The 111,110-nt window shown below is 39.2% G+C and overlaps 1 protein-coding gene across 1 annotated transcript; it reads right to left on the bottom strand.

Annotated features, from left to right (window-relative positions):
- Positions 1–13,291: 13,291 nt before the first annotated feature.
- On the bottom strand, positions 13,292–104,359 carry FCHO2 (FCH and mu domain containing endocytic adaptor 2; the record flags this gene model as incomplete). The annotated part of the gene is made up of 28 exons (XM_079548277.1): positions 13,292–13,314; positions 13,972–14,136; positions 15,908–15,972; positions 21,932–22,131; positions 24,899–25,031; positions 26,907–27,062; positions 27,689–27,800; positions 30,729–30,788; positions 32,378–32,507; positions 33,816–33,919; positions 36,142–36,645; positions 40,495–40,589; positions 41,240–41,282; positions 42,114–42,138; positions 42,575–42,589; positions 43,035–43,208; positions 45,324–45,398; positions 52,047–52,071; positions 55,740–55,812; positions 58,560–58,604; positions 75,021–75,117; positions 76,471–76,569; positions 82,362–82,466; positions 86,078–86,230; positions 86,329–86,470; positions 87,784–87,858; positions 92,768–92,859; positions 104,333–104,359. 28 exons carry the CDS (start codon positions 104,357–104,359, stop codon positions 13,292–13,294), a joined length of 3,012 nt encoding a protein of 1,003 aa, XP_079404403.1.
- Positions 104,360–111,110: the final 6,751 nt, after the last annotated feature.

The following is a 111,110-nucleotide window of genomic DNA, read 5'->3' as shown; positions in this document are numbered from 1 at the left end:
CCACCCAAGGCAGGAAGGCAGGGGTCACGACTCCAGCCAGCCAGCCAAGGCAGGCAGGCAGGCAGGGGCCACGACTCCAGCCAGCCAGCCAGCCAGCCAAGGCAGGCAGGCAGGCAGGGGCCACGACTCCAGCCAGCCAGCCAGCCAAGGCAGGCAGGCAGGGGCCACGACTCCAGCCAGCCAGCCAAGGCAGGCAGGCAGGGGCCACGACTCCAGCCAGCCAGCCAAGGCAGGCAGGCAGGGGTCACGACTCCAGCCAGCCAGCCAGCCAAGGCAGGCAGGCAGGCAGGGGCCAGGACTCCAGCCAGCCAGCCAGCCAAGGCAGGCAGGCAGGGGTCACGGCTCCAGCCAGCCAGCCAAGGCAGGCAGGCAGGGGTCACGGCTCCAGCCAGCCAGCCAGCCAGCCTAGGCAGGCAGGCAGGCAGGCAGGGGCCAAGACTCCAGCCAGCCAGCCAGCCAAGGCAGGCAGGCAGGGGTCACGGCTCCAGCCAGCCAGCCAAGGCAGGCAGGCAGGGGCCACAGCTCCAGCCAGCCAGCCAAAGCAGGCAGGCAGGCAGGGGCCCTGGTTCCAGCTAGCCCGCCAAGGCAGGCAGGCAGTCGCCATGACTCCAGCCAATCAGCCAAGGCGGGCAGGCAGGGACCACAACTCCAGCCGACGCAGCAACGGACCTCGACTCCAGCCGACGGACGCAGGAACCACGATCCCAGCCAGCCAGCCTAGGCAGGCAGGCAGGGCCATGACTCCAGCCAGCCAGCCAAGGCAGGCAGGCAGGGGCCACGACTCCAGCCAGCCAGCCAGCCAACGCAGGCAGGAAGGGGTCACGACTCCAGCCAGCCAGCCAAGGCAGGCAGGCAGGGGCCACGGCTCCAGCCAGCCAACCAAGGCCGGTAGGAGGGGCCACGGTTCCAGCCAACGCAACAACGGACCACGACTCCAGCCGACGGAAGCAGGAACCACGATTCCAGCCAGTCAGCCAAGGCAGGCAGGCAGGGGCTGCGACTCCAGCCAGCCAGCCAGCCATGGCAGGCAGGCAGGGGCTACGACTCCACGCATCGAACAACTGTCGTCAGGAAGTGGCTGTGACGCCAGCCAGGATTCAGAATAATAAAATAAACAGAGAAAAAATGAATTAAACACTCCTTGGTCATGTCCGATTTGTCGAGACCATGCTGGGGCAGTTTCTCCCCCTAACAAATTTTCAGAGACACGACTAATTGGGTGGTTTTGGTCTTTTTTTGTTTGTTTGTTTGTTTGTTTTTGTTTTGTTTTGGTATATGTTAAGGCATTGTCTAATAACAAGTCAACTTCTTGGAGTGGATCCAGAGCGGGGCCACTAAGATGAGCAGAGGGCTGGAGCACCTCTCCTATGAAGAAAGGTTGAAGGAACTGCGCTTGTTTAGCTTGGAAAGAGAAGGCTCCAGGGCCTTCCAGTACTTGAGGGGAGCATATAAAGAGGAGGGGAATGGCTGATTATGAGGGTCGCAGTGCTAGGACAAGGGGGAATGGTCTTAACCTGAGACAGGGCAGGTTTCGGTTAGATATGAAAAGGAAGATATTCACACAGAGGGTGGTGATGCACAGGTTGCCCAAGGAGGTTGTGGATGCCCCCTCCCTGGAAGCATTCAAGGCCAGGCCGGATGTGGCTCTGGGCAGCCTGGTCTGGTGGTTGACGATCCCGCACACAGCAGGGGGGTTGAAACTACGTGATCATTGAGGTCCTTTTCAACGCAGGCAATTCTATGATCCTAGGATGGTACGGATCTCTCCAGTTGGAAGGGTCCCCCAAGGATCAGCAAGTCCAACCCCTCACTCCGCAGAGGACCACCTAAATCAGACAGTCCTTCATCTGCAGCACCTCGGGGCCGTGCCCACTGCCCATTGGGGCAGCCCATTCCATGCCCACCGCTCTCTGGTGCAGGCCCTCTCCATGACCCCCAGCCGCCCCTGGGGCCCCCTGCCACAGCTCCATGCCGTTCCCTCGGGCCCTGTCGCTGTCACCAGGCAGCACAGCACAACTCAGCGCTGCCCTCCGCTCCCTGTGAGCAGCTGCAGCCGCCATGAGGGCTGCCCTCAACCTGCTCTGCTCTGGGCTGAGCACAGCCATGGACAGCTCTTGCCAGCTAGCCTTGAGAAGTGGGGGCCTTGTCTGCAGCCAGCCAACCAAGGCAGGCAGGCAGTGGCTGCAAATCTAGCCATCCAAGGCCAGCAGGCAGGGGTTGTGACTTCAGCCAGCCAAGCAAGGTCAGCATGAAGGGGCCATGATGTCATCCAGGAGGCGATATAAAAATAAGTAAATAACAAATACGTAAAACAGTTCTTGGTCATGTCTTACTTCTCAAGACCATGCTGGGGCAGATTCTCCCCATAACATAATTTCAGAGACACAACTAATTGAGTGGTTTTTTGTCTTTTTTTAATTTTTTTTTTTTTTTTTTTTTTTTTTTTTTTTTTTTTTGTATATGTTATGGCATTGTCTAATAACAAGTCAACCTCTTGGAGTAGCTACAGATGAGGGCCACTAAGATGATCAGAGGGCTGGAGCACCTCTCCTATGAAGAAATGTTGAAGGAACTGGGCTTTCTTAGCTTGGAGAAGGCTCCAAGGAGACCTCATTGCGGCCTTCCAGTACTTTTGGGGGAGTGCATAAAGAGGAGGGGAATGGCTGATTATGACTGGTAGGACAAGGGGGAAGGGTCTTAATCCGAGACAGGGCAGGTTTAGATTAGGTATTCGAAGGAAGATTAAAATCATAGTATCATGGAATCATAGAATTGCAAGGTTGCAAATGATCTGCAAGATCATCAAGCCCAACCATCCTGCCATTCCACTGCCACCACAAGCACTAAGCCATACCTCACAGCTCCTCATCCAGATGCCTCTTGTATACTGCCAGGGACGGTGACTCCACCACCTCCCTGGGCAGCCATTCCAGTGCCTGACCACTCTCGGAGAGAAAAAGTTCTTCCTTATGCCTAACCTAAACCTCTTCTGATACAACTTGTGGCCATTTTCTCGGGTCCTGTTTGCTGCCTGGGAGAAGAGGCCAAGCCTGTCCTCATCAAAACTTCTCTTCAGGAAGTTGTACAGTGCAATGAGGTCTCCCCTGAGCCTCCTCTTCTCCAGACTGAACAATCCCAGCTTCCTCAGCCGCTCCTCATAAAACTTGTGCTCCAGACCCCTCACCAGTTTCGTTGCCCTTCTTTGGACACGTTCCAGGGCCTCAGTGTCTTTCTTGTGGTGAGGGGCTCAAAACTGAACACAGTACTCGAGGTGCGGCCTCACCAGAGGCCAGTATTGAGTAAAGAGAGATGATCACCTCCCTGCTCCTGCTGGCCACACTATTTCTAATGCAGGCCAGGATGCCGTTGGCCCTCTTGGCCACCTGGGCACACTGTGGGCTCACGTTCAGCCGAGCATCAACCAACACCCCCAGGTCCCTTTCCTCTTCACACTCATCCAGCCACTCATCCCCAAGCCTGTAGCACTGCATAGGGTTGTTGCACCCAAAGTGCAGGACCCGGCACTTGGCCTTGTTGAACCTCATCCCATTCACCTCAGCCCAGTGATCCGGCTTATCTAAATCCCTCTGAAGGGCCTCCCTACCCTCAGGCAGATCGACACCACCTCGCAGCTTGGTGTCATCTGCAAACTTACTGAGGGTGCACTCAATCCCCTCATATAGGTCATCAGTAAAGATATTAAACAAGATGGGCCCCAGTACCGACCCCTGGGGGGCACCACTTGAAACGGGTCGCCAGCTGGACTTCACTCCATTCACCACGACCCGCTGGGCATGGCCCTCCAGCCAGTTCCTTACCCAAAGAAGGGTCCAGGCCACAGGCAGCCAGTTTCCCCAGAAGAATGCTATGGGAGTCTGTGTCAAAGGCTTTGCAGAAGTCTAGGTAGACTACATCAACAGCCTTTTGCTCATCTACCAGACTGGTCACCCAGAAGGAGATGAGGTTGGTCAAGCACAACCTGCCTTTCATGAACCTGTGCTGGCTGGGCCTGATCTCCTGGACGCCATGCACATGCCATGTGATCTCACTGAAGATGATTTGCTCCATTACTTTCCCTGGTACCGAGGTCAGGCTAACAGGCCTGTAGTTCCCCGGATCCTCCTTATGGCCCTTCTTGTAGATGGGAGTCACATTAGCAAGCCTCCAATCCTCTGGACCTCTCCAGATAACCAGGAGCGCTGGTAGATGGCCACGAGCGGCTTGGGAATCAACCCTGCCAGCTCCCTCAGCACCCTAGGATGAAACCCATCTGTTTCCTTGGACTTGTGACACACAGAAGGTGGTGATGCACTGGAGCAGGTTGCTCAAGGAGGTTGTGGATGCCCCATTGCTGAAGGCATTCAAGGCCAGACTGCATGTGGTTCTGGGCAGTCTGGTCTGGTGGTTGGCAACCCTGCACATGGCAGGGGGGTTGAAACTAGATGATCATTGAGGTCCTTTTCAACCCAGGCCATTCTATGGTTCTATGATTCTATGAAATGAAAGCACAAGATCGTAAGTGAGGCTGAGCACACTTCATGCTCTAAAATTCCCCAATGCAGAAGGTGAATTAGTGTGTTATGAGCAACATGAGACTGATCAGTAAAATTACAGCTTTTGGAGAAATCTTGCCTCTTTGGAGAATATTCATGTGAAATACGGAATGTGCTGTGGTTGTGCTTCAGTTCAAAATGCTAAATATGATCTACACAACTTGTCTAGATGAAAATGCATGAGAAGCCAGGCTGTGCTACTGTGACCTGATGAGAAACATGCAGCTCTTGTAGTTTTCAGCACACTTGGAAGCTTTGCTGTTCTGTACTCCTGAAACCAGACGCGATCCTTGGCTGGATGCCAGTGCTACTTGCTGTTGTGTCTCAACCTGGTGGGCAGCTGAGCCCCGCAGAGGCATTTGCTCACTCTCCCTAAGTGAAATGCAGGAGAGAATTGGCAAAACGTAGAGCGTGTGGGCAAAGATATAGCTCTGTGCAGCACTGCTTCGCAATAGCCAAAACATCTCTGTGTTATCAGCATTATTCTCATCCTAAATCAATAGCACTGTGCCACACCAGCTGCTAGGAGGACAGTTCTCTTTTTCCAGTCAAAACCAGGACATTTGCTCTGTATCAGTAAGACCTTGGTGTGCTTTAAAGCAAGATATGTTGAAAAACACATGGAGGTAACGTGCAGTGAACAGTACCTCATAGATTGCAGCTTGCTTACTCTGACAATGCAGAACAAATTAGATGATGGCACAGAGGATGAGGGAGATCCAGTTCTCCAGCCCACACTGGTCTCTGAACTGCCTACTCACAGCAAGCACGCAGAATGTGTGGTTACTGCAAAGCTAAGCTGAATAGAAAAAAACTGTGTTTTTGGTTTATTTGAGCTCTGCTAGACTCAAAAGAGCTATACTTAGAAATACAAGGATAAAAAAGTGTTTGTTTTGTTAGAATTGCCAATTCACACGCACAGGAATGACAAAAAACATTGGTGCCCACAGTCAGTCAGCTTTGATCCAAACACAACCAAACCCAAAAGAGTTCCTTTGCGGCCTCTTGGCAGAGAGTTACAAAGGAACCACAGAACAGAGTACTGTGTTGGTGGCACAGGGAGGGAAGGGAGCCTGACACTGACACCCCCAGGGCAGCATCCTGGGTCTGTGGCATTGTCTTGTTGCCCCATGAGGATACCTCCTGTGGGAGGACAGGAAAGGCCCCAACAACAGAATCAGCAAGGCTGCTTTTTTCAGCTGGGAGTGCTTATAGCTAGGCTGGCTCTGTGGTGACTTGGTTAAAAATCTCTAAAATGAAGAGGAGGTACATAACAACCCAACAAAAATAACTTTGCTTTGGCCGGTAGAGACAGTCCAATATTTCACACATCTTTATCTGTTGGGTTCTCTTATCATACATGCACTCAGTGTGAAGAGTGGGGCACGGTGGTCCTCCAGCTAGTGCTGCTCAGAGCCCATGGCGCCGAACAGTCATGGCATGGGGTGAGGAATGAGGGCAACCCTACATGCACCCATGCCTGCTGCATGCACCCGTGCCTGCTGCCCCGGCAGCCAGAGAGGGCAGTGGAAAGCACAGAGTGATGTGGTGATGGGGTGATCATCTTTCATGAGAAGAGAGTGATCTCTTTCTGCCTCCCTCTGCTTCCACTGGTGCACACACAGACACGGGATGCCACTCTAAGTGTCACATGTCTGAAGCAGTCCTGCAGGACTTGAAATGCTCTCTTTAAGGTTTCACTGTGAAAGCCATTTCCAAAAGGAAAACCAGGTCAGTAGCTGGATACATACTTAATCAGGAGAAAATGAGCAAGTTGATATGTGATTACTGTGTTCAGTTAACTTGTCCATGAATGAGCTGTCCTGGTCCATGCAAAAGGGCTCCAGGGGCTCATTTCTTGGCAGCCAGCTCAGATTGCTCAGAGCTGTGTGCTTTGGTCCGGCAGATTTCCCACATCCGTAGTTGAGTTGTTGGGAATTGTTGTCCTTCCATGTTATGAATTCTCTGGAGTCGTAGGTACCAGTTGTAGTATTCACTCTTAGAATTTCAGCAAAATTCAAACACGAGAGAAATCCTGAACTAGTCAGACTGAGGGCAGATCCCAGATAGAATGAAATGTGCAGCTGGGATGTGTCTGGAAGTACATGATAAGATCTGCTGTTTTCAGTTCTAACTTGGCAAAAGATGGCTTGAATTGAATGGTCAGAATACAGTATATAGAGAAATGGCCTGAAAATGGAGCCCCGCAGAATCCCAGTGGGGACAAACAGGGCAACTCTTAGGACAAAGAAACCAATCACCCAATGCAGCCATGGTTTAGTTACCAAGGGACATTCTCAGGCACATATTGCCATGGCTTTATGCTGTCGTGAGCCACCTCTCTGCCAACAGCTATAAATATGGGAACCCTGACAACAGAACACCAGCTGTGCTTCAAGGACTCCAGCCAATAAAGGCAGGCAGGCAACTCCAGCCAGCCAGCCATGACAGGTGGGAGTCTTGACTCCAGCCAGCCAGCCAGCCAAGGCAGGGGCTGCAAATTCAGCCACCCAAGGCTGGCAGGCAGGGGCTGCAAATTCAGCCACCCAAGGCCGGCAGGCAGGGGCCACGACTCCAGCCAGCCAGCCAAGGCTGGCAGGAAGGGACCGTGACGCCAGCCAGGAGGCAAAATAAAAAATCAGTAAGTAAAAAAAAAATAAAACAGTCCTTGGTCATTCCTGATTTCTCAAGACCATGCTGGGGCAGATTCTCCCCATAACATAATTTCAGAGACATGACTAATTGGGTGTTTTTGTCTTTTTTTGTTTGTTTTGTTTTGTTTTGTTTTGGTATATGTTAAGGCACTGTCTAATAACAAGTCAACTTCTTGGAGTGGATCCAGAGCGGGGCCACTAAGATGAGCAGAGGGCTGGAGCACCTCTCCTATGAAGAAAGGTTGAAGGAACTGCGCTTGTTTAGCTTGGAAAGAGAAGGCTCCAGGGCCTTCCAGTACTTGAGGGGAGCATATAAAGAGGAGGGGAATGGCTGATTATGAGGGTCGCAGTGCTAGGACAAGGGGGAATGGTCTTAACCTGAGACAGGGCAGGTTTCGGTTAGATATGAAAAGGAAGATATTCACACAGAGGGTGGTGATGCACAGGTTGCCCAAGGAGGTTCTGGATGCCCCCTCCCTGGAAGCATTCAAGAATTTTTGTGGAGACAATTCACCCAAACTATTATGATGATGTCAGCTTACAAGCTGTCTTTTTGGTGTAACGTTTAAAGGGTACACAGCTTCAGTTTTAGAAGAATGAACTGTACTCTGAACGATCTATAAGTTTTCAAAAACAAAGAAGAAAAATGTTTTTTTAAGAAGTTATAGGCCAGGGAGAATTGTTAATCAGAGTTGCAGCTGTGACAGTTCTCTTGAAGTTCTGTTTGAAATGACGAGTGATATTTACCATTGCAGTTTTCTTTTACAACCAGTGAAGTGCAGGCTGGGATAATTCTGTATCACTTCCTCCTTAAATTAAAATGTATGTCTTAAAAATTAGTAGATCCTTTGTTTAAAAATCAAATAGCTAGTGTAGATGATGTCTTAACTGTGTTTCAGTTTTCTCACTAAGTAATTTCTACATTACAATTATTTGGTGAGACTGGAGGTAGCCCTGCTAAAGGGATCTGGGGGTACTCGTTGACAGCAAGTAGAACAGGAGCCAGAAGCGTGCCCAGGCAGCCCAGAGAGCCAACTGCACACAGTGGGCACAGCCCCGAGCTGCTGGATTTCATGCAGCGTTTAGGCACTTGGACTGGATATTCTTGGAGGTCTTTTCCAACCTTGGCAATTCTGTGATGTGGAGAACATTTCAGACACAGTGTTGGACTTCGGGTGGTGCTGTGTGGAGCTGGATTCGATCACCCTTGTGGGTCCCTCTCAGCTTGGGACATTCTGTGTTCTTTTTTTGCACTAATACGGTATTTGCTTTCTTCCAATCTCCTTATGCTTTCTTAAATATTCAAGAAATGAAAATTAATAGTCTATAATATGACTTACATATCTTCCTAAATTCTTGAATTTCAATTGATCTGCAGGTTTAAAAATATTTACTAGAAGAATTGTTCACATTCTTGGAGATACTGTTGGATTGCAAAGTATTTTCACCATGTAATTTAGGTGTTATTTAACAAATGTGAAAAAATAATTGTTAGGCACTTTTTTTTTTTTTTTTTTTTTGTATTTTTCTTACTTTTCTTGTATGTTCTTACTGATTCTGGCATTTTCATTTAGTATGGGTCCAGTAAAACAATGGAAAAGATTTTTATTATTTGAAGTAAACCCCATCACCTTTGATCAAGCTATCTACATGGTCTTCCTTATCCCCAGTGCTTATTTGTTTTTTTTATCAATCTCTTACAATTTAAAACTTCTGGTTTTATAGCCACTATAGTCTTCCATTATGTCACCTGAGCTGGCTGCTTTCAGTTCTCTCTGGTTGTGGTTTAGTGAGCATCTGAGCCAGGAGTACAATGTGTTGCTGCAAAGACGAAATCTCATTCCCTGCCCCTTGTTAGACGAGGTGTTTGCCAGACCCTGATGCTGGCTAGCCTAGCATATATCTGATTTATGTCTGGTCAGTGAGTGGAGTTGGCTCCCAGGAAGGTACAAAGCGTGCTGGAGCTGGTGCAAGGTGTAGTGAGTGAAGAGAAGCGTGGCTTCTGTGTTTTGGCAGTACCAGGCTGCCCAGCTGGCGCATTGTGAAGCTGTGTTCTACCTGAGTTTAGTTGTTTTTAATTAGCATAGAGATGTCAGTCATGGATTTGCTGCTTTATAAGCATGAACAAAATCTCAAGTTGACCTTGAAGTACCACCTGCCTATAGAATTAGTTTGAACTGACTATAAACAACAAATTCAATGAAGCAATGGGACTTGCTTGCCAGAATTATGTGGTTAACAGCAGGACAAAGGGAAATGGTTTTAATTTGAGGGAGGGAAGATTTAGGCTGGATGTCAGGGGGAAGTTCTTTACTATGAGGGTGGTGAGGTGCTGGCACAGGCTGCCCAGAGAGGTTGTGGATGCCCTGTCCCTGGAGGTGTTCAAGGCAGGCTGGATTGGGTCCTGGGGAGCCTGGACTAATATTAAATGGAGAGGCTGGTGGCCCTGCATGTGACGGGGGGATTGGAGATTCACGATCCTGGAGGTCCCTTCCAACCCAGGCCGTTCTGTGATTCTGTGGCTCTGCCATCCAGCCAGGCAGCTTAACATGAAGTATGATTCTATATTTGATGCCTTCATCAATAAGTGTTTCTAAATAGCTAAGGTTTGGAAATGAAAAACACGCTAAGTTACAGAACAAAAGTTTTAGCAAGAAATACAACTAGGACAATAGCAAACCAAGTAATTCTTTAGGTTGTAATTATTAAAATAGTCATCCCTAATTTAAAACCAGAAATAACGGATAAAAATTGAAATGAAAGCAGATGAAGAAAAGCAGAATCTGGGTAGTAACTGTAAGTAATTCAGAAGTAATTCAGAAGAGGCCTCTTGTGTTTCTAAGATTACTTTATTCTTTACAGGCTGGATGCTTTCTACTGGTATTAACTAAAGGAGAGCCCAGAAATCAACATATTAGGAAACATGGAGGTTAAACAGCATTGAGAAGGAATACAGAGTAGTGTAATAGTATGCACAGCTGTAGATAAACATCAGGTTTTCACAGAATCACAGAACAGAGTCCTGGAAATCAGTCCCATCCAGAGCACCCTGTGGTAAGTGTGCTATTTGCTGCTTTAGTTCCTTGAACTGTTTTTAGCTTACTCTGTCCTTGCAGGAATTTGAACTTTTTCTTACGTGCTCTAAAGTAAAACTGCCCTTTCATGGCAACTGAAATGGAAACCAATTATCTAGCAATGTCAAGAAAACAAAAGGTACACAGATATTAAGATATGCATCTTAAATTTCTCAAACGTGAAACTTGAAATGTAATGCTTTTAGGCATGATGCAAGACCTTCTCTTCTAGTAGATGGCAAAACCCACAATACTGTAACTCCCACAGTTCCACTGATTATCAAATAATTTATCTTCTTCAAATACTTTACATAAATGTTATTTGGCAGTTGTAAAAGTAGTCCATTATCCCCCAAAAAACTACCTGATAAAGCACTTTGATAATGAGAACCCTGCTTGGGCAGTATAAATCCAGTTCTGAGTAGCAGCGGGGCACTGGCTTACAGTAACAAGTCAAATGTTAACAGAAATGCCAGGGCAGTGAGTTAAATGACTACTAGAAGGACTGAGCAGAGCTGCACCCTTTTACTTCCCTAGCCAATGGCTGCGGACGCTGAGTGAGTAGAAAGCAAAAGACTTTGAAGTTCTCCTTGCCACAGCTCACTATTCTGCCTTTGCTGAAGACAGAGTCCTGAGCTAGGTGGAAATTTGTTCAGGCCACAGGGCAGTGGCCATAGGGCACTTGCATTCTTCATTCCCATCTTGCAGCAGAAGATAATAATCAAACCCTGGGACTATTATTTTCCAGCGTGACAAGAATGGTACTTACTGAAATGATATCCAGCCAGCTGAAAAAGTCAATTTAATAAGTCATTACTTATTAAACTATACAGAGTGTGGGACCGGTGGGAAAGAAACAGATTCTAATGTATGTTTGTTCAGCTCCAACTTCTCTTTCTGTCCTTGCAGCTCTGAAGAACTATTCCCAGACCATGGAAACAGTATTACTTAAATAACCTCCTGTTTTGTGGAACTGCACAGTTGACAAAATATATGCTTATTAGGGAAGTTGTGGAATGTGCAGCACTTGGTAGCTCTATTAAGAGACAGCAGCGACAAGCTAGCTCACTTCTACAAAGCCACGTATTACTTACAAATCAATTAACACTTGACAAACATTTAGTACAGACACAGTTTCATCATATTTTTTATCGCTCGGAAACCCGGTGGGATTGACTGCAAAAGCATAAGCAATATAAATCAGTATTTAAATTATATATTACATGTTTATTATGGGTGCAACATTTTTTAAATTTACATTTTATGAAAAATCAGAAGTATTTACAATTTTTGTAAGATAAACTTGTGTGCTCTAATTTACAGTCTGACGTAGTAATAATCCATAAAAACTCAGATCCTTTAGAGTTGTGTTTACAAATCAATTTTTTTTCAGAGGCAGCTACAAAGGAAATGGCTGTATACACAAGCAAGAACCAGCTTGCTACATGCTTTTTTTTCTCTTCCCCATCAGATTGCTACATGTACTTTTTACACTGTTTTTGAATTGCTTTACAAAAAGTCTATATAGGCTTGCATGGCTTCAAAATTGTAACCTGCACCCAATGCAAATGTATCTATAATCACCCGAATGAGGACTAGTTTGAAAGTGCTGAAAAGTAGCTACTTCATTTAACTCAGAAATGGAAGCAATAGTTCATTAAGAGCAGCTATACAGTTTTGGGTTTTCATTAATGAAACACTGTCATGTTAAACATAGTTTGATTGCAAAGCAGATTACAATTAAGACTCCAGTAAAAAGACTGTACCATTTCATATCCGTTAGAAATTCTCCACTCAATAAGATCAGCAAATTAAAAGCCAGATATACTTTTCCAATCAGATGTAAAGTTCAAGATATCCTTAGAGCTAATAATGGCAATCCCATCTGCCAAACGTATAGCATACATCAGATTTTATGTAGCCTCTCTAAAGCTTAATGTATTGTAAAGCTTCAGCTTTAGTCCGATTCACCACTGGTTTTGCATGAATTAATTCAAGCAAGTTTTATTGTCTTCATAGAGAATTTGAAATAGATTCAGTATTCAGAATGGTCATATAAAATTCCCACTTGAAGGTTATTAAATTACTTTGCTCCAGTACTTTTTGATTTCTGTACTGAAAAAATCATTTGATAACACAGATACATAAAAGATTTTCTAAACTAGTTACTTGTTTTAAAAAATGTTACTAATGTGTCACTTTTCTTAGGCTGCAGCAAGAAGAGCAGAAGAGAAATATTAAAACTGCTAGTTACAGAGAAAAAGTAAAACTAATAGAAATGGCAGTACAGTCATCTTGCTGCCATAATATCCCCTTCTTAAATGATATTCCTCCCAAAGTACTGCTTACATTCACATCATTCCAAAAGCACTTAATGCAGTCAGTGTAAAGGGAAACGCTGGTTTCTTTCAAAAGCATCGTTACCACCTTTCAAGATTCTCATCTTTGGTGACACTGAAGTTAGTACATCAAAATTCCAAAGTCCTGCATGATGCACCTCCCTTTACTATGGATGCATTTATTGCAATTACCCCATAAGGGAGTAATCCACTATTTTGATCTCCTTTAAAACAACCTCCAGCTTCTGCAGATCTCCCTTTTAGATCCCCATCAAAAGAATTTTTATGAAGTTGTATTATACAAACACCACACTTTCTTCACGAATGGCCAAACTTTGAAAGAGGAAGTGAGGCACATGAATGACAAATTGGATAGGCACAGGCTTTTTTAAAGGCACAAATGTTATGAAATTCATATAAAAATAAATTAAATCTACAGCATTAATTCAAACAATCACAACACCCATAAAATTCACTAACTGCAGAAGTAAATCTTTTCTGTCTTTTGCAATTTTGTAACACATTGCACTTAGGAGAAAAAACACTATATAAAACAACATACACGTTAATAATATATGATACATGGGCATCAAGTTACATTTTTTATACATCTCTAACTCAAATATTTTTATGGCACAAGAAGAACTACATAAAAGTTTGCCCCTTTTTCTTTAAAAACTGGCAACGAAGGAATCTGAAAAATGAGTATTATGGAAAGCTCAAATATTCTTACTTGCTCTCCTACATTTTTATGTTTAATGTTTACAGTATAGCATACAATTTCATACTTTCATTACAACTATTGATTACTATTTTGACTTCTAGATAAATTTACCAAAATTTTAACGAAGTTTCCCCAATATTGCAGTTGATCATTTACAGACAGTGTTGAAGTTAACTTCAGTGCTATTATAAAGTAATACAAGCTCTTCAAAATGACTTTTGAAAGTGCATTTTCTGTCCTGTGGTTTGGCCTCAAAGTAGGTCAATATTTAAAAAAAAATAATGCATGTGAAAATAGTGTTTGACAAGTAGAAGGGGCAGAGTGGGTTTCTTGTACTCCTTTAATGACACGACTTTCACAGGTTCATCAGCAGTCTGCCATATACCGTCCTGAAAAATAAAGACAGGGTTTTTCTTGCAGGCAGTCGATGAAACAGATTTTGTCAGTATTTTCCTGTGAGCAGTTTGACTAACTACGGAGAAATGAAAAACCACCAGTAGTTTTCAGCCACGTTTTAAGGAAAGGTAAGTATTTATACACCATCTGCTCCACAGTTTAATGTTCTGTAACACAGCACTACAGAATACGTAATATTAATTTGAAAATATAAGCATGTCAGCATCTTACCAGTGGCAAATCTCTTCTTAAGGAGGGAAAGCCGATAGCCAGTGCCTACCAGCTCTACATCTACTCCTGAAAGAGTGCTTCCTTCACTTATGAATTGCACTGCAAGTGTTGCTGGTTTACTGGGTCCTTCTGAAAGTTCAAATTTTGCCCTGAGGGATCCAGAACCTATAGAAACCAGTAAGGAAAGAAAACCTCAATTTTCTAATTAAGACAAGATCCGACTAAATACATTTCCCAAAACACTTCAGTTGATCTTTCACAGACAGGGGTGAAGCTCAGTTCAGTGTTGCTATACAGCAGTAATAGTTCTTAATCACTTTAGTAACACTTCTGTAGGATAGCACAAGGCATTAAAAAACACTGTTATTTCTCCCGTTTTTGAGTTCTTAACCAAGTGTTTTCTTGTTCTTGCACTATCTAGTGGGGATAAAATGAGATTTAAATAATAATGGAATAGTAGAAGTCCAGAATTTTTACTTCTTTAAAATAACTTGCTATTCCTAGTCAGTAGGAACTGCTAATTGATGAGGAAAGTTAGTGACTAAAAAGTTACTGGGTTAAAAACAGGGATTAATGAATGAAATTGTTTTACGCAATGACTTATTCCTGATAAATTTGCCTTAAAGTCCGCTTCATTTCTTCAATGATGTATCATAGTTTGGGTAACTGGATGCTCATATATTCAAGTATTTCAAAGTTGGCTTTGTGTTTTATACGTCTGCAATTCACAGCTCACATAATGTGTTGGACTGTAAAAAATACACATTTTACCACCATATACACAGAACAAAGTGTACTTCAAGCCATTTGTCCTAATAGTAACAGTCCTTCTGTAACTTCTCATAGCATTATATTCTCACTGGGTTGTGAGTACAAAGTATTTACGCTCAAGAAAAAGATGTCAGTAAGAGAAGATAAAGCCATAGAACCAGTCAGATATGTTCACATCTATTGAAGCTGTGATCTGAGTCAATGAAAGCCCTTTTTATGCTGCTCTGCAGGTGTGGAGTAGTTCTTCATCTGGCTGCATTCATGTTTTAGCATGACTTCGTTCTTTTAAAAGATTTGGTAACAAAAATGAAAAACGAGAAGGCTATCCCTGCATAATCAAAGCAGATTGAAGACAGGAAGCAAACAACTGTGAGGTCATTGAATGATTGAAGTGCACTGCATGACAGCAACAACCTCTGGCAGATCAAATTCTCTCAAATTTTGTTTGAATGACCACTACAAATCTGCAGTCTTTGCAGCAACAGAAAAGGTCTTCCCTTTCCAGGCTTCCCTTTTGTCCCTGCTTTTCTAATTTGGAAAAAGATCATACCTACAAAGGTTCTAAGGACTGTGATATCAACTGGCCTTCAGGGGAAAGGCAGCTGGACAGAAGATATCTACTGATTCCTTACAAAGTAATGTTATATAAGTTACTGCTCTGAGCATGTAGCATAGGTTTTTTGTTGTTATTTGTTTTTGGAGCCATTTGCCAAAACAAATGCTGGTCAAGAACAATCTGTAGCTGAGCCTGTCTTAGCACAGCATTTTCATTCCAGTTCTTCCACTTTTTCCACTTCATTTCAATTGTCAGTGTGTGAAAAAAAGAACAGAACAATTTATTAAATATTTAACATATTTTTTCTTTGGAAGACTGTTCATTTTCAAATAGCACTGATGCAGTAATTTCCTATTTCAGTTTGAAATCTATTTTAGAGCTAACAACTTCCCAGGGTTTCACCAATTTTCCTTTTATAATTAACTATTTATATTTTCGCATCTCACTTTTAACAGAATCTTTCAGGAGGAACTTCACTGAGAAGTTGAACTGATCAACAGGATACAAGATGAGATAAAGTGTATACATGCATGAGGGTGCAGAAGCTAAAATGATTACGTTTTTACTGTTACCATTTTTCTGTAGAACAAAAAAAAAAGTTCAACTTGCCTCCATTCTCAGATTTCTCTGAAATGCTAGATAGTTTCCAGTAAGCTTTCATCTGGTCTGAATTCCTGTGAGAGAAAGGTTGGTTTGTTACAAGCATCAATTTTCAGGATCTTATTTCCCTAACTTTACCCAGGTACTTTACAAGGCCATGCACACATAACCTACATTTCTAAATGAAAGTTTATAAAAATACTGATCATTTCAACACGGGTTTGCAGAGAGCTGTGCAAAGCAAACGTGCACTGCACCTGAGCTTGCAGCTGAGCTCAGACGTACACGCCACCTTTTTATACAATCTCTAGTGTACTCTGTACAGGAATGGCTCCACCTGACAACTCCAAAGCCTGCGTGGTCTCAAAGAGCAGGGACAGGCCAAACACACTGGAAGAAGTTTGAAAGCTGAATCTTTATGCTTGATGGCAATGGTACAAGTGGGAACAATGTCGATTGTTTTCACCTATGCGAGACTCTGGGCTGTACGATGGGAACATTTTCATCCTAATAAAACAATAGCTGGCATACGTGACACATACTTTACATTTATGACACAGTTTAACTTCTGACTCTGTAGAGGGGGAAAAAAGAAAAAGGTACCAAGCACTGGAGTTTCCAAACTAGACATCTGATCTCTTTGAACACTTTGCATCATTACATCAATGGAAAGCCAACAACTTAAAGCTGTAAGTGGCATGAATTGCTGAGAGGTTTGAAATTGTCTTTGGCATTGGTACAGCAGGAGTGAAATGCTCATGGAGGCAGAACAGATGATAGCAGTCACATGCTGGAGGCAGAATTATAAAACATTTATTCTTAAAAAAACCCAAAAGCTCATCACCCAACCCTCTAGGACAAAGATGCAGGATGACACAAACAATACACAGCTGTTTGCGATATGACTAGTTATTTTTTTGTCAACTCGTAAAGCTCAAAATTCTAGCCTTGGGTTGTTCCCTCGGTGAGAGGCAAAATAGCCTGGCTCGAGTCCCTTATTGTGATGAATCTTCTCTGAAACTGTCACTAAATGTTTAACCTTCCTAGATAGCATCAGGAGTTCTGGGAGGCTATTCTGGGAGGCTGAAGCAGTCGACCCCACGCCTCAAGACTGCCTCCATCTGGAAGGAAAGAAGAGTGGTTGTCATAGGTGACTGCCTTTTGACTGGGATGGAGGGCCTGATATGTCAGCCTCACCCCACCTGTGGGGAAGTGTGCTGCCTCCCTAGGGCACAGGTCAGGGATATCTCTAGAAAGCTTCCTGGGCTTATTCGCCCATCTGATTACTATCCCTTATTGGTAGTTCAGTCGGCAGTGATGATGCTGCTGAGGGAAGCCTGAGGGCTATAGAAAATGACTTCAAGGGACTGGGGAGGGTACTTGATGGAGTGGGCATGCAGATGGTTTTCTCTTCTATCCCTTCATGGTGGGGAAGGACACTGAGAGGATCAAAAAAACCCTCCTCATTGATAAATGGCTCAGAGGTTGGTGCAAACACAAGAATTTAGGATTTTTTGACCATGGGGCAATTTACTCGGCACCTGGCGTGATGGCTGCAGATGGAGCTCACATGTCTGCAAGGGGTAAAAGGATCCTAGCCCAGGAACTGGCGGGACTCATTGAAAGGTATTTAAACTGGGTAAGAAGGGGGAAGGGAACAAAATGAGGGCCACTGGGGTTGAGCAGGTAGTTTGAGGCTCAAAACAGAGCTTGATGGGTGATGAGGGTGAAGTTCAAAAGGATGGAGAATGGCAGGGGGATGCTGCTTCCTTAAAGTGTCTGTACACTATTGCGTGCAGTATGGGAAATAAACAGGAAGAGTTGGAGATCTGCGTGCGGTCGCACGGCCATGATCTCATTGCGATCATGGAGACGTGGTGGACAGCTTATGTGACTGGAATGCTGTCATGGAGGGCTATGTGCTTTTTAGGAAGATCTGCTGGCAAGGCGGGGTGGTGGAGTTGCACTTTATGTGAGAGAGCAGCTAAAATGTATTGAACTCCACCTGGGGGAGAGTGGTGTAGTCGTGGAGAGCTTGTGGGTGAGAATCAAGGGGCGGGCTGGTATGGCTGACACTGTTGTGGGTGTGTGCTACAGGCCCCCTGATCAGGAGGAGGAGGTTGACGAGGCCTTCCACAAGCAACTGGAAGCAGCGTCACGATCCCAGGCGCTGGTGCTTATGGGGGACTTCAATTATCCAGATATTTGCTGGATGAGCAACATGGCCAGCGGTGCACGGTCCAGACGATTCCTGCAATGTGTTGAAGACAACTTCCTGATGCAGGTGGAGGAGGAACCAATGAGGAGAAGGATGTTGCTGGACCTTATTCTCACTAATAAGGAAGGGCTTGTCAAGGAAGTAAACGCTGGGGGCAGCTTGGGTTGTAGTGACCACAAGATAGTGGAGTTCAAGATCTTGAGTGGAAGAAGCAAAGCAAAAAGTAGGATTGCTACCCTGAACTTTAGGAGAGCCAAATTTGATCTCTTCCGGGACCTACTTGGAGCTACCCTGTGGGCTTGGGTGTTAGAAGATAAGGAGGCCTGTGAGAGCTGGTCAGCATTTAAACAGCTCTTCTTCCAAGCTCAGGATCAGTGCATCCCTGTGAGCAAGAAATCAGGAAAGGGTGACAGGAGACCTCTGTGGATGAACAAGGAGCTCATGCACAAACTCAAAGGGAAGAAGAAGGCCCATGAAATGTAGAAGAAGAGTCTGACCATTTGGGAAGAATATAGAAATGTCAGGGCCTGCAGGGATGTGACAAGGAAGGCTAAAGCCCACCTGGAACTGAATCTGGCATAGGTGAAAAAGGATAATAAAAAAAGGTTTTTTAAGTATGTTAACAGTAAAAGGAAGACTAGGGAGAATGCTGCTCCCCTACTAAGTGAGGGAGGTGTTCTGGTAACAGGGAATACTGAGAAGGCAGAGATACTGAATGCCTTCTTTGCTTCTGTTTTCAGTGAAAAAGCTCTCCCTCGGGAATCCCGAACCCTGGAGGTTAGTGAGAAGGTCTGGAGAATGGAAGACTTCCCTTTAGTCAGGGAAGAGGCAATCCATAAGCGCCTAGGCAACACCAATGTTCATAAATCCATGGGACCTGATGGATGCATGCACGGGTGCTGAGGGAGCTGGCAGAGGTGATTGCTGAACCGCTTTTGGTCATCTTTGAGAGGTCTTGGAGAATGGGGGAGATGCCTGAAGACTGGAGGATAGCCAATGTCACTCCAGTCTTCAAAAAGGGCAAGAAGGAAGACCCAGGCAATTATAGGCCAGTCAGCCTCACCTCTGTCCCTGGAGAGGTGATGGAACAGCTGGTGCTGGATGTCATCTCCAGACAACTGAAAGAAAAGGAGGTTACCAGGAGTAGTCAGCATGGGTTCACCAGGGGGAGGTCATGCTTGACCAACCTGGTAGCCTTCTATGATGTTGTCGCTGGCTGGGTGGATGGGGGGAGAGCAGTGGATGTAGTCTACCTTGATTTCAGCAAGGCATTTGATACTGTCTCCCACGACATCTTTATAACAAAGCTGAGGAAGTATGGGATAGATGAGTGGACAGTGAGGTGGGTTGAGAACTGGCTGACTGGCAGAGCGCAGAGGGTCGTTGCTGGCGGCGCAGAGTCTGGTTGGAGACCTGTAGCCAGCGGTGTTCCTCAGGGGTCAGTGCTGGGTCCGGTCTTGTTCAACATCTTCATCAATGACCTTGATGAGGGGATAGTGCAGCAAGACCTGGACAGGCTGGAGAGCTGGGTAGTAAGAAACCAGATGAGGTTCAACAAAAGCAAGTGTAGAGTCTTGCATCTAGGGAGCAATAATTGCATGCACCAATACAGGTGGGAGATGACCTGCTGGAGAGGAGCTCTGCAGGGAGGGACCTGGGTGTCCTGGTGGATGACAGGTTGGCCATGAGCCAGCAGTGTGCCCTTGTGGCCAAAAAGGCCAATGACATTCTGGGGTGCATTAAAAAGAGCCAGCAGGTCGAGGGAGGTGATCCTCCCCCTCTACTCTGCCCTGGTAAGGCCTCATCTGGAGTATTGTGTCCAGTTCTGGGCTCCCCAGTACAAAAAAGACAGGGATCTCTTGGAAAGAGTCCAGTGGAGGGCCACGAAGATGGTGAAGGGCCTGGAGCATCTCTCCTATGAAGAAAGGCTAAGGAACTGAGTCAGTTGAGCCTTGAGAAAAGAAGACTGATCCAGGTCTATAAATATATAAGGTGTGGTGGGCAGAATGGCGAGGCCGGACTCTTTTCAGTGGTGAGTGGAGACAGGACAAGGGGAAGTGGCTGGAAACTGCAGCATAGGAAGTTCTGCACAAATGTGCGAAGGAACTTCTTTACAGTGAGGTGACGGAGCACTGGAACAGGCTGCCCAGGGAGGTGGTGGAGTCTCCTTCTCTGGAGATGTTCAAGACCTGCCTGGATGCCTACCTGTGCGACCTGCTGTAGGGAACCTGCTTTGGCAGAGGGGTTGGACTCCATGATCTCTGGAGGTCCCTTCCAACCCCTACAATTCTGTGATTCAGTGATTCTTGCTTTGACTGAGGTTTCACAACTGATGGGTTTGTGGAAGAAGGTTGGACGAGGGGAGGGAAAACAAGCTTCACCAGAAGTACTGGTCATGTTTTGCATGTGCACTGAATCTGCTGCAGTAGAATAAGCGATCAATTTTGACACATTTTTTTTTCCACTTACAATGATACTGTGTTACAACTTTCTCCAAGTCACACAGTTAAGAGGACTGCCTCCAGAAACATCAAAACCTATCTGATAAACGGTTTATTCTTCCTCTGAACCTTAATTTATTAGAAGATCTTACTCCCTTCAGCTTGGTATACTTCTCTCTCTTAACCTCCATGTCCTCCTCAATTAATAAGACCCTCTTGTCACTTGGGAAATAAATTGTCCTGGAGTTAAATTACAAAGGGCAAGTATACACAAGTTGCCAAGCTACAGGTGCAGTGCTTGAATTCTGCTTGCTTTTCAATCCATGGATGTACTTCTCTGCCCCCTGCCATTACCTACTGCTTGTTTGCACAAATTTATACAAATCTACTGCTTATGCCTCACTTTCAAGTGCAGCTGCAAATGGCCTGCGAGCTTAGAAGGTGGTGGCAGGTAATAATTAGGATGATGCTGTATGTTGTATGAATGTTATATGTTACAGAATCACACTGCAGAACCACTGACAGGTCATCTTTGCAAGGAAGCAGCAATGGCTCAAGCTAAGCTCCTGGTGTCCAGGAACCCAACATGCTGCTTTTCCTGCCTTGAGTGGCCTCCTAGGGATGAGGTCTAAGTCATTGCTGGTTCCCACAGATACTTTGGGAGAGGTACATGAAATGGGCAAATAGTATCTATGTATCTATTAAGAGATGGGGAACAGGGCTGATGAGAATGTATAAACCTGTATGTTAGATGTAATGATTGTCGGAGGATACAAATATAATAAAGTATGTGGAACCCGCATAAATGTTATAGACTGAGGGATAGAAGTGCTGGGTCTGGCTGGCATGGAGTTCACTTTCCCCACAGCAGCCCATACAGTTCTATGTTCCACATCTGTGGCTACAACAGCACTGATATCACACCAGAGTTTCATCTATATCTGAGCACATATACAATAAAGCATATGATCTAGTGGGTGGCAGCCCTACCCACTGCCTTGCAACTAGATGATCATTAAGGTTCCTTTCAACCCAAGCCCTTCTATGATTCCATGATGATAAATTTTTTTTTACCACTATGAGATTTTGGTTTCAAATCACATTATTTAAATAACTGTCCTGTTTGTTGGAGCAAAAGAAAGCAAACATTGGAAATTTCACAAAGGTTGGAATGGCTGCTTATAGTCTCATCTCAGTTTACATGAATTGGTTGCATGTGGTCTGTTTTGAACCAGAAAACATCCTGTGCATTTTCTTTGCAAAAAAGAAAAAACACAAACAGCCGTTTCCTTCAATGAAATTTTTTTCAGCTATAAAACTAATGAATACACTGAAAAGAATATGAAATAACACAAAGAAAAGTATAAACATTACCATTTTGCAGGTGGAAGTGATTGCATGTTGGTTACTCCTCCATCTACCGGTACCACAACCTGTACATTAGACAGCATGCTGGGCACATTCATAGACTCTGGATTGTATTTATAATCCACTCTCACATCAGTAGTGTTAGCATTACATTTCCAGTAAGTTGCAAGATTCAAGGGAGTGGACTGGATGCCATTTGAAGATACCTTTAAAAAAATAAACCATTGAAAGCAGCTTAATTAAAGTCTCTCCCTTTCTGGGTAGAATTATGGAATGATTGTAATAGCTATAAATTCTGACAAAAGATCAAAAGAACAATTCACATCTGAGCCTTTAATCTCAGAATTCTGAAGACTGTCATAGCTGACAGTAATTCCCATTCTTTTAAATTTAAACTAAATTATTTTAAAAAACGAGTTAAACTCCTTCTGACCCATGAGACTTCTTCCTGTTTTGACTTTCTTGGATCAAAATAGTTTTGTTTTAGTCTTGTACTCTACTTCACACAAGAAAGCTGCCTGTACCAAAATGAATTAATCCTTAGCAGTTATGTGGCATATCATTTCAGATGTCTCAACAGCAAGCAGCAAAGGACACGTCATTGGACATATTGCCAGAACAGTTCTTACGTATTAAAAACATTATTTTGCTGGTGCAGGAGAGTTGGCAGCTGCTGCTTTTCAGCTCATGTTGCTGCCCTGCTACACACCCCTATTATCATCCTAATCTACTTGAGGAACTTTCCATTTCCCATTTTGTTTTGTTGGCACCTCAGGACTCGTTCCATCCACCATGGCTTTTTTATGCCTGTGTCTCATTTTACCCTAATGGTAAAGACCTTATGTAACTTTCCTTTTCCCACAGAGCTCATTTGTGTAATCCAAAGAAAAAAATTATTTTCCTCCAACATTCCAAATCTTTGGATTTAGCATATTTTTTATAAATTCAGTCTGGCAGAATAATGGGAAGATATAGAAAGCTACAGTAGTATTAATAGCTGCACTGAATTATTTATTTATTTTTAGAATGTAAAGGCAGTTGGCTCAGAAATGCAATCATCTCAATGCAGGGGAAGAAAATCCTTGTTTTCTCTTTTAGATGAACGCACTGTTCCTTAATTTTTACGAAGATTTTTTGCTGACAGCCAGAACGTCTTCCCACAGAGTCACACTGTGGCTGAGGTTGGAAGGGACCTCTGGATATCACCTGGTTCAATCTCTCTGTCTCAAACAGGGCATCCTAGAGCCAGCAGCCCATGTCTAGACAGCTTTGAAGTATGTCAGGAAGGAAGTTTCCACAAACTCTCCAGGCAATCTGTGACACTGCTTGGTCATCCTTGCAGTAATAAATATGGTCAGGCAAAACTTCTCACTGGTACTTATTCAGTATCCCAGCCTTTTCCCTGTCCTGTCTCTGGGTACCAAAGTTTTTACTGTCCTCAAGCACAACTGAAGAGAGTCTGGCTCTGGTCAATTTGTGCCCTTCCTTCAGATACTTATAGACATTGGTAAGATTGCCCCTGAGGCTCCTCTTCCCTAGGTTCAACAGTCCCAGCTCTCAGCCTCTCCTCACAGGAAAGGTGCTTCAAACCCTTTCCTTTTCATAATCTGTGTGACCCTCTGCTGGACTCTTAAATGTCTGCAAGTCTCTCTCATACCAAGGAGTACAGGACTGGATTCCAGCTATAGTCGTATCAGTGCTGAGCAGAATGGAGGGATCACTTCACTCAGCCTATTGGTAATGCTCCTCCTAACACAGCCCAGGATACCACTGGCCTTTTTTTCCACAGGGATACAGCGCCAGCACTCCTGTTCAATACAGTGTTCACTGGGATTACCAGGTCTTTTCTGACAAGCTGCTTTCCAGCTGGCTGTTCCTCCTCAGATGCAGGGTTTTGCAATTCTTTCTGTTGAAGTTAATGATGCTCCTGGCAGCCCTTTTCTTCAAATTAAGTCTCTCTGGATGGCAGCATGATCACTTAGCATATCAGCCACTTCTCCCAGTTTTGTGTCATATGTAAACTTGCTGATGGTGAACTCCTCTCCACCATACAAATCCTTAATGAAGATCCGGACGCTTTCCTGTGCAACCTACTGTGGCCTGCTTTAGCAAAGGGTTGGACTAGATGATCTCCAGAGGTCCCTTCCAACTGCTTCGATACTGTGAACCAGGGCATGATCCACTACTGACCACGGAGGTACACCACTACTCACAGGCCTCCAGCTAGAATTTGCACTACAGATCAACTCCTTCCGCACACACCTATTCAGCCATTTAATCTACCTCACTGTTTGCTTACCCAGCTGATAATTCCACTGCTCCCCTGTGATGATCTTATGGAAGATAGTGTCACAAACCTTACTGAAGTCTAGGCAGACAACATCCGCTTCTCTCCCCTCATCTACTAAGCCAGCTGTTTCATCACAGAAAGTTATCAAGTTAGTTTGATAACTACTCCTGATCTCTCTGGCCTTTATGTGCTTCAAAGTGGTTTCCAGGATAAGCTGTTTCATTTTATCGTGAGGAGAGGGAACATCATATAATCTTACGTATTACATCTGATCAATGACTGCATCCCAAAACTATGCAACTACAAAAGCACACACAATTGAATTACAAATTCAAACAAAAACCTGTTGTTGTATAAATTCAAGGAAAACTTGGCTTTGCTAACAAACACCTAAAAGTAGCACCATTCAGCATTTTCATACTTGAACTGTACAGGAGTTTGAACAAGATGAAACAGGTCATAAATGCATGGGAATGACATAAGGCATAACAGGAATGTACTCAGCTAGAGTAAGGCCTATGCATTAGAGACACTGATGTATCCAGAACTGATCTAGATGACAATTGCAGGATGCAGGATGACAGTTCATCTGCATGCTATCAGGCAAAGAACAGTTCTCATTTCTGAACACATGGAATCAGCCAGCATTTCTTACAAAATTCCAAAAGGAAAAAAATGTTTACCTGATACTTTAAAACATCCACATTATAATAGGATGCAGATGGGTTCTGCTCTGATAATTTCTTGAGGTAGAGAGTTATAGCTTGCATGTTCATCCAAAAATCCCTCGTAGTGGAGTCACTTTGCGATTGATCACTACAAAGAAAAAGAAAGGTAGGAATCAGCAATGAAAGCTATTACTTTTAAAAATGTCTAAAACTTAAAAATAGATCTTTTCCCTCATTCACTGTTTAACGCAACTGTTTGTTCTAATGCTTTATATATATATAGTTGTGCTTTATATATATTTATATAGTTGTGCTTTTCTTAATATTAAGGGAAATAAACTGCTTTTCTTGTCTGGTTAAAATTCTCCTTCCAGTCATGAAGCAATGAATTTTCTCCACTGATGACTGACAGCACAAGGTGCAGAGAGGTTCAGATTCAGACAGGTTCAGATTTTATGTTTATTAAAATCCACTCTTAATATTATCTGGTGCTGTGAGAATGCGCATGATGAGGTCATGTAAAAGGGGTCTTCCAGAAGCACTTTTCAAACCACTGGTTTGAAAAGAAAAACAATGAAGATTCTATTCAATTCAGAAACAAAATTCAAATCATATATCAATTAAAAGGCTGCACTGGATATTGGTGGATATAGTGAGAAACTGCAGTCACTGCTAAGGAGATCTGCCGAATGCACATGCAGACTGAAGCTGACAATGAACACTTGGAACACAGAGAATATAAGCGCAATGGCTTGACACTGGGACAGTGTCTTACACACCACTAGCCTCTTTGATGTGCTTTGATTTTGGCTCTCAGTACAGTATTGTGATTCCTGCTACTTCAACCTTTACTAAAATATAGATCAACACTTGCTTATCCCTACAGGGACCTTAGATGACGTTAGGTGCAATCCAAAACAACTTCTGGTGTTTCCGCTTACTCCCATATCTCTCATATATCTCATATCACTCTCATAAAAACCTGCCATTTTTATAAATACTGAGCAAATGATAGCCTGAGAGGATATGATGAAAAGTCGTATTGCTCCACATGGCTTAAACTTCCTAAGAGTCCTTTACATGCGTTATTTCTAATTAGAAGTGAAGTGCTACAGCACACAGATAAAATACTAGACATTTTCCTATTATTTTCAAAATATACTTTCTCAGTACAATTCACTCTGTATGCTGAAATGTAACTGTGAGTGATCAAAATGAAATTAAATACAAAAGAAGTGATGCATACAGCTTAATTCTTTAAGCTATTTCAGTAATGTAAAAAAATGTACTACCGATAAATGTTTAACTGCTTTTCAAATAATTTCTCTACTCAGTGAAACATAAACTGCTCAGCTGTAAGGAATCCCTGCTAAATAAATACAGTTTTTACAATTGCCCTGAATTTTGGAAAAGAAATCACAATGCTATGATTTCAACAATTATTCTGCTCATTCAGGAGCATATTTTTCTTAAGAACTCTACAAAGCACATTGCTGTACACTTGAAATACATAAATATGTAATTATTTTGGTCTACTGTAAAAATGATACAGCTTAAGAAATAAACTTGTAACTGACAACTGAGATTAGGCATAGCTCCTACTATTTAACTACTGTTTCATCATCCAAAGACATTGTTGTCACTGTATACAGAAATCCATATATCCTAGTTTGACATTTTTTCTTCATATCTGTAATCAGTTCATGTAGTTTGACTAGAAAAAAAGCTTTTTTAAAAATTGTTTATGAAATCACTTCATCTATAAAACGTGTAAAAACACAGCTACATTTGCAAACTATTTCTTATGGTTCCTGTTATACCCAGTGTAAGTTTCAGGATCAGTGAATTACTGAGAATTTTAGTGGTGGCAGCAGAGAAAAAACTAGGTAAACAAGATTAATTAGTGAGATTGAATCAAGTATAAACAAATGAACAAGACTGTAGAGAACTATGACATGTATACAACAATTTGCATTTTAGAAATCATGTAATTTACTACTGTATAAAAAAAATAATACAAAACCTGTATACAAGTTGTGCATTTGGAAGAATCTGCTCTAGTTTGCTTGTGTTTTTTACCCTGAAGCAGAGCACAGCTGGAGATGGGTTGCTGGTGAAGACTTTAATAATCCCACTTGGGAATGATACTGTCATATCACCAGTGATCTTCACAATACATCTAGGAGAATAAAAATATTGTTTTTATTGCAACTCATTAACTTCCTAATTTGAATGCTGACTGTAAAGCAATCACTATACTTTTGCAATCTGATAAGCTGAATTCATAACAGAAAATCAATTTTAAATGAGGACAATGTGGCACGGTAATTATCACATGTGACAATATTATTATCACTTTCAAATTGAAAATCAGGTGAAGTAAGTGAAAACAAAAGTACAGCTGCTTAAGCATACAGTAGTCACCAGATATTTTTCAGGCTTTGAAAACATGGCACAGCTATGCTTAGGCAAGGCCTACATAGCATAGAAAGGGATGTGACAGGGTGAATGAGGTGCTTTTACAGCTGCCCAAAATTACACACAAAAGTACACGACTGTGACAAAAACCCTTCTCATTTTCAGTATTCTCACTGAACACATTTTTGTAAAGCAGATATATATGAACTCCAAGCAAGTTGGACAATAGAGAGCAATGAGCCACTGCTGTTACTTACACTAGGGGAAAAAGCCTGGTGAAACCCCTTACCAACGCATATATATTTTCCCCAGTACATTATAAATACAAAACAGTGTGTTTTCTTATTGTAACTTATTACATTCAAAACAATTTACTATTTAACTAACTTTGTGGGATCTGCTCCTTTAAAGTAGGCGTTAACAGATTCAGTAAGGGCTACAGCGACAGGCAGGGTGTCCTGGTTTCCAAGGCTGACAGGGCTGGGACCACGTGAAACACCTAGAATACATACAGTGTATAGATTTAACTTGTAAAAGCTTAGCAATAGATTTCAGAACGGTTGACATCTGTCATTTTCACAAGACATTACTACCATCAAGTTCACAGTAGAGCCTGAAGTAGTACTTGAACGCTATTAGGACAAAACATTGTACAGTACAATCACACCACCAAAATACTGCTTAGCAGCCTAAGAAAACAGGACTACTGGTATGACATATTGCCAATGGACAGACATACAGAAATATGTATATATATAATATAATAAAACATATTATATTATATATATATATAATAAAACACGAGACACAGAAAATGCTGCACTAAAATGGCTAAGAATGACACCAAAGTCAGCAGATCCAAAAGACATTAGACATTAGCTACAATACATTAAAAAACAAAACATAAAACCTACTGTATGCTTGCTGCATGGAAAAATGTATGATAAAGTGGTCAGGGAAATGCAAAGAATTCAGCTACAGATTTTATGAACTTACATACAAACACATTAATATTACCCCACAGTAGTGAATTGTTGAATATCCTTTTAACTATTTCAGCCAACAAAGGTTAGAATTTCTGTGCAGAAATTACTGTAAAAATATTTTGCTAAGTTTTCTAACATGAATAGGAATATCTTGGAAATACCTGGACACACACAGCAGTTCACAAGAAAAGTAATTATCAGGCTTGTATCAGCCTTCATAGGTTCCTGTGCATACACAACAGAGTTAAAATGCAGAGCTACAAAAAACAACTTAGACCTCATGCTGAGGCTTTTTTAAAACTGTACAACCGACAAAACTGATTGCCATGGGATTTTACTTTCTCCTGGTGTTTTCCATGTGGAGCCAGCTACTTAATATAAACCGTAAAACTAGAAGTTTCATCTTTTTTACTAGCATAGCAGCATACCAGAGAGCATCTTAATCATTTTTCATATCACTGAACATAATGTATTTATCAAAAGGAAGATAAGGTTTTTTGCCATGTCATGAACAAAATGAGAAATTAACTTCGTATCATAAAGTAGAAACAAAATCCTGTGTAACATTGCCAATGGCATACTAACCCTACAAACTCTACCTTAGCATCTGTGACTTCTGAGCTCTTCCATAAACAGAAAGGAAGTCAGAACCTTGCTCCTCAAGGAAGGTCTAATATGAGATTGTACATGTAAATTCAGAGATAAGTGAAAGAGCCAACAACTGGAAAGTGAAACAAATGGATAAGAAAAGATAAGAGAGTTGGTCTAATTTTGATACTTTTGTAACTCGCTCTCCATAAAGATTTGTTCCCTAAGGTATTAAAATGTTCAGAATACTTCCTAGCACTACAAAAAAGTGTTAGAGCAGCTTCAGGACTGCTTAGATGCAAAGCATTGCTCTGGCCACAAGTGTTCAAAACAAAAAATTCTTCAGTGAATGAATTAATATGATGCTGGCTCTTTTTTTTTTTTTTTAATAATAATTATTTAAATGAACAGTAAGTAACTTTTACTGTTCTTTCAGAGCACACATGGGTGAAGTTTCCAGTGTTTACGTCTCTTCCTGAAATTTAGCAAAAAAACCCTGTGATTCTCAGTAGTCTTAGGAATCCAAAAGTGATGACTTCAAAAAAATTGTAACAACCAGATTCATTCTATTCAAGAAATTGTTTGATGAAACACTAAGCTCCAGAAGTATTCTCCATCCAAGCCAAAATATGCATTTGATGGAAAACGAACAATTGCAGTATATTATTTATTTATTTGTTTATTAATTATCAGACTATTCACAGATTTATCCATTCTATATAAAACTTACAACAGCCTTGTAAATAAATATAAACCTTCATATTGATATTTGAAAATTATGTAATATGAATACTTGAATTATTTTTCTATCAGTAAAAGAAAAATATTCATTTATTGACAGAATAGGGAAACTTGTTAGGAACAGTAAGTTTATTTTTACATTTTGCTGTTAACACTAAAGCAAACGTATACATTTATGCATCTCTCCGAGATGTATCTGAATGACTACTTAATTGTGCAGCCCTTACTCTTCAAGATCACTTATTATTAATGATAATCTAAGCACTTTGCTAAAAACCAATAAACTGAAGGATATATACCTGGCTAACTGAACAACAGATATAATTGTTTTGTTGCCTTGCAGCTCAAAAAATACGTCTAAAAATGTAATGCAGCAATATCCTGCTTCAGTGCTTCAAGTTAGCTGCAACCTCTCAGCGGGATAGGATGCCACAAAACTGTGCCATCCTGGATTGCAGTTCAAGCATTTAGGAGTAGCTGAGGACTAGCTCAGCTTGTCTTGATGCCTTGCTATCTGCCTCAACCTGACCAACAATAACAGCCTCTCAGCTATGTTGACATGTAGTGGCACTGACATGGACAAGAAGGATGGCAAACTGCAGAAAAAAAGACTGCATCACTGGTCACAGATAGGACAGTATTTCATCAAGTGGTTTCAGATCACTTTAGGCACAAAGAGTTGGATAATTTTAATACTGACTAAACTTGTTTTTATTTAGAATAAAAAAAAGTATACCCTAATTTATTTGTATCTTCATAGCTTTGTATTATATGAAAAAATATAAAAAAATTACCTGACTTATCTGAAGAGAATGAGGATTATCAGTTAAAACATATTCTATCTTGAATGAAAGTTGTAATGCAAAATTGAAGGCAAGAGACCAGGTTTTGACTTGTTTTGGAGGGATAGATAAAAGATCATAACATATTAAAGTAGTTATACCAAGTTTTGGTGATTTTGAATATATAAGCAGTTGAACTTTCAAGCTACTTGTATCTGCCAGACACCAAAAATGGCTGGAGAAAATTTTTTTTTGAAAGAAATGCAATTTTATTAGCTGCACTGTATTAGGATGATTAGTTAACATGTAAATCCGCATCTAATACAATACCTGGTGGTGTGTCACAAAGCTTTTCTATTGTAGAGAGTGTTCCAATCAAAAGATCATCCTCTATTATATTTAAATGAAACAAAACATTGCAAGAAAACAAAATATTTCAAGCAAAAGTAGATGTTAATTCACATACATAAATTCTCTGCATATGAATATAACTCTGACACATAAAAGAAATATGCCTACAAGTTCACATTGACCTCTGCATTATTCAGAATAGAGTATGGCAAACACTGCACTGTGCAAAAGCTGAAAAGAATATAGACAGTAGTGTAGAGCATCCTCATGCCCCAACATCATTCAGCATTCTGCACCCACCTCTCTCCAGGACTATTTAATTCCAACACACTAAGAAAACAGAACTGAGCCGGTTTATTTTTGCTAGACCAGGTTAATAACCATGCCAAATCCCTGTGGCAGCACACACTTCCTTACCATTTTCCTCGTACACTCATGCATATGCAGAGAACTGGAGCTATTGAAGCTGCTGCCACTAGCTGCTAAGGCCTGAGGAAGCGAGTATGGATGGACTTTGACCACATCAGTTATAATACCAATTAAAGTATAAAATATTTTATAAATAAAAGAAAAACTGATAAAATATCAGTTATCTTTCTGTGATGGTTCTCAGCATTTAGTAATTAGTAAACATTGAACTATGCTGCTACCACAGCATCTGATGCTTACTAGCTTAGGTTTTGCAGAAGGAAAAAACTGTTGTACTTCCTCACAGGTGTAATACTCCCTAGGAAGCTGTGTGGATGCTCTCCAGAGATGCTGAGCCTGTCTGAGAAATCCTTGGTATCAGTAACATTCACAGATAACTACTGACTGAAAATCTGACTTGGGATTGAAGTGTAATACCATTCAGGAATGAAATATTACAATTTTGCTAAAAAAGCAAGTTAAAATGTACTTAAAACAACAACAAAAAAAGCAAACAAAACACTTCTGAAATCTCCTTACTGTTTGTTATAAACAAATATAAAAACTCAAGGATTTTTCCCTACAAACATGAGAAAATCTTCTGAAATTTGTGACAACCTGTAAAGACGTATCTGCTTTTCATCTTCATTGTTTTTGGCTATTTTTCACATTTTTATCAACAAGCTCTGGTTAGGTAATATGCTTAAACAATTTGAAAAGATGCATGTTTTTGTGTTTTTTTCTTGGAAACTACAATTATAACAATAAAAAGCAAATACAAAGAGCATATACATTCTGTTTTGAACATCCGTATTCATTCAAGTTTATAAGCATCCTTAAATATTTCTGCACTTACAACGAATTTTGAACAAGTACACGATAACATGCTGTGCTTGGTGAACACATACACAGAAACACAAAACACAAAGTTATACAGCATTTCAGTTTTGAGAAATCTTTCACTAAAGAACAAGTCAAAATCAGATCAGTGATCTGCTCTATTCAAATGAACTGTTCTGATAGGACAGAACAGTGTCCTGTCAATTACAGGTAGGTATTTCAAAGGATACTTGAGGTATCCAGACTAGACTTACACATGGAACCACTAAATGCAAGGAATGGTTTTCACAAGAAGCAAAACCTAGTGGCAGAATTAGGCCACCACTAGCAAGTGAATACGGTAAATAAGTTAATTAAGTTAAATGGTTAATGTAACTTACCAACTGTAGGTGTATTTGCTGCACTAAGGGAAGCAGAGGAGGATATTGAGGAGATGCTCTCTGCACGTGCCAAGGGAGCTGCAGGTGGTGGACTTGAATTAGAGGTCAGTGGAGGGCTGAATGGCCTAGGCTGAACAAAGGAGATTACAAGAGTATCAACAGGCAGAAAGTCTGTTAATTTAAAAATTAATTTTACAAACATGAAAAGTACTGTAAATAGAAGAGATCTTCATTTCATTTCACAATAAATGTCTAAGTGTTTCTTAGATCTTTTACTGTGTTGTATATCCCACTTTCCAGCATAAAACAGAAGACAAGTTTTCCCTGGAGACCATAGAATCATAGAATGATTTGGGTTGGAAAAGACCTTTAAGATCATCTAGTACCACCACCCCTGCTATAGGCAGAGACACCTCTCTCTAGACCAGGTTGCTCAAAGCCCCATCCAGCCTGGCCTTGAATGCTTCCAGGGAGGGGGCATCCACAGCCTCACTGGGCAACCTGTTCCAGTGTCTCACCACCCTCATAGTAAGAGTTCCTTCCTGATATCTAGACTAAATCTACCCTCTTCCAGTTTAAAGCCATTTCCCCTCATCCTGTCACTACATGCCCTCACAAAAAGGCTCTCAATTTTTCTGTGAGCCCCCTTCAGTTACTGGAAGGCCACTATAAGGTCCCCCCCACAGCCTTTCCTTCTTTAAGCAGAAGAGTACCATCTCTCTCAGCCTGTCCCCATAGGCTTGCTAGGCCATGTAACATCTTGCTAATTCGAAACACAGGAAGGGAGAGGATCTTACCACAGTAAAATTTTTTTCAAGTAAGTCAAATGGGACCCAAAGAATCGTAATATTCATAGAAGAGATCAAGCATGGTTTGGTTTGATATGCTGCCTGAGTATGTGCATTCTTTGCCACATTCACAGTAGGTGAACTTGCACTGCAGGCAAGGAGCAAAGACGGCATCTCTCTATGTTGATGAGCAGCTGCTGCAATCCACTATCTCCTTTCACCAATCACCTCCACCAAGGGCAGAGTGAATCACAGCACGTCTACTTGTATCAAAGCATGACTGATAATGACCCACTTAGTACCACTAACTCCCCAAAGTTTAGGCGATATTCCTACATCAATGAAGCTTTGCTAATAATTTTGCTAGAATTTAGCATTGTGAATAACTTAATCCTCCTCCCCCCCCCCCCCCCATCCATGCATTTTCAAACTATTTATTTATTTAACTAAAAACAATCCAAGATCAATTAAGAATTATTTTTGTTACAGTAACACACTTATTGCAAACAATGCCCATACCTATCTGGTGAAAATCTGAGTATGTGATTTCTTGAGCCCTGACTGGAAAATAACTCCATTGTAACAATATAAACAAGTGGTATATCTGAAATTTATTTATAAACAAGAATTTTTAAAAAATCAATACATACTATTTCATTAATTCCACTAAGTTTCCCTGTAGACAATTTTGTTCTTGAAGCAGGCCTTGGAGGGGGTACAATGGTGCCTACGGTAAGAGGAGTTGTGGGTCTTGCTGAAAGAAAGCAAACGTAAGAAAATCAAAATTAGAAATGTCACAGTGAACACAAATAGGTAGTCAGTCAAATAAAACCAAGTGAATAAAACCAAACTGAATGTTTCTATTAAAAGTTCCTGTTTTACAGTTCTATTTTGTAAGATTCACCACAAATCAAAAAGTATTTTAAAAAGAGTGATGAGACACTCTGAAAAGTGACTCTAAAAATGGCATCACGGTATTTCTCAATGCTCTCAAATGATTTTCTATCAACTAATCTCAGAGCCTTGTATGCAAAAGAAGGTTTTACCTGAGTTTATTTTTGTGTATATTCTACATAGAATATAGGACAATCTTTCATGTCTTACCATAATGAAAAATTCAGTGGAAATTCACATTTGGTTCTGGCTGATAATATAGCATAACAGTTAATATCAAATCACGCCTTCTGAAATTCCACTGATTTCAGTAAGTAAATGCCAGTTTAACACAAAAAACTCAGCAAATTACTCTGTTGACTGCAAGAACACAGTAGCTCCTTATTATCTCTTTTAGCCAACCTGTCAGATCTTAAAAGCAGTACAAAACACTGCTCCCATGTCCATCTAAATCTAGTAGACACAACCAACAGACGATGGCAGCAGTATAAAGATGCCACTTTTACACAGTCACTTTTCTGAAGAGAACTGTATTTGAAAATAAATGTTAAATGCCATCACTTCAAAATAGAAACCCAAATATATAGTTATAGTTGCTGCGTATCTTATAAGCTCCCTCAAAAAAAAGGCAAGGTGCTGTGTTTTGATTGGAGCTATCCCAGATGTGTACAGACTGGGAGAACTCCGTGAAAGCAGTCGTGCAGAGGACCTGGGGGTCCTGATGGACCAACAGTCGGGTATGAGCCAGCAGTGTGTGCCTGCAGCCTGGAACTCCAACAGTATCCTGGGCTGCATCAGAAGAGGAGTGGCCAGCAGAGAGAGGGAGATCATTGTTCCTCTCTGCACTGCCCTCATTAGGCCTCATCTGGAGTAGTGCATCTGATCCTGGGGCCCCCTGCACAAGAATGATGTGGAGCTGTTGGAAAGGCTCACCTCTTCTCTGAAGACAGACTAAGGGAGCTGGGCTTGTTCAGCCTGGAGAAAAGAAGGCTCTGGGGAGACCCCACTGTGGCCTTCCAATACGTGAAGTGAACTTTTTACATGGGTAGACAGCGACAGGACAAAGGGAAAAGGGTTTAAAATGAAAGAGGGGAGATTTAGATTAGATGTCAGGGGACGTGTTTCACTGAGAAGGTGGTGAGGCACCGGCACAGACTGCTCAGAGAAGCTGTGGATGTCCCATCCCTGGAGGAATTCAAGGACAGGCTGGATGGGGCCCTGAGCAGCCTGAGCTGGTGGGTAGCAAACATGTCTAAGGCAGAGGGTTGAAACTGGATGGTTTTTATGGTCTCTTTCCATCCAAACCATGCCATTATTCTGTGAAATTACCCTGGACAGTTCTTTTTTTTGATTAAGTAAGGTAATATTAAGATTAATTTTATTAATGTTACGCAGTTTTTATTTTCTCAGGCATCCAACATAATTCTGCCCTCACTGAGGTAATGGAATTCCACTGCTGACTTGGGAAGAAATGTGGCTAATACTGACTATAACCACCATATGCCCAGGCTACACAGTACATGTTAAACATCAGTAATCTGCTTCAGTATCACAGATATTCAGCAAACCGTGCCCAATGCTTCTTGCTTTGCTCTTTCAGTATGTAGCATCATTCTAATATGATCCACTTTTTAAAATATTGGGTGTTAAAGAGAAACTGTTCTCAGTCAAATTTACTTAAACTTTATTTAATCTGATCTATAGAAAGCAGGTTCAGAATACATCTGTTCAAGAAAGGAACTGTTTATGCAAAATCAAGCATTTAATCTTTGAGACTTCATTGCTCTCTGACATTCCAGGAAAGTACATGTGCATTTCCAGAAAAGCTAAGCTGCGTATAGCTAAGAAAAAGCAGTGCCTTTATAGTTAAATAAATTGATTTTTCCTCTTACGTCAAGCTGAATATTTATTTCAGTGTCCTAAGTTTCAATGAAATTGACACTAACAAGCAATTTAGTACATTCTAAGTTAAGAAGTTAATTTTAAGGTAAGCTAGAATAACGAAATAAAAAATCAGTCCAAAGCTTGCTTTTTGGAGTCAGTTATTAGCAAAGAGCAGTACACAATGCATGCTGGCCATACCCTTGTTTGAACGAACACAAGGAGACACTAAACTATAGTCCAGATGTGCTGAAGATGATGTGGAAGAAATTTCTGCAGCAGTGCCAGTTTCTTCAATGAATAATTGTTCATGGCATATAGTATTATTTGAAAGGTCACTTTGATCCTCAGAAGCACAGCAGTTGGAAGAATTCCCAAGCAAAGCAGAAGAGGCAAGGCAGGCATTTTCAGTTTTAAAATGTAATCTTTGTTGCTCCTTCTTGTCTGTGCTTGTTTCTCTAATTGTAAAAAGTTCATCAGCGAAGGAAATCCACTGACTCTGAGACCATGAAACAGAGGATAAAGTACTGATACTCCCTGATGGTACTTCTACACCAGATTTGCACAAAGTGCTAATTATGAAGTCTGGTGAGGATGGGCTTCCAGACCCAGAATCTGTCTGGAGTCCAAGCAAAGACTGAGATGTTCTACATCCAGGCAAGCCACTGGTAGATGAGGAATTCCTACTGTGCTCTCTTAGAGTAGCTGAAGGAAAAGGTAAGAATTGAAACAAGATGGAATACTGAAATGATAAAATATAAATCCAGACTTAAAAGGTGTATTCAATATCAATATCCTCTGCATTATTATTAGCCAGCATAAAAAATAATTGCTCTATTAGGCTAAAAATCACACCACTTACACATATAAGAAAAAAAACAACAAAACATTTATCACATTGGCTTTGTCCAAACTGTCAGACATGTCACTTTCCATTCCTTACGCAAGCCAAGAAGTAATCTATGTTTTTTCTTTCCCCTTAAATCCCGAATTCTCATGATTTTGTTAATCTCTAACTTCTATACCACGTTAAGTTTAACTTCCTCTTGTCCTTTTATTTTCCTTTTTGGTGTCCTAATCCATTTTTATTTCCTTTCAATAGATCTCTCCTTTCAACTTCTTTCAAAACAACTTAGTCAAATCTACTCTCCTACTTTCCTTCCAAACATTTATGCTCTTACCCACATCTGTAGTGGAAAAGCCCAACATAAATAACTGTTCAGTGAATGAATGATGACAATAAAGTCATGAGATGCTACTTGCTTCTTATTTTTCTGATCCTATCAATCCCTTCTTTAGTAAGTCACAGAATGCATGAGGCACCATCTACCCCAATTTATCTTCTGTCATGCCAGAGTCTTCAACCTGCCAGAAAATGAGTTTTCCACAAGTTTTCCCCGCATTTGGCTGTTGCCTGTTGGAGTAGATGACAACAGAAGCAGCAAATGCAGTTAGTCAACTCTTTAATGTTTTGCATACTGGCAAAGCTAAGAGCAACAGCAGAGTGGCACAAAGAATTAAAGAGAGCAATAAATTTAAACGTACACATTAGTAGCATAGGTCTGTAAAGTTTTCTTTCTGTCATGAACAAGAACATGATCTAAGACCAGATAAACAGATACTTAACACAGCTTTCTCTTCCTGACATTTTTACGTATTTTATGTACTTAGGTTCTGAAAACATCATTCAAAGCCTTTGAAATGCAACTGTAAATCTCATACTAAAACTATGGGGAAATGTGCAGGATTATTTTTAAAATGCCTGTTTATAAAAATGGGGAAGATAAATAAAAAAAGCATTTATAAAGTATCAGTAGATCACTAAAAATGTATGTTGGGTTTGTTCAAGATAATAAAACTAGCTTAAATTCTAATAAAACAGGATTATTCATGGATGACCAAAGTTTACTTCTATGCTGCATAAACCACAGCCTGCAAAAATACCGCAGTGGTTGAGGTGTTCAATGATTAACACAATTACGAAACAGTATTCTAAGAAATGCTTTAGCAGGAAAAAGACAGAAATATCTATGGGATGTGATAGATCATACTTCGTATACAGAGCAAAAAATTTATTGTATATTTCAGCAATTTAAGTTTTGGATTGAAACTGTTAAAACCTTTCAACAGCAGTATTATCTATATTAACATTCAAGTTGGAAATAAAACACTCATTTCTAAAGGTTTCAAAAGAGAATCAGATCAAAATTGTGTACTTTTAAAAGCTGCAGGGTAATGAGCATCAGAAGCTAACTTAATTTAAACAACAATACGAACTACTGCAATTCAGTAAAAAAAAATAAAAATTCCAAATATATTACTACTTTGATACATTTTGGAAAACTTTCTATTTAACTGCATGGGTCATTTCACTAATGTAAACAGCTTAGTTAATTCCTAGAACGACAATCCTTTTAATAATTATTTAGCAGAGAAACATTACAAAGGCAAAATATCTAGATATTCAGATATTTCTCGTATCTGAAATTGACTTTCATATCTAAGATTGGCTTATGCCCACAAGGCACTATATTCCACCAGTTTCAATAAAATGTAGGGATTTGCACATAAGCCACTTTTAGGAGGTGCAAAGCCACGTGCAGACTCCCCCTGAAGTCTGGCTACTGATCCCAATGATCTGTCACTGCTCATGAGCCAGAGGCTGTTCTCTCCACAGTTCTGCTCACTGAGGAGGGACTGTATGAAATTTTTCTAACCTGCTTTATTCTCCTACCCATGAGTAGCAAAAAATCAACTAATCACAAACCAAGCTCCAGTCGGTAGATATGGCCCTCCAAGTCCCACATTTCAGGCAGAATGTAGGCCTCTGTCTAATACCAGGACAGACGATCATCTGTCCTACAGGATAGTTGTTGGCTGTCTTGAAAGCTATGCCACCAAGTGGAGGAGTTACAGGAGGAAATGAGCAGGCTGTGTAACATCAGAGGGAAAGGACAGAAGCTGGTGACTTCAGGCACTAAAAGGAAAACTTCTGCCTCTCCTAAAGGCTTACAATTGAGGAGGTTCACTGCCCTCACAGCTGAAGACACGAGCCTACTTGCAGTGAATGTACTACTCCTTAACAATGCCAGCTGGAAGACTACCTGGAAAAAGAAGGTCATATAAAGGGTGACTCCCTGCCGTACAAGGAGTCAAAAAGGACAAAGACATGCATCTATCAACTCAAGCTATCAACTAGAGAGGTTTGCTTCCTGCGGGGAGCCTAAATCTACGATATTGTGGAGGGACTGCTAAAGCTGACCGCTGAACCCTGTAACTACTAATCCCTCCATTCTTCCATGTGAAGTATACATGATACCTCTAATTCATAGTATCAGCACTAACTACAGATTTCTGCTGGGAGCAGTGATCAATAGCATGGGGCTTAGGTTGTCTTCTATGCAATCTTGCTGGTGAGAGCATGAGAAGGGCACTAATAAAACAGGCCAGGAAATCACTGCAAAACTGGTGACAATGACAGGGTTTAGGGTTCTGTGACCATTAATCCTTGTATATACATCAGCATCTGCTTGGGAAAGATTGAATACACCTCGATTTTAACATTATTTTTACCACTAGCATAGCTGACCTCATAGAGATGGTGGGGTATGGGAAGAGTAACCAGTGGTCCTACAGGGAGCTGGTGATAGTTGTGGAGCAAACAGAAGAGGAAGAAATCACAAAATCAACAATATGGGGCTTAAGTGGAGTCACCTTCAGCGCTTGCATGCAAGCGAGGAAACACCTACAAAGCACTGTCATGGAGAGATTCCCCAAACCCTTTCTACAAACATTTCAAGCTGGGGCACCTCTATGAAGTGCCTATACACCAAAGCACAAAGTATGGGGAATAAACACGAATTAGATATTTGTGTGCAGTTACAGGTCTATGATCTATGACCAAAGCAATAATATAGCTAAAAAAACAGATTATTTTGAGAAAACACAGCTTTTTTTCAGCATAATTCACTCACATACATACAATTCACTTCCTCTCAGGTGGTGCAACAACTTTCCCCTCAGCCCCATGCAGCCTCAGTCCTGCCCTTTTCTCCCATTGCCCCCCAGTTCTGCCCACACATCTCATAACAGAATAATGAATTCATACAGAAAACAGACTCTTCACTGCAAAGCGTTATGGAGGCTTTGTACTAGATAGTTCAGCAGCCTCCTCTGTAAAGAAGAAATCCATTCCTGTTCAAAATGGATGCTCAGCTTGGTTCATAGTTGCTGCAATATCCTCCATTTATCTTTCAGCCCTATTAGCAAAAAAATTTGACTATGTTTTTCTTTCAGCACAGATAATCAATTTTGGAAAGGAAGAGAAGGAGAGAAAAAAACAAAAGCAAGATAGAATTTTCCAAAGGTTTCTTGTGTTCCCCCTTCCCGTTTGCTCCCCAGCTTAAAAGCTTGATATATCATACCTTCCGTATTATTCATAACATGGGATATCTTTCATTTTGGCAATTTAAACACATGCAATTACTAAAAAAATAACCACAGAACATCCCAAAGAATATGCAGAAAACACTTTCCTGCTATCAAATATCTCACCTGAGGAGGATGAGGAAGCCAAGGAGGCTGAAGAGGAAGATTCAAGCGAACTGCTAAACAGTGGATCCCATGCCAGAAGGTCACTGTTCCCCTTTCTATAGTAAGAGTTACAATTGGAATATAAATGAAAGGCACACATAACAGTCGAACTACAGCACTGATAGTTCATCTGTGGTATTCATTAGCTTTTGCATCTAAAAGTAAACGCACTTACAAATTGTAGAACTAGTTTACACATAATTAAACTATATGCATTGACCCCTTTATTACTTTTGGGCAACTGTGTGTATGGACATATGTCATTTTGCTAGTATGTATATGTATGTATTCTCACTTTCAGCAAGACGTACATCTACAAACTGATTTGTTTCAGCAATATATAAGCAATATGTAAACTGTCCAAATTCTGGGCTTGTGATCTCAAGCACTTCGCAGTGAAACACTGTGCAATGGAAACTGAACAAAAAAAAGCAATAATTTTTGATCACGTAATTTTAAATACCAATTGAGCCATCACAAAGAAGAAAATGCATTAGAAAGGGAAAAGCAAGCAAACAAAAATCTTCAATGTTACATTATTACTCTTTAATTCTTATAATGCAAGAGATGCTTAAAATAGCAGTCATCTGAAAATTTCAACGACTTTCTGAGTACTGGAGAAAAATAAGACCAAATCTTCACCCTCCCCCCCCCCCCCCCCCCCCCTGCAAACTTAGTTTGACATAATTTTAGAAGTTGAACTTACTCATTTGTCGGAGCCGAAAGCTTCGATTTTGTTAACTCCTCACCTAAGCAAAAGACGAAATAATAAGACCAAAGCTATGGTATGGTAAAATATAAATATTTCTGCTTCATTATAAAAATATAGTAAATGTTTACGATTGCTGTTCAAAGCTAATTACGAATTATTAAGAAAATGTATTATTTCAGATAATGTAAATTCAGATGCTCCTGAAATACCTTCTGAAGCAAGGGGACTATACAGAGCAAAGCATTTTGGAAGGAAGTATTTCTTTAAATCACTTCAAATCTCTTCCTCAAATTAAACTGCTTACATCAAGTTTATTCTTCAGCAATTCTGGCTTGTTTTCTCACTTAACAAAGAAAACCAAACAACCTAGAGGACTGAGACTCACACACTCTGCTTTCCTGGTCAGGTTTTGTATTTCTGGTTTTAAAACAGACTACTTTGCAACTTTGGGAATAATATTTAAGAAGTTAGAAGGGCTCACACAAGAGTAATCTCCATTTGACTCTCGGACTTGTTCTTCATCACAGTCACAGTCTCATCTGATTCCCAGCACAGGGAACAGTTAAGTATATAGAAAATGAAGAGATCTTTGGAGGTTACTAGCTGCTTTGAAATTTTGACCAGATAAGCTAGTTTTGTCCTTTGAATTGACTATGAGTAGTTTGTTTGAAGGAAAATATCAAAAAGGTATCCAGAATTGACAAGATAAATATTTTCCTACTTGATATACTGATATCATAGTATAGTATACTGATACTATACTATGAAATACTGAGTAAGTTCATTTCTGAAACAATAAAAAAATCTATTTTCATGCTAGATCAAAAAACTAACATAAACAGACTAGAAGTTAAACAGTCACACTTACTGGATGAATTTCGATTCATTTGTGCCTGAAACAGAAGAAGAAAAAAAATTTTTAAACCAATTTCCAAACAGAATGCTTAATAGTCTTAGGGCTCATATTTCCACTCTACTTTCTATGAGATATTTTGCTTTCAAGGCCAGGTAAAACATTCTGGAGCTTATAGAAAACCAAAACAGGACCTGTGACAGAACTAATGCACACTCACAACATGGAACAAGAAAAGGCAGGAAAGAAGACTGCTGAGCTGATAAAGTCAGCAGTATGACTACACAACTTTGCAGGGTAGGTCAGGAAGATACAACAGTTTTCATATCTCACTGTACATCTGACAGATAAATCATTCCTCAGCTTTTCTCAATACATAGTTGTACTATTTTAAGCATAATACATTTTCTCTCACACATAGTACACTCATCTGATTTTAAATTAAAAAGATGAACAAAAAGCCATTTTGTACTTACGGGACTGTGTCTCTGCTTTCAAAACATGGGGAAAAATAGAAAAATCACCATTAGTATTTTAATGTTACATATAGTATCTTCCTTGTTATCAAAGCCATCGTAATTCTGATCTAAGTATTGTACTAGATAAATTCAAAACTATTTGTAGTACCATGGCTTGATGTGAAGGATCATTCTGTGATTAGGCAGAACACACACAGTGAAGCTGCACCTTACAAACTACACATATCCACATTATATAATCAGTTTTAAAAGTCTGAGCACTCCTAAGACTTACAGGAAAGCTAAAATCTAAGGGAGAATTATTTTATATTGCAACAAAGTGCATTAAGGGAAACTTACTCTGCAATGAAAAGAACTTGAATATAGAATAAGTTCTGGATAGTAAATGGAATATTTACAGTAAAGATTCCTTATGACTTTTCTTCTCATTAAAAATACAAAGAACAAAATTACTTACAGATGTTGCTGGAGAAAGAGCAATGTTCCCAATAGAAACTTTTAATTCATCCAATGAAGGCATAGTATATTGAGAACTATTATTTGGCTGTACAGGTTTTATTTCTATATGGAACCTCCTGGGTTCATCATCTTCAGAGTCAGAATCACTGGATGAATAGAAATGGTTTTCTTTGATATGTTTTTCTCAGTTAAGGTGGAAATGACAATGGAGTGTCCATGGTACCTCTGCCAAGCATAACTGCAGAGGAAGCAGGAGTAGCAGCCATTACAACTTGCCATTTCTGCAGAGTGATGCTGACAGTTTCACTGCAAAAGATGCCAGTTACACAGAAGGCTGTCCAGTATATGAAACACTACTGTCAGCCTACAAAGGAATCACAGTGACAACACAGCCTTCAAAACTAGCAAAATATATGTAGCAGTGGTTCTTTATATGATTCTTCATATGCATGTAAATTCCATTGGGTAAAAGCTCTGAAAGGTCTATTCTAATTCTTGAAAGTGCATTTATTTTTACAAGAAACAAACTGCAAAACTTCCTGCACTCTAACACAAAAAGTATCTTGCTGTCTGGGTGAAGAACGCATAATCTATATATTGCTTCTGTTATTTTCACTTTGAAAAAAGACAGCCATATGAACAAAATCTCTTCAAAGCATTCCCTGACAAATGTCAAAACCCTAAACCCTAAAGGCATTCCAAATCCAATTCAACTGACAGATTCCCTGAGATCTGGTGAAGCAATATTCAGATATCTAAATCTTAGTCTGTTCATCCTCAAAAATCGATTACATCTGGAAAGCACAATTTTAAAGACAAGTCATTTTTTATTTCAGAAAATTGCTTTCTTTTGAAAGCTTCTGAGTTTCAAGATTCATTTCCTACCCATCAGGCTGTTGCACACAGCTTTTGTAAAGTGGCACAGGCTGACCACTGAAGTCTATGAAATGGTTACTGGCAAAGATCAGTTGAGATGTGAATGCCTTGAAATGAAAGGTCACTTCATGAAAGTTTTTTCAACACTTAAGACCGGCCTTACAAAGCCTGACTGCCAACAAATCATCTTAAGAGTTCCCATATGCAGAATAAATAACCATCCTTGGATGCTATTGGAAGGAAAAGAAGAAAACTGATGACTTCCTGAATCTGGCCAAGAGATTCTGAAGCTGTGGTATAACCTAGCTGACAAGGATTGCAAATCACTAAGCTTTGCCACTACATGTACAGACTTTTCCATTTCCTCATGACAGAAAGGATAATGGAGAAAAGAATGTCTGGGTGAATCATTTACAAAGAATGAACGTTATTCACTCCAGTCTCCATTTCATAACTATACATAAAGCATGAAGTAATGACGTTCCCCCCAGAACTGAATAATAGTCTTTCATTTTTATATTGGTTTTGTAAATAAGAAATAATGTGACTGTTTTTACCAGCAAAGCAAACTTCCCCGGGGTCAGCAGAAGAATATTCTGCAAAGTTGATACGAGCAGAGAAGCTATGAAGGATTGACACACATTAAGGTGCTTTCAACCAAAAAAATGTTACACTATTTAAGGTAAATTCAAGTGTAAGTTTACTTTTTATTTCTAGTCTCTCCCCAGAAAAGCAGAATACATTCCCAAAAATCAGTGATTTTGCTAAGAGATTGCTTAGACCTATCACAAGCCAGATCTCACGTCCTGAGCACAGCCTGTTTCTGATGAGAGAAAGAGGAAAAAATCTTTTTCTTCAGAGAAAGAGCAGAAAAAATAATGAGCTTCCATGAAAAATGACTCATGGCAAAAACTTATCAACTTACCACAACAACTATTAACATACAATAAAAACTCTGTGTGCTGGAATGACTTCACTAAGAAGCAGAAGTTCTATTTCTGGACTGCTGGCATTCCTAATCTTTTTAATGACGCTATAAAACCGTGGAGAGGGTGCAGGTATAGAACCAGTAACTGTTTACCATGTGTAAGATAGTTCTACTTTATGAACTCTCTGAAAGCTTTTCACAGAGAAAGGCCTGCATGGCTACCTTCAAGTTTTTGTTCACATCTTCGCTGTCTTTAGACAAAGAACACTCTTTTACCATTCCTAATACATCAGATTTAAATTTTAATGTTTACACACACACACACAGAATCAAGGCTAGACAAAATTCAACATGGTTTGCAGAAACCGTGAACACAAGAATGCAAATTTGAAACACAAGTACCATGACATTTTCCTCTGCTTAACTGTTTAATCAGTATTCTCCCTCTTCAAAAGATTATTACAAGATCAAATAAATTAGCACAGTAATAGTGAAAAGGATATCCTGTGTTGTTTCTGGTTTAATGCTGTATCCTTCATCATCTACATCAGGAATGTTCTAAAACAACAACAAAAAAGGTATTGACAAGTAAGTAAAAAAAAATTCTTACATTCAACTGGATCTTATATAATTGACAAACTGAAATTTGATTATGATGGCTAATTAAAGTAATCACTATTTAACATTAATTATTGCAGTTATTTCAAGCTATTCTCTATAGATAAAAAGTAAAAAATGCAACAAAACAACCTCCACGTTTCCTGTGAAAATACATTTCCTGTGAGTCTCAATCACCTCCTTTATTTTGCTTTTTTTTACCAGTATGCCACCAGTATTTTACCAGTATGCTACCAAAAAGGCCAGAAAATAACAGAAGTATGTTAGGTAAGTAAGCCTACAATTCTTTTTGCCCTAAATATTTTCCCAGTTTCTACTTCTAATCCCTTCAGTTAAAGCACTGAAGGTTCTGATGATGCAGGAGCATAAATTTACTAAGCACTAGTCAAAACTTCAATATGTGAGTAAAAGCATTCCAGGTTATAACAGCCTGCAAATTTTCTCCCCCTTGAAAAGTCAGCAAGACTGTACTGGTGCTTCAGCAAAAAGTATCTACATTAAGTAAAAACCACGGATGAAACTTAAAAGACATCTCCAGCACTGGGCTGGATTTTAAAAGCTACTGAACAATCAGGAATTTCAGTTTTTCAGGTACTGCAGATAATTAAATATATCAACTGAGAAAATTGCACTAAAAATAATTCAGAATGCTAGCTAAGGACTTTGTTTCACAAAAGCACTTTGAAACAGAGAGAAACAAGTTTCTAGTAGGATAATCTCAATTTTAATTATATGGGAAAAAAAGCCAAACTTGTTTACATTATATACAGACTGATATACTTTCATATACGGCTAATTATCCCATTCAAAACAGAAGAATAAACGAAAAGACCATGAGTGACTTTGTGAACTGAGCTGCCACAAATAAGATTTTTGTATAAAAAGCAGAACCCACACATCTTCAGCATGTACCGATTTTATCAGTTTCGATTTTTAATACAAACATGAAGATTCATACTAAAAAAAAAAAAAAAAAAAAAAAAAGACATTTATTCTAATGTACCAACAATTTACCTGTATTGTATTTGAAAACAGGTAGTGGGAGGCAATCTGAATGAAAGCGAACTTTACGTTATGGCCAAAATACATCAAAATACATCTTTCCAATGTAAGTCATTAGATATAAGAAGATAACTTACACTAGAAACTTCAAGTGAGCTAGAAAACAGCCAGAAAATCTAAAATTTGGACTTGGGTTTAAAGACATATTCAGCTTGAATTGATTTAGATAAGCATAAAACTGCTGTCCTGCAGAAATCACAAATGAGGCGTCTTGTATTTTATTGATATATCCTTCTAAACTTAGCAATTGTGAATTAAATTGAATTAAATAAAGATCAAACTTTTTGCCAAAAGGATTAAGAAACACTTAAGAATAGGTGACAGCATACCTAATTAGAACGCACATTAAACTACAGTCAGTAAAACTGTATAAACTCATACTATTAAATATAGAAGATGTAGGTGCAATTTCTTTAAACTTTTAAGACATGGCCACACTGCTATTTGATTAAAAAAAAAAAAAAAAAAAGAAGAAGAACTGGAGAAAAAAATGTAGTAAGAGTAGGATCACACGGTCCAGTACCTTAGCTCCACTTGCTCAAATCAGGGTTCTTAGCTACGCTTGACCTCAGGCCGACCTTGTTTATATGCCAAAAAACACTAATGAAACCTGACATCCAAGTAAACAGAACAAAAACATATAGCTAGAGGGTTCTTACATGCTCTTACTGCAACTTCTGAATTCTGCAGTTGTTGTAATAGTAAATTTTCAATAGATAAGGATCATTCATGGTTAAGATGAATTGAAAAACTACAAAAGTCTTTAAACATACAACATTCAGTTCTTCTTCCAGCCCAGGCATATATGTAAAAGATATTATTACTGGGGAGATGCAACACAAACAACAGAGTTCGCAAATATGCCTGCTTTGATTTAAAATTGGGAAAAAAAACCTTTGTTTGCAGAAAATGTTCTCATTGCACTATTTTAATCCATTCTCTAAAATAAATTGCATCTGTCAAAGGTACTGAAATCTTAATATTCTTAAAAGTATTCAATTTCCTAGCATTTTTGCCTTAACTACTTCTGATCTAGCAAAAATATTTGTAACAACAATTTATGAGCAATGTCACTTCAGTACATTGTTTGTATGCCTAACTTCAGGCAAAAAGTCAGCTGATATGCTCATAACAGAATTTGACTTGTAATTCTTTCTTCCTATTTTGAAATTTAAATATATAATTTGAAATTATGGACCTTATATAGTGTAAGCAGAATCAGAAATCATTAGCTTTATGTTTCCAGGTTTCTCAGTGATTCAGATTGATTTTGTAAAAAATTCTGATCACTCTTCACGTATTTTCTGCTTTCTACAATACTGAAATTGTTTTTTTGTATATACTATTTAAAAAAGGGTGGGTACCAACTGTGTCATATGCGAGTAGCATGTTAACTAAAAATCTTACAAATTAATTCCAAAATACTGTTTTCACGGAGAACTGCTTTCCTTACTTTCTAAAACATGAGACTATTATTTACTAATATCAAATTTCTTAACAGCAGCAGAAGATACAGCTCTTTGGGTAAATTATATATTCACAAATTTCATATTAAGGAAGATATTTGCATTTAGTTTGATAAGCCTCCTCCAAACTCCTACAAAGACAGAACTGCAAGTCAGGTGTGTCTTTTAAGCACCAGGCATGCTATAGTCAAGTCCTGATTTGCCTACCATGCAGAAATGAAGAAAAAAAACACAACATCCACTTCTGAACTTCATCACAGAGGAAGACCATCTTTGCAAACTTTGGTTTTCCATAAGAAATAGTTATTAGTATGATCAGGAATTCAGGTTTAGCCCCTCCATAATAACTCTATTTGTTTCCAGGAAAAAAAAAAAAAAAAAAGCTCAATATGGATATGACTTGAATTCTGGATGTTCGCAGATGTGATACAACACATGGATTCATGTCATACATAGTTTCAAGTATATACATATACATTTTTATATGTATGTATATGCATACTGGTAAAAGCATGCATGTAACAAAAATACATTTATAACTTTTTCTTGGCCTTAGTAAGTTTCACAGACTTTCTGGGCTGAATTTCTTTTTGAAGAAACATAACAAAAGGACATAATAAATAACAAAGTAAAACTGCAAATACAAGAAGTATGAGGGCTTGGAATTCTATTGCCAAAACTCATTTTCAGAATTTTAGTCAACACTTTGTTAACTAATTAAATGTTATGTCTCACCTATAATCTAAAAACAACGGGAGAAACCAAAGTGCTACCATGTCACCGATTCCTTAAAGGTAGAGAGGAAGTAAAAGAGAAGAACATTTGAAGTATTTTGCAGTCTAGCTATTTCCTTTGTCCCTTCATCAGCAACAAAAGCACTGCTCATAGCTCAGTTACTGGGCCAAAAAATAGACTTAACTGAACTTCAGCAAGATTTCTACCTTTCTTCTCCTCTTAGCAATCTACAGTGATTATGAGAGCTTCTTACGTCATATTCCTCAAAGTATGCAGCAAATTACGACTGAGCTGAACAGTTTTCTATTTCTTTTTTTTTCCATAGGAATTCTCTGCCATTTTACCGAAGAAGACTGACTTCCTTCTGCACATTCAGGTGGAGAAAAATCAAAGTAAGCAGTTGATGCTTGTAGCCTGAAAGAGCAGGAAAAGGAGCCTCTCCACTTTTAATAAATTTGAGATGCCAATTTGACCCAGGTAAGCCCTGAAGTACAAAGGTTTGAAATACATTCTCAGGCTCCTCTCTTTAGGATACCTAATAACACATACACACGCAAAAACCCACAGCATCACAGAAGAAGAGAGTAGCCAGTCATTTAGTCCCATTGACAGAGATGCAAGAAGAAAAACAAGATATTCGGAGTGTTCCACCTGCAACTGTGGCTAGAAAGGCTCGTATCCTGTAATAGCAGCAGCTATTCTAAACTGTGTCAGTCGGAGATAAATATTACAAAATGTAAGCAAAAAAAAAAAAAAAGACTGAATAAAGAAATTTATAATTATGGTTATACTTATTCTCCATAAATTAAGAGTACAGTACTTCCAAATTGAGCCACTTCTTATCAATAAAGAGTCTGTAAATCTAGATAATCTGAATTATATTATACATATGAGGTTAATGAAAACTTTTGGATGCCTCAGTGTATTTGTTTTCATTATAGTTTCCTATATAATAAAAAGGTGCAGCATTACACTCTGTGCATTTGTGACTCCCTTCTTAATTACTTTTGAACTTACTGGACAATTTCAAATGGATTTGACAGAACAGAGGACTCAAAGATAATTGCATTACTACAGTTTTCATGAAAAAAAGCAGTCAAGTAGAAGAGAGGGAGCTGCTAGTATTCCAGACGGGAAGGTCCGCAATCAAAACTCAGACCTTACTGGACACAAGTGAAATCCTGTAAACACTTTACCAAAAGAAAAGGTTCTGCTAGAGCTTTTAACTTCCTGTAGACCTAGGAACACATCAAACCTATTAGTTCTGCCCATGTAGCAACTTGCTAGGTAATGAACACGTATACACAGCCAAACTTCAGCTGTTATCTCTTTCTTGTATACACGCTGTTAGCTGTCTATTTTCTTAATTATCAAGGCTAAACTTAATGGAAGTTACATGTTTAGACTGACACGTAACAATGCAGGAATTTTTAATCTGCATTATTCATTTTGGACTGGTGAGGAGAGCCAGATGGAACTTGCCACTTAATATATGTTCAAAGATCCACAGTATCACATAGGACTGGTAGATCAAGTATTTAAGTCAATTCTTACTTGATCTTTAATTTCTAAAAATACAACGTATGTAGCTCAGCGTGTACAATCATCATTGCAGCTTGGTTACCTCCTACAACCCTCCCTCCAAAGAGAAAAACAATTAAAATCCTTGACAAATTAACAAATGCCATCTTTTAGAAAAGATAATATTAATACAAAATCCAGAGGATGAGATTTTATTGAGTGACCAAAGATGAAATTCACAATCTTAATCATAATTAAGGGGCACCTTAAGTAAGTTGAATTTTCTGAGAACTCCTCTTTAGCATTTTCTAGCAATCAAATAAAAAATTATAGTAATGGACTTTGCTATTAAAGCATTCTACCACTTAAAATGATAATGTTGCTAGTAAAAAGCAAGAAGAAATGACAGATCAAATTTTAAACTCTGAATACATGAAAAAAAAGATTTTGCATTAAAAAGAAGAGAAGGTTAAGAAACTGTTAGTCTTGCTGTTAGTTGATATGAAAGCTAATTTTTTAAAATAACTGTATTTAGACAGATCAGTTAACTTAAATGATTGTAATGGTCTTCCTCATGCAGCAAGAAAGAACATCAGATTCATTTACAGTTGAATTAATTACTTTCTAAAAATGTAGAGACCAAAATAAGCAAGGAAGAAAATAAACACTGCAAGTCAAACCCACTTGTGTTTCACTCCAGTGACTCAACCCGAACTGTCAAAAGAAATTATTTCATTGAAAACCCTGATAATTATAGGGATAATTCTAAATTTACATAGCTTTAAATGTACCCAAGAAAAAAAAATGCTTTAAACCAAGATGACATTGTATAGGATGAAACAACTGTCTCATATGATGCTTACAAGGCTCTTCATAGACAGACAGTTATATTAGGTAGCAAAATTAACATTTCCTTATTTAGAAAAAAGGTCATAGTAGGTTTTTTTTTAAAAAAACAAATTACTTAAAAAAAAAAAAAAAAAGCCTTTTAGTAGGTACTGAAACCTACAGACACTATATGCAAGGAAGAAATTTCTACAACAGTTGAATTCGAAGAGTTAAATTGCCTAATATAGTTGGCAAGTAAGTGAACAAAAAAACATATAAGTCTCTAGAAAGTCTCTTATACTATTCTGTAAATTACTCCCTACCATAGCTACAGGAAGCTCCGATCTCCATTATATGTAATTCAAGACAACTGACATGTTTCAATAAAAAAAAAAGGCTCAATTAAGTGTTAACATTTACTGCTTATTTTTATTAGAAAAAAAAAAAAAGAAAATGTAAGTCATGGCACTGAGAGCAATGAAGAAAAGACCATGAAAAAAAAGAAAAGAAATACTACGCTTAAAGCAATATTTTTAAAAGTATACTGCTATACTCTATTGCAAGCAGTCAAGCAGAACTCCATTAATTTCAGAAGGGTTGTTCATGGAGATAGTAATAATGCAGAGGAATGTGACGATGCAAAACTGGATCCTCATGAAAACATACTGAACCTTTAACTCACTTGGAATCTATTAGTCAAGCAGTTCAAACTACTAACTCGCAAAATAAAGTAGCAAATCATTGTTGTAAAAACATCCTGTTTAAAACCTGAAATGGATGGAAATACAAACATATTAAAGATGAATGTCTTTATGTACTGTGAAAGATTATGTTCTGAGTGAAAGTAACACTTCAATTATGCTAGTGAAACACTAAATCCTCTATCACATAAATAACACTTAGCAGGGCCTGTATGTAAATTGCAGTGCCTGACAATGTTAGCATACACATTTGTGTTAGAAATGAGTCTACTTACAACTGAGTCTGCATCTGGACACTCCCTATTAAAAAAAATAAAGAGAACGTAAAATTACAAAACACATAAATGGTTTTATTCATACAGTCCCAGTACTTCCTTCCTTTAATAATTTCAGTTAATTTGGAACATTGTGTTTGACTCATTTGCCTCACAAAGTCTGTTAAAATTTTTACTGTATTATCTACACGTGACTGGATGAGACATAAAAGAAAAAAAAAACAAACAAAAACCTCTAAAAAAATTATGCTGGAAACTCCACAGAAGAAAAATTCACAATAAATAATGAAAAACCAAACTCATATCGTAGTGAAGACAAAAAGAATCAGTGGAAGGCAGGAGTTCCACATTCTATTTTGGATGAATACACTTTAAGAGTCAGGTCTCTGCAGATTATGTGCACAGTAAGTAAAAGTCACCAACGCTAATGAAACATTTTGTATGATAACCAGCTCTTAAAGCAATTAACACTATTCCTGAAGTTATTCAGATCTTTCCTCCTTGGGAATTTCAGTCCTAGTTCATGTTTGTTAAGTACAATTAGAGTCAAGCACCAGAAAATGCTGGAAAAACAAAAAGTATCCTAAAAAACCCTCTGAAAAAGTGTTTGATAGGAAGGTAGTAATTACAAAAACATTTATATATGTTATATTCCTCCGCATTAACTTGGATTAAAGCAGTAAGAGAGAATAAACAGAAAGAGAAGGAATTACATTTAAAGAATGTGGTAATGCTTCAGGAGCATACAGGCCCTCTCTAATCAGCACCTTGACAAATAACACTGTAAATGCAAGTGCAATTGAAAAACAGCATTTTGATGCAGTCAAATTAAAAACAAAAACAACTTAACGAAAACAGAGAAAAAAACAAACAAGCAAAACAACCAGACATGCCACAGAGCATAACGAGGGGAACAAAGATGCAAAAACACAGCTTATTTTTGTTGTTGTTATTGCTGTAGATGCTCTTCAGCAAGAAACATGCATATAAAGCTTACCCAAAATCATGCCACATTAATGCCAAAAATCAATGTTAACAACAGATTCAGGCAAATAAGTTCCAGATTTGGAAAAGATGCATCTTACACTATAGTTATTGTATGTATACTACACCACAAGCTTTACTTAACTAAGTATCTTAAGTTTTAGATCAAGATTTTAGCTCACAAGATTCAAGATAGATAACTGAGATTGAAATTTTAAATGTTGTACAGCTGATTAATGTAGCAAATCTTACTTTTGTGTTAGCTGATTCATTACTACTGAAGAAAATGCTTATCTTTCATTATTTCAATATTAATGGTAAGTGGACTACATGACGTTGGAGGCCTGCTTCAATCTCAGTGATTCTATGACTCTACGGTTCTATGACTCCCTGAAAGGTTAAATGGGTTAAATGTAAAAGCTACAGCATCTTTCAAAACAGGTATGACAATTTGCTAATATGGAAGGAAGAATACAGAATTCGGTCGAGCCTGTTATGGTACTGACAGTGAGATGAAGGATTCTGTCTTTTCTGAAAGGCTGCCCACAAAAGAAAACATGTGTGAGTCTAATCGTCCTATGTCTTATCTCCCCCTACTGGTTAAACTGATTTCAGAGCAACAGAAAACGCTATTCTGAACGCTACTTGGCAGCCTCAAGAGACAAAGTACCCAAAAGATTCAAAGTGCTGGTGAGGTGGAAAACAAAGACAACAGGTTTTAGATGGATGTACTTTTACACTGCTAGATGCACGACCTTTTACGATTAAAGGACCAGGTCATGCTTTTACCATGAGGTAATATATTTTGGAAAATGACAACTTTGCGAGGGAATCCATGGATTCTAGCTGATAACTAATTCAAACAGAATAGCAGTGAAACACTTGATTGAGTCTGTACAGCAAAACATAATACACCATACTGTGCATGACATTTACCTGTGCAAAAATACTGCTAGGTACAATGCCCAGTTTAGATGTCAACACTTCAGAGACTGATAAATTTCTCACATTACTGATAAATTGAAAAGCCTAGAAACCTGGAGTTACTTATTCTAGGTTTGGAAAGTCAGCTCTACACAAGCAAAATAAGCTGCCAGTCCAATTTAATATGAGATTAGGAAATGAGTTGACCTCTCTGAACAGAGAATTTTCTTATGCACAGTTCTATCATGCAGAGTCTGTAAGCAGAACATCAGCTGAAGACGAAATCAAGCAAAATTTAGACAAGCAATAAGGAGATGGTAAATGATTATTAGAATATTTTACTTAAGAACTTAATGGATCCCCTTTAACTTATTAACCAAATATTAAAATACATGATGTAATACATGTGATATGATAAATTAGGTATTAATTTTGTAAAAAATCTATGGCATGTGTTATGCAGTAGGTCAGTATCATGCACTTATACTTCTTTCTTACTAACCTCAGCATCTGTTCATTTTTGCATTGTGAGTAAAAATAGAAACAAAAAGTGTAATACAAATCAAGTTCAACTTCAAATTGTTGCAATAAGGAAACTCATTTTCCCATTTCAGAGTGGTTGCACCAATTTTAGTTGTCTGATAACATCACTACCTAATGAAAAAAAAAAAGGTCTCCCAGAAGGAGACAGACATACTATTTTTCTATGTTAAATATAATGTATTTGAGAAAAGGTAGCTTTTACAAAAGCATTCTGAACCAAGAAAATTTTCTTCTGTTATGGGTCAAGGATACATTTGAGACAAATGATTCTGGAGCTTCCTGATCTTTACTGGCTCCAGAAAGTAAGTCTTAAATTTTCCTGGAGGCAGGTTAAACGTATCTGACGAAGAATGAATGGAAGGAGATGCTTGGTTTGCAAGCAAGTTAATGCCATACATGACAAGAGATCAGCTTGTGTAATAACTCATTTAGTGGCAGGGTTTTTTTTGTTGTTGGAAAACTACAAAATTCAATCATATAACAGTATTCAAAACTCAATATGCAGAATCACAACTTTGTAATTAGGTAAATGCAAAGAACGAAAGGCAAATGAATGAGCATACTGCTGCTCAAAGTTGCAAGTCCAGCATCCCAAAAATGTGTAGTAAATCACTTTTTACAGAGATTATAATTTCTAAAACATGTACAAAAACTACTTAAAACACTAATATAATCAAATATTTATAACACTCTAATTTAAGTATTCTAAACTAAACCGTAAAAAAAATCCTCATACTTTGTAATTGTATTCCTAAATTTTTGCTGACCAAAACCATACTGTATATATTTATCTCAGCATTTACTTCAGCATAAGAGAATACCGAAGAGAGTGCAGAAGAAGGACTAAATCACAGAATGGAAATACAGAGGGATGACTTAAAACATGTGACAGCCTGGAGCTTTAGTTACATCTTCACAGCAAAAAGAAAAAACACCGTTTTGAAGTACATAACTGTTAAAGTTAAACACAAAAAGAAAAATATCTGTAGGACACTTCATACATGTAAAAAATCAAATCTTAGGTAATTAATTTTTTCAGCACTTAAAAAAATTAACTTAAAAAATTGTTTCCTTAAAATAAAAGCTTAAATAGCTACAAAAATTGTGAATAGCTATGACATTTTCATATTGTCAGAACTCTTCTAAACATGTTATAACACCAACTTTCATTAAACATCAGCTCACTCCATACTTGCACAGGTTTTCATGCAAGATAGAACTTCAAGCTGGAAATACACTTACACAGATTCAGTATCTTTTTCTTTTTTCATTATTCCTGATAAACCAAAAGGCTTCCTCTTCCTTGGTTTTATTCCTGCAAAACAAAGCACTTACCATTTAAAGATCAAAGAGAAGGCATCTAGCACCACCAAACACTGGTGCTCATCACTATGAACACCTTTTGAACAGTGATATAATGATTCATACAAACAGACAGTGATGGAAGTTGTATCGCGCGAAACAAAGGAAACACAAAATATCTGTAATATTTTTCCCATATGCTATTAATAAAACACAAATAAAAAAAAAATATCAAAATACAGTTAAGGCAACACACTGCTACTGTACAATTCTCAATGTTCAGTACGCTAGACTGTTAACTCTTTTACAAATGATTGAATCACAGAATCACAGAATCACAGAATTGTAGGGGTTGGAAGGGACCTCCAGAGATCATCGAGTCCAACCCCCTGCCAAAGCAGGTTCCCTACAGCAGGTCGCACAGGTAGGCATCCAGGCAGGTCTTGAACATCTCCAGAGAAGGAGACTCCACCACCTCCCTGGGCAGCCTGTTCCAGTGCTCCGTCACCTCACTGTAAAGAAGTTCCTTCGCACATTTGTGCAGAACTTCCTATGCTGCAGTTTCCGGCCGTTTCCCCTTGTCCTGTCTCCATTCACCACTGAAAAGAGTCCGGCCTCGCCATTCTGCCCCCCACACCTTAGATATTTATAGACCTGGATCAGGTCCCCTCTCAGTCTTCTTTTCTCAAAGCTGAACAGACCCAGTTCACTCAGCCTTTCTTCATAGGAGAGATGCTCCAGGCCCTTCACCATCTTCGTGGCCCTCCACTGGACTCTTTCCAAGAGATCCCTGTCTTTTTTGTACTGGGGAGCCCAGAACTGGACGCAGTACTCCAGATGAGGCCTTACCAGGGCAGAGTAGAGGGGGAGGATCACCTCCCTCGACCTGCTGAAGGTCTGCTAGTTTTGAAGAAAGGGAGTCTACTCACAGAAACTCAACAGGAGCTATTTCTCCAGCTGAACAGTTGTGGATCAGAATCATGGACAGAATACCACTTGGATCAGAAGCCAAATCTGCCTCTATCAGCAACTGCACTTCAAAACCCAGCTCTTACTTCCCTGAATGACCCTAGTTGCTGCAAGCCACCGATTCTCCTAAGAAGTAGGATCTTTGTCCCATAAAAAAGTGAACATCACTTGGCTTTCCTGCTTCTGCTGACCTCATGACTTTCCAGTGCTGTTGCTAGTACTGAGTCTGGGGTCATGCCTCCCCTCCTGTCTTTTTTGTCTCACTTTTAGCATGGTTACATATACCTAACTGCAGTACAGAAAAAAAGTTTTTATTCATAACCATTTAACATGCTAAAATCAAAACACATTTAAATATTCCATCACTGCCATTTCTGCTTCTCTCCTTTTTTTTTTTTTTTTTTTGCTGCAGCTAAGTATTCTGTCTCACTTTAAACAAAATGTTTAGCTAAGTGCAAAGATCAGATCCAATGAGTCTACAGTTTTGTTTTGACTTAATACACTGCCTGCACCAAACTTTTGAGAAGAAAGGTGGACACAGTTTAGTTCCTAAAAATTTTAAAACTGATAGTTCAAGTGTATCATTAAAATAACATTAAACTTTCCTTCATAGAAATACACTACAAAAGCTGCTCTGAAAGTAAGGCCCCCTATTTAATGTTGCTGTTCCAGGATATCAGAGGCAGATGCTGGTGGTGTCAGTAGAGGTTGAACCCACTTACATTCATTGACACTTGCTGAACATTTATGGTGATCAAATAGTGAATGTGAGGACAGTGAGGCAGTGCATGGTGCATTTTGGCAGTGGCAAATGGGTAACCAACACTGGTGCAGATGCTTACAAGTGTAGCATGCAGGCTCATGTTCATCAGTGGTGAAAATGCATAGCTAATAGGTGTGACTCCTGAAAAACAGTGTTCGGTAGCTGAGAATTTGCCAAATCAAATAGTGTTACAGTGCTCTTCGTGTCTGATGTAGTTTCCACGGAGATAAATCGGAGGCATTACTTTTGGAGTGACTTCTGTAGCAGCACATAAGGAATCTCTCCACTCCTGGAAAACTTATGGGTGCAATACTTCAAAATTTCTGAAATCAGGTAGCTGCAAACTTAGCTGTATCTTATGTTTCCACAGGGGCACAGATAGCTCCAAAATTATTTTAAAATGTTAGTCTGACATTCATATCCAGCTCAAAACAACAACAAATAGAATATCGGAATTGTTTCTTGACAGGGATTCCCATTATTTCAGTCAAAAAAAAGCTTTAAGTCTCAGCTGCAACCTTGGCAACTTCAGAACTGTCGGCCAGTACAGCTATTCTGTCAGCTCCTCTGCTCCAAGACTAAATACATATGCAAATAAAACAGTTCTTAACCACTTTAAACAATTCCCTAAGTAAAATAAGTTACACCAACAAAGGAAGGATCTGCGACCATAACACTGCATTAAAATTGGTACAACAAACATGACAACAATGGAAAGAGCCTGAGCCATATTTTGACACTCGTAAATTAAGTTACACAGACATAACTGAACCAAATCCAAACCTCTCAAAACATAAAGTCTTAGCAAATGTACATTTATAATAAACATTAACATTCTCTGACAATGATGCATTAGGCTTATAAAAAATTACTGTAGGTCTTACTTTCTTTTAAATTTGTTTCTCAAAATAACAACTGCTTTTTAGCCTGCTAAAATACTTTCAAGTTAAATACATTCACAAGCCATTTACCGTTTGCTCCTCAGTTTCAGATACTACGTACTGCAAATAACTGCTAGAATAACTCACCTTCAACTGCAATGGATGTATTACATTCCTCAAATTCGATAGGACCTTAAATAAATTAGAATGAAAATAAACATTAGATTGAATTCAATTTCAAGTGAAAGTCAAACACTAAAACATTTTATCCACTGCTAATATTTCCTGAAAACATTAGATAATCTATTTAGGATTTTAAATGGTAAAGGAAAACCTCAATGGCCAATGGTCAAACAGTTGATAAAATCTTACACATAGTGCATATCATTAAGTATTTTTACTCCTTCACAGTGAAAAATTATAATTCTAATGCACGCTGTCCAAATATAATTTAATATCCCACATTATTACAACCAGGTTTCCTTCTCTAAATCCAAATTGCATATGAAACATAGGATCAATATAAAGCTTTAGATTTATCTTCTTTTAATAGAAGAGCTATGCAAAGAAAAGTAAAAAAAAAAGAAAAAAGGATAACTATAGCCCTAATCTCGAGGTTCACATTCTTTTTAATTTATTTCCTCTGCTTCTTCTTCGTAGCCAATTACCCGGACAATTAGAAGGGATGTAGAGAATCTTAAACACCGCAACAAAAACAAAAACTTCAAAGAAATCACAAAGACTGAACAAGATAAAACAAAATAAAATCAGTACTGTTTAAGTGCAGTATCTAAGTTCACTAATTTCCTGTTATATTTGACACAAGGTGAAAGACAGGTGTCATTGCAAAGGGCAATTTTAACCCTCATTCCTTCAATCAAGCTAAGTCTAGAATTTGTTTAGCTCCAACACAGACCATTTTAGGAAGCTGGGCTGGCAGAAGAGCAATGGATTTCAAAAAGACATTGGCAGGGGATTAGAAAGAATCCCACCAGCACTTGAGCTTGTGTTAAGAAAGCAAATAACAACAAGAATAGGGTCCGTGGGCCACGCTGAAAGAGCAGGCCGCAGCTGCAGCCACAAAGGTGAAAACAACGCTAAGCACAGTCACACGGGACACGCATTATGGAACAGTGTGCTTCCAACCCTGTAAGGCAGCCAGTCTTTCCTTTTCAACCTCTTCTCTAATTCTATTTACCAGCGCTGCTCTGAAAGTAATGCCTCCTATTTTATGATACTGCCCCACGATGTCATGGGCAGATGTTGGCGGCTTGTCAGTAGAGGCTGAACCTTCCCACCAATATTCCATTATGTGTTGTTACCATGAGGCAGATAGCAGCAGAGGGACACTGACTAAATGGTGTCAATGAATTCCTCCATGTGGAAAAAAATGGCACCCACTGACATTCATTGACACTTGCTGAATGTTTGTGGAGATCAAACAGTGAATGTGAGGACAGTGAGGCAGTGCATGGTGCATTCTGGCAGTGGCAACAGCAGGTCACCCACACTGGTGCGCGTGTTTACAAATGCAGCATGCAGCCTCATGTTCATCAGCAGTTAAAATGCATAGCTAATGGGGACTCTTGAAAAACAGTGTTCTGTGGCTGAGAATTTGCTATATCAAATAGTGTTATTGTGCTCTTTGTATCTGTTGCAGTTTTTCATGGAAACAAATATAAGGCACTACTTTTGGAGCAAGCTACATATTTCAACACTGCTGAAAGGGAGGCTGAAATGTTGAAAATTTTGATTAAAAGAACTGGAAATAAACTGATTCTGAAAACTTCATATATAGAAACTGTTTTCACTCCTAACCCTAAACAAATGTGACAGTAAATGCTCCAATTTACCTTTTTAATGAAATTAATGTTACTCTAGAACACCTGCTAGAAAGCCAAAGGCTATGCAATTTTCAGATGTTCACATAAAATAAGAGGTGTGCTTGCAAGCACTTTTCAGTGTTCTCCCTGGCACACTTTTCAAAATGAATGTGATAATTCTGAGTCTCAAAAAAAATAGTTGATATAAACAGATCTTAGAAGAAAGATGAAGAAGTTTGATTTAAATAGTACAAGATAGCAAATCACTGTGCTGCAATTAAAAATGCCACAATAAAAATTAAAAAAAAAAATGTAGCTATGAATTAGAATTGTGAATTGCACAAGAACTTCTTTACAGTGAGGTGACGGAGCACTGGAACAGGCTGCCCAGGGAGGTGGTGGAGTCTCCTTCTCTGGAGATGTTCAAGACCTGCCTGGATGCCTACCTGTGCGACCTGCTGTAGGGAACCTGCTTTGGCAGGGGGTTGGACTCGATGATCTCTGGAGGTCCCATCCAACCCCTACAATTCTGTGATTCTGTGATAAATATTCCAAATTCCTTCAAAGCTCATCCTTATTTCAGGTACCTTTTATTTTCACTCCAGCACAAGCAGAAAATAGAGACTAATATGTTGAGTGTTAAAACACATTGAAATTATACACATTTGTCTCTAAATGTAAATTTTTATTTCAGTTTGTCAATGTCTTAATTTCAAGAGATACTTGTGCTTAGTACTTAGAAACGTTAGCACTTTAGAAGCACTTCCCCTAGTTCACATCAGTCTTTCAACAATGTGTGCTTTCTTTACATGGATTACTGTAAAAATTGATTTGAAATATTTTTTGTCATTTAAGAACTGTTGCAGACCGTAGCAAGATAAAAGTGCAATGAATTTTGGCAAGCAGACCTTACAATGCATTAAGATCTACACATGGAATATTAAATGCACTTTCTTCCTAATGATACCAGCTGGATTTATGTTCCCTCAAGATTCTCCCCACATGCTCATTCCTTTCCCTGCATCTTCTAGATGCTTCATTGCAAGAAGATAAAATATCTCATGAAAACAGCTTTCTCTTACAACAAATTGTTTGAAACACCTGAAGTTCTAAAGAAACATTTAATCCTAACTTACTTTTTCTATCCAGTTCAAATTCCTGTATAGTTCTTCATTGTTTGGAATTTCATAAGTTTACAACACTCGCGGATATCAATAATGAATCCACAGACTAACAAATAAAGGTTATCGTTTTGTTCCAGTATCCAAGGATGTTTGCTATTTTTTAATAATTTGTATTTAATCTGCTCCTGCCATGTACTGTTTGCTGATAGCAAAGGCAAGCAAGGGCAAATTCACACATTTGCGTTTTTGAGCAGAATACTGAATTCTGCAGTAGCTCTAAATTTTCAAGTTTTCATTCTCAAGTTTTCTTTTCAAGTTACAGAACTTCAGATTTCTCAACAGTTCTGTTCCCTATATGCCTGCTGTAAAGAGCACACTTTGCCTGGGGTGTAGTATTCTTAAACCAAAATAACATTTCAGAAATAGACATTTAATGTAGCGCTCCATGGTGAGCCAATTTAGAAAACAGAATAGCTGTGATGAGCTTTTGGTAGCTAGAAAATAGTTGGAGTTTCTTGTGAGCAGATGGCTTTGAGCCAAAGAGGTAATAACACTGTCATCCAGCTAGAAAGCAGTGTGTACTGTGGCTGCACTGTCTCCCACTATAACTAGATGCAGTCTCCAAGCCAGACAAAAGGTCGTATGCACACATTGCTATGGAAGAAAAGCATCAATAAGAATTTCAGAGCTTTCTTAAGAACACCCCAATGTCTACTTTTGTCTATCTGGAAAACAAAAGAATCTGTGCCACCACTACAAAAAAAATTCAAAAAACTTCCTTCTCTGAACAAGCAAATCCTCTAACTTTCTAAATCCTGCTTTCTTAATCATTAGTTAATACACTCAAAAAATTGATGGAGATTTCCAAGTAGATGTAGTATACAGATGCATGTTAAAGCATGAAAACTCACGTGCTGGTATGACAGTAACCTTCACAACAGCTAGATGGTGATGTGGATGCACAACCACTTTCTCAGGAGGAAAGTAGTCTTCTTAATGTACTTGTGCCCAAACACTGAAGCACAGACAACAGGTTAATTCCAACAAGTATTTCACCCCCAAACCCATATGCCTGACTTAACAGCACGGATATTTCTGCTTACGGAACCTAACACTTCACAGTCTAATCTGTGAAATTTCCAAAGGAAGGATACCAACAGACTTTCCACTGCAACATCCAAAGAAAAGCAGTCATTTAACATTTAACAGGTATTGGTGATGACAGAGACCAAAGCCATACCCTGAAGCCGACATTTTTCTGGAAGTCTCAGGAATGCTTGCCACATGATAGCCCAAAGCATTGAAAAGAGCTTTCTAGATCTTACTAAACTGCAATAATAATGATAATAACCTGCAGTACTACAATCAAAGCACAGTGATTTCCTCTGTTCCTTTTTACGTAAAAAGAAAATAATGTGAATTAGAAGTAAGCCTATTCTCCAGCACAGCATTAGAACTAAAGTAAGACTGTGACAATCAAACATACATTTTAAGACATCTTAAGTAAGTAAAAATTAACTGCTAAGATCCAGCCCACCTTTAACAAAAGACTTTGCCTCAGTGTTCTAGTTTAGAAATGACTAGGTTAAGGTTCCACATAATTTTCTTGAAGTCTAGTCTGCCTGTTGCTAAGCTGACAAATAGAACAGTATCTCAGTGACTTAAGTATCTGAAATACCTGCTCAGAAACTTTAAAACTAATAGGCTTATTTGATACCCATATAGAGGGTAGAAAAAAAAAAATATGTGTTGCCTAAATATAGATTAGCCTTTACAACGGAGATATGAATATCCCATGGGATTTCAATCTCTTAAGAATACATAACCAGCTACCAGGATGGAAATGAGAAATTAGTTCCTACAATGGAGGGAGCCAGAAAATTCAGTAAGCTACTGTAATTGTACATAAACGTTCTCATGAAGCATTCTAAAACATTTTCAAATCCAAGCTGCTACAGTTCACAGCATGCCACTTGCAGGAACAGACACAGATAGGCAGAAAAGGCAAATGGGCAACAGTTTTATAGATACATGGAAACAAACAGCTGCTACTTGACAAGAGATTGAAGCAAATAAATCAGCAGTGCATCAGTTCATCCTGTTCACTGGCTCCTGAAAATGAGGAGGCTATGGTTTGCTATAATAGAAAAGCATAATTTGAATAAATGGACATTTTCCATTTTAATTAACAGCTTACAGCAAGTGACACTAACATAAATTCAGTAACAGTCTGTAGCTTGGGATGCATCTCCTAACCTATTTGGAAAACATAGGTACAACTTTTCTTGTTACAGGAGGCATGTCAGTACAAGAAGTTTGCATGAAAACAAAAAAAAAAAAAGTGGATGGCACACACTACAAAGATACTTATGTTATCCAAAGACAAATGGGGAAAATGTAATTATGCTGATGCAACTGCACTGTTAAGTACAATGTAGTACCTACTGCATATTTAGTTTCTATCTGTGGGAACAGTATTCTCAGAGTATACACAAGGCAACAGCTGAAGAGGGTTTGTTTTTCTAAGTAACAACCTTCACACCTAGATTTATCTACAAAGTAATGCTAATTGTTTTGAATACAGCCATGTTCCTTCTTAACTACCTCGAAAGCAGTCCTAACACCCTACATCTATAGCATAGAAGGAAGTAAAACTGGAAAAATAAAGGCTTTCCTAAGATTGAACAACTGAAATCATTGGTAATTTGCTTAACAGAGATGAAAAATTGAGAAAAAAACATAGAAAAAAAAAGAAAAAAAGAAAAAAGCTTTATTGTTTGGATTCTTAAATAAACAAGGCAGGTACGAAAGCCAACTAGTATCATTACTAGGAAAGCAAACAGTATTATGTCATACTCTGGTAAAGAGCCCACAGTAAGTATGCCAATGAACTGGAAAATCCTGCCAAGCTAAAAAGGTAAACAAATTAAGCAGTCAACAAATCATTTAAAAACAGTTTTATGCTGGTATCTGATTTTGAAAAGACTCCTTTCTAGTTGAAGAAGGCTATGCCTGGCAGGAAGAAAATCCTCCCCACTGAAGCATGTATTTTTATTAACTACATTTAATTTTCAGTAACTCAAAACACTCAGGCATTTAAGAAAGTAAAAAATAAATTCTGCCCTTCCCCCCAGTCCAGGAATCAGTTTACACCCACGCATGCACATATACAAACATTAACGTATCTGTTTCAACCAAAAGCTTTTTTTTAAAAAATGTGTCAATCTGCTCTTGTAGTTACAAATATACCAACAAACAATACTTTCGTTTTTGAGAAAAACAGAAGTTTTCCCCTTTGATAGTAAATCATGCATGAAGGGAGCACAATTTTTAAAACTGCATATGCTTCACATACTGCTTCAAATGGCAAAGCTTTGCGTGCCTGGCCCAGCGCCAGTTGACAGCTCAGCTGGATATCAATGCACATTCTGACCCCCCTTGCAGCGTGTCACTTCTGAATTGTTTCCGCAGTAGAAAGTTTATTCAACCTCTCTCTCAAATTCAGTGGACCGACCATCATTCTGCTATTTAATCATAGCAGAAGAGGTTATTTTTCTGACAGCACTAAAGCCAGAGAGCAATTCCTAATGAACAGCTTGATACAAGTGGAATTTCGACTGTTTTAGCCTCAATTAATTCTGCTGTCAAAACAAATGACTGCTTTTAGTGTTTAGATGTTAAGCCGCATCACAAAGGTCAATTTTGTATGTACACAAACACATAAGCAATCTTTTTCTTGCCATTATCTGATCCTGATCCAAGCTTTCAAATTTAGAAGCCAGGAAACCAAGAAATATTTTTTCAACATTACAGTCTCTAACACCAACTTCCCTTTTTTATTACCCTTTCCAGAAAGAGAAGCATTTTTCTGAGAAGATAAGGATAATTTTATTTTTCTGCAGAAAGTAACTTCTTACACTAGAACTTAAAAAAAAAAAAAAAAAAAAAAAAAAAAAAAAAAAAAAAAAGCAGCAAAGGAGTAAAACTAAATTAAACACAGCCTATTCGCAACAACGCATCACATAAAGATGAATGGCCTTTGAAGTCAACACCTATGTACAGGCAAAACTAATGCTTCCTAATGATTTCCATGGAAACTACAGCAGATATAAAGATCACACTAACAAGTGTCTACCTGACAGAGCAAATTCCCAGCTACAAAACATTCATTTTCAACACTAGCACTAGCTGTGCATTTTCACAAGTGATGAACGAGAGCCTATATGCTGTGCTTGTAAAAATCTGCACCAGCAGAGATGAGCACTGTCTCTGCTGCCACTGACTGAGCTAATTGAGATACTCTTCATTTCATGATGTGACGGCTGTGCGTGGCCATTCAGAACGTGGCTTGCCTTTCAAATCACTGTTACTGCTGTGTGCTGAAACACTGTCCATCATTGTGCTCACATCCACTGTTTCATCTTCAGAAACATTCAGCAAACATCGATGGATGTCAATAGGTGCCATTTTTTTTTCCACATAGAGATATTCAGTGATACACCTTTGCTTCATCCACACTTCCATGCTAGATGCCATTTTGTCAGAGTGCCCTTCTGCTGCCACATGTCACGTGGCAACAACGTGTAATGGAATATTGGTGGGAAGGTTCAACCACCAACATCCACCTCTCATGAGGTGAGTCAACATCATAAAACAGGAGGCATTACTTTCAGAGCAGCCCTAGTATTTATCACAATAGGAAGTCTCAAGCAAATTTTAGTTCATGGATTTGGTCAACTATACCTTGCAAATGAAGATAAATGACTTAAAATAGAAAAAATGGCCTGAAAGCAGGCCAGACTAGAGAAAATATTGAAATAATGATGACAGCCATATCCTTAAATCTAATTCTATCAATAATTTATATGCGGTTTTCACTACAATCACTGAATGTTTTACTAGTTGTTTTTTTTTTAATGTCCTCAGGCTCACGTATCAGCTTAGCTTTCTAGAGTTGCTTAACACTTGACTGAATCCAATTTTTTATTATTTTGAAAAAAAAAGAAAAAAAGAAAAAAAGAAAAAAAGAAAAAAAGAAAAAAAGAAAAAAAGAAAAAAAGAAAAAAAGAAAAAAAGAAAAAAAGAAAAAAAGAAAAAAAGAAAAAAAAAAGAAAAAAAGAAAAAAAGAAAAAAAGAAAAAAAGAAAAAAAGAAAAAAAGAAAAAAAGAAAAAAAGAAAAAAAGAAAAAGAAACCCCAAAGAACTACAGTAGAATGCTAGTACTTCTTTCTAAAAAATAAGACAGCTGTCAATGACAGCACAGATAATTATGCTCATAAGTAGTAGCAAAATGGGTAGCACTTCCAAAAAACGTCTCTTTAAATGAAGAGATTTACATAAAGGGAGAGCAAACTTTGCCTGTATCCACTGAGCAAGCAATCTATTCTTACCCTGATTCTGCTGCAAGGCTTTCAGCCCTGCACCCTGTTCATCTGATCAAAGGAAAAAGCATTCATCTCAGGCTCTTCAGGTACTGTGAATACAATTCCACAGACACATTAAGCACACTACTCTCTAGGGGCAAAATCTCCCTGTGGCTTATACAGAAACAACAAACAAGAAAAGAATCATTACCCTCATAGTTTCAAAACAATTATTGTCGATTAGGATGTTTACCAGGAGCAAGAAGACAGTAGATTTTTTTCCTCTAAACTAAGATGACAAACATCTTCAGTTGTAAAGAAAATCATTTTTACTGCTCAGACAACACAAGAATTTTCAACGAGAGACACTAAGCGCACACCCAAAGCAGTTTAAAGTTTGAAATCCAACTATCCTGCAATGCTTGAGCACAAAAACAACAAACATAGGAAATTTCAGCGGCTTTATGGAACCCACTGAATTAGCAGAAAAACTAACCTCAGCCAGGAGATCAATCAACAGAATGCAATGCTCTCAATGCTTTCTTGACAGCATTCACACTCTCTTTCTCACCCTCTTCTCCCCTCATGCTTGACTCTTCATCTGCACTCACGCTACTTTCTTTAGTTTCTTATTGGCTTGGAAAACAACTGGATGTGAGATGTGCAAGGCCATCAGGCAGACAAATACACACTCAGCTCTTTGCTGATGCTCACTGAGTAACCAATATTGTTACAACTCTCTCTCAATTATATGGCAGGCCTAACTTGGTTACTTCCTTACCTGTACCTTCATTTTTATCAAATCTTTGCAACCTGTACTTTTCCATCAAAACGGCCTGAAAGTAGCAACATTTTGTGAAAATGAAATGGCAGGACTGCATGTGCCTAGTCTACAATGTTCAGTATCTGCAACACACAGCTCTGCGCCTTCAGCTTGCAAGTAGGAAGTTGCCAGTATGCAGTGATGAAAGAAACAGATACATACAAACACTATTTTTCTTACACAAGAGTCAACTAAGGTTCTGCAACACCAGACATAAAGTATATTAAATTGTACCTTTCATCTTTAAAGAATAACTTATTTCTAACTGTTGCACACTGCACAGTCCCTGTAAACCAAGAAGCCTAAGGCTTTCTTCTGAAGTCCGGTACTCAAAATTGTGAAAACACAAGAGGTTTAAGACCGGATCTGTTTGCAAAGAGAAGGAGGAAAAGAAAAAAGAAAAAAAAAAAGAAAAAAAAAAGAATAATATATTGCATAGTATGCATAGTATTAATATATGACAGTTTTCATACATGTGCCAACAATAAGTAAAAAAAGCAGTGGCAAAATTCTTCAGGGTTTGTATTTTTTTTTTTACAGCTCCTGAATTCCCTGAGTATTTCAGGAGAAGGGGATATTCACCCAACTGGATCAACTCCTCTTTCTTGGATAGAGTAGGTACAATTTTTCACAGAACTGGAAATGATCACCCAACTTTCAAATTCAGATGCACAAGTTATAAGAACATTGTATATCCAGTGAAGATGCTACAACAGTAATGATTTCTGGTTTTGATATGAATTGTCCTTGATACTTCTTAAAATACATCACCCTAAAGCAAACACCTTATCTAACTTGCTCAGAGCACCACATTTGTAGCCCAGCCTGTCAAGTGATGTTAGATTTCCAGTTGGTTGACAAATTCAGTGCAATGCTACCAATCTTCCACAGGCACTGAGCGAATTTCAAAACAAAACCTGTACATTCATAACTCTCCAGACAGACCATTTAAAAGGAATAATTTATTCTCTTCCAATTAAAAAAAGTTTTCAAGTTAGGTACATAGAATTATTAAAAACCCATGCTGGCAGATGGAGCTCCCTAAAGTTCACAGCAGCTGCAGTAGACTTTTTGTCAAAGAAAAGACCTAGTTTTAGCAGGCAAATAAAAGATACCCCTAGGACAGGAATGAAGACATACTGAACTTGCACCTCTTCCTTGAAAACAATGCTCAATAACTAAAAAATAAATATACTTGGGAAAAAAAAAAAAAAAAAAGAGGGGAACGGGAAGGGGAAGGAAAAGGGGAAGGAAAAGGGGAAGGAAAAGGGGAAGGAAAAGGGGAAGGAAAAGGGGAAGGAAAAGGGGAAGGAAAAGGGGAAGGAAAAGGGGAAGGAAAAGGGGAAGGAAAAGGGGAAGGAAAAGGGGAAGGAAAAGGGGAAGGGAAGGGAAGGGAAGGGAAGGGAAGGGAAAGGAAGGGAAGGGAAGGGAAGGGAAGGGAAGGGAAGGGAAGGGAAGGGAAGGGAAGGGAAGGGAAGGGAAGGGAAGGGAAGGGAAGGGAAGGGAAGGGAAGGGAAGGGAAGGGAAGGGAAGGGAAGGGAAGGGAAGGGAAGGGAAGGGAAGGGAAGGGAAGGGAAGGGAAGGGAAGGGAAGGGAAGGGAAGGGAAGGGAAGGGAAGGGAAGGGAAGGGAAGGGAAGGGAAGGGAAGGGAAGGGAAGGGAAGGGAAGGGAAGGGAAGGGAAGGGAAGGGAAGGGAAGGGAAGGGAAGGGAAAGGGAAGGGAAAGGGAAGGGAAGGGAAGCAGTCACTTCAGTCACTTCACACTTCTTAGAGAAATCCTAAGAGATATCCACACTTTATTTCTTCCATTAACTTCTGAAACAAAGCAAAGGACCACCTCCTTTACAAGGAATATTTTCCTGAATCTCTTGGATACTGTCATTGCTGAAAATTAAATTCATTCTTTTGTTAGCCTTCAGTGCAGAATTATGTGTGGATACAGGCTTTGAAAAACCAAGACAATTCTGGCTATTTATGCACCTATTCAGTACTGCTGTCAGCATTATGATATTAACAATATTTACAGAAAATATAAGGAAAATAAATGGTAAGAGCATAAAAGAAATACTTGCTTTGTTGTAATTTCTTGGAAAAGAAGCTCAAAGATGTCATGCAGAGCTGTTCAAAAATTAGTTTTGCCATGTTCTGTTTCATTTCCATGTACTTTGGTGTTGTTTAACTTCCGAGAAAAGAGCTTTTATAAAACCTATAAGCTATTATGTTATCAAGCAAACCTACGGAAAACACCAATGCCTCACCCAGCAGTGTTTCAAGTCTTTCTCTCACAGCAGTTTGTTATTAAAGAACACAAAAAGCTTGCCGCTTTAATCAAAGAAAGTTTCAATATTCCACAGCTCTTGTTTTGCTTCTCAATCTCTGGGAACTGAAATGTTTCTGAAATTTTGTAGAAGTAATTCAATTGTTCCTGATGTCATTTTGTCTAGTCTTTATGTCTTGTTCATTTCTTCACTAGATGCAGTATGTAGTTTAACACAAAATACTAACCTAATGTTAATATGAAGTTAGCAAAACTGTGCATTTATACTATGCTCAATTAATGCTCAATTACTTTGCACTAGTTTTGCAGCTCTAGTGCAACTCACTTCAATACTCTGCATTCACTGTGAAAAAAATAACTAGGTAGTGCTTCACAGGCATCTAGGTTTAAAATGTCCACGTAAGCAATTGCTGAAGGCCTAATAGCATGTCATAAATTCCACTTAAGCTTTCGGTGCACTAATCTCCACCGTAGCCAATAGACAGCAACATAAAACATCAAACAATCTACAACCCAGTTCAGTTAACTGAATCAGTTGAATTAAAGCCTATGTAAAATTTGTTTTTTAAATGTTTACTAAATTGAAGCTTTGATGCTGTACAATTCTGGTAACAGGCAATGCCAGCGGCAATAATGAGCTTGTAAGGAATCCAGATTAAACTGCTTTGATTACAATCCAAGCAGTAAACATAATGGTTTGTCAACAGTTTTGTAGTCTCTGAAATTCCCACAATGCTTTCAGCAGGAGCAGCATACCTAGATAAATGATTACTTTTTTTTAAGACTTTAAGATACAAACTTGGCTAACGCTCCAGAATCACAGCTCCCAGATCAGGCAAGGATCACCAGCGCATTGGCAAACACACACTTCTGATATTCTCCACTGTTAGTGGTGTTGATAATTTTGCCATGATAGCTGTAATAAGTCACTCTACACTACTTGAAAGCCTTCCCTGAGAGACAAATTTCAAAACGATTTTTAAAAATATATGTAGCCTGAATTAATGTCTACATTTGCTATTTAAACTTCCTGATGACTGGAGTAACCAGGAACTTTAAGATCCAGGAAGCTAAAGAACTTTTTTTTCCGCAGTGGTAAATAAAGCAAAATAGATTTCACTAGTTCCAAAAAGATACACATCAAACATTAACTTACTCAGATTACTATTCAATTACTGCCCAAATTTAGAGTTTCTGGCACTGCTGAAGGAAGAAAAAGGAGCAAAGACAACAAGTCTGACCTTTCTGAATCTTGTTATCTATGGAAGAATCATTTAATTAAAAGAACTTAGGTTGTTATTGCCAGTGTCTAAAATGACGAGTGGGAGAAGGAAAATGTGCAAGAGCCAGTGATGGCTGATCCACAGCAACTGTGGACAGGGAATATTCTCAATTACTTCTGTAGAAAGAGTGGACGGATTGCAGGCACCAATTTTACAATACTTCAGAAATGCAGATTTCGAATCCCTCCTCAGTTCTAGTTTATTGGGTGAATAGTAAGTGAAAGAAGTATTTTTACAGATGAGAAGTATCTTTATAGACTTTGTTTTTTTCACAGAATAAATTCTAGATGTTTATGCTGGAAGAGTTAGAGCACAACATGTAAGCGGCTGATTCCTCTTGGTCAGATTTTCACTGCCTGCTCACATGGGTTAGGACACAGAGTTGGAAAGAAAATCATGTTCAAGCTAATTCTGACTTTGAGCAAGATGGCACAAACTAGTAGAGGACCAATTAATATTTCTTTTTTATAGTGAAGAGATGAGCACCTCTCTCACCCTAAGTAATAGCACAGCATATGTAGTAATTGCCATCTGTGGATAATTTTATTGGATGGTTATGCAGCCAGCAAGGATTTTGGCTTTCCATTGTTGTCTGCATTACAATACAATTCTTGTTTTTCTCTTTATTCAGTTTTAAGAAAATTGCAAAAATAAGAACAATAACTCAATAAACTACCAACAACCGCTAACAATAAGATCAGAATAAATCAATGAAAGAAAGCTAAATTTAGCTTTTGTTTGGACAATGCAGTACAGCTGTGTTGTCTTTCGGCTCTCAAAGCGAGTCTCTGGGTAAAATATGTAGTGAGCAAAATCTAATACAGGCACAAACATATGCAGTCAGTTTTGTACGAATGAAAGCAGTATAAAAATGGAAAAACATTCATGACTAGCTACAACTATACAGACTTTATCTTTACACATAGTATGTATTATCCTGACAATTTCGGACAAAAAATCTGGAAAGAATATGAGATCATGCTTCCTAGAAGCTTCTGCTTCTGGAACAAACCAATTTTCTTATAGAAGGTAAGCATATTAAGTAAATGAAGTCAATGATATATCACAAATCTGGCACAATATATTATTTGTGGGATAAATACGTTCCACAAATATGGAATTTACATAGACTCCCAGTATCAATTTAACATCTAGTTGAAAACAGACATTTTCTGACATGTCATGAACAAATTTTCCAAAGAACACGAACCAGCAGTTTATCTCAAATGGAAAATAGATTCATGTAAAGCAGGCAGCAATGGTTTTGATTAACAGTGCAAGACAAAAGTATCTTCCAACTGAGTTCAACTTCAAATCTGCTATTAGGCCTAATAGTAGGAACAAATAAATTTCAGAAAATGTATTAAATTCCAAACACAAGTCTGACTGCTTACTGAAGGTCCTGACATTTCTCTCTCTCCATCAAAGTTTTACATTGAAGTGATTTTTCTTATAACTTAAATTTTAAAATGTGCAACTCAACGTTTTAACACTGAATAAGAGTAGAAAACAAATAATAAATAGAACTTCAGATACTGTGCTCTTTTTAAAATAAATTTGAAGTAGATTCAGAAAGAATTAGGTGATAAAGCTCACTGGACAAGCTGCTTTGGTAACAATTAAAAAAAAGCCCTTCTAAGGAAGTCCATAAACAAGTTTAAAAAACTCACAAAGTATTACTGTTAGAGAGAAATGATGTTTGGACTGAAAAACCAGAGCAGTAAACTCTTTCAGTCTCTGCATATTAAGACTTCAGATAACAGAAATCAGCCACCAGAGGGAGCCCACATAATCCTGTATAAGGGACATCATCACACAATGAGAAATTACATATATGCTGGTGAGAATTTAAGACGGTAATTGTCAGAAAAAAAGATTATAAATTGCTTATAATTCACACAATAAAACAGCCACCTATAGTACTTCCTCTTAGATTCATATTTATACTTGAATCTGCAGAAATAGGAAAGTGAACTCTGCTATAAGGTACTGTAATTACAAGTACGATATACTGAAATAAACTAAAATATTTTATTATGCATAACATTTATTCTAATATTCAGTATCTCAGAATGTGTTCCACCAACTAATTCAGTACTTCAAAATAATATTGGATAGAGAATGCCTACATACTACCGAAGACTATTAAATTATTCCTTTCATCAGTACTCAGGACCAGAATCACAAAAGCAACTGATGTAAGGCTTGTTTTCTACATTTGTGCTGTACTCTGAGTCTTTATCATTCTCATGCAGTGAATACTTTGAAAAGACTTCTCCTTTTCCAAAGTAACACATCACGGAAAGAATTACAGTATTTGCACCATGGGTTAAAATACCTTTCTACTAAGAAAGCACTAACTTGTGGAAAAACATGTTTTGAACTAAGAAAACGCATTCCCTCCCCCACTGGATGTTTCTGTTTCATTCTCTGAATTACATGACTACAATTTAGCAATAGCAGCTTGTGTTTCCAGTCTCCTATTTCTAACATTTAGATTTAGAATTTAGATTCTTTAGATAATATTTTCCCCCTGCAACAAGGTTGGTATAAATAAAACAATTTCACTCTGTAAAATAAATAAATAAATAAATAAAATTCAAGGTGCATACAAATGTTTCCACAGTAAAAATATGCTCCCACCTTAAAATACTAATTGAAAAAATGACATTTGCCACAGTAAATGCTTTTATTTGACTCAGGAGAATCCAAACGGCATTTGATGAAATCTACAAAGCAGCAAATACGCCACACAGCATGTGCAACTTCCCTCTCCCACCAAATTAAGAAATAAAGTTCTACTTTGCCTATGATTGCTACGTTGTCCTACAGAAAAACAAACTAACAACACGTATGGTTTGAAATACGTTAGCACAGGTCTTTATAACCCAGGGAGTCATGTTCCTGAATGCAAGACAGCCAAAGCATGACATCACCACAGCTCCTCAAACGGGCTTCAATACTGAACATTCACCTTTATCTTAACCTCAGTCCAACTGTACATGAACTCCTGAAGCACGTACTTTTTCTTTCCTATTCTTTATCTAAAAGTTACAAGACTCACGGGAAACATCTGAGAATTGTTCCACACACAGTCTTACCTCAGCCCACTGGCATATCAGCATCACAGAGTGAATATGAAACAACATTATTTCTGGTCACCATATTCAACAATTGGTAAAAATGCTCAAAATACAAACATTTGTGCACATCCCTGCTCTGAAAAAAACTGATGATGCCGGACACAACAAAACTGAATTCCTGTGCTCACACAACTAGTGAGCACATACACAGTCTGAAAACTGAGCGGAACTCAGTGTTTCTCCTATAATGTTAGATGCACAGTTTAGAGAGATTGTCTTTATTTCCATCTGAGAAAAGCCTTATACAACACATCAAACAAGCAATATTTTCAGAAAGTACTACTCAATCTGCTACGAGGTAAAGAAACAAATCACCAAAATATAATCTATTAAAAAGCATGATTTTATAAGCTAACCAAAGAAACCAGACCAACGGTTATGAAGTTTTATAACCAACTTCACACACATCTGTTCTGAATCTATCAATAAATTTGGATCACATTTTTGAAATAAAATTTATGCAGAGGCATACAGCACAAAGAAGTTTGTATCAAGGAACAGGGCAGTTTAAAAGCTTCCTCAAAGAAGCCTCACTGAGAGACTCAGAGCTACAAATTGCCATGCCTTATGAACATAAGCCCTACAAATGCATAGTAATGTGCTACCAAATTTCTCTGAAACATTTAACATCAAAGAGAATAAATTCTGAGAATTCAAAATATACGAACCTTCCAGCAATAACACTCCATGAATAGAGTTTGACTTTTTGTTACGGGTGGAAATCCACAGCTTTTAAATTAACATTTCCTTCTCTGTCATATTTGATCTCTTACCTGGTCTTTCCTTGCCAGTTCCTTTTGACTCAGCAAATTTCTGTATTAAACTCTCAACTGTAGTATTTGCCATGTTATTTATAAATTCTTCATGTACCTTAAAAAAAAGCAAACACAACAAAACCCCCCACACAATGGGAGTTTTAATTAGATTATTTTAATTACTATAATTTTTTACTTTAAGTAGTGTTTAGTTTTAACACTAGTTTTAATATCATAATATTTTCTTATAAAATACAATAAAGAACTTCCAGAAATTAGCAGGCATTTTATCAAGGAAATCCCTTTATTGTTTTAGGAGTTGCAAATTTGTGTACAATACAGACACCAATGGGGAATGAAAGAATATAGCTAGATGGCAGGTATAGGATTTACTTCTACCTCTTCTATCTAAGCTACTTTTCTACATACCATTTTCTGAATTTGTCAACAACATGTTCCATACAATGTCAGGAAGACAAGATGTCCCTTAAGCCAGCACCAGTTGAGGGTGTGAACAGTTACTGCTGTATTATCACACGTCCCACCTGCTTCAGTAAAAGCACTACTGTTTTAATGTTTTTGGTCTGGCAAAAAAACAACCACATGCTGTTAATAAGTTTTTCAAGCAAGGCAGTACGTATTTGCCTTAGAAATAAATAACATGACCCTTGTGACTACCATTCATGAGCAGAAAATCTGAATACTGAAAAAAAAAACAGACTCAAACGAAGAGCACTCAAATAAACTTGCACCGCAACGCATAAGAATGTAGATTTTTTAATAAGGATCATTAGTTTAAAAAAATTGCAACTGAAGAAAACATACTAAAAAGCTTCTTTTAAAATCAAAGGCCTTTTGCACACAAAAACCTAGTTGTATAAAACATTTTGGAGCTCTTGACTGACACAATTTCAAGTTTTAGGCAAAGAAAATGTGTGATTGCTGATTTAGTATCTAGTGAACAAGACTTAGAAATACACTAAACATTCTTCAAATCATCAAAATCTCTAACAAAATCTCTGTTTTGTTAGCATAAAACTCAATCAATGATTGATTATTCAGCCTAGGAAGTTTTTACAGAATACTGTGAAGTTTGTGATCCCAAACTTACACATGAAACAGAAAGCCATAACGTTTTTGGTTCATGCTGAATTCAGACACAAAATAGATTTCCAGTACAATAAACAAAATCAGAGGTGATCCACTCAGTAAGTAATTTCAGAAATGCTTGAGTAAGAAAATACACAGATCTCAAAATATCACAATGGCTATTTGACATTCAAATTTCCTTCAAACAGATGAAAACTGAGTTCAGCACACATTCACGTTTCATGTATTTGGTAAAAAGAACCAAAATTGCTACTGTTTTAAAGATGTGATCCACAACGCAGTAAGGACTGTTCTGCTCAGTAGTTAAGAAAAAATACATAGCTTAAGCCAAATAAACAAATGATAACATAAAAATTACCTCTCCTATTTGTAAATGAATATCCTTTATGGTATTTGAAAATGATTCTATAATCTCTTTCATATGCAGTAGATGTGTTTCTTCAATATCTTGAAACTTCTGTAAACCAATACAAGTCATTATTGATAATAAATTTTTTCTTGAAATGTTCAGCTTTAAATTACAATAATTAAAATAATAATAATAATAATAAATTATTTTTAAAAACAACCAACTATTTTTTCAGATTATTACCACAGTTATTGTAATGTTTAACAATAGAAGGTGCAAAGTCCAAAGAATAGTAAAATAAAGTGTTTCTTTAAATATACCCTTTTGGAACCATTACCAAGCTTTTCCACTTTTTAAACTTTCAGCTATCTTGGTGTTTCAAAAGATCGGACCTATTTTTACTAAAAAGAAATAGGACTGATGGTTGTTTTAAAAAAATGTATTTTCTCTGTTATTTGCATTACCAAAAAGTTTCATCTGCTTTTTCATCTGATTTCAGAGATTCTATTTCCAGATTGTTTTGCACCTCCTCAGCACCCTCATTCTCCTCCTGGTCCCAACAGATATGTTTCTTATTTTTTCCTTCAGTGAAATCTAACTCCTTTGCTTCAACTTTGCTTCATTCATTTGATCTTTAAATTGACTATATGCAACCTTCTCAGTTTGTCTGCAATTTTTTCTACTGTTCCACCATATCTAGATTTCTACCTGACATCCATTTTAAAAGCACTTCAAACATTTTCTTTTCTGAGGACCTTAAAAAAGGATTTCAGGGGATTGGGGCTGTTGGTGGGCGTATAGGTCATACTTTCTTCTATCTCTCCAGTAGCAGGGAGCAATACCATAAGGACAAGGAAAACCCTTCTTATAAATACATGGCTGAGAAGTTAGAGCAATCACAAGAATCTTGTTTTGTTTTACCATGGGGCTGCTTATTCAACACCTGCCTGATGTGTGCTGATGGGTCTTACCTGTCTCAGAGGGGGAAATGGATCTTCATACAGGAGCTGGCAGTACTTGCTGAGAAGGCTTTAAATTAGCTATGAAGGAGAAGTGGATTACACCAGGCCTGCTAGAGATAAGCCTAGGGGAATGATGATGGGATTGAAGGCGAGGCAAGGGGCTCAGCTGAAGGGCATCTACACCATGCTGCTTTCTACCCTCTATCAGCATTCCTGGTCAACTGGAGAGGTGCCAGAGAACTGGAGACTTGTCAGTGTCTTTCATCAACAAGAAGAATCGTAAGGAGAATCTGAGGAACTGCAGGCCCATTAGCCTGACCTCAGTGCCAGGGAAGATTATGGAACAGACCAGCTTGAGGGAGATCACAGAGGATCAGGCCTACTCACCATGGGATCATGAAAGCCAGGTCCTGCTAGACCAATCTGATCTCCTTCTATGATTGAGTGACCCATCTGGTAGATGAGGAAAAGGCTGCTGCTGTAATCTACCTAGAACTTGAATAAAGCCTTTGACACTGTCGCCCACAGCATTCTCCTAGAGAAGCTGGCAGCCTGTGGCTTGCTCAGGTACACTGTTTGCTGGGTAAAGAACTGGCTGGTGGGCCAGGCACAGAGAGTGGGGGTGAATGGTGTTAAATGTAGCTGGTGACCAGTCATGAGCAGCTTTCCCCAGGGGTTGGTAATGGGGCCTGTCCTGTTCAGTATCTTTATTGATGAATGAAGGCACTGAATGCACCCTCAGTAAGTTTGCAGGTGACCGAGCTGGGAAGAAGTGTCCATCTGCCTGAGGACAGGAAGGTACAACAAGGGGATCTGAGCAGAGGCCAATGGGATGAAGCTCAGCAAGACCAAGCGCTAGGTCCTGCACTTGGGCACAGCAAATCCCGGCAGTGCTGTGGGCTTGAGGCAGAGTGGCTGGAAGACTGTGTAGAAGAAATGGATCTGGGGGTGCTGGTCAGCACTTGGCTGAACATGAGCCAGCAGCATGCCCAGGTGGCCAGCGAGGCCAGTGGCATCCTGGATTGGATCAGAAGTAGTGCTGCCAGCAGGAGCAGGGAAGTCATTGGCCTCTGCACTCAGCTCAGGTGAAACTGCACCTCAAGTAGTTTGCTCAGTTTTGAGCCCCTCACTGCAAGAAAGACATCGAGGCCCTGCAGCGTGTTCAGAGAAGGGCAACAAAGCTGGTGAGGGGTCTGGAGCACAAGTCCTATGAGGAGCAGCTGAGGGAGCTGGGATTGTTCAGTCTGCAGAAGACGAGCACCACAGGAGATCTTACTGCTATCTACAACTGCTGAGAGAGGCTGTGGCGAGGTGGGGGCTGGTCTGTTCTCCCATGTAACTAGCAATAGGACCGGAGGAAATGGCCTCAACTTGTGCCAGAGGAGATTCAGGCTGAACATTAAGAAAAAGCTCTGAAAGAGTGGTTAGGCACCGGAATCATGGAAACATTAAGAGTGGGAAGGGGCCTTTAAAGGTCATCTACTCCAACTCCTCTGCAATGAAAAGGAACATAGACGGCTAAATCGGGTAGCCCAGGGCCTTATACAGCCTTACCTTCAAAGTCTACAAGGACAGGGCATCAATCACATCTCCAGGCAACTTGTTCCAGTGCCTCACCACCCTCACAGTAGAAGGTATTTTCCTTCTATCCAACCTTATTCTACCCTCTTTGAGTTTGAGACTATTTCCCCTTGCTTTCTTCACAACAGACCCTGCTAAAAAGTCTGTCCCTTTCTTTCCTGTAGCTCCCTTCCAGGTATTGAAACACTGCTATCAGGTCATCTCAGAGCCTTCTAGAGTCAAGGCTGAACAGCCCCAGCTCTTTCAGCCTACCCTCATAGAAGTGTTCCATTCCTTGGCTCACTTTTGTGGCACTCCTCTGGATGTGCTCCAAAAGGCCCACATACCTCCTGTATTGAGGTAGCGGAGTAACCATCCCTGGAGACGATCAAGAAACATTCAGGTGTTGTATTGAAGGACATGGTTTAGTAGAAGATATTGGTGATAGCTGGACAGTTGGACTGGATGACCTTGAAGGTCTTTTCCAATCTTGGTGATTCTATGATTCTGTGATCTTGAACAGCCCACTCCTAGCTACAGCTCAAAAAGAAAAATGTTCAAATCCTCCCTAACAGTGAACCATAATCACCTTTTAATCTTTCTTCACTCCTGATCTCTATTCTACTGTTTTCATTCCTAATTGTCTTTTCAAGCACACCCAAACTTTGAGCACCTTTAATTCCTCTCTTCTATTTTACAGGGTTCTCTGAAGATTCTCTCTTTACATTTCCTACCTCCCTGTACTCTGATTCACAAATGTAAGCATCATTCTAAACAGACAAATTATATATCTCTACCTTCTAAAAACTCGGTTTTTCTTTTGCCACACTTATATGCCTCTAGCCATCAATGAAGCAGATTAAAATAACACCTTTTTTCTAGCAGCTTCCCTTCTGGATTACAGAAAACGTGGTCATTCTCCGTAGCCCATTTTATGATGTCTCTACTTTTACTGATTGCCTAGCAAGACAAACTACACTGTTCTGCTTTCCAAGCTATCCATGGCCCATGTCTATAACATCTATTCTCAGTCATGATCAGGGCATCAGCACTTGAATATAACGTGATTTTCCAGCCTGCTTCTATACCAAATACTTACCTAAACTCAAAGTGAATTTTTGAGACTGTGTCAATGCTGCTTCCTTCGTGCTTGTTTAGAGATCCACATGACACTCAGTAAAACTGACTACAGTTCTCCTTTAAATATTTCTCTATGATGCATATCAAAACAACTGGCCATTCAGAGATCTTTGCCTATTCCTGCTCCCCACACCTCACACAGCTCCCTTCTTTCTTATTTACTACTTGATGCTCAATAATTTAAGCCTTTGAAGGAGAAGGCATCTTAGCCTTGTAATTACTTAACACAAATGTTCTGATCAAGGACTATCCAAACACTGTAATACGACTATATAATTCATATCATAGGTAGAATCATTAACAGTCATTAACCAAATTGTTTATTTGCACTTTTGAAAGAACAGTCTGTTTCGAAAGGATGTAGTGAAGCATGTCTGTAATGCTAAGACTCAAGTGAAAGTCACACTACAAGAAAAATGAAAAAAACTTTGACAGTATCTGTAATTGTCCAATTCAGCACACAGTTTTCCTAAGTTGTAAACATTTTTCTTTAAGTTTTACAACATGAAGAATTAATACTTGCTCTTGAACTTTATTTACATGCAGACTGCTCTACACTGAAGTTGTTTAAACAATCAGCTGTATTCAATTCTAGCTAAGACAGAAGGGTGTCAAAGAAAAATGAGTTAGCAATTCCAGCTATTTTCATTGTTTCCCATAGACTATGCAACGTGTTTAAGTGTTTAAAAATGCAATGTTTAAAAAAAAGCTTCTAACAAGGTGGCAGGTGAGATGCCATTTTTCCTTTGCAGTTGCAGAGCAATTGTTTAATACAACTAGTTTTACTCAGAAAAAAGATCTTTTGATGTGAAGAACATCTGTAAAATCCAATTTCTAGACAAACCAAACCATATTCTTATCCCCTTGTAATCGCAATACAATCTTCCATGTTTATTCCAGCACAAAATACAACTTACAATTCAACTTCTCAAAATCATGCAGTACAAGTCACTTTACTTTTACACTAACAGAAAAGATAATAAATGACGCAAGGGAAAAATACATAAAATTTACACAAGAAATTTAGTGGAGACTGACTAAGAGAACAGGACATCTAAGTGAGGACATTACTACCTGATTACCTAGAACAAAGCTACAGCAATTCAAGATGCTGGTGCTTTCAGAATAATTTTATCTGAACTGCCTAGGACAATTTAAGTTAACTGATTTGGCACTGGAACAGCGGAGAATGAGTTACTTCTCATTTACTTTTTTTAGATGGTGGGTTGTAGTGAACAATTCTGATATATCTGGTATCCTTTGGTATCCTTTCTGTAACATCTGTTGAATAACTATTCAGATACCAATAAGAGCAAGTTCTAACAAAGTTTTCAAAGCAGCAAAGTGATTTGTAATTTAGCAGAATAGAGTTTTTGATATGTCGGGATACACATATCTTCTTACTGTAAAATCTTAATTTCTAAGAAGTTCAGGAAAATACTAACATTTTTCTACTTCTACATTTGTAATGCAAGTACGACTTAACTTCCCTTATATTTTCACCCATGCCTAAAAATTAAACTTGGAAACTAAGGAGAAGAACAAAGAAACAAGTAAATATATGTCAAATAAATATAACTAAGAGCAGAAATGGTAAGTAATGTTTTCTGAAATCTGTGACAGTGAAAAAATGTCTACTATCAAGAGATTTGGAGAAGAAATTTTAACAAGCAGCAGCAAGAGCAAACATACAGAGAACTCAACATCCTCTGTAATATAGTGAAACTCCTTAAAATTCTAGATACTTCTTTGATGTTGGAATGAAGTAAGGGTTTTTGACCACCTCAGCTAAACCCCTAAGGGGCTACTTTATCAAACAGTTACTAAAATATTTCACCAGAATGATAACGAGAAAAACATGACGGGTCCCAATATTATAACTCCTATCAATGAATTCCAGTAATTCAAAGTAATTCAAAGGATTTTCTGTCTGATCACAATGCATCTACAATAGTTTCAGAAGCTCATCTTCTTTTCTCACTAAAAATTTGTCCAAAAATTCTCTCGGGAGTGCTAGTATTCCAGTGCATCATTCAAGAACACTTCCATCAAAATACACATTGCCACTGCTTGTCTTTCAAGCCTACTACTTTTGACAGTACAGCTTACACCAATTTCCAGAGGAGATCATTTTATTTTAAACAATTCTTCAAAAGCTTTCCTTTCAGATATCTTCAGAGAGATAAAACAGAACATATGAATCTATTTCAAAAGCACCTCATTTAATACAACACTTACTTGTGCAGTTTCTGTCATTTTTTGTTCAAAATCAGATTTAACTGCAGCGTATTTCTCCACATACAGTTTATAGGTATCTGTAGCTTTCTTCGATTTAACTGTTGCCTATAGATTAGTACAAAAAATGTCAAATGTCACACACACAATTTAATGCAAGGTTTATAATGTCACTATTAAGTGAAAGCCTAAGATGATCTAAGAAAACACTGAGATGTATTGAAACACTAAAGTATCATAACAAATTTTTACTACAAAATAACATAGATTCAAGCTATTAGAGATTTCTGGTTTAAAACTTCTCATAAGCCATGTAGAAAGGCAACAGAACAACTACCTAACTTAAATCCTTTCTCCCTACCATCTAAGACTAACTTATAGCACACTTACTTTTAAATCAGTATTTCAAAACATGCATTACTGAAATTAACTATTTACGTGATACATCAAATATATAGAAAAGCAGGAAGAAAGCCAGGATAAAATTCAGAGTGAACAGTTACTAGGGCAGCTCTGAAAGTATCAAATGCTTTTGGCTTTGTTTATTTAGAAGGTACAGTTCTCTGTTAGAAGTGAAAGAAGGAAAATAAGGAACGTGGAAAAATAATGAGAACAGGTTAAGAGAAGATATTTCAACATGAAATTTATGTAGAATATACTGATGGGACAGGTTCATGCAGCTCAGACTTGTTTAGAGTAGTACTTTCTGAATTCATAAGGTACTGATTTTTTTTTTTCCCCATCATTTGTTGGTAATTAACCAAATCTTGTCTGTGTACGTTATTTTCTTAAAAGACAAAAGAAAATATAGGAGAATCCCAGAATTACATAGACAGGAAGACAACAAAGTGATTCATTCTGGTAAAAGAAGTTACTTTCCAAGTTTATAGTACAATATGGGATTAAGGTTTTTTGAGCCCTTGAAATTGCAGTTTCCAAGTTAGAAGCCAAATATTATTCTCATCACCTTTTTGCTGGCTTCTTCTTTCAGAATGCCTTTCTTTGCACTGAAATTTCTCCCTAATTTTAACTAATTTTAATTCACAAATCACTTTCAGTTAATGATGCCAGTAAAGACTGCACGTTTACTATTCAAGTTCTGAAATCCTCTTTCAAATGAATTTTATTGCTTCCAGAGTATAAACAGCAACTACTACTCACTTGCAGTGAGTTGCAGAGCTGAGCACTAGCTATAATTTCCCAACGAATCAATACCAACATCTGCAACTTCCAATGAAAAATAACTGAAAATTGTAAGTACAGCATTAGCATTTGTTCACTTGGGGAACCTTTAAAGTTTTTTTCTATAAAGTACTATGTAATTGAACTCTGGGATCTTGAGACAAGCAAAATATTCCCTGCCTCTGGTAATACTGTCTGTCTATGAACAGAGTCATGTGTTTCGTGTGTTTAAGAGCACCTACAGAAAACAATTATTCAGCAAGGCAGACAAAATGATGAAACGTGAACATTTCATGATTAGCTCCTAATCTTTTCTGAAAACAGGATGTGTCAATTCTCAGGTACAGCAATTGCTAGAATTCTATTTAGAAGATTAACAGTAACTGAAAGAATAAGAATCAGTCAATAATTTTTTGTCAAGTCACTATAAACAGAGAAGTTAACATGCCAGAGAACAACAGGAAGTTATTACACAAGCTACCACTACCAGTTACAGCAAAATTGCAAGCTTTAGATTCTTCCTTAAGAATCTTCGTTAGATTCTTCAATAAAGTATCTCTCTCAATGTTAAACTTCATGATGAGCTCCTGACATACTGGCACACATTCCCTGCTCTGCAATAAAGTGACTATTGTACCATTTTGATAAAAACATCTTTCATGTACTGCTAAGCATAATAAAACTATTTTCTACCAAAAGAAAAACAAATGAAAGCAATCCTTATCATGTTATTGAAACTGCAAGAGTAAATTTGAATAATGATGTAACAGAGACAATGTGACAGTCACAGTTGCAGGTTCCCAGGAGAAACTTTTTTTGAAGCTTTATCTGGTATCAACCATGCTCTAATTGTTTGGGGGGAGGGTGGTGGAAGTACTCATGGAAGATGTACAAAGCAATAGAAAATCGTCTTTGTTCCTATGATGTTTCCTCTTTCTTTCTTCTGCAGCTAAACCGACATTAGTGAGCCAAGGTTTTCTGTTTGTTTGTTTGTTTTTTTAATTGTTTTTGACAGGACAAAGGACTGCAGTGTTAGATGTCAAGAGCAAGCCTTCTATCAAGTCAACTTTTCCTTCTGAAAAATTTCAATTTATTTGCAATTGCATGCGTTTTCAAAAGACTGCAAGAAAACATCGGCGGTCTCACACAATGCTTACTCATATCCAGATTCCAGCACTGATTGCCATTCAAAAAACAAACCAGGAGAAAAAAAATAGGTTTATATTAGAGATAAAAACTATCAGAACATGGTCAACTGGATAATTTTTGTCACCAGTGAACCAACATTACTGTTCCACCAAGATAGCAGACAAAAAGCACTGAGATCATTTAACTCAGGACAGGTTCTCGTACAGATCATACAGCTGAAACAGCAAAAGGCGGAGGTATCAAGATTAAAAACAGAGAAGACACAGAGACAGGGAAACATAACTACTTTCATCTACTACTACCTTGTCTCCTTAAAACAGCAAAAAGTCTCATTGTTCCCTGCAGGTGCTCTCCACCCTCTACTCAGCACTGGTGAGGCTGCATCTGAAATGCTATGTTCAGTGCTGGGCCTTTCAGTGCAAGACATGCTGGAGCTAAGGGATCCTTCCAACCTCAGCGATCCTGTTGTCCTATGATAGGATGAGAGAGATGCGGCTCCTCAGCCTACAGAAGAAAAAGCTCAAGGGGATGGGATCTCAATAGGGTATATGAAGGTAGGGTGCAAAGCAGACAGAGCAAGGCTCATTTCAGTGGTGCCCAGCCACAGGGCAAGAAGCAACAGGCACAAAGTGCAACACAGAAAACACTTCTACGCTGTGTGAGTGACAGACTACCAGCACAGGTTGCTCAGAGAGATTGTGGAACCCTCTCCTTGGAGATCTTCAAAAGCCATCCAGACATGGTCCTGGGCTACTGGGTCCAGGTGTCCCTGCTTGAACAGGAGGGTTGGATCAGATGACTTCAGAGGTCTCTTTGAACCTTAACTGCTCAGTGATTCTGTGTGTGGATCAAACTCTCCCATGACACAGGGACAGAGCTAAAAACAGCACCAGGATATTCATCCCTAGGGGTTTTGGTCCATGTAACTTAAATTAATTCTGAAAGTAACGTTAGCTTGTTTTTTCTTGTCAATGGAACAGACTTCAAATACTTCTATAATTAGCTACTTGGTCTCAGTTGAAAGGACACAAAGGCTCCTACTCCTCAATTCAAAAACAAGTACAGTCATTGAGTTCGCATATTTGTCTAAGAAAACGCGTCCAAGAATGTAATAGATGATGAAACAACTATATGCAATTTCTGTAAAGGATGCTAAGAAAAATTATTATATGATGCAGGTAATCATAGAATAAAGAATTGGAACTGCAGTGAAGTTAGAACAGATAAGGAAGTGTAAACAAAACATAAAAAGGCATTCAAAGTACTCACATTATAAAATAATCACAGTTTTCCTATTTTTAACCCTTTCAGAGCATTTTATTTGCTAATATAACATTAATGTATTAGATTGACAACAATGAATTTTGAGAAAGATGTGACATAACTACCTTATCAATTTCTCTTGGTGTTGCTCCTTCCTTTTTCAAACGTTCTTGTTCAAGACATTTTGCATTGTAGTTTTCCTTTGACTTCTGTAATGCCTGAGTTATACTTTGAATGTTTTGCACTGCTTCCAATGTTCCTGAAACTTCTTCCTTAGTCTGCCAAATATTACACAGTTGTCAAAAACAAATAATTTGAATTTCAATGCTTATAAATCTTTGGACATGCTTAAGGAAAAAAAAAAAAAAAAGATTACCTTTTTATAAGCTTTAATTTGTTCATCTCCATATTTGTGAACTTCTTTTATTAGCTCTTGTAATCTCCGGACAAGATCCAAGTGGCAGCTTGCTAGTTTTTCTGTTGAGGTTTTGAAAACATCCCAAACTGGTGCAAATGTTCTGGGTTGAGAAAAAAAAATTTAATGCCCATTGGGATTTTTTTCTTTTAAATCAGCTAGACTTTTCTTAATAGTGCTAACGCATAATGAATATTTTTACAGAAATTGAGTTCCTAAACTGAAACAAACACAACAACTATATGCTATAAATTATGTAGCTTTTAAATCTTGCAGGTGTACAGTAGGTCACTCAGAAAGTAACACTTCCGATTTATTTCCATGGAAACTACAACAGATACAAGGAGCACAATAACATCTTTTGAGAGGGCAAATTACAAAACACTCTTTTTCAACACAGTTACCATAGTTAGTTACACATTTTCACCAGTGATGAACAAAAGCTTGAATGCCACACTTGCAAAAATCTGCAACAGCGGCGGTGACCCACTGTCACTACTGCTGAAACACCCCAGTCACTGTGCTCACATCTACTGTTTGGTCTCTATAAATCTTCAGTATGTGTTGATGAACGGATTGCCCCTGTGCTGCCATCCGTCACACAGCAGCAAAATCTAATAGAATATGGGTGGGAAAGTTCAGCCCTCTACTGCCATACCACCAACATCCACCCCAATGCCATTGTCCAGCATGATAAAATAGGAAGCATTAATTTTGGAGCATCCTTCATAGTATCTAATAACTTCAGTACTTTCTGGTTTTTACTCTATACAGACAACAAAGGTAAAATGTACCTATCTGTTTTCTGACTAAAGTTGCTGCAAAATTGGTACTATTTTATAGCCTTTAAAACAATGATGTTCCTATCCAAACGCAGTCAGAGAACTTTCAAAAAGCAGCAACAAATCATCTCTCTGATAACTCCATATTCTACCTGATTACTACAAATAAAAATAAACTTCCTCTCATCTAGGAAGTCTGAGCTATTGCTCATATTTCCAACAACAAAAACAAACTTCCCATCCATTATTCCATTTTATTCTTTCATCAAACGTAACTCAAATACAAAATTTTATCTCATCAAAATTATTTGGTTTAGAAGCATACATTAAGTTCTTTACTATGTCTGAAAAGAACTTAACTTGGAAACCCTGAACACACAGGAGCAAACAGCCTCTCTATGATTGGTTAGGGCTTTTTAATTTATTTTTTTTCCTCAGTGAATAAAGAACTGCACTGTGTTTTGTTCTTGTCACGGCTGCACAACATCTTGCATCGTTGCACAGTAGTTGAAGGACTAACAATAATTTTTAAAGGTGACAAAGTTGTGCTGCCTTCAACATCATCAGTAAAATATTCAGAATCAAACTGGCTTCTTACCATGTACACAACTATTTGTCTTTCATATACACTTACCCTAGCTGTGTGTAATTGCTTGCTGATTTGGCAAGTTTTGTCATTGATCTTGAATATGCTTCCTCTATTGTAGCCCTGTCAAACAAAATGATCAAAAGCATAATTTAAATTCTGAAGGTATCTGAAGACAGACTAACATGGATTCTAAAGATTCCAAGCATAGGAGTTTTTCCTTCAGCTGAAAATCACTCCATTTTAACAATCCCTCAAAAACTATATGCAGAAACACCCAGGTATGTAAACAAACAAAAATAAATCTGAGAACACTGTGACAGAACATTGAAGTGAACTGAAATAAGTAAAATTGAAGGACCTGAGACTTGCAAGATATAACATTTTCCTTCTTACATCCTCTGTGTTTCTTCCTGTCTTTAACATTCTTTGGTAACAGTGAGAACGAAGTCACATAATGATCACCTGCCTAACACTAGACGTTTACAGAACAAAAAGATCAAATGCATCTGATCATCATAAATGGAGTCTTATCTTGTCTTTACAGTTTTAGGAGGCTTTTTTTTTTTTTTTTTTTTTTTTGTATTTTTAGGTTCTTTGCAGAGTGGCTTTTAAATTTGAGAAGCAGTAATTTAATATGCAGCAAAATGTACTGTGTTCCACTGTTTAGGCTTACTTTTTAAAGAATGATCTCGATAAATTCTGATTTCTTCAGGACAACCTCCTCCCTACAAAATTTTTGCTACAGTTTTCCTGCACTCATAACCATATTTTTACTTGTCTTTTGGAGATTCAAAATCCAGGAGTCAATATCAATTTCCTCCTTTACTGGCACAATTGCCATGGAGTGTAGTCACCCAACATGTAACAGCAGTGACTCCTTTCAAGTCTTCCTGCCATCACCTTTCCTCACCACCCTATTAACTAAGGTTAACATACACACTGCTTAAATTTTCCACCTGAAATCAATGTTCAATGATTACAAACATATGAAACAAAATAGTAATAGTCACCTGAAACTTTGAAGGCTGTACTTAAATCTACTGAACTTTAAAATGACAAGCTGAATGGTTAGGCAACCATCCTGAAGTTGTAAAATGCAGCAATTCAACTACATTTTAAATCTCAGTCACAAATAACTACGAATGTATCCACTATATGAAATACAACATCTCCTCCTGTAAGTAGATGTAAGTATTCATGGTAAGAAAGATGTAAGTATTCTTGATGATCTGAAAATGTTGGTAAATTTCACTCACTGAAACAAGCAGTGATACAGACATGAGCGAAGCACTGATGATTTTTTAATTACTATAATGAATGGTGATAAATCACCAACAACAGCTCAGTGCTTTTACTTTCTTTCTTTCAGAACAACTAGCAGAATACTTCAGCAAACAACCTTCACAAGCTGGGAGTTATGAAACTTGCTACGTGTTATCAGCACATAACAAACGCTAACAACCAAAAGATGCTACTGACTAATGGGGCACATTTATCTTCAGTTGTATCCACTGACTTCCTAGAGCTCTCTCTCACAGTAACAGACTATGAATGCCTGTTTAAATTAATTTTCACTTCTTAAAGATCTGTCTTTGCTTGGGATATATTTAAGCATTTAAACTGAAAGGGGAATAGGCGCATTGCCAATTTCTTCCAATTAAGGAGCTTCTTTTTACTTTCATAGACAGCTGGTGCAGAAAAACATTTGAAAGACTTCTGAAGAAAACCCAACACAATACCTATTTAGTTCTTAGTTGAACTTACATGTAAACATCTTAGGTGCTAAATACACACAAACACCATTGATAATTTACCTACCAAATCTTCCCTGCATGTAAAATCTGTATTTTTATATAAAAGAAAACTGTGGGACAACACAATCTTTGTATGTTATCACTTCTTTAAAAGCAAAACACTTATGCACTTTATCAGAATAGAGCAAAGATATTTATCTTTCAGCAGAAATATATCTTGCACCATCCAAGATTTAGAAGCAGTGAGCAGATTGCCTGAATCAGACAGTTCACTCTGTCAGACATACTTCTGAACCACATCAAAAGCAGTGACTGTTAATTACGTAAGTCTTTCCCATTCACATTTTCAGAATATTTGGTCAAAAGGCAGTAAAGAATTGTCCAAAGATCCAACTGACCCCAGTCTTTAACAACTTCATCATTAATAAGTACTCAAAAGGAAAAATGAAACCATGAAACAACAGTGTTGAAAAGTGAATTAGTATAGATAAACTAAACACAGCCTAGAAAAATTATCTAACCCTAGCAAGCCTGGAGTTGCATTTGTAATGATGAGTGAAGTGCCCACATGGATGAGGTCCAAGAGCCACACGGGTCTTAGTAGTTTCCAGTGTGTCTCACCAGGTCCAGGAACGAGCAAAGGTGGAAACATTTTGTTCCTAGGAATGTACAGGGTTTTAACAGCAGATACAGTAAATACATATTCTTTGAAATGAGCACATTTCTAACATATTTACAACAGTCAGCTACTTAAGTTATTATAAGTATCATCAGTAATTCACAATCTGTGAATTACCCAGGAACTTTCAGTTTTCATACTCCTGTCTCTCCACATTTGAATAAAACTGGCTAACATGTTCAAAAGGAGGGACAGAGTATAAACGTATAAGCTCAGTTTTCATAGGGAAGAGCCCAGAAAATCAGGTGCAAGCAAGGCATAAAAACACTACGTGCAGAAGGCACCTAATGACTCTTGCCCATCTGTCTTCATATTTTTAGCAGAAAAGATAACAGCGAAGTAATAATCTATATTCTGCAGAGGAAGGGAGGGAATAGATAATTCTATGCAAAATCTCTTAACTACTTTGCAACAAAGAAAGATACAGAATATAAGCAAGGTAAGAAGTTTAGAAAGAAAAGAATGATTTTTAGTAAATTCACAGGAAAAACATTTCACATATGTAGACTGAAGATGTCATAAATTTCAGTTTCAGGCTCTCTAAACATTTAATACTAAGCATCAGCAGACAATGGAAGAGCAACTGACATCATCTACCTGCACTTGTGCAAAGCTTTTAACATTGTCCTGCATGACATCCTGGCAGCTAGATCAAACGGATTTCAATGAATAGACCACTTGCTGGAAAAGGAATTGGCTGGATGGTTAAACTCAGAGAGTTGTGGTCAGTGGTTCAAGGTCCAAGTGAAGACCGGTGACAAGTGGTGCTCCTCAGGGATACTTTTCAATATCCTTTAAGTGACATTGAGTGCACACTCAGCAAGTCTGCAGATGACACCAAGCTGTGTGGTACAGGTGACACACTAGGGAGAAGGGATGTCATCCAGAGTGATCTGGACAGGCTTGAGAGGAGGGCCCATGCCAACCTCATTAAGTTCAACAACACCAAGTGCGAGGTCCTGCACCTATGTTGGGGTACTCTCAAGCACAAATCCAGTTTGGGTGGGAAATGGCTTGAGAGCAGATCTGAAGAGAAGGATTTGGAGGTGTTGGTTGATGAAAAACATAACATGAGCCAGAAACGTGCGCCTACAGCCCATAAAGCCAATTGTATCCTGGGCTGCATCAAGAGAAGTGTGACCAACAGGTTGAGGGAGGTGATTCTGCCCCTCTACTATGCAGTGAGACCCCACCTGGAGTACTGTGTCCAGCTCTGGGGCCCACAGTACCAGAAGAGGACGTGGAGCTGCTGGAACAGGTCCAGAGGAAGACCACAAAGATGATCAGAAGGCTGGAGCACCTCCCCTACGAGGACAGACTGAGAGAGCCGGTGTTCTTCAGCCTGGAGAAGAGAAAGTTCTGGGAGACCTCATAACAGCCTTCCAGTACCTGAAGGGGGCCTACAGGAAAGCTGGGGAGGGACTTTTCATAAGGGTATGCTGTAGCAGGACAAGGAGAAATGGTCTTAAAATGGAAGAGGGTACGTATAGACCAGTTATCAAAAAGAAATTCTTTATTGTGAGGGTAGTGAGACACTGGAACAGGTTGCCCAGTGATGCTGTGGATGCCCCATCACTGGAAGCATTAAAGGCCAGGTTGGATGAGGCTCTGAGCAACCTGGTCTATAGAGGTGTCCCAGCCTATAGCAGCAGGTTAACTAGCTGATCTTAAAGGTCTGTTCCAACCTAGACCATTTTATGATGATTCTATGATTAGCACAGTTTGACATCTCTCTAAAGTAAGGCTGCACCACAACCCTGGCTTTATAATGTATTTTCTGAATGAAGAGGTTCTCAACACACAAAATTCCTTGGTTTGTGTACAGCTTTGGTCATGAGCTTCACAAAAGGCCTTGGAAGTTCACTGGTTTCTTCTTAGCAGAAAGTCTTTTGTCATTTTCTCCACAACTCACTGTGAAACTATGCAAATATCATTGTCACTAAGTACCTGCCAGATGCACAGTGGTGACATTTCTTTGCAGTCACTTCAGGCAGAAATTGGAATTTTGATGACAAATTGCAGAAAACAAAGGATGTATTTTGGAGAGCTCTTACTGCAAGAAACCTTTACTAAAAGAAGTTCTCAGCTAGCCTCTTACAAGATTTTTCCACATGCCATCTGGTGTCAGTAACTGAATAAGACAATATTTGGAACCAGACAGATCCTCCAGAATGGAAATTTTTGTATCCTAAGTAGCAGTCGTTAGTCTTCTTTGTAAAATAAGACTGAAAACAGCATTAGCTCATCTGTTTAGGAAGCTGTCACATGGGCAGATTTCATTCCTGTCCCTTCTGTCCCATAAAGAAGAATCTGTTTTATTTTCTGCATATATTTTCTTATCATAATATATCACATCACCACTTCGAAGAAAAAAACAAAAAAAGAAGGAAGGAGAAGGGAAGGGGAAGAGAAAGGGGAATAGAATTTACTTTCTTAGCACTGTAATCCTGAAAGGACAATTTTTTAAGATCATACCGGCAATTGCCAAAAATCTAGTTCTAATATCCACGGTCAAAAACAACAGGTAATGACAAACTGAACTGAAAGCCACAAACCACATAATAAAGACCCAGAATCAGCAAGGATGAATACCTACCTTTCTCTAATAAAGTCTGCTAATTCTTTTGTTGACAAATGTCCATGCTTCATGTTATGATAGAGAACGTCAAAGCCATTGTTCCTTTCCCCCTGAAGATTAATAAAAAGAAAGCAGAACCATGAATCATAAAATGCTAAAGCAACCACAGAATGTAAGCATAGAACCTATGTATTTTAACAACTCGGCATGTTCATTAACAGAATGATTTCTGAATGATTTCTAACAGTTCGGCTTCTTACCAACTGTTGCTAGTTCTTTTCAATCCCTCACATGTAAAATGAACAAAATTAACCTCAGCAGACTCTACAACCTTTCTAATGACAACTCTTTTATCCAATATTTCTAGGCTGTATTCAAAGCCTTTCTCTATTTCTAGAGGTCTTGTATTCTTTTGACTCCCATCTTCTCAAACACATACTTGACACTGTGCATCCTCTTCATTCTCCTGTATCTGCATTATTTTCCCAAGAACTAGAATTCAGACTTTAGGATCACATGGTATTCCACCTATTTAATTCTTCACACATTGTAGGTTTTTGTTTGTTTTGTAAAAACGAGTAAAAATAACAAATTTCTTCAATTTTAGGGATATCTTCTCTTTGCCTTAAGCTTAGTTTTAAAATTTAAATTATTTTCCACTCAATAAGACATATCTCACTGTTAGAACTGAGACACTGCCCTAAACACTGATTAGTAAACTGAGCCAGCTTTTCGCCTTTGGCACTAAGTGAACTTCCCCTGAGCAGGAGAAAGCAACAATAGGAATTAAAAGGAAGGCGAGGCAAGGCATGGTAAAATAGCACAGAAACTATAAGACTTTTCCTGTCAACTATCCATTCCCCTCCTCCCTCCCAAATGCCTCAGATCCATATCACTGCTGCTAAAAACACAGTAGTATGCCCTTGGGAATGCTGCGTGCATGTTTAGAGTGGAAAGGAAAGAAGGATTGAACTAAAATCCTGGACTTTTCTCAACAGAAGCTCTATATTTCCAGTAAAGGGAGCCCATGATCTGGTCATAAATCTCTCCCATCTTTTCTGTACTTTTTGTTCAGAAACAAAATCAGTACAGTCTTAAGACCAGGGAAGTTATGCAGCTGAAAAATAAAGCTGGCAACTAAAAATAAAGGTCGGTGATGCAGATCATGACGAGGATGTGATCAGCTGCGCTGTCGCAGAGAAAGTAGGAGTGAGGAGGCAGCAGTGGGGAGCAGGCAGCCTGAGCAAGTGGCAGCAGCCGCAGGCAGACGGAGGAGCCTTGCAGCAGCAGGCCCATGTCTGAGCAGCCTCAATGGCACCGGATCACACATCAATCTTATCATTAACACAGCAGGTTCTCGTAAAGGACACCAAACATTTACACAGATTCACAGTCAACAAATGACTGAAAGGTAATTTCATTCAGATCACTAGTTGGGATTTTTTGCTTACTTCTTCCAAGCACTGGGGGAAACAAGCAAAAGCCAAGGAAGCAACAAGAATAAACACGTACAAAATGACTGTTCCTAAGGCTTCAGTAAACTGTAACCTGAAAATGTTCATCAAAATGCAGACCAGTTTAGCATAAATGCAATTAGAGAAGTCTCTGAAAAATGCAAGCAGAAGAGAGAACTCAAAAAATATAACCAACTTTAAGAGCCATGTATAGAGTGTCTTTTTTTAAGTTAGAAAAATAAAAGGTCAGGAACAGCAGCTAGTAGGAAACGTGACATTTTTGAAAATGTGCTCTTCAAGTACCAGCCTAATCACAGCAATTTATTAAACTGTTTGGAGTAACTAATGGTAAGAGATAAAGCGCTACACAAACAGGTTTTTAAACGCCTTGTGCTTGTGGAATGCAACTAAGAACTGAAAACAAGCTAATTAGTTTTGAGGAAGCCAGATACCTGCACCTGCAAGAAGTAAACAGTCTCACCCTTATCTAACTACGTTTTCTTGCAGTTTGAAGCTCAGAAGAATTCTGATTACTGGCACAGTAATATGTACTTTATTAGCTTAGAGCATTTACAAAACCTAAATCCCAACAAACGCCATCACATTACAAAAATACTGGAATACCTCTGTAATTAAGATCTTGTCGATATTTCCAATTAGAATACAAAACAAAATTCTAATTTAACAGTTATAATGCTAAACTTGGAGGTAAGCATTTATGAATAAGTACTAAGCACATTCTCCAGAAGACATCATGCAGGAATTCGTCCATGATGGCATGTTTTCTCTTTCCTTTTAATGCCTTCCTCCTACCTAAACCAGCACATTGAACAAAAGGTGCTGCACAGACTGCTGCTTAATATTTAAGTACGGCTGTTCACAATGTTTTTAATCTTTCCTATACTGCAGCTCCATAAATTTCCTGCGAGTTTAGAAATACAGGAAGGGTAGCACAGCCATGACCCTACCTTTGGCTGCAGCTTTCCTGAGTGCTGACAATCTATCAAAAATAAAACTTTGCAACCTTTGCAGAATTGCATGATCCAGAATAACCAATTCCCATCAGGAACTTGCTCCCTAAGTGTAAATAAAGTTTAAACTACACATGCGAGGAAACTCGTTTTTCCACTTAAATAAAGGTTTCTAATCAGTCCTCATTCAGTTCCTGCTCTCATGATGAATAGTTGACAGCACAACAGAAAACAGCAATAGTTTCCTAAATTAAAAAAAAAAAAGCCACATCTTTTATGCATTATAAATAGTCATCAGAGGCTAAGAGTCTATATGAAAAGTTTGCTATCGTTTAAAAGAAGCAGCAAGTCCAAAGCAGGCTCCTTGGAGGACTAGGTCCTATGTGGCTTAAGTCAAACACAGCAAAAGATGTTTTCACTTGCAAATACAAGCGCAGCAAGTCTTACCAATATCAGGCTCCACCTATAAGCACAAACACCTAGACTTTGAAACTGCTAGATTAATTACAAGTGATATATTCAAGACTTCTGAAAGTTAACCTGAAGACAATTCTCTAATTATAATATCTTTTAACAATATCTGCAGACATACTCTTACCTCTGTGACATAAAGAATGCTATCTCAGTGAATAGAGAAGACATTGTTCTCCTTAGGAAAGCTGTAAGACCTACCCACAACCGCTTCATTTAGTGGCTCTTTTTAAGAACGGAGCCTGAATATTCACGTACTGAGCATTACAGCAAAAGTTCTGTGCTTAGAATGGAGGTGTACGCTGCTGCTAACAGGAAACAAATGTATCTCAGCTAACAAAAATCTAAGGATGTATGCTCCACATGCTTACATGCATACACACATATACATGCCATCAACAGTGTTTCCGCTTTGCTTGCTTTTCCTCAACAACCCGCGCAGATGTTGCATAAAACTGTATGTATAGCCAATTCTTCTTCATTAAATGTTTCCACCTGCTCCTTCCTGATGCCAACAGTAATAGCTAGGGTCAGAAGAATCCCAGCTTGAACTGTCTTGAAAACAAATAAACGCAACAGACAGCAGAAGGAGTCGTGACTTCTGCTCAGCAGCAATGACACTCACCCACTGCAAAGACAGACTGTCCATCAAATCAAAGGCAGATTCCTCTACGAGCTAGACCTCAAAAAAAGGGGAAACTCTTTTGTCATGTGCAGTATATTTTTTCAGACCATGTGCAAGAGAGTTCCAGATCAGTCTGAAAACTATTCTGAATTTCATTTTGGGAGTAAAATACCATCTGTGGAGAATGACCCCATTGTTTCTCAAAAGAAGATAACCGCAAAACTGTGTAGGACAATGTGAAATCAAAGTGGTCCTCTATTCATACAGACCCCACTTAACTACCCCATTTAATTAGGTGAAAGTTTACTTCTTTCACCTCCAAGCTAACAGAACTCTCTCCTCAGAAGCTGGTGTTCTTGTTGGTTTCTCATTTTACGCTGCCATAAGAGAGCTCTCTTAGATAAAGCATAGCTGTCTCTTCACAGTAAGCTGTAAGAGAAAGCAAGACTCCAAATACAAGGAAACACTTTGCTTAAGCCCATAACGAGGAGTCCACAACTGAGCAATTGTATACAAAGTAAACTGCAGCCACAGAACCCCATGCAAACAACCATTCCATTTCCCTCCACAGAGCACTATCTGCAACGATTTTCTCGTGGAAATGAAAGTAACCCTGTCAGCAACTGTGAAGTCAGAATTCAGCATTTCCAGGACTTGTGCATAACAGGAAACACATTACAGGAACTCCGTTTTACTAAGCTGCTTGATAGACCTAGAAAAAATCTTAAGAATAAATGATTCACTGCACATACGGATAATCCTGAATTTAAAGTCTTCCTTTCATGAAGTAGCCAGTAATTTCTGAGCCATCTGTAGCAGTGTCTAACTCCCATGTTTCAAATGACATTGTCTAAGTGCAAGCTTTGTCTTCTTTGGACTGGAAGTGTTCAATGTTAATGCGTATAACTGTATCAGTGTAAAAAGCTAATATGCTTTACCGTAACACCCTCTCTTTACCTTATGTAAACAAATGCTTCCCAACTATTCATGCCATAAAGTTTTCGTGACTAGTTAGATATTTACTAGTGGTTAAGCCAGTGTGAGAAGTAAGAAGAAGATGGCTGCAAATGCTGCCTTTGTGGCAATACTGAATAGGTAAAACAATAAAAGGCACATGCGGAACTTTTTTGTTTAGATCAAGCTTTAGAAACTTGATAAGACAAGATCGGACAAAGTTTAACTTTTTCTGACTAAGCCCAGAAAGAGAATTAACCGTTTCCACCTGTGCTTTTATAACATCCATTAGCAGTGGCTGAATATGCATAACCATCCTTCAACCCCATTCAAAGTTATAAATGTGATCACGTTACCTCAGCACACCGAAGGAATGGAACAAAAAGAAAACCACACTTTTAACTGTAAGTTATTCAAGTCATAATCAACTCATTCCTCTCTTACAGGCAGATTTAAAGAAAGGCTTTGTTTTTTGAGTTTGGGTCTTTAATTTGCTTCAGATTATCTTGAAGCAGGTAATCTCCAAATTAAGTTTCCAAAACCTAGTTTAATCATACAACTGCATATGGTAAGCACAATAGATCGATGACATACAATGAATAAATGCTAAATGGGGGAAAAAAAAGACAAGTCTGAATAGAATATGAGAAATAGAGTCCTCTGCTTCAACTTCTTGGGTGAAAGTAGGAAAATCCGTATCCTCTGCCTCTTGATTTGGTCATTTCTAGAGAAGCTGATCTGCAACTACTTTTATACTTAGAAGCATGCCCATATTATTCTGCCAGACAGGAATACTGAAAAATCGCACTCCTGAATATAAATCATGCCTAATAGACCTCCCCATACAGATACAACACAAGCGCTTGCAAGTCTTTCTGGAAGAAAAACTTTGTATCAAACTCTCAGAGACACAGTGACAGGACAAATACTGACTGCACGCATTCTGATGTTCGGCTGCAGGAAAAGCTCAGTTCTCAATAAAGCATATAGGCTGCTTTGAAAGTAATGCCTCCTATTTATTTCCATGCAAACTACAGATACTAAGAGCACAGTAACACTATCTGATAGAAACATTCTCATCTACAAAGCTATTTTTCAACACATTCACCACCACTAGCTATGCGTTTTCACCAGCAATGAACAACAGCCAGCGCCCAATCCTCATAAACATCTGCAGCAGCAGAAACCCACTGCTTCACTGCTGCTATAATGGCACCACTGCTTGGAAAACGTTGTCCTTCATCAACACAAATGGAAGTTAAAAGCAGCCAAACCCAAACTTTATGGTGGGTGTGGTAGGACAGTCCAGCCAAGACTGGCAGTCTGCTCCAGAGCCTTCAAACTGGTGTTTGAACCACTGCAAACTGGGCATTACTGTGTTGGAAGAAAAAGATATCTTCTTCTCCGGCCTGGCTCTGGAAGTTCAAGCCTTCAGCTTAGTTAGCATTGTGATGCAGTGGTCCGAGCTGGTGGTTTATCTAGGTTCCAGGAAATCCAGAGGGACCAGGCCCTTCCTATCCCAAAGATGGTGCACATCACTTTATCCAGCGACGACTCCAGCCCGATCTTTTTCTTTGATGGGGAATTCACATGTTGCCACACCACGGACACCATTTTGACTCTGGCTCGTGGCAATGGCACCACATCTAATCACCAGTAATGATAAAATCCAGGAAACTGTCACCATCGGCCTCATATCAGCTCAGTAGGTCCTGACAAAGTTGCCTATGGAGTTCCTATGTGAGCATTCATGGGACACACGTGGCGCAAACTCTGTGAGATGACAACTTTACCACCATTGTTTCCAACACACTGGAGACAACAGTCGGCTCTGTACACAGCTCCCTTGCCATAACATGCTGATTCATGCAGGTGAACTGATCGAGACGCCCTTCATTCTGTGATGTGACAGCTGTGCACGGCTGTGTGGAACAGGACTTATCTCTCACATTGCTGCAGCCACAGTTGTAACACACCAGCCACACCTGACTGTGCTCACACCCACTGTTTGGTCTCCAGAAACGTTCAGCAAACATCAATAAATGTCAGCGGGTGCCATTTTTTCTGCATGGAGGAATTCAGTGACACACCTTTGCTTCACACACATTTCCATTTCAGACGCCATCCTGTCAGAGTGCCCCTCTGCTGCCATCTGTTACACACCAACAGCACGTACTGGGGCACTGTCAGGAAGGTTCCACCTCTACTGCCAAACCACCAACGTCTGCCTCTGATGGTGTGGGACAACAAAATGAAATAGGCTGCATTACTTTTGGAGCACCCTTTATATTTGCTGAAACTACACACAACTTTCACTACTACTATCTAGTAGTCTCAACTGCTAGACATGGCTTCAACAGCTTACAAGATACTCTATTTAGCAATCAATTTACACATTTTATTGCAACAAAAGAGACTGTCCGATCATTGCTCTAATCCTAAATTGAAAATTCCAAATACTAACAACAAAAAAATCCTGCTCTTCATCCACCAACTTAAATATAAGCTATATGTTATGGTCTGCCCACTTACACTGTTGACTTCATCCACTAATAAAAGAGCAGGACTCTAAAGAAACAGAGCAACGCCATAAAGCAACCTAATTCCAGGTAATTTTAGTTGCTCTGATAAACTCTTACCTTCTTTTTAGCAGTTATGGCCTGGCACAGTTTGAAATCATTAACATGTTCCACACATTTCACCTAGGCAACTCAGTATACACAAAAATATTCCTCTGATTAATGTGACGGTGTTACACTTCTGAAAGCTAGCTACTGAGCAACCCAGTGCCTGACAGAGCTACGCAGAATCAAGTGCACTGAAACACCCAAAGAGCAGACACCTCGTGTTGATACAGGCGGCCTATCTCCCTCAGTTGGAAGTGCTCTGAGAAGCTTGAACACAAAACCGACCTGGCAATTTCAATTTCATTCTTCCAGCTTCAATAAATCACATGAAGACCAGCTCCAGAGAAGTTCTATGCATATGACAGAGGACACACATTCTTCTATACATCTAGGTGATTAAAAATATTTCCGGGACAAAAAGATGGAGAACTCCCAACACATGCTAAATACGCTATACACAAAGAGGGGGGAGATTGCACAAATATTGCACAGCCATGCTCCTGAAAACTGAGCACCCAACTGCAGGCCAAGCATAAACACATGAACGAACTGCAGATGGAAGCTCAATGAGTCTCAGTATCAATCACAGCCTGCAGGTGTGTGCAAGAAAATGCATCCTACACTGATCAGAGCAAGAGCCTGCACAAAGCTAAGATTACAGCCCTTGCACGTTGTGAGGAATCTTCCTCACAATCATTTTCAAAAGCTAAAGGCAGCACAACCAACTGAAAAAAGTAACACATGCCGAATGTCAAAGCCAATTTAAACATGCATTTTTATGTCACATAGCTTCCCGAAAATTTAACATGCACAGCATTACACAGAGACAGGCTTCAATTGTACGTAAAGCTTCCATAAGCTTAATCAATTTAAAGCAATTAGTAGATGTGTACAACTGGCTTAGATACGGCTTATTTTGGTTAACCTGAAATGGTTTAATAGTCTTACAATTAATAAGACTGCAGTCTGCATCAGGTGATTTAAAAATCAAACTTATGTTGAAGCTTATGCTACACTTCCTACACTGTGTTAAGAAAACAGCAATTCAGTTCTAACGAATGCTTTCTATTTTTCTGTCTTAGCATAGGAGCTTTCAAAGTGACAAAACCTAGTTATTCATAGTGGAAATATTGCAGGAAAGTGTTCCCTTCAAATTCCTGTTTTGATATAACACATACTCAGCAGCAAGCACCCAATGTTTTATGACAACATCCTAATTAGGAGTTGGGAATGTTTGGCCATGTGACCTGAATGCCTTAAACTCAGTCATAAGAATCAAAGCCATTTATAGTCCATACTACTCATTTATAATTTCTGATACCACAAACAAACTAGCCCACCCAATCCCCCAAACTGTACCCAACTGACCTGAAAACTGCAGTGGGCAGCACTCTGCAAGCACAACTCTAGCAGCAACAGTACGGCTCTCCGAACCTCACATCCTGATAATAATCTCTCAATGACCAGCAGACACCTGCAGCCAGCACATGACATGCCCAAAAACACCCAGAGAAAGTCCATTTTCCTCACATTCTCCACTAAAAAATAAAATTACATCTACTCATCCACTTTTAAATGTAGTACACACATGCAGACCTAGAAAGGCTTGAGTTGGAAGGGACCTTAAAGATCACCTAGTTCCAACCCTGTGCTGTGGGCAGAGACACAAAGTCCAACGATGACCTTCAAGACCTTTACAGTAAAGAAGTTACAACTTGTTTTATTTAAATGAGCACATTTTTAGCAAGTTCTTAGAAGACAGCAGCTAAATACCGTGCAAAAAACACACACAGCACTCCATTTTTCCAAATAAATCACTTCAGGTTTCCTATGTCTACTCATATCAAAATTTAAAGATAAGAAACAGAGCCTTCCAAAGCACAAGACCCAGAGCTCCATTTCTACTGTGCCATTTCAGCCGTGAACTGATGACAACAACTCCAAGTAACTAAGGATTTCCCTCCATACTTGGCACTAGTGAGGAGACAACTTGAACACCGTGTTCAGTTTTGGGCCCCTCGCTACAAGAAGACATTGAGGACCTGGAGTGAGACCAGACAAGGGCAACAAAGCTGGTGGGGGGTCTGGAGCACAAGTCCTATGAGGAGCAGCTGAGGGAGCTGGGATTGTTCAGTCTGGAGAAGACGAGCACCACAGGAGATCTTACTGCTATCTACAACTGCTGAGAGAGGCTGTGGCGAGGTGGGGGCTGGTCTGTTCTCCCATGTAACTAGCAATAGGACTAGAGGAAATGGCCTCAACTTGTGCCAGGCAAGGTTCAGGTTGGATATTAGGAAAAACTTCTCAGAGTGGTAAAGCATTCCAACAGGCTGCCCCAGGCGTTCAAGAACCATGCAGATGTAGCACTGAGAGACATGGTAGGGATGAGTTGGTGGATGATCTTGGCGGCCTTTTCCAACCCTAATGACCCTACAGTTCCACAGTGTTTTGGATTTATTTCACACCAGTGCTTTAGAAAACATAATATCCCATTACATTAATGACCAAACCAGCAAAACAGAAGTTAAATATTTTGCCTGGTGTTACCTAGAAGACCAAGGAAAAAGCAAGAAACTGATGACAATTCTTCCAGAATTCAATGCAGAACTCTTTCTATTTATGGATTCTTCTTTGGTGTATTTTGTCACTATGCATCCAGTACAATTTAACATCTTTCTTTCCACGTTCACCTTTCCACCATGTCAACATGTCAAAACACACAGAGATCATGCTAAAGATCTTCCAAAATGTTGCAGTAACAATTGTGAACAATAACCCATTCCAAAAAGATAGACAAGACTCATCACTCATCATCCACAAGCCTGTATTTATGCTTGTTTCTGACAATAGCAGCACCCTTTGACATTAAAACAAGCGCATATTTAGACACTACTGTATTTTTCTTGAAAGATATTTGGCCGTATCAGCAAGGAAGCAGAAGTCCCCACTCCCTTTTCTTTCTACACAAAACTGCCAACAGCTTCACAAAAATTCCCCAGCCAAGTTTTGCAAGTTCAAGATCCTGCCTACTGTCTTTGCCATCACTGCAAAACAAGCAAGAATACACTTCTTGTCCTGCCTTCTGTCATTTTTCAGAGGGCGGAAAAAACTGTGCCAACAGAAGGAAATCTTCCTTTTTTGACACTGGTTTCTAAACCCACACTAGTGTCTGGACGGCACTGTAAGGCTGGCAGAGGCTTCACAAGGCAGACAGAGAAGGCAAAACTTCTAGCAGGTGTCACCTGCCATGTGTTTGTTGGCAGCATGTGCAAAGGTACAAAGAGGAAAGGAATGTAGGAGAATGGCACTGTCTTCACTGGCTTAACACACCTGCTTACTGCCAAGGTGAACCATTGCCAATGAAACAGTTAAAAGACTAAAAAAATTCATAGCATTTATTTTATTTCAGTGGAAAGAACAGAACAAAAACATGCGGTTTATTCTCAAGAGGAAATACTGGCTTTCCAAATGAAAAGCTGACTTTTTACATTAACTTGAACATTACTTTCACCCAAGATGAAAATACACATTTGTTTAACACAAATCTCCCACACCAAAACTTCACATCTGACACACTCATGTACCAAGAAGGCACATCGTGGGTCGCTTTTCTGAATTCTAATATCCTGCACAGAACAAAACTTAAGAGTCAGAATTAAACAACACTGTGAACACAACACGGGACCAGGCTGCAGCTCTGTTTTATTTCCACGCAGCGTACGCTTTGTGAACTCAGCATTCTCCAAACTCTAAGAACAACCATTGCTCGTGCAGAACCAGATGGATCTACAAGATCTTTTTAAAAATCTTTTTCTTTTTTGTCTCGATAAACGTTTGCTGTTAGGTTTCCCCCAATTGTCAGCAGAGACGCACGGTAAAATCCGACGGGCAGCCGAGCCGCAGCTCCGTCAGCAGGCTGACGGTTCACGGGAACGGCCGCGATGTTTCAGACCCGTTCCACAACGACTTGGGATCGGCCGAGCTGCGAAGGAGGGCTCACCAACAATCCCGACTCATCGCTTAACGTTTTCTCCGCGCTTTCCCCAGGGAAACGCACCCACAGCCCTAAGTACATAGACGAAGCGGAGCGACAAACCGTGTCGCGCACGGGGCCGCCCGCCGTCCCTCCGGACACGCCGGTACAGAGGCGGACGGAGGAGCGGGCTTTGTCCGGGACCGCCGGCGAGGACGGGACGCCGGAGCCGTGGCCGCCGCCCGGGGTCTCCCGCCAGGCGCCCCCCCGGCCCCGCCCGGCAGCCCCCGAGCGCGGTACGAGGAGGAGCTCGGCAAGGCTCGGCACCGCCCGCCCCGCGCCGCACGCCGGCACCCGCCTCCCCCGCGCCCGGCCCGCTCGCCAGGCCCGACCACCGTCCCCGGGGCAGCCCCGCAGCGCAGCCTGCCGCGGCAGCGGCGGACACCCCGCCCGCCCCCCGCCGCGCCCACCCGCTTCGCCGCGGGAACGGTTCGCGGCGCTTCCCTACCCAGAAGCTCTCCGCGAAGTACGCCATCGTCATCCCGCCGCCGCCGCCGCCGCCGCCGCCGCTCCGGCCGCAGCTTGCCCGGCCCGGCCCCAACCGCCGAGACGCGACGGAAGAAGCAGGCGCCGCCGCCACGCGCCGCCCTTCCCGTCGCGGCGCTCCGCCTCCCTTCGCGCGGCAGCACCGCCTCGCCTCGCTGCGCACGCGCGTGGGGAGGAAGCGGGCCGAAGGGGCTTCTGCGCGGGTGCCGCCGGGACCGCGCCCGGGATGGGGCGGTGCGTGGCGCGGGCATGCGCAGAGCGCGGCGTCGGGTGAACGTTGCGGCGGTGGGGCTCGCGCGGGGCGAAGCGGCGCCTCGGGGCGGCGTTGGAAGCGTAACGAAACGCTGCGAGGCTTCGAGCAGGGACGGTGAGCGCACCTGTGCTGTCAGGCGGCGCGCCTGCGGTGCTCCCACCCGGCTACCTGCGGTCCCGAGGCCTCGCCCGCGTCTTACTGCCCTCTGTCCAAAAATACAGCCGAACGCTGAGCTTGCTCAGGAGTCGGTGCATCCACAACACCGCGGATAGTCTTTTTTTCGAAGTCCTTCTGCAGATTAAAGACCTCCGTCAAATCCAAATGGTTAGGAAAAACATAGTGCAGAAGATTACAGAAACGCAGGCTTTAATTAGGAGGGAGAAAAAATACACAGGGCAAGCAAGACACCTAAATTAGTATCTCCTGTGTCTGTACAAGTGGCTGTAACTCATTCTGCCTTACAGAATTTTTTTTACTGAGGTAACTGCCCCTGGTAACTGCAATCAGTTTCGTACATTGCTCCCTGCAGCTCCACTCAGTGCCTCTCCCTCCAGCAGCATCCTCCTAACTTCAGTACATGCAAAGTTCCTACAGCTGCCAGTGCCAAGACAGAAAACCTCCAGACCCTTTACTGTAGTCAAAACTTGCTCAGAAGTCCCAAGGCTGTTAGTTCTGGATATCTCCATGATAGTGCCAAGCATGTGCACTATGATTCTAAACAAGAAGCATGTGCTACATTTAAGGTAAACCATGTGTCTGCTGATAGAAGTAAGCTGCCTTGATGTTCCCGGCCTAAAGATACGAATGTAGATTTTTTTTGCACTGTGCATTGCTATCTGTAAAAACGTATACTGGGACAAGCAGAGAAGTTAAAGCTGCATGCTCGGAGCTGAAGGTTTTGATTTTCCATGGAACGTGTCTTCTCACAGAAATACATACTATGCCATGATGGAAGGAGAATCAGGTTCCCATCTATAGTTTTAAGAAAAGACTTCAACTTCCACATTTTCAAAGGTATACAATAATTCCTTATCTATTGCTGCAGCAAGATGCAAAGCACCTATCACACAAGCATCAAATCTATCTGTGCTTTTTACAACAAAGTAAAACACAGAATGTTAGACCAAACTTCAAGGCCTCCTGTAGCGTAGGCAGTTATCTAGAAGACCACTTTCATAAGGCTGAAGGTCAGGATCAGTGCTTATGTTCTTAAGGCACACTGAAATTCTCCACAACAAAATTATTTTCTTCATAAGTGAACTTTCTCTTGAACTCCATATACAAGTTACAAAAATGAGCTCTAACAGCAACAAAGACCTGTTTTCAAAATGCACCAACTTAACTGCAGATCTTGTCTCTTATTGCGCGTTTACAGTAGCATTTCTGAAAAAGTGCTTGCTGAGGCCTGTTAAGCAGACTGCCTGTTTGAAGACAAGGCTGGATAAGGAAATCCAAGATTTTTTATTATTTTTCTTAACAAGCTCCTGGTATTATGTTGTGAACTGAAAAACTAGCTCGTGTGCTACGATGTCAATATCCAGTCACTCTCTACAGTTTATCAGACAAGTTTCTTGCCTAATACCTAAGCAGCAAGTTATTAGCAAAAGTAAGCAGTCAGTGTCTTGCAAATTCATTTTCAAATTTGGTATAAAGACACTTTTAGTGGGGCGATGGGAAAGGGATTTTATGCGCTGTTTCAGTAATGAGGCAATTTGTTGAGATCTTTCTGCAAGAGAACTGGACAAATTTTCAAGGTTTCTCAGAGAAATCCATAATGGGTTACTGACTGCAGAACCTAATACTGTCACTCAATTCTGCAAGCCTGTGAAAAAACTTTGCGAAAATATTGCTTATAGTTCTTATCTCTTCCCTAAGTATTGGTTTATAGTGGTTGCCAAGGCAGGATACTGGGTTAGTTAGCTGCTGTCCCAGTACAATTGTTCCTTTATTCTTATAGCATAATGGGAGTGGACAAAAAGGAATGCTATTCTGATAGCCGTAACTATATGTGAGTCTTGCAGAATAAAACAAATATTCCCACTGAATACTATCACAAGCTGTCATGGAAGGTTCAAGTAATTTTCTGGATTAATATTACATATGTATTTATACTTCAGAGTTTAAAAAAGCACGTCCTCTCTCGTTTTTGTCATCTACATAAGGTTGAAGTACCATAACAGTATGAAGAGGAAAGCAGATTTCTTGGCTACAAGGTGGCCCATCACGGGGATCTGGACAGGCAGGATCCCCACTAGACTGAGGCCAGTGGGATGAAGCTCAGCAAGACCAAGCGCTAGGTCCTGCACTTGGGCACAGCAAATCCCAGCAGTGCTGTGGGCTTGAGGCAGAGTGGCTGGAAGACTGTGTAGAAGAAATGGATCTGGGGGTGCTGGTCAGCACTTGGCTGAACATGAGCCAGCAGCATGCCCAGGTGGCCAGCGAGGCCAGTGGCATCCTGGATTGGATCAGAAGTAGTGCTGCCAGCAGGAGCAGGGAAGTCATTGGCCTCTGCACTCAGCTCAGGTGAAGCTGCACCTCAAGTAGTTTGCTCAGTTTTGAGCCCCTCACTGCAAGAAAGACATCAAGGCCCTGCAGCGTGTTCAGAGAAGGGCAACAAAGCTGGTGAGGGGTCTGGAGCACAAGTCCTATGAGGAGCAGCTGAGGGAGCTGGGATTGTTCAGTCTGGAGAAGACGAGCACCACAGGAGATCTTACTGCTATCTACAACTGCTGAGAGAGGCTGTGGCGAGGTGGGGGCTGGTCTGTTCTCCCATGTAACTAGCAATAGGACCGGAGGAAATGGCCTCAACTTGTGCCAGAGGAGATTCAGGCTGAACATTAAGAAAAAGCTCTGAAAGAGTGGTCAGGCCTTGTACAGACTGCCCAGGGAGATGGTGGAGTCAACATCAGTGGAGCTGTTCAAGAAATGTTTAGATGTGGTATTGAGGAACATGGTTTAGTGGGGAAATAGTGGTGGTAGGGAGATGGCTTCGACTGGATGACCTTGGAGGTCTTTTCCAACCTTGATGATCTTAAGATATTATGAATAGTTAATTTTCATTCATACTATCTTCACTTTTATAAAACAATGCCATTTGGCATTAGTGTAGATTACATACACGTGAAAGCAAGTCTGCTTATATTCCTTTCTCAGAAAAGCATCTGTGATTCCACAGTTTGCTTTCTTCATCTCAATTTACCTATCCTCTTGTATTTCCATCTTCTGATTTTTTGTGTGTTAAAGCTAACTATTTTATACAGTCTTTTTAAGGACTACAGATTATCTGAGAAATTGCACTATAATAGATAAGGCTTATTGGCAGAACTTTTGAAATACAATACGAAAGCTATGGTGCATCTAGACTACTAACTTTAACATAACTGAAGAACAGAAGTTATATATTGCATTCTACCATGGAAACTAAGTTAATTTGCTTTATGTGTAAGCCATTTGATAATCGATTATGAATTCTAGAATAACTGGATTATGAAGCCAGAATAACTGGATGCAATTATTGGGTATACTTTTGGTACATGAACCCACAAGTGAAGATGAAAACAGAATGAAGAAACCAAATAACTAGAACTAAATTAGGCAGTTGTTACATTACTTAATGTCATAATGAAATGCCAAAGTTGATATTTTAAAGTGTGCATTAAAAATTACTAAGGAACCAATGCAGGTATAACACACAGTCTCACACTGTGCTACGATTTAAAGAGAAAGTGAAGATGGAGTCGGAGTTATCTTATCCCAGTCAAATACATACCAGATTGAAATACGCCTTTGGAATGCATTTGCTTTTCTTTTGTAAAACTGTTCCACAAACGGTCCTCATAAAGAAACAAGAATTTACGCTGTGAGTTCAGACAGATTACAAAAGGATATGAGCACCAGAAGGAGATAAAAAACACTAGGGGTTTTTGTTGTTGTTGTTTTTACCACTGTAGTGGAGACAACAGATGTGGAAAGAGGAAGACAGTGAATTGCTAGGAAAATCTCTTTCATACATCATTTAACTGTGGTAAGGATTAAGTTCTGTTGTAGAATCTCAAAATCAGCAGAGCTATATTCTAGCCACACAAATGTACCTGGCTGGCTGCAGACATTACCTGAAAGCTTAATAATTCACTTGCTTATAACCTAACTGACAGAGATTTATTGCAGCCTGGTTTTTTTGTTTGTTTGTTTTAGTTCAGAAGCCACAATGAAATTTCATACACAGTAATAAAGGTTAGAAAAACCTAAAAACTTAAATGAAAATCTGGCCAGTGGCAAGTTACTCAAAGAGTACTGGAAATTCTCCAACACAGTCTTAACACATACCCAGTCCTTTTCTGAAATGTATGCATGAACTGAAGCTCTCCTCTGATGAGCGATCACAAGTGAGATTCTGGCACAGATTTCAATTCTGGGCAGAGTGGATGTTTCTATTATTTCTGAACTTAAGAAGAGTTGTGCATACGGAGCTATAGATCATCACATTTATTACAGTAAGAAATCAGCTGAATGTTTGTTTGTTTTTTCCAACTTGTGGTAGCGGCTCTCTCAAATCTAATAATGACGACTTCTACTCTGTTGAACCATTCACTACCAAGCTTCAACTGCACTGTTTTCAGCATCGCTGGAATGATGTATTCCATTAGGCTGCATCATCCAACTCAATGTGTACTTAAAAGTGCACCTCTATTGATTTAGTCACCACGCTTGATCGCATCCCATTCATTACTTTAATTACTTGAATTATGAACCCAGCAGCATTGTTTCAGAGTGAGTCACTGAGTACCAATACTCCACCTTTATTAGTCTTCCGCTTGCACTGCCAAAATCTTGTTTCATCAGATCAGTTAAGCTGACGGAAGCGTAATTTAACACCAGTCACTAATAAACTGCAGTTCAAAGGCTGTAAACTTCGTTCTGACGCTCTCCAAGAAGTCTTTAGCCCTGAATGAAAAGTCTTGAATGAATTCTAATATATGCAAGAGATACATTACTACAGATTCACCATCCCGAGTTTCTCCCATCTAGCTCTCTGCAGTATTGGGCAATAACATGATGAACTATAAGGCTGTGACACTGTCAAGTACATGATATTGCATGCGTACTTTTTAAGGACTTACCTGGAAAAATACGTTAATCAACAAACTTGGAGCAGCTTGCAATCCAATGAAAACTGACCTAAATGAGAAGAAGACTTAATTGTTTAAAAGATCTGAATTAAATGTAAAGCAAACAAATCTGAAGTACTTAGTGGATCAGGTTCTGTGTTACCTCACTTCATAGCAAAGTCTCTATTGCACCTACCCATAAGCAAGCTGCGATCTTAAAGTCAAAGATCTTTTCCAATGTGATTATGAAATACAGCAGAAATAGAAAAGATAGCTCAATTATTACTGTACTAACAAAATAGGAAATGTAAAGTCTCTGGAATGAGATTCATGAAGCACAGTAGATGAAATAATGAAAAAATATTAATCTGAACTGAGATTTTTTGCTGTCTATTGCTTATTGCTGTCATTGAGAATGCTGTGAAAGAGGTAAAAATAAACAAGTACAGGAATGGAAGTAGGGCTGCATGCTAAAAATCTGAGCAGTGGGCAGGATAGGCAGTGAACAGGTTGTGTTTAGGATGAAATCATGCTACGTGAAAATTTAGCCCTCGATTGTTTTACAGCATCCATAGACAGACATCTCATCATCTACTAATGGAAGGTACCAACTTGATCAGTTGGAAAACTGACTTGAACTTCATAGTGTTCTTAACCCCTTGATTAAAAATCCTAAAGCTTAAATGTTTGAGCACATGTGGACAGGTATTAGTAATAATTTACAGGGCCTCCTGTCTCCACACGTTTGTGGAGATGACACATCCTGTTGTCATTTTTAAAATTAAGATTATGAAGGGGCTTTTTGGCGTGTTTGCTTAAGAGCATCTGTGAGATGCCTTCAGCCCGTAATTAGACAAAGCTCTGAGTTACACCAGTGGCCAATTACTTGCTTCTGGCCTCTTCAGATCTCCCCACACCCCTTCTTAATACTGCCATTTCACAGACTGAGAAACACAGCTGAACGAATGCTTGCACAAAGTGAGAGCTGTGGTACAGGGTTCCAGCGTTTATATGGTTTTTACCCAAGACAACAGTTTTAATGTATAAAGCCTTCAAAAGTCAAGAGGACTGGAGTAAGGAAAGCAAACACTGGCTTTTTCTCTTAGGAAGAGAGCTGGAGAAAGCAACACAGCTTCCTTGTGCTAGGGCATGTAAAGAATCAAAAGAAACACCTGAATTCTTGTTTAGTCAGGTAGTTCATCTGCTCTTCCAAAGTACTTCTGACACTATAAGGGGTGGGTATTTACAGACCTGGGATTATTTTGGATACAGATCCAAAATGTTTATTTCAGCAAGCATATTCCATAATGAGAATGACCAGAAATATGAAAAATGACTTAAGTTTTCTTTTCAGATACCATTGAGTTAAAAGAGGGCAA

Source organism: Tetrao urogallus (genome assembly GCF_951394365.1).
Source record: "Tetrao urogallus genome assembly, chromosome: Z".
Classification (NCBI taxonomy): domain Eukaryota; kingdom Metazoa; phylum Chordata; class Aves; order Galliformes; family Phasianidae; genus Tetrao; species Tetrao urogallus.
The sequence above is the reverse complement of the archived record's forward strand: the minus strand, read 5'-3'. Positions and strand labels throughout refer to the sequence as shown.